General features: G+C 40.9%; 1 protein-coding gene across 1 annotated transcript; it reads right to left on the reverse strand.

The window, feature by feature from the left end:
• Positions 1-15,474: 15,474 nt before the first annotated feature.
• Positions 15,475-114,795, reverse strand: LOC126412571 (chromatin assembly factor 1 subunit A-like). Its single transcript, XM_050082215.1, has 12 exons — positions 114,685-114,795; positions 114,400-114,482; positions 111,531-111,584; positions 91,784-92,784; positions 91,547-91,698; positions 85,119-85,341; positions 77,428-77,623; positions 58,785-58,966; positions 51,676-51,867; positions 51,222-51,351; positions 37,041-37,202; positions 15,475-16,571 (listed from the first exon to the last, which is right to left on the reverse strand). Exons 2-12 carry the CDS (start codon positions 114,419-114,421, stop codon positions 15,724-15,726), a joined length of 3,162 nt encoding a protein of 1,053 aa, XP_049938172.1. The 5' UTR covers positions 114,422-114,482; positions 114,685-114,795; the 3' UTR covers positions 15,475-15,723.
• Between the last annotated feature and the right edge of the window lie 29,384 nt (positions 114,796-144,179).

Consider the following 144,179-nt stretch of genomic DNA (forward strand, 5'->3'; position numbering starts at 1 on the left):
TCCCTGCACCATGCGTCAATTCGCTGCAGATCCTCCTGCATTTCAGTACAATTTTCCATTGTTACAACCTCTCGATATACCACAGCATCATCCGCAAAAAGCCTCAGGCAACTTCCGATGTCAACCACAAGGTCATTTATGTATATTGTGAATAGCAACGGTCCTACGACACTCCCCTGCGGCACACCTGAAATCACTCTTACTTCGGAAGACTTCTCTCCATTGAGAATGACATGCTGCGTTCTGTTGTCTAGGAACTCTACAATCCAATCACACAATTGGTCTGATAGTCGATATGCTCTTATTTTGTTCATTAAACGACTGTGGGGAACTGTATCGAACGCCTTGCGGAAGTCAAGAAGCACTGCATCTACCTGGGAACCCGTGTCTATGGCCCTCTGAGTCTCGTGGACGAATAGCGCGAGCTGGGTTTAACACGATCGTCTTTTTCGAAATCCAGGCTGATTCCTACAGAGTAGATTTCTAATCTCCAGAAAAGTCATTATGCGCGAACGTAATACGCGTTCCAAAATTCTACAACTGATCGACGTTAGAGATATAGGTCTATAGTTCTGCACATATGTTCGACGTCCCTTCTTGAAAACAGGGATAACCTGTGCCCTTTTCCAATCCTTTGGAACGCTACGCTCTTCTAGAGAAGATGGCGGGTCCAGGTCTACGGGGTCGGCGAGCGGGGATGGTGGGAGCGAGGGCGCCCTTAGTCTGTCATCCTCTGTTTCAGTACCATTTTGGTCACAGAGTGACTGGACATATTGTTTTGATCCACCTACCGCTTTGACATAAGACCAAAATTTTTTAGGATTTTCTGCCAAGTCAGTACATAGAACTTTACTTTCGAATTCATTGAACGCCTCTCGCATAGCCCTCCTCACACTACATTTCACTTCGCGTAATTTTTGTTTGTCTGCAAGGCTTTGGCTATGTTTATGTTTGCTGTGAAGTTCCCTTTGCTTCCGCAGCAGTTTTCTAACTCGGTTGTTGTACCACGGTGGCTCTTTTCCATCTCTTACGATCTTGCATGGCACATACTCATCTAATGCATATTGTACGAAGGTTTTAACTTTGTCCACTTATTCTCAACACTATCTGTACTTGATACAAAACTTTTGTGTTGAGTCGTCAAGTACTCTGAAATCTGCTTTTTGTCACTTTTGCTAAACAGAAAAATCTTCCTACCTTTTTTAATATTTCTGTTTACGGCTGAAATCATCGATGCACTAACCACTTTATGATCGCTAATTCCCTGTTCTGCGTTAACTGTTTCAAATAGTTCAGGTCTGTTTGTCACCAGAAGGTTTAATATGTTATTGCCACGAGTCGGTTCTCTGTTTAACTGCTCAAGGTAGTTTTCAGATAATGCACTTAAAAAAGTTTCATTGGATTCTTTGTCCCTGCCATCCGTTACAAACGTTTGAGTCTCCCATTCTATATCCGGAAAATTAAAATCTCCACCCAGAACTATAACATAGTCGGGAAATCTACTCGAAATATTTTCCAAATTTTCCTTCAGGTGCTCTGCCACAACAGCTGCTGTGCCAGGGGGACTATAGAGACATCCAATTACCATATTTGAGCGTGCTTTAACCGTGACCTTCACCCAAATTATTTCACATTTCGGATCTCCGTCAATTTCCTTCGATACTATTGTACTTTTTATCGCTATAAACACGCCTCCCCCTTCACTGTCCAGCCTGTCTCTGCGGTATGCATTCCAATCTGAGTTTAGAATTTCATTACTGTTTACATCTGGTTTCAGCCAACTTTCTATCCCTAGTACTATGTGCGCGTTGTGACCGTTTATTAATGAGAGCAGTTCTGGGACCTTTCTATAGACGCACCTGCAGTTTACTATTAGCACATTAATATTGCTATCCCCTGTTGCGTTTTGCCTACTACTACTTTGTCGCATCTCAGGAGGCGTCTTGTCCGGCCTAGGGAGGGAATTCTCTAACCTAAGAAACCAACATGTGCACTCCACACGTTCTGCGCTACCCTTGTAGCCGCTTCCTGCACATGCATTCCTAAGGCTACACGGTTCTGCACTTAAAACACGCTATAATGCTATATCGTTGCAGTTTCTGACGTATCAGTCATGTGGAATGCAACGCTGCTACTATTCCAATGTAAGAAATACATTTCCAGTGCATGATAAACATTCTCCTTGCTGGTTCCTCTGCAATAAACTATAGTGAAAAACTGTAAAATGAAAAAACTACTTTCTTAAGACATTTATTCTTTGTGACATGCAAAATATAGCTTTCCAGAGGTGTATAGCGCCCACTGTTCACATCAAATCACTTTTTAGAAATTATACTATGTTCACATTGGTCTTATATAAAATGGTTGTTAGTAATGGAAACTGCCTCTTACAAAGGAAATGACAAACACATAGCATTGGTATTTAGCATGTGAAATTACACATCATGCTACCACTAACTCCGTAAATAGGACACCGTCAACCACAATGAAAGCCTTCTACTTACGTTTCAAATCTAGACTTTAATAATAAAATGGGAAGGTACTGTTAATCAGAACACAGGGATAAGTTGTGATCTAAATGACAATAGATTTATTCATTCTTAACATCACAAGACAAAAAAATGACTAAAGAACCATCACACAAACATTTTCATTTGACAAAAGCTTTCACTAACATGGTGTCTATGGTGCACAAAGTGATCAGCTGCGGATCGACACACGACGCTAACCAGAACACTAATCGCTTTATCTGACTTCATACATGTGAATCCACGTTATGGTACAAAAACTACGCCACCATCAAGCAACTACACTCTACTATTCCAAAAAAAGAAAAATATGGTTCGAAAGAACAGGGTGGTGAGAAACATACGAGGGCAGTTCAATAAGTAATGCAACACTTTTTTTTTCTTGGCCAATTTTGGTTGAAAAAACCGGAAATTTCTTGTGGAATATTTTCAAACATTCCCGCTTCGTCTCGTATAGTTTCATTGACTTCCGACAGGTGGCAGCGCTGTACGGAGCTGTTAAAATGGCGTCTGTAACAGATGTGCGTTGCAAACAACGGGAAGTGATCGAGTTTCTTTTGGCGGAAAACCAGGGCATCTCAGATATTCATAGGCGCTTGCAGAATGTCTACGGTGATCTGGCAGTGGACAAAAGCACTGTGAGTCGTTGGGCAAAGCATGTGTCATCATCGCCGCACAGTCAAGCAAGACTGTCTGATCTCCCGCGTGCGGGCCGGCCGTGCACAGCTGTGACTCCTGCAATGGCGGAGCGTGCGAACACACTCGTTCGAGATGATCGACGGATCACCATCAAACAACTCAGTGCTCAACTTGACATCTCTGTTGGTAGTGCTGTCACAATTGTTCACCAGTTGGGATATTCAAAGGTTTGTTCCCGCTGGGTCCCTCGTTGTCTAACCGAACACCATAAAGAGCAAAGGAGAACCATCTGTGCGGAATTGCTTGCTCGTCATGTGGCTGAGGGTGACAATTTCTTGTCAAAGATTGTTACAGACGATGAAACATGGGTTCATCACTTCGAACCTGAAGCAAAACGGCAATCAATGGAGTGGCGCCACACCCACTCCCCTACCAAGAAAAAGTTTAAAGCCATCCCTCAGCCGGTAAAGTCATGGCTACAGTCTTCTGGGACGCTGAAGGGGTTATTCTGTTCGATGTCCTTCCCCATGGTCAAACGATCAACTCTGAAGTGTATTGTGCTACTCTTCAGAAATTGAAGAAACGACTTCAGCGTGTATTTAAATGCTGAATAAAACAACCCCTGTTTCAGGAAAAAAATGTGTTGCATAACTTATTGAACTGCCCTCGTATATTGGAGTCCTACGCCGTAGCAGCGAATACTATACACTCCTGCTGGTCAAGGCTGCACACCACAGTAAGTTCGGCGACTGGAGTCATGGACGGCCACAATCTGTTATTAATGGCACACGCCCGAACAAATGCAAGTACGCGGTCTTGCGTTCGAAAAAGGGTTCAAATGGCTCTGAGCACTATGGGACTTAACATCTGTGGTCATCAGTCCCCTAGAACTTAGAACTACTTAAACCTAACTAACCTAAGGACATCACACACATCCATGCCCGAGGCAGGATTCGAACCTGTGACCGTAGGGTCTTGCGTTCGGTTAATTCAGAAGGCACGTACTTTCCTATGAGTCCCTGAAACCCCAGTGGATTCCAATGTGCAGATGGACTCGTTCGCTGGTCTGTCAAACCAATCTCATTCCGTGCCATGACTATGCGTGACGGAATATGTCAAACATTTAGACGGCCGACTCAATACAAATAAATAAACCCATGCATCACTTGTTGTGTGTGTGATGCTAGAAGCAGTAATTCTGATGGTTCGGATGCTGACTGGCACAGGCTCTAAGTGGCACATTAGCAAAGGATACAAGTTTCACTATTTCGGTAGAGACCTGCAGTTCTTTACCAGCGAAGAGCCAGTACAACAGTGATTCCCTCGTCAGTAAGCCCGAAAACGAAACAAACAAATGAACTGTGAAAATAATGCGTAAATACAATAGTAAAATGACTTATCTATTCCGAAATCTTTTTCGAATCGTAACCATAAACATCGACCAAAAACGACCATATGTCGGTAAAATAGTCCCAACACGCACAATTGTGCGTGTGGATGTTACAGTCATTGTAGCTATGAAAGTATTTAAATAATTGTGGCGGACATATTTTTATTTACTTCTGTACACCTTTCGGAATCTCAAACACATTTCTCCAAATGTCAAAACGCAATAAATAAAGCACAATAAACATTTATCTCGACAGTCATGCTTCCAACCCGCCATCTTGAAAATTACCAAAGATTAAGACACAATATCTCGCGTCTGTAACGAGATATCGATATAGATCGAGTTGTATACGAAACAGCGATTCCTGCACACTCGTGTGACTTGGGGCTCAACTACATAGCGGAATAATATGATGTTGCAACGCAAATATACCGCACCCACACAATTGTGCGTATCGCATCTGAAAGGGCTAGTGAAAGCCCACACGAATATCATCGCATAATAGTGCGGAAAACCACATGCGAAAACCACAAGCGAATAACCACAGTGAACAACAACCGCATTAGACGCGATAGCTCATCTGTGTAACCACATTCGAATAAAATATCCCATTCGCGAGAAACATCGCACCAAAGGCGACATCCACAGACAAAAAACACACCACAAATACACCGCGCCACAGCGATAACAATAGTCAGCGGGCACTGGACGCTGGTCACAAACCACAGCGAAACACACAAGAAAGTCAACACGCCTCTCACGTGGACAATACACGACCATCCTGCAAAATACCTCCAAGAATCTCGCAGACTAATCTCAACGATGCCCCTCTCACACACTACACTGCGAATTATATACCTGATCATAAAACGGCTTGTACTGCGATGCACACACAATAAACAGAAGAAATATGATTGTAGCTGATCTCTAAGATATGACGAGAAGAATTCCGTCCCTAATACTCGTGCACTTGTTTCGTACTCGAAAATATAAAATTCTATCTTTGTTGTGACACCTGATTCTGTCATTCCGTGCAAACTGCAAAACTGCTATGAGAACATATTAACTCGCGCGAAATAGGACTCTAATAAACAACGAAGTTTCTGTCGTGGAATCGGCACATTTCTACTCTCAACAATTGTAATTTATTGAGCTCTGAGATGACCAACTGTATATCTATAAACTTGCTACATGTTACGAAGAAATACTTGTACAATGATATTCTAACAATGCCAACTCTTATGACTAGCAGTAATGGGAGGAGTTACTATGCTAATTACCATGGTGAATCACAAAAAGATCTAAAGAAATGATTGTTATCTTTAAAATTATTATAACTAAACAGATTTATACTACAACGCTTATGTTCGGCTGTCACCGACCCATAAACTATCTGTGGCTTGTTCAGAAGGTCAGTGGCGTTGGTTACCATTTCCTCGCGCCCGTCGACCTGGGTTCGGTCCCCGAATCTCGATTTCCTCGACCTGAGCTCCATTTCTGTTTCCTCTGTTTTTCAATCGCGCCCATCTTCTGTTGTCACTGAAACCGGATCCATGGTTTCGCCATCCGTTGTTTTGTGGTCTGTAGCCTTCATTCCTCTATCCATTCTAGCCTCTGTTGCGTGGTACATAATTATTGCGGCCCCCATTCCAGTCTCTTCGTTGTTCAACTTAATCACTCCCGATATTTCGCGACCCTGAATGGTTTCAGTAAGGCGCCTCATTATGCGCATTTTCGGTCGTATTATTGTAATGGTTATATTGTGGACGCGACATAGGGCCTGCAACATATCTATCAGACTTTGCCCTGTGTTCTCTGATATTTTCTGCTCTGAATGCGTGCTCCAATTCGTAAAGTGTATTAGGGAAAGTACTGAGCACATTACACCTGCCAGCTAATACTTGTTGATATGCTGACGGAAGTTTGGTGTACCAATGATGAATGATTTCACCGGTAGAGCATGATACGTCAGGATACTGGTTCTTGTCAATCATTGCATCAAGGAGCTTGACTGGGCTTTTGTAGCCCGAACTCCCGAATCTTTGCCAACAATCATTTCGTATTTTATGTGCTCTTGCGTCTCCTTGGACCAGCAGATATTTAGGAAGCTGTCCTCGAACTCCTGGTAACTTCTACACGTTGCTGAAATTCTGCGCATTTTCTCCGCAATTGCTCTTGCGTCTCCTTGGACCAGTAGATATTTAGGAAGCTGTCCTCGAACTCCTGGTAACTTCTACACGTTGCTGAAATTCTGCGCATTTTCTCCGCAATTGACCCTTGCAAGTGTCCACAAATAAAGTCCAGCTTGTATTTTAAAGGCCAATTTGGAGGTAAAGAGAGGTCAAATTGTGATATCTAAGTGCGTGGGTGAGTAAAATTATCCTCATCTCGGAAAATTTCGAATTTTCGTACTTGTAAGAAGTGTTGAAAATCAAATGGCGTTTCATCAACAACTTCCATCCTACGGAAAATATCAGACCTTTGGAGGTCCTCGTTCGACGTCCCCACATTTGTGCTCCCTCCATAGCTTCGAAAAAATGCGATGTTCATCTCACTATGTCCTCTGCTCGCTGCTAACGGTATGCAGTTATCATCCCGTCTGAATTCGTTTCTAGTTTTCTGTTGCGTTTGCGCTTGGCCTCATTTGAATTTGTTTCCTTAGCGCCTCCTCCAATTTCTTCTCCACACACGTGTTGATCGTTTCCTGTTGCGATTTGAACGAAAGGAGAGTACGGACCCCTTCAGTTTCGCTCACTGGAGTTGCAGTTGTTACCTCCGAACCAGTCCCTAATTTGCGCACCTCAGAGTCTAATTTGTGCATGGCCGCTGTCGCATGAAAATCCGCGACTTCGTGTATTTTTGTGTCGATGCGCTGCTCCGCGTCATTATGCCGCTTTTCCACGCTTTCAACCTTCTTGTTCAAATTGATCACCGCCTCTCGTCCTTGCAATCCTATGCGTTTACTCACTTTCGATGCTTCAGCTGCTACTCATCTTGCGAAACATGCAACTATCTTGGCACTCTCTGCCGTCTGCTTAGCATCATGTGGTAAAGCTTACCATTATTCCTCCCCCCCCCCCCCCCTAGAGCACGCAAGCAAGAGAATTAACTACTACCCACCATTTCATCATGATATACGAAGTCAAATCGCAATAAAGATCGTATTCCCTAAGAACATGAAGCGACATAACACCGAATCAGAAGTGAGAGTGCCCTGCAATCTCTCAATATGTATACACGGGGTGTGCAGTATCTCACACTTTCACTTGGAAAGGGGTCATGTATTAAAAAAGGTTGAAAAACACTGGTCTACCGGAATGTTTCAAAACAAGATGGAGATGTATCATCACACATGAGATTGAAGTTCTCTGATGACTGAGAGGTTTGCTGTTAATGACTGCAAGTAGACAGTGTACTAAGTCGCATACAGAACACACGGTTGTGTATGAGTTGAATGCAGCTTATGTCACACAACTGATGCACCCCGACAAAACAATGGAAAAAGTGGTGAAATGACCTGCAGCCACATCTATCTCTCTCTCCAGAATGCATCATCAGTCCATGATTAAATCATATCTCATTACAACGCCATCTCAACAGATCCCTCCATCCGCTCTCGATCATCATCTAATGCAGATGCAAGTAAATTTAGAGGCATAGGGTTCTCTTTTTCCCAGGAAAGCATCAAAGACAGCAGTGTATCACTATTACCTCAATAGACATACAGTAGAACGTTGCCTCGATGAAAAAGTGACTGTTTCCCTGGTTCCCAGTGCTTCCATGTTAATGTTTTCTCGTATTCCTCTTGCCCCGTCGCACACTTGTTCTCATACACAAGAATTCTTCTGCACCAAGCAGAAGACTCGCAATTATTCCCTCAAATTCCCCACATTTTGGCATATTTTCCCCTCAATTTAATGTATTTTATATCATTTTTGGTAATTTTATCGATTTTATGTCATGCAATCAAGACAAAACTCCTCATCCTGTATTCTAAAATTGCTTATAAATGTAGTACAACTACCAACACCTACTGCAAATGCACTATTTTTCTGGTTGGGTGGCACAGTATAGCTCTGTACTTGAATGCATCCAGTCACCTCCAATCGTGTATTCTAAGTTGCAGTGTGTTTGGTCAGTTTTCTGTATGTATTTGCCTATGCTTGTTTAACGGAAGCTCCCATTACCTGGTCTTCCTGCTGGTGGATCCAACTTCGAACATAGACACACCTCTAGATGTAATGCATGGTTGTTTAATGGTGGCCTTTTTTATTATTTAATTTTGAAATTATTTTTTAATTTTACATTATTCTGGGTTTGGCTAATTGAATCTACAATTAAATCAAGAAAAATTACATACTTGAAAAATCATATAAAAATATTTAAATTGGAATTTAAATGCCACCATCATGATTCATGATTTTTTTTAGCTTGGCTCCTCTGCTGGGAGTGTCTGTTGGCGAAAATAATTTTGAGACGTGATTTGTGCCTAAAAGCTATTGGACTTCATTTTGCGATAATTGAAACTTCAGATGAAGGTTCTATTCTGAAAGCAATTCAAAGGTATTGCAATGATTGGTGCCATTAATATGCAATCATTCATTCACAGACATCCCCACACAAAGTAAGCCACATTTAATTATCAAATTCATAAAAAAAGCCGAGGAAAAAAGGTATGATTAGTCATAATAACAAACACAATGAAATTAAATGGTTAATATTATGCAAAATGAGCACAAGTAACAAAATCTCTATGTAACATTGAGCAAGCAATAATTTTTTTTTACCGTACCAGACAATGGCTAACCAGGCAGAGAAAGAACAAAAGGGTGTGAGTCCTCGTTCACTTAAATTACATAGAGAATACAATTAGAGAGATATTAATTTCATTGTAATCACAGTGTCTATTAAGCAGCGATAAAATCGTCTCAGTGCTACTGCGCGAAAACACACAATTACGAAATCCGCTAACACTTGGGGGAACGTTACAGTTGGTCATACTTTGAGCTCTATCCCAGATGTGATGTGTTTGTGGATCAACCTCTGAACATTGCTCTGGGAATAATGTGCAACACATTCACCTTCAAACCCTATCCCGCATGTTGTATATTGTGGATCTACATACCGACATCGCTCCAGCTATAACGTGTGTCAGATCCACACAAGAAAGCTAACTCGGATCTACTATGGGTCACGGTGGTATCTTGGATTGTGTTGCAGGTCTCTCGAGTTGCAGCATGACCCAGTTGTGGTTGAATTGGTGCTGTTGTGCAAAACAGTATCATGGGACACTCGCAGTGTGTTTGTAAATCCAGAAATTGCGGTTGGGTAGTGAGAGACCTGTAGCAATCCACCACACATTGCAGTTGTATTTGTGAATAACATTTGAGATGCTGTTGGTGTAGGAGTCGTGCTACTGTTCATATTTAGTATGACGTGTCCAATTGTGATCACGAACTGAAGCTTTTGCTGGTGAATCCTGTCCCAACAGTAGTTCATTCAATGGCAGCCATTGTTGCGGGATGTCTGTGGATGCATAATTTTGAAGAGCAACACCTGTAATTGTATTTGAGCACTGGTTGACAGTTATTACACTGATGGCGTGGGTGATTATGTACATGGTTCACATTACTCCCTGAGACGGGCTCTTGAGGGGCAAGTGACATGGTGTAACCAATCCAAGATGGCTGCATTGTTACTGCATATTATCACAGTACAGAATGAAACGTCTGTGTTGTGTGGTTGCTGCAGGTCATCAATGTGGTCGATTCGTCTACTCAGCGCAAGGAACATATCGATAGCAAAGATCTCAAGTTTGTAGTATTCTAGGAGACTTGCTAGCTGTGTTCTAATTAAATGTAAGTGCCTGGTGTTGGATTATACCAATGAAAATAGACAACACAGAAAAACTGTTTAAATTGCTCTAATTTTTTTAATAGCAACAGTTTATGAATGGCAGTGATAATCTCTGTCACTGCAGCAGCAAGCAGTTTACCAGCCACACTAAATATTTCACCCACAATTTGTGAAAATCTGTTGCAATTGTATCCAAGTCTGACCACACTTCCCAACACAGCTTTACTGCTTCGATCTAATGCCAATGGTGTAAGTATTCTAAGCAGAGATAAACCCAGTGATAGTTTAAAGTTCTAACACTTCAGCCGCACCAAAATCATTTAAATCGTGACACACTCTCAACAAAAAGTGGTGTTCAGGAACTAATACAGTTCAGGAAACTGTGTCCCTTAAAAAACCAATTTTGGACTGTCCTGAGTTCCAAACTCAATTCCTCAAATAAAGGTGACACGGAATAACAGGAACGTCTGAAATGAGTAGTGGCAGCCATGGGCAGGTGGCAGCACTGCCGGTAGTGAGTGAACAGTCTGCCAATTCAGTAATCACAGATTAGTGGAACGGAGAACATTGTGTTACCCGTAAAAATGTTTTATAAAAACATTGATAGTACAGTAGCAGCACAGAGGGAGTTTCGACATTCTTATAATTTATGACGTCATGACGCCATTCCGTCAAAACACACAATAAAATGTTGGATCTGCTCTCATGAAGAAACCAACAGGGCGACCAAGAAGTGTGTGTTCTCCAGCGGCCATTGATGTTGTACGAGAGTCTGTCTAACGGAGCCCCAAGCGGCAGTGGTTGGAATGTCTCGGGAGAGTGTTCGCAGAATTCCTCATCTTGATTTGAAATTTCATCCATACAAACTACATAAGTGCAATAATTGACGGTCAATGATTACTGGTTACGATTAGGATTTTGTCAACCAATGATACCAAAAATAAACAATGACGATGAATTTCTAGACAAGTTGTGGATGTCAGATGATGCACATTTTCATCTCACAGGTTATGTGAATAAACACAACTATCGTTATGGGGCAAACACAAATCCTAATGATGTTCATGAGCCCCTTTACAGCTAGTAAAGTGACAGTATGGTGTGTTTCATCACCTGGGATTATCGGAACATATTTTTTCGCAAATGAACACGGAAACGCAGTAACTGTCAATGCCGATCGTTACATGGAGATGTTACGAACTTTTGTTACACCTGCATTGAACAACTTTCCAAACTTTCAAGAAGCCTGGTTTCAACAGGATGGAGCGACATCACACACTGCACGGCAATCAATGGCCTATGTGCGAGAATTTTTTGGCAACCGTGTGATCTCGCAATTCGGTAACATTCCCTGGCCCTAGATTTATCCATTTGTGATTTTTTTTCTCGTGGGGCTACCTCAAGAGCACAGTCTACACAATTCTACCAATAACCCTGGATGAGTTAAAACAGAGAATTCAGGATGCAATTCACAGTATACCAACTGAGATGTTGCAGCGGTCAATGAGGAATCTCAACAGCAGATTTCACAAATCTATTCATAAAGGAGGACGCCATCTAAAGGATGTAATTTTAAAAAAATGATAAATGCCATCAATATTTCGTAAATGGCAAAGTCATAAGGTTTCAATTACTATGAATGCAATTTCTTTCCTTCATCACTTCTAGTTTTATTGGATTGTGAAAATGTTCCTGTTTTTCTGTGTCACCCTGTACAACTGAAATGGAAGTGTCTGGACCCTCTTGACGCCCACACCAGTCTGCAGTTCACTCAAACAGAAACAAAACGTATGGACTCCGTAATCAGACTGAAGTCTCCCAATTCTCTTAATATCAGTTACCAGCTAAACTTTCAGTATCAAAATGGTACAAATGCGTCTGAGCACTATGGGACTTAACATCTGAGGTCATCAGCCCCCTAGAACTTAGAGCTACTTAAACCTAACTAACTTAAGGACATCACACACATCCATGCCCGAGGCAGTGTTCGAACCTGCGACCGTAGCGGTCGCGCGGTTCCAGACTGAAGCACCTAGAACCGCTCGGCAACACCCTTTCAGTATCCATACCGTACCCTTCAGTTGAGTTATTCTGTTACCATGTATTAGTTTTATCATAGAATTCAATACATAAATGTTCTGCACGTTTCTCCGAGAGACATTTCCATTCGGGTTTTTATTTGATAAGACATTTGATTGAAAACAAAAAGGGGAAAATGCTAGTCTACTGCTGTACGTGCCAAGATTTCTTAACCTTATGTGGGTAGTCGTTCTCAACCAGAGCCAACAATATGTATAATGGATTCTTTAAAACTCCCATAAGACAGACCAGCTTACTGGGAACTGTACTGTTTGTGGTGATTAACAAATACACAAACAACAGCCCCTATAACCAGTACATGTCAAAGATTTTAGCTTGGTGCCACTGGATGTCCTCCTTTGAGACAAACAACTTTTTGTTAATCTGATTTGTAGTTTACCAGATATTTCCAAAAACAGTTTCAAATGCCTCATCCCATATATGTCCTCTTGGTTCATGAACGTAGTACTCAGTCTGTTTCGCATGAGTCAGTTTTGTGTCACCTTATTTACAGTTCCTCATAACAAATATACATACTCCATCACACCTAAATGTTTTTTATGCAGATAAACAACTTTTCACTACAAAATCTGTAATTGTAGCAATGCATGTTTGCTTTTCTGTCAACCAAAGCACATTTATGTAAAGAACATTGTCTAAGAGCACATCTAATTTGCTCATTTTACTACTTAAACCTCATACATTTTGGTACAGCATTGTTAAATAATTACACACTTTATTTGCCTACTGTTCACCATTGTAATTCCTTGGTTCTGTTTCATATAACAATATCCTCTAGATGTGATGGTAGCACAGCTTTTCATTTATGCAGTTTTATTGGTTGCTGCTGCTTCCACTAGTGGCTGTCTTAATGTGTTTTTATGCTGCTACTAAATTAGCCCTTGGTCTCCTACCCCTGGTTAGCTACAGGTAACCCAAGATCCACCTATTATACTATATTTAATGAGCTCAACCAATGTTCCCTTCGCTGACTGTTGTTGTGTGAGCCATGCCTGCTGAAACCACATCTACTGACAGTCCAAACAAGTACGAGAGCAGTGTGCTCAAAAGTCACAGCTGAAACACTCAACAAGTGCATATGTGTCATATTCACAGATGTTTATTGTAAACTTGCCTCTGTTTTTACAGATGTAGGTAACTATTTTCTTTGAAAAGGAAACAATGCATTCATGTAAATACAGGGTGGTTGTAATTAAACTTTTGCTACTTGAGAGGCTGCCCTTTAAAATCAAATGATTGCAGGACAATGAAACTTACAAGTGGAAATACTTTTCAGGACATCCAGAAGAGAAATAATTAATAAACCATTGAAAGAAACACAAGAGGTAACAGCTGATAATTGTGTACCATGCTTACGTTCCAGGTTACAAACGCTGCATAATGTGATGACCATCTGCATCCGTAACATCCTAGAACTACACTAGACACTGCTCTACTGCTGCCCGAAACATCTCAGGTGGGATGTTGGCTACCTCCTTCGCTATGGTCATCTTCAACCTCAAACTTGTGTTAAGTGTCCCCCTCAGGTAACCCCACAACCAGAAATCAAAACTGGTGATCTCGGTGGTTTGGAAGAATTGGCCTAGGATTTAGTTTTCTCCAAATGTGTTTACCAGATCCATACTGACTGACTGCGACTATAATGCAACTGATGCTTGTGTTTCAACCCTATGATGCGATCCAGTATCAGAACCTAACGGCAAGCCACGACACTAACATTACTAACAAATCAAATCTTTCAGCACACCGCCTGAACATCGTTCCGATAAAGTTGAGTACCCAAAGGGTAAACAGTTTTTGCCTACACCGGCTGAAGTAGTGAAAATTTAATTATAACAATATTGTATTAAGCTACTTGGAGGGGATAAACCTCAGCTACAGAATGTGAGGAAACAGTATTACTGGCTGACCTGCTGATTTATGAGGTTACATTTAGCTAGCACAAATAGTAGTAGTTTATTGTTAACAGACTACATAGGTTATGTTCTAAAGAGTTGTTTCTTTTTTATTAATGTATACCTTGACTCATTATACATCACCGACAGTTTTCCAATTTCCTGGTGTCAACAGAACCTCATGAATTAACTGATGCACATCGCACTTATCCTCCCACTACCTATGATTTTGGGCCATCAATGCACTAATGTGGTATACACATAAGAGAAGCTCGACAAACATCTTCATCAAGCACTGCAGGCAATGATTTCTTGTTGATGAAGTTGACTACATCACTGGTTCAAGTCTTGCTCACAGAAATGGAATCATCTAGCTGACTTGACAGTAGAACATATATGTTGTATCAATTGCAATAGTACAACCCCAGAAACTCCAAATTTAAATTTCATTATCTGCAGTCAGGGAACCTCCACATATGATGAAAAAGAAAATAAAAATATCCTCCATAATCGAAATGTTATGTTAATGTTCAAGAATCATTTGATGATCAGGAAACCAGAGGAGAGACAAGTGCAAAATGTTATTGTCAGTTACTTTATTGACATGTCAGAATGCTAAATGATCTACTGCATTCTTTCTGCCATAACCACAAAGACAGAGACAGCAAGAAAATATTTCAAATACATATATTGCCGCTGAAGGTTTTGTTTAAATAAACATTTCCATAATTGGGAAGATAGGATCAAGAGGAAAGTAGTGGTGGTGGTGGTGGTGGGGGGGGGGGGGGGCGCAGCAGGATGGAGGCGGGGCAGATAGGGTGGATTCTGGTAGCGACAGTAACCATGCGCAGAGGAAAACTGGTATGAAATACGTAACAGAAAGAAAAAATGTTAAAATTTTTGGCAAATAACATGATTACTATTAACTTTCATATGTACAGTTCATGATTATTTTAAGTCACATAAGGAACCCATTTTATGTGCCATTTTGTTTTTCATATGCAACTGAATTTGTGACAGTAGCTGCTGTTACTACATAACAAGGATAGCAGTCCAAACAGAGATATTCATTTCTGAACAAATATTTATTTTTTATGAAAATATCTAAAATGTATATCATCTCAATTGTTAACAGCGATAAAATAGCAGTCATTTGTCAGCCTTAAGACAAGTAACTTGCACTGCAAGTCAATCACAATATAAACTATGCACATGAAGAGAGAATGAACTCTCATCCCTCAAAAAGCTGCATTAGAAAAACATAAAGTAATCAATTGATAAAAACTAAATTAAAACATTTGATGTTAGAGTGGTGTCAATCATCTAAATCAATACACACAATCTCTTTACAGTGTTCTGTACTCTTCTCTGCCTTTGTACTAACTTTTTCTTCTTCCACACCTGATAGGCTTGCAGTGCAGTTGACATCAGCATTTTTTCCATTAACCTGACTCTGTATTTGCTCAGAAACTGTTTTACTCTCAACTTTACACTTATCAGAAATATTGCACGTGTCTATTTCATTACTAACTGTTTTTTTTGGAATTATATGTCTTGCCTGTGGCAACTTTTGCCCTCTGGCTGCAGATACAAGAATAGGAACTCTCTTCTTCTGTACAGGTTGTGACTCTGATGGCTTGATGAGAAATGTCTTTATTCCGAAACTAGGTCTTGCTTCCGGCTGTGGCTGCTCGTCTTGCTTCAGCTGTTTCTGGCACTCCTCACGAGATAGTTTCTTAGTGAACTTTGTAATTGACATGGAAACCTTCGGTTCCGCCACTACAGCTACTGGAGATGTCACGGGAGAAACCTCCACAGGTTCACGACGTCGCGGTTTCAGGTTGTACTCCCACTGTTTGTTGCCCGCCATTAAATCAGGAAGGCCGTGGGCTGCTCGTGTCTCTGGAGGAACGTACCAGCAGTTACGGCCAAACAGAGGGCCTTCGTCTGTGCAGGTAGTCCATGAAGCCAGCTCCCTGATCTTCTTCGAGGTACTGTTTTTCGATATTGGGAGTGCTGTCTCAGTTTCCTTTTTTTCAGATGTTTTCTGTTCAGAGCTGTTTGTTTCGCTCCCTACCTTTTTGTAATAGGCAATAAACTCCTTGACAAGGAAAATTATTCCATTGGTGTTTCCATGGATGAGCTTGATGAGAGCTGGTACAGCTGAAAAATAAAAGGTAATTCAATTGGTACTACAGTATAATGTTTTAGTACAATTTTTGGAAATAAACTACTGATTAATGAGTCTTACTGGGCAAATATTGCAATGCAACACAAGGGGGGGGGGGAGGGAGAGGGGGGGGGGGGGGGGGAGAGGGAGGGAGGAGAGAGAGAGAGAGAGAGAGAGAGAGAGAGAGAGAGAGAGAGAGAGAGAGAACATCTATAAAACTAATTGTTCATACGTGACATTACACTCCAAGATCAGGAAACACTATTTATAACAGACACATTAACAGTCTTTAAAAGGCTGAAATAATGAAATGATCAAACACGGATAGCATTTGTTGTTATGTTTCTTCTTAGAGATGCAAAACAGGCAAAGAAATGTAATGGATTGGAGAACACAGAAACAAATAAGGAAAGAAAAAGTGACAAGTCTGCAACAGTCAGCTCTGAGATATTATTTTTTTTTTTAAAAAAAGTTTTTATCAACAGACTTTGTCAGAAAAAGAAACACACAACATTCATTCATTCACACACACACCCACACCCACACACAAACACACACGCGTGTGCGCGACCACCAACTCCGGCAGCTTGGACCAGAATTCTGGTTGCCATGTGTGCATGAGGTGTGCTTGCTTGTGTGAATGAATGGTATATGTCTCTCTTCCTTTTTCTGATGAAAGCTGTGGCCGAAAGCTTATGTGTAAATGTCTTTTAATTGTGCCAGTCTTAGTTTTCATTCTTGGTTCCTAAGCATCAGACTAGTGGGCTTATTTGGATAATAGTACAAATGTTGACAACGCTTAACACAACTTAAAATCGTATTCCAGACTTTATGTATTGCCAAGTACAGGTTATCTCCTGAAACATTGTATTAATCCAAGAATATATGTATACATAATGTGATCAAAAATATCTGGACACCTGACTGAAAAAGACTTACAAGTTCATGCCACCCTCCATCGGTAATGCTGGAATTCAATATGGTGTTGGCCCACCCTTAGCATTGATGACAGCTTCCACTCTCGCAGGCACTTAATGTGTCATCTTTACAGATTATTTTTCTTAGTACATAGCTCTGTACCCAATTATTTATTTACCGCTGTACCCAATTATTTAACAATGCAAAGGGAAATACTCTACTTGCTGCCAAATATCCTGATCAGGCACCATTTTTCGAGAAACTGCTCTGTGATACACAAAAATGATTTCACACTGTGTGGAAGAATTAGTGTTTAATGCAAATATCTTGTGATTCAAATGATCTGCTGTGTGTCTCAAAATTGTAACTGAATGTGAGTGTCATTACAGCACAAAACACACAGTTTTGCACATTTTCAGTCCTCTATATATTATACTGAGTGGCAAGTAAAAAAAGATTTAAGTTACTGGTAAATTGCATTTATCTTTTTCCAACTCTTGGCATCTTTTATCAAAATCAGAACTCCTCCCAAAATATACTGAACAGGCCAATTAACACAATTTTCTTTCTATACATATGTACAAAATGTGAGTTGCTACTTGTTCAGTTTCATTTCTCATGTTAGTTTCCTTATACATAAAATCTAGAAATTTGAAAATGTGACTTTCCACCAACACAGAATTATATACAAGACAAAGGCAATATACAGAACATAGTTCACAATTGGATGGATATGAATACTTTTTTCCGAAGAAGTAAAGAACCTTCAACATTTCCGATACAAAGGCCGAACAGTTGTAGTTTCTGCAGAGGTTTCAGGGTTTTTTAAGTAGCAAAACGTAACAACTGTATTAGCTATAGTTTTTGTACGTACTTGATAAAATGTTAACACTTCTTGAGATATACAGATCAGGTGTACACTGGCCACTTCAGTGACTTCTATTAAAAAACTGACAAATGGCACTTGTCTTTATTTTAAATATTATTTTGTGACTTTGGCAGACAGAGATTTACAAACGGGAGTCACATGAACCTCGTCAGTTTAGTGGGTTTGCCACAAGCAGCGGTAATTATGTCATCATGTGACTTAATCGTGCAAGTCGGTCAGCTGGGGAACTACAGAGGTGGCAATATAACTGCCCGCTGAGCAGGTGAAAGCCAATTCTCTTCAGGCAGCCACCTTGAGCAGATCACCGTCAGCTACACTAAGCCATCACCTTCTCATCGTCACAGCCAGTGACGCTGAGCCAAGTATGACATCGCTTCAATCCACTGCAAACTGCCTCTGTCAACAGTGATAAACTGAGGGGACATACAAAGTAACATTTCCTCAGGTTGTCTGTGTTACGATGGCTTAAGACGGGTTCAACACTAATGAAACTAGCTCACATTATTATCAAGTGTTGTAGTATAACAAGACATTTTGTTAGGAAATGCCATGGTACACTTGTAGGCTCTTTGAAAAACTGAAGATATTCATTTTATGTTACAGGCTGAAGCAGCAAATAAAAATTTGTACCAAGGCTGCAAATAAAACTCAGCTCTCCTGCTTACTAGGTGTGTGTGTGTGTGTGTGTGTGTGTGTGTGTGTGTGTGCGTGTGTGTGTGTGTGTGTGTGCGCGCGCGCGTACGATTTAGTTTTAGGGTGCAAAAACAACTAAGGTCATATGTGCCCATGTCAGAAACTTGGGCCACTAATGTGAACAAGGACTTAAAAACGACTAATTGTTAAGCCCAATCGATGGGAGGAAAGAGAAATAAGAACAAGGACTTCCTCTTAGAGTAAGGTCCACAAAATATGCCATAGAGACAACATAGGTTCTGAACTAAAGATTAAATGTCCTTCACCATATTGCTATAATGGATAAAAAGTCATTTGCAGTCGACAGCCCATGAATTGTTCAATAAAACGGTGTATAACTCTGACAGCAAACATACATTAGAACGTAAGTGCTTAAAAAAGGGCATTTGGTCAGGAAATGGCGAACCGTCATAGATTGATGACAATGAGCAAAAAGTGGTGGGGCATCTGCGCTTAACAAATGGCAATGGCTACGACAGTGCCCAATATGTAAACCAGCTACAATGATCTCTCAGTGAAAGAGTTGAAAGGCCGAGCAAGCCGCTGGGAGGGGTTTGATTCCCCAGAGCTTGTTTCCATGAAGGATATACCAGTGGTGATGCCATAGTGACACCACCTGCTGACAGATGGCAACACAGAGATCATCAGAAGGAATGGAAGGACTAGTAGGCCAAGACAAGAGGACTGCAGCCTTGGCAGCAACATCAGCGGCCTCGTTTCCAGCCAGACCGATGTGACCAGGAACCCAGAAAAACATCACATTGGCTCTCTCAAGAGAAAGCAAGTGGAAACTTTCTTGGACCTGTTACACTAAGGGATGGTGTGTGCGCACAGCACACAGAGGCTCTGAAGGGCACTGAGAGATTCGGAGCAGATCACAAAATTGAAAATCCTTTGTCACTAGATGTACTGCATGGCCTGTTACAGGGCGAAGGGCTCTGCTGTAAATTCTGAGCAGTGTTCCAGAAGTAGATACCAAAAATCGTCTGTTCCAATGGCAAAGACACAACTGACACCATGATCAGTCCAAAAGCCACCAGCGTACACAAAGCTACTATTGAGAAGTTACATGTGAAGCTGGAGAAACTTACAGTGATGGATTGAAACAGGAACAGTTTTCCTAGGAAGTGAATGAAGTCCAGGGTGAACATGGGCCGCTGCAATAAGCCAAAGTGAAGGGTTCACACCCATTGGGAAACTGGCAAGTTGCGTGAATTGAAGCAGAGCAATACCCGAAAGCAGACTCTAGGAAGTAACAGAGGAGAGGGACGCAGCCCATACTGGTGGTCAAAGGAGTCATCGAAGAAGGAGGCATAGGATGGGCGGTTGGGCATGACAGACAAATGGCATGCGTATCTGCTGAGTAGAACATCAGGCCAGTATGACAGCAGTAGTTTGCAGCTTCTACATTGAGATTTTCAACTGGACTAGTGTAAAAGGCATTTGTGGCCATACAGATTCCATGTTGGTGGACATGCAGATTCATTAACAAAACACCTGTAGTCTAGTTTCAAACGGACAAGGGATTGGTACAAATGGTGGTCTGAACCACTCCCCAGGAACTATCACTTAGGACATGTTCGACACTGAGGAACTGGGTACAGTGGGCAGCCAGGTAAGACATGTGGGAGGAACAAAAAAGTTTCCTATCAAGCACGGGTCTGTGGAATTTCGTAGTTTCAATGAACGGAAGAGCAACAGATGCAAAATGTAAAGATGGGGTAAGAAACCCACTACGATGCCAGAAATTCATAAACAATATTGTCAGTGGAAAAGCAAAAGCCTGTTGATGATCCACAAGTAAAGATAATCAAGACATCACTGAAGACACCGTTCGAGGAGACAAGTCCATGGAGAACTGCAATAGATGGGAAAATCATTGACAAAAGGGAGTCAGTTATGCCCAGTGGGAGACAGGACATAATATGGTCAATTTCTACAGCAAAGAGGACAATGCTCAGGACGGGGACCTGAGGCAACTCTTTTTGCACTGAGGCAACCAGTTTTCTTGGCTAAAGGTGTCTGACATTGCATAAACCACACATACCTTGTAAACTTGATCTTTTATTCCTGAAAGAACGGGGCAGGCGGCCTCGGAAGCCCCACATGTAGAGTGTACAGAGGATACCAGTCCTCCAGCAGATGTCGTAGGCTTTCTCCAAATCAAAAAACACGGCCACGGTCTGGTATTTCCGCAGAAAACCATTCATGACATTGATTGGCAAAGTGACAAGATGATCAACTGCAGAACGGTGTGCCTGAAATCCATACTGCGCAGTGGTTAGTGAATTGCAAGACTGGAGCAACCGTACAGCTGTGCCTGAATCATATGTTCAAATCACTTTGAAAATACAGCGGGTGAAAGAAATGGGGTGGTAGCAAGAAGGAAGGTGTTTGTCTTTACCGGGCCTAGGTCTGGGTATGACACTGGCTGCACACCAGCATTTGGGAAATGTGCTATGCCCAGATGCAATTGTATGAATGAAGGAGAAAGTGCTTGCCTGTAAGAGAAAGGTTCTGCAATATCTGAATCGGAATATCGTCCAGCCCTGGGGCAGAGGATATGGATGAACTGAGAGCATGATCTAGCTCCCCCATAGTAAAGGCAGCATTGTAGCATTCACGATTCTGAGAGAAGAAGGATACCACCTGAACCTCCTCCACTCGTTTCCAATGGAGAAAGGCTGGGTGATAGTGGGTAGAGATTGAAATCTCAGGAAAAAAGCAGCATAAGGTCCAAGGGGTCCACGATGACATCATCTGCTACAGTCTGGCCAAAAATTGGGGAATGGAACTTGGTTCTAGAGATCCGAAGGAGGTTGGCTCACATGATGGAAGAGGGAGTGGAACTGTTAACGGAACTAGTAAATGAAATCCAGCTAGCTTTTTTGCTATCCAGAAGAATGTGACGAGACTGTGTACACAACTGTTTATAATGAATACAGTTTTCCATCATAGGTTGAAAGTTAAAAATGCAGAGAGTGTCTCTCCGAGTGCAAACTAACTACGTCATGGCATGCCTCAGTCCACTAAGACACCACGATACAATGTGGGAAAGATGAAGTGCAAGGTACAGAAAAATCTGCTGTGGTAAGGATAACATTAGTGAGGTACTCTACATGGTCATCACAACTGTGGGATGTTTTTCGTCGAAGGTTGTCAGGGAGGAACAAAGCCTCCAATCAGCTTTTGAAAGCTGCCACTTGGGTTTACATGTAAATGGTATCGGAGTCAGCAAATGGGAAATGGTCACTCAAGTACAGGTCAGAGAGAATGAACCATTCGAGACAATTGGCATGGTGGGCAGTGCAGAAGGAGAGGTCCAAACAGGAATAGGAGAGCGTGGAGTCTGAAAGGAACACGAGTGTTCTAGTGTTAAGGTACATGAGGTTGAATTGATTGGGGTTGCAATGTGGCAACCTACACGTGTCGTGCACTGGGAGAGCAAAGTACGCATCAATTGCCACTTTGCATTTTTGAATACTTAATTATGGCAGTAATGACAAGTAGCAGCAATGATGTGAACAAATTTACGATTCATTTTGCTATGCTAACAGAAGTGGCTAAGGGATGGGCAATGAACAAGTACTGCATTGCTGTAAGTGCAAATATTTTTGCGGACAGAGTTTAAAGTGGGATTTTACTCAGGGAGTCGGTAGCGTGAAGCCAGCAGTGTTTTAGCCCAAAGATCGAATTTTACAACCTGCAGCACCCCAGGAGGTATTTTGTTTTGGTTTTAGGGCGCAAAACTTCTATGGTGATTAGTGCCCGGTCCGTGGCTTAGGGAACAGTAAAAAGCCGAAATTGAAAACCAGCAGCAATGGGAACGAAAGTCATAAAATTGGAGAAACTAAAAGCAGACGGAAGGCTTAAAAATCCACTACAGAAAGGGGTTGGTTGTCCCCAAAAAAAGCTTCAAATGACTGACGTCATTTCACTGGCACTAATAAACTTGAGAACGCGGTCGGCTGAGCGCGTGTCATCTGCTAAAATCGACGATATATCAGGCAAAAGCTGTAGACGGGAGCTTAACGGATTAAAATAGGGGCACTCAATTAAAAGGTGTCTTACCGTCCACAGGTGAGAGCAGTGGGGACAGAGTGGGGGAGGATCGCTGCTTAAAAGATATCGATGGCTAAAAAGACAGTGCCCTATCCGGAGTCTAGTTAAAATTATCTCCTCCCGATGACGCATTCGGGAGGAAGAGGTCCAAGCACAAGGAAGAGCTTTCATGTTCCGCAATTTATTATGGGTAAGTGTCGACCAATGCGTGTGCCATAAATGAACAACACGTAAACATAGAACGCTCCGTAGATCGGCAAGGGGAATCGATTGAATAGCTGGTCGAGGAAGAGAGACTGCAGCCTTGGCTGCAATATCGGCCGCCTCATTTCCATAGATACCAACGTGTCCCGGGAGCCAGAGGAACGCCACCGAGACGCCCCCCAGGTAGAGCAAGTGCAGACAGTCCTGAATCCGGTGGACCAGAGGGTGCACAGGATAAAGAGCTTGCAGACTGAGGAGAGAGCCGAGAGAATCTGAGCAGATAACGTACTGTATTCGCTGATGGCGGCGGATGTAGTGGACAGCCTGGAGAACAGCGTAAAGCTCAGCAGTATAAACCGAACACTGGTCGGGAAGCCGAAAGTGATTTGGGGTGTCGCCAACAATATAGGCACTCCCTACACCTAACGATGTTTTCGAGCCGTCGGTGTAAATAAATGTGGCGTCCGTCATTTGTGCACATAGAGCAGCAAATGCCCGACGATAAACAAGTGAAGAGGTACCATCCTTGGGAAATCGACAAAGGTCACGGAGCAGGCAGATCCGGGGACGGAGCCAAGGCGGTGCTGTACCCCAAGTTGTCAAGAAGGTTTTAGGAAAGCGGAAGGAAAGAGAATGGCGCAGTTGACGGAAGCGGACTCCCGGTGGTAGTAGGGAGGAGGGGCGGCCTGCATACAGATGGCTAGCATAACGACTCAGAAGGACTGCTCGGCGATTGGACAGCAGAGGTTCAGCAGTCTCAGCATAAAGGCTTCCCACAGGGCTGGTGTAAAAAGCTCCAGACACTAAACGTAATCCACGGTGGTGGATAGAGTCGAGACGCCGAAGAATAGACGGCCGAGCAGAGGAGTAGACTATGCTTCCATAGTCCAAATTCGAGCGCACTAAGGCGCGATAGAGGCGGAGAAGGACCACTCGGTCTGCTTCCCAGGAGGTACCATTCAGGACACGGAGGGTGTTGAGGGATCACAGACAGCGAGCCGAAAGATAGGAAACGTGGGAGGACCAGCACAGTTTTCTGTCAAACATAAGACCCAAGAATTTAGCGACGTCTGAAAACGGAAGGTTGACAGGACCTAGATGTAAGGAGGGCGGAAGACACTCCTTACGTCGCCAAAAATTAACACAAACGGTCTTACTGGGAGAAAAACAGAAGCCGGTTTCGATGCTCCAAGAGTGTAGCCGATCGAGACATCCTTGAAGACGTCGTTCAAGAAGGCTGGTCCGTTGAGAGCTGTAGTAGATCGCAAAATCGTCCACAAAGAGGGAGACCGAGACATCAGGAAGGAGACAATCCATAATTGGATTGATGGCAATGGCAAACAGTACAATACTCAGCACGGAGCCCTGGGGTACCCCGTTTTCTTGGGAGAAAGTACGGGAGAGAGTAGTGTTCACCCGCACACTAAATGTGCGCTCTGCCATAAATTCGCGAAGAAAAAAGGGCAGCCGACCTCGAAAGCCCCAAGAGAACAGTGTGCGGAGGATGCCTGTCCTCCAACAGGTATCGTATGCTCTCTCCAGATCAAAAAATATTGCTACTGTTTGGCGTTTCCGGAGAAAATTGTTCATGAAATAAATGGAGAGAGCAACAAGATGCTCAACTGCAGAACGATGCTTTCAGAATATGCATAGGGCAGGTGTTAAAAGACTGCGGGATTCCAGCCACCACGCTAAACGGTAATTCACCATACGCTCCAAAACCTTACAGACACTACTCGTGAGAGAAATGGGGCGATAGCTAGAGAGGAGACGTTTGTCCTTTCCAGGTTTTGGAACAGGAACGACGATAGCTTCCCGCCATCGTCTGGGAAAAGTACTGTCGGTCCAAATTCGATTATAAAGGCGAAGGAGGTAACGCAGACTATGGGTTGATAAATGCAGCAACATTTGGACGTGGATACCATCCGGTCCTGGGGCGGAGGAGCGAGAAGAAGAGAGTGCATGTTGGAGTTCCCACAAGGAGAAAACAGTATTGTAGCTTTCGCGACTTTGAGAGGAGAAAGCAAGAGGTCGCACTTCCGCTGCACGTTTCTTCGGGAGAAACGCTGGCGGTTAATTTGAAGAGCTCGAAATCTCAGCAAAGTGCTGACCCAACGAGTTAGAAATTGCGACGGGGTCCACTAATGTGTCATGCGCGACAGTGAGCCCAGAGACTGGGGAGAAACTAGGCGCGCCTGAGAACCGTCGAAGCCGACTCCAAACTTCCGAGGAGGGAGTGAAGGTGTTAAAATGAGCTAATAAAGAATTTCCAGCTTGCCTTCTTGCTATCGTGGATGACACGACGGCATCGCGCTCGGAACTGCTTATAGCGGATACAGTTGGCCAAAGTAGGATGGTGGCGGAAAACGCGGAGAGCACGTCGCCGCTCACATACTGCATCACGGCATGCCTCGTTCCACCAAGGAACTGGGGGGCGCCGGGGCAGTTCGGAGGTGCGTGGTATTGAATGTTCCGCAGCTGTAAGAATAACGTCGGTAATATGTGTGACCTCATCGTCGACGCTGGGAAAGTGACGGTCATCGAATGTCGCTAGAGACGAAAAAAGTGTCCAATCGGCTTGGGCAAACTTCCAGCGTCATGGGCGTATGTAGGGCAGTTGAGGCTGCAGTCTAAGGACACATGGAAAGTGGTCACTCGAGTGTGTATCATCAAGGGCGAACCATTCGAAGCGCTGAGCTAACGGAACAGTACCGACCGCAAGGTCCAAATGAGATAAATATGTCATGGAGGCAGACGAAAATGTAGGGACCACAGTGTTGAGGCAAACTAGATCTGCTTGGTGGAAGACGTCTAGCAATAGAGAGCTACGTGGACAAGGATGTGGAGATCCCCAAAGCGGGTGGTGGGCATTGAAGACCCCAACCAGCAAATATGGGGGTGGAAGCTGACCAAGAAGATGAAGGAGATCAGCTCGTGCCATTGGTGTGGACGATGGAATGTATACAGTACAAAGAGAGAACGTGTATCCGGAAAGGGAAAGACGGACGGCGACAGCTTGGAAGGAAGTGTTCAAATGGATTGGGTGATAATGGACAGTTTCATGGAGAAGAATCATGAGTCCTCCATGCGCTGGAGTGCCTTCAACAGAGGGGAGATCATATCGGACGGACTGAAAATGAGGGAGAACAAAGCGGTCATGGGGACGCAGCTTTGTTTCCTGAAGACAAAAGATGACCGACGAGTAGGATCGTAAGAGGATCGACAATTCATCCCAATTGGCTCGAGTACCGCGGATATTCCAGTGGATAATGGACATAGGGTGAACAGAAAATGGAGGACTGTGACCAAGGTCGCTGTCAACTCAACGACTGCTCTGAGCTTGCGACCGACAGCATGGAATGGCATTCAGCCGAAGGCAGAAGATCCTAATCCATAGGTTGGTCAGGAGCAGCTCCTGCCACCAGCGATCGGCCAGTTGATCGGCCGCCAGCAGTGCGCCTCGACGACACAGAAGACGGCCGAGGGCGATTTCCGCCAGGTGGTACTGTAGATGGGACACGCCTTGGTGGAGAAGGAGAGGAACTGGGTCTCTTTGTAGCCTTGTTGGAAGTATGATGTTTAGAGGAAGGAGGAACCGCTGTGGCTGAGACTCAGTGAAGTTACGTTTGTGAGCAGACATAGTGGAAGGTGAGGAAACCATTGCGGAAGAATCCCCCATGATTACCGGCGTCTCCGATGGCGCGCTCCTTCCTTGTGGGGGCCCTGTCTGAGGGCACTCCCGCCTTAGGTGATTGTTCACACCTCAGGTCACACCTCCCGACAAACGGACGGAGGGACCAATCGGCACTTTCGGAAGGTATCAGCTCGGGTAATCACCCCTCCCTGGGCCTGGCCGTTACCAGGGGGTATGTACGTGTCCTACCTGTCTACCCGGGGCGGGGAATTGTGCGTTACCCCGTCACCGGCTACGCATGGAAGTGCGTGGGTCGGCCTTCAGACACGCACAGGGAGGACGAAAGAGAAAGGGAAAGGAAAGAAGAGAGGTCTCAAACGCCGCAGCGGAGAAAAGGGTTAAGAGAAGAGGTAAGGAAAAGAGAAGGACAAAGGAAGGATGAAGAGATACAAGCAAGGAAGGTGAAGAATGCAGTACATTTACAAGCGTCCGTCTCCAGACGTAGGCACAAACCATACTCCCAGAGGGGGAGAAAGGGAAGGAAAGAGCCAGAGGTGAGGGTGGGGGGCGAAGATGGGGGATGGGGAAGGATGCGGAAAGGGAAGGTATGCAGCCCGGAAAGGAAGGAGGGCCACATTAGCTCGGGGTCTCGTGCTCGCTACGCACGTAGCCACAAAAGAGTTGTGGATCCCCTGGGGGGACCCCCGGAGGTGCTGGCCCTTTGAGGCAGTCTCCAGTGGCAGGGTTCTGACGTGGCCCGGTGGCATGCGGCATTTCTGGTAGAACACTGCAAGGCGAGCAGAATGTCTCCCTAAAGTGAATAACACAGGGAGATGCTGCTTCCACCTCGACTGTGTTACCCTGGGCTCATAAAAGCATCGCAGGCGACATGGTCAGCAAGGAATATATCTCCACGATACCCCACTCTATATTTTTTGAGTGTGGGAAAGAGGACTGGATTGTGTCCATTTAGATGCTGGCGCCAAGGAAGTGCCTGGAAAGTTGTTTGGTCGGGCAGCGACTCCCACAGGCGACTGCGATTGGCCAGACCAATGTGACGTAAGCAGTGTTTTCGGTGCACTCACAGCTGAGCAGGAGTAGCGCTCACTGGTGAAAAATTTGTTAAAATGTTGCTATCGGACAGCCACAGCAGCAGAGCGGCAAGTTGTGCTAGATTTTAGTAGAAATGAGACACTTGCAGAGTACCGGGTGATAAGGAGTAATTGTAGGGTAGCTGTGTACCTTATCCAGAACTCCAGATAATTTTGCGAAATTGTGTTGTGTACACATGCCGCTGTGAGCGACTTCACACCTGATTGGCATAACAGGATGCCGAGAACAGCCAGCTGGGGAATATCATAGAGGATAAGAGCAGAACAGGTAAAATACGCAGCTCTAGCCGTAGCACAATCAGCCTTGCTGTTTATAAAAGTAAAATGGGTGGCCATTAACCCAGTGAGCATCACAGCACATTCTCATATTATTTCTGTGATAACATACTGATGTACTTGACCTAGAACCTTGTGGTCTCATTCAGTTAAGGGGAAGTGATAATCCGCATTGCTCAGTTTTATAGTTGTAGATTCATGTTAAACTGCTTTCTCTTGATTAAGATATTAATCTGTCCACATTCAACAGGAATCACCTCGTTAATGTGATTTATTAAGTATATATAAATTCTCAAATGGAATAAATTTGATTATCTTTCCCAATATTTCAGACTACATATATTGACACGCCAACCCTATCCTACTACCTAGTCAAACATTTTGGTGGGGTTAACTTGATATTAATAGCTTGCATGCATCACTACTTTCTATGAGGCAAGTGACTTCACCCAATCCAATTTTTCAATAGAGGCCTCTATTGCATAGTCAGATGTCATTAAGTGCATAAGAATTGCATTGGAGGAATTGAGTTCAGTAAATAGGTCATTTGCATAACGCCTCACGACAGCAAAGGAAACTTGGAGGTCACTTCCAATGGTCATCCAAGAGGGTACCTTTCGGGAAGGTTATGGAAGAGGGCCAGGGAGGATGCTGTGCATCAAAGTCACTGAGCAGGAAAAAGAGGTGAGTGAGTTGACAAATAAACTGGAGGAAGTCTTCCCTCGTGACACCCAATGATGGAGGGATGTAGGCATTACAAAGAGGAAAGGCGAAGCACAGAAGGTAAATAGGGACTGCAACAGCTTGCAGCAGGATGTTCAGTGAGATGGTATAACTACAAACGTCATCCAAGATGAGCAGCAGGCCTCCCCAATAAGATGGTATGCCGTCCTTGGAGGTAAGGTCAAAGTGAATTGGAAAGAAATGCGAGAGGTCAAAGCAGTCATAAGGATGCAATTTTGTTTCCTGGAGGTAGAAAAAAAGTGGACGCTGAGATTCCAAGAACAGCTGTAATTACTCCTCGTTGGATCTAATGCTGCAAATGTTCCATTAGAGGAGAGTCATGAGGTGTAAAGGAGAGGAGGGAAGAAATGTAGGGCTGTCAGCTCGGCAGCTGCTGAATGCCAGCTTTTGACAGCTCACTGCTACAGGGCGCAGAGGCTGGAAGATCCTGTTCCGTGAGGTCTACAGAGACATCAGCATTCTCACTGGGTCGGCCTGAGGATCCAGGACGCAAAGACGGTTGGCAGTGAAACTGCACTGGTGAAAAGGTGAGTGTGAAGGGTGAGTGTATCACACAGTGACACCATTGAAGAGTATAAGAGTATCTCCAAGTTGGTGAAGGAGAAGTCTTCGAGACTTTGCGGTTGGCAGATGAAGACTCATATGTTTGTTGGCTAGAGGGAAGTAAAAAGTTTTCACAGGAATATTCCTTCTGTCCTGCCGGTTGTGTACCAGACGATTTCACCACTGGAGGGGAAGATCTGGTGGCTTGTTACACAGTTGGAGGAGAAGGAAATGGGACTGCTGCCACGACATTGAGCAATTTTATAATCATGGTGCCGAATTTGATGTTGCAATTCTGTGTGGCCACTTCCTTTGTGGAGCGAGATGTAGCGAGAACAGTACTTAAGTGCCAGATGATGAAACACAGGGTTTTCGACTAGACAACAACTTCCGAGCAACAGGGTAAGGCACTTTTTTCTTCAACCCAATCTCCTGGACAGCCTGCCCATTTTGATACAGCGGGGAGAAGCAGGCAGGCAATCGCCATTGTGAGCATCCCTACCACAAGTAACACGTTTGGCTGTGTCTTGACAAGACAGCCGAGTGTGGTTGTAACACTGACACTGGTGGCAGTGCATCAGGTTTGGAACTGACTGTGATGACTTTATAGCCTGCTTTTATCTCTGATGGAGGCACTACTCTATCAAATGAGAGAAAATGAGTGTGTATAGACACTAAGGTTGCTTCAACCTTTTACATTACGAGATGGACTGCACTGGTGCCCTGATCAGACAGGTAAGTTTGGATTTCTCCCACGCTCAGACCATTGAGCAGCCTAGTGTAAATAATAGCACGTGAATAATTTAGTGTTCAATGGACCTCGACATCAAAAGGATACCCATGGAGCAGCGAAGCTGCAGGCAGCTGAGCTTGAGAATCACAACTGATCTCCAAAAGCAAAGTGTCATTACGTACATTAGAGCAGGATTTCACAGGGCCTGCAACTGCAACAACACCTTTCTGAATTACAAATGGATTAACTGTAACAAAGGACTGACTGTCTTCAGAATGTGATCCCACAAGGAACCAATATGCAGCTGGCAGTCTTGGAATCTTTAGCTTCAGTCCATTAACGTTTAGTAGACAGACTGAGATGGCGATCCGATCATTGTGAGAAAATTCCCCACAATTGCCTGCACCTCCGATGGTGCGCTCCTTCTAACTGGGGGCCTCACCCTACTTAGGTGATTGTTCAAACCTCAGGTCACAACTCCCAAACTCCTGACAGAGGGACAAATTGGCAATTTGAGAAGCTAACAGTTCAGGCAATCAATGTGTGAACTCTACCTGTCGATCTGGGGCTGGGAATTGTGCATTACCCAGCCACCTGTTAAGCATCAGATGCACAGACTGGCCTTCAGGAGCACAAATGGAGGAAGAAGAGAAAGTGGAACCTCAAACACCGAAGCGGAAGAAGAATAGGAGATGGAATGCAACTGAAAATTCAGAACACATTTCCAAAGAGATCTCTGACATGTTCCCCAAGGGAGGAGAAAAAGAATAGCAGAAGGATAAATAGGCAGCACGGAAGGAAAAAGGTGTCCAAAGGCTGAGGACCCACGATAGCCAAACACGAGCTCACCAGAGTGTCATGAGCCCCCTGAGGGATTAGGCAGGTGCATCAGCCACTAAGCCGCCTTGGTGCAGCGATTCGCACAAACTGCACAGGTTCCCCTGGCACGCTTACATCTTCTATTAAAATTTTCACTGCCGCCCCAGTGTACTTTAAATTCCCCTTACTCACAATCAGAACTGCTGAGGTTTTCTATGTTCTGGAGTAGCACCTCAGCATAGAATGTAAATGGGCAATCCAGGCTGAAACCCACATGCATGTACTTATACAAATGAACTGACACAGTTTCAGAGACTTTGCTGATTTGATTTTATGTATATGGACCGCAGTGGCGAGCGAAAATTTGTACCACGACTGGGAATTGAACCTGCGTCTCTGGCCCACTAGGCAGGTGCGTTAGCTGTTCCCTCCTAGTCATTAAGAGGCTTTTTTCCACCTGTCGTGCAGGGTATATGAGACGTGTGAAATACCCTCAGACTTCAAAAACAATGTAGTAATTCCAATTCCAAAGAAGGCTGATAATGACGTGTTAGTACAAACGACCATCAATTTAATAAATCATGGATGCAAAATGCTGACACTACTTATCTGCATAAAAATGCTACAACTGAGAGGAGCCAACCTGGGGAAAGATTGATTTGGGTTCAGAACAAATATAGGACTAAACAACTCAATTTAGGACTGAAGAAAGAAAAATCTTCAGTTTTGGAATCTATAGATTCGTACACAAATTATGGTGCATTTGTATAAGGCACGAAAGAGAGGCTGTAACTGAGATGAGAGTCAAAAAGGTTTGTAGCCTGTGCCCCACGTCTTTTGCATACAACAAACACTGAAGGAAACCATGGAGAAATTTGAAAAAGTAATTAGAGACTAGAAATATAAACCTACAAATTTGGTGATGATACTGTAATTGTGTCAAGAGTGGCGGAGTACTAGGAAGATTAGTTGAATGGAGTTGATAGTGTCCTGAAAAATGTTTAAAATGTGAAATTCAACAAAATTGAAACAAGATTAACTGAATATATTTGAATTAAATAAGGTGAGACTTATAGAATTAGATTACAAAAAGGAATCACTAAAAGTAATAGATGAGTTTTGCTATTAGCGGGCAAAATAACTGATGACAGCTGAAGTACAGAGGATGTAAAATGTAGACTCGCGAAACTTGTTAATGTTGAATACAAATTTAATTGTTGGTGAAAGTATTTTCTTGGAACGTAATGCTGAATAGAAGTAGAAATTGGACCATAAACAGAACGGACTTGAAGATAACAGAAGGCTTTGGAATGTGGTGCTACAAATGTTGACGATTATGCTTCTAATAATTAATGACTAATGAAGACATACTGAACAAAACTGGGAAAAAATGGAACTTATGCCCCACTGTCATTATTAGAAGTGGGATGGGTTGTTGGGACACATCCAAAGCCACTTGTTAATGGTGGGAAGAGTCAGCGTGTGTGTGTGTGTGTGTGTGTGTGTGTGTGTGTGTGTGTGTAAGGAAGGAAAAATTACAAGAATGACAGAAAGGCAACAAACACTACAAGAAACAAAAGAGGACAAGAAAACCACAAAGAGATGCAAGAAAGGTAGAAGAGATTAAAACAAGAAAGAAGATTACTATGGTTGGCTGACCATGAGAATAAAAAGGAGAAACCAGCCACTCTGCAACACATTAAAACCTCCACCCTACAAGCACTAGGGTGGAGGACACAGGGGCACAAAGGACATTCACTAAAAATTAGATCAAATGATAAAGCCAACCCTCACGAATAAAACGTAGAACTAAATCAGCCGATGAGGCGTTGTCAGATAAAATTAGCAGCAATGAGCCTGGTAACCAAAGATTTTGTTGCAGGGCAGTCAGAGTAGGACAGTGCACCAGAATATGGGCCACTGTCAACCAGGCGCCGCACTGACACTGAGGTGGGAGGTAGCCGTGGGTCGCCCAAGCGTGGCCAATGCAGAGCCGGCAGAGAACCACAGAGTACCTGTGAGAGGCCCTCATCGAGGACTTTCACACATTCTTATTCTCCTTAATGGCACGCAGTTTGTTGTGCGTACTGAGATTATAGCATTCCATTTCCCAAAGCTGGAAAACTTGCGGTGTAACAACGAATGCAGTTCAGTTACGGGGATGCCAACCTCTAGAAGTGGTTGCCATGTAGCCTGTTTGGCCAGCCTGTCGGCAAGTTCATTTCCTGGAATTCCAACGTGACCTGGGGTCCATACAAACACCACTGAATGACTGGACCGTTCCAGGGCACAGATGGATGGTCACTATCATAGGATGGTGAGGGTAGCACTGGTTGATAGCTTGTAGGCTGCTCAACGAGTAAGTACGCAGGAGAAATGATCTGCAGTGAAAACCCAGAAGCCATCTTTCAAGGAGTGCTGTTCAATGTGTCCTCCATGAACATACACAAAACCATCATGACCATCAGCCATCGAGACATCAGTGTAAACCACCTCATGGCCCTGGTACATGTCCAGAATCGATAGGAAGTGACAGTGGAGAGCCGCGGGGTTAACTGAGTCCTTAGGACCATATAAAAGGTCCAGGAGAAGCTTTGGCTGAGGTATACACCATGGAAGTGTACGTGAATGGATCTCAAAGTAGAGGTGGTAAAGGGAAGGATTCCAGTTCAGACAGAAAGGAGAGGAGCGTGCTGCAACCTGCACCGCTGATGCGGAAGATGAACTGCCGTGATTGGGAAAGGAAGACGGTAATTAGGATGGTCAAGAGAGCTATGAATGTGTGCAACGTAACTGGCAAGAAATGGTGCAAGTCTTATCTTCAGTGGAGGGACTCCAGTCTCTACCAATATGTTGGTCACCGGACTCGTCCTAAAAGCTCCCGTCACTAATAGAACACCACAGTGGTGCACTGGGTCAATTAAACGCAACGCTGAGGGTGCCGCTGGACCATAAATAACACTCCCATAGTTAATGCAGGATTGAACAAGGGCTCTGTAGAGCTGCAGCAGCGTGGAGCGATCAGCACCCCAGTTGGTGTTGCTCAGGCAGCGGACGGCATTGAGGTGCTGCCAGCACTTCCACTTAAGCTGACGAAGATGAGGAAGCCACGTCAATCAGGTGTCGAAATCCAATCCTAAGAATTGATATGTCTCCACTACAGAGACTGGATTGTCATTAAGATAAAGTGCTGGTTCTGGATGAATGGTACGATGCCGACGGAAGTGCATAACACACGACTTCGCAGCTGAAAACTGGAAGCTGTTGGCTAGAGCCCATGACTGTGCCTTGTGCATGGCTCCCTGTAGGCACCGCTCAGCAACACCAGTGCTGGAGCAACAGTACAAAATGCAGAAGTCATCTGCATACAGAGAAGGTGAGACAGACGGCCCTACAGCTGCTACTAGGTCGTTAATGGCCACTAAAAACAGACAGATGCTCAATACACAGGGCCCTGCAAGACTCCATTCTCCTGGATATGGATGGAACTATGGGAGGCACCCACTTGGAAATGGAAAGTACGGAGCGACGGGAAGTTTTGGATAAATATAAGGAGTGGGCCCCGGAGACCCCACTTTTACAATGTGGCAAGGATATGATGTCGCCAGGTTGCTTCGTATGCTTTTTGTAAATAAAAAAAAAGACAGAAACCAGGTGCTGGCACCTGGAAAAGGCTATTCTGACGGCACACTTGAGGGACTCAAGATTATCAGTAGTAGAGTGACCCTGGTGGAAACTGCCCTGGCATGGAGCCAGTAGGCCCCGTGACTCCGGGAGCCAACGCAACTGCTGACTTACCATATGTTCTAACAGCTTACAAGGAATGTTGGTGAGGCTGATGGGCCAATAGCTATCCACTTCCAGCGGGTTTTTGCCAGGTTTGAGCACTGGAATGATGGTGCTTTCTGGCCATTGGGATGGAAAGGTGCCATTGCGCCAGATCCAGTTGAAGATGACGAGGAGATGTCGCTTGTTGTCAGAGGAGATATGTTTTATCACCTGACTGTGGATCCGATCTGGCCCAGGAGCTGTGTCGGGGCAATGGGCAACGGCACTGAGGAGCTCTCACTCTGTAAATGCGGCGTTACAGGGTTCACTGTGGCATATAGTGAATGAGAGGACCTTCCCTTCCATCCACAGTTTGAGGACGCAAAACGTTTGGGGGTAATTTTCCAATGCAGAGGTGCGAGCATAGTGCTTTGCAAAGTGCCCTGCAATCACGTTTGCATCGGTAAATAAGATGCCGCTTATGTTAATGCCAGGAACACCTGTTGGGGTCTGGTACCCAAAATCTCATCTGATCTTCGACCAGGCTTGGGAAGGTGACGTATGGCACCCAATTGTTGAGACGTGCCTCTCCAAACACTCCTGCCATCTTCTTATAAGATGGTGAATGCGGGCACAGAGCTGTCGAAAAACTATTAAGTACTCCAGGGAAGTATACTGCTTATGTCGCTGTAGAGCCTGCCTCACTCTTTAATGGCCTCAGCAACTTCCAGCGACCACCCAGAGACCTGTTTTTCGCTGGGGGCACCCTAAGGAACAAGGCATCGCAATTTCTGCTGCAGAAACGATTGTCCTGGTGACACACTCAACCATCACACTGATGTTACTTTGTGACTTTGTGGGGGAGATTCAACAGTGACAGCAGAGGTAAAAGCTTCCCAGGCTGCCTTGTTTGAAGCCCATCTTGGTTTGGCATCCGTGGGCATAACACCGGGGCAGTGACAGGACGATGCGGAAGTGGTCACCAAACAAGTTGTCGTAGGTTCTCCAGTGGACAATGGGAGAAGTCCTGGGCTGTAAAGTGATAAATCAATGGCAAAGTAAATACCATGAGCCACACTGAAATGTGTGGGGGCCCCATTATTTACGAGGCAGAGGTCGAATTAAGGTAGTGAAGTTCTGACATATCTACCTCGGCCAGTAAGCACAGTAGGGGGGCAGTGCTCCCGAGGTAGGTGGTGCAGGAGCAACAGGGAGGGAAGTGGCTGCCACCATCAAGGGGGCAGGTTTCGTCTTACGGCTCCGAGAGCTGACTGGAATAGGCGGAACGGAAGGGGCTGGAACTGCTGTTGTAGCAGCGGCGTAGGTAGATGTCCATACACACAGGATGTAGCCTCTCATATTTCTCTTAGCCTCAGTGTAGGTAAGTCAGTCCAGGGTCTTGTTTCCCATATTTTCCTTTCTTTCTGTAGAATCCTGCAGTCCGGCGAGTAAGAGGAATGGTGCTCTCTGCAGTTCACATAGATGGGAGGTAGGGCACATGGAGTATTGGGATGTGAAGGTTGTCCACAATCTTCCCATGTGACACTGGAAGTACAGCGGAAAGTCATATGTCCAAACTTCCAGCACTTAAAGCAACTGGCTATAATGACAGTGTGGACAATGTGGCCTATTCTACACTTTATTTTAGATCTATGTGACGATGCTGTGCTGATTCTATTTATATGTTTTGATGATGCTATTATGGCCTTATCACTTTAGGACATGGTGTAAAAGAGATCTGAGGATGGTCATTACGGACAAACCGATCATCGTCTAAAGAATAGATATTGTGATCAAAGACTGGAATGAAAAAACATTTGACAGTATTGGATCACTGTTTGTACATGCGACTATGTCGCAGTTGGTGAATATAGTCAACAGTAGTTAAGAATTTAGATCTAATTTATTTGTTGCCACTCTAACTTTGTATTTTAATTTTTCCTTCTTTTCTTACATAATGTCTGAACTGTTCCCTTTACATAAGAATTCAGTATCTGATGTCATTGTATGTGGCATATGGAAGCACTAAGAGCAACTTACTGGTTAACTGTTTCATGGAGGTATTACCTGACTCAGGGAAACGCCTCTTCTTGGGACGTCTTGCAACTGGATCGGATTCACCATTTGATGCACCAGTCTTAGGACTATCTTCTGGCTTGGATGTGATTATGGGTCCATCTCTGAACACTGCACGCCTTGAGCTCAGGAGTTTCAGCAGCTGAGAACCCACTGGAAACAAAATATATAAACAATAAGAATTATACAAAATGATTGCTGTTTCTTGAGTCCACAGTAGATGAAGAAGACATTAATATTCTTTGATCAATTTTTCTGCTTTTTCATCTGACCTTATTAACTGACAAGGGCCAAAACCTGTTTTCTTGCAAAAAAAAAAAAAAAAAAAAAAAAAACCCACACCACTCATCATATTCAACATAGCAAATGAAAGTGCTGGGAAAATGGGGAGCTGTACTAGCAATAGTGGTTTATTCAATAGTACTCTGCGAAGTTAGACAACTGAATATCACAAACACAGATAAAATGACATGTGACATACACAGACATTACTTATACGAAAGATACAAAAATGATTACATGTCTTTACAATGGAAAGTATTACATTTTTATGTCACAAAGAAACAGCTAAATTTAACTAAAAATTAAAAATAAAGTTTTTTTATGTGAATATTGTTACATTAACAACAGAAGAAAAATAAAGTTGAATTTACAACTGTATTTTAATATTTAATAACTAAAACCTAATTTAACAGAGGGGAAGAGATACTGAGTTCAGTCCTTTCTTCCAGAAGTGCTAGTTCTCAAAGGTTCGCAGGAGAGCTTCCATGACATTTGGAAGGTAGAAGCCAAAGTACTGGCAGATTGAAGCTGTGGGGACAGGTTGTGAGTTGTGTTTGGGAAGCTCAGTCAGTAAAGCAATTGCCCATGAAAGGCAAAGGTCCCAAGTTCGAGTCTCACTCCAGCACGTAATTTTAATCTGCCAGGAAGTTTCGTATTGGTGTACACTCTGCTGCAAAGTGAAAATTTCATTCTGGTAATACTGAGATTGTGTTATCATATGTTTATCGATTTCCAATAGTTACCTTTTTGATTTTCTTAACAGACTGTAAAACTTCAAAACCTATATAGTAAAAGTGTTTTTCTGTTAAAAGATGTTTGGCAAAGGGGAACCTGTTTTTCTTAATCTCCAGCTTCTTTCAGGTTCAGCAGACACATAGATGTCCCAGGAGAAATGATCAATATCCAGGGATATGACAGAAACAATCATTTGAGGCAAAAAAGTCGAGTTAACATGGGCCTGAAAATGCATACTTTAAGGGCTATGCATTTTAGAGCCTATGCTTATTAGACATTTTTGCTTCAAATGATCATTCCTGTCATATGTCTGCATACTGGCCATTCCTTCTGGTAAACAACATGGACGTTTCCACAGTAGTTGCATGTGATTTTATACATACCACTCTTTGCCAGAGGTTACAATTCATCTTTTCTATCATCACAGAGGCTCGCAGCACTTGCCTGTGGATTCCCCTGACTCCGTCAGCCACAAGTTCCCCCTTTAACTGCCGTACCAATCTTTTCTAATCAATACATATGCAGCAACGAGCAAAACGAAAATCTGATAAATCCTTACACACTTCATCCCACAGAGCGAAGAAAATTAGTTTGCTGAAAACAAAGTTACTTTGCTGAAAAACGAAGTTGCCCTCAGTGTTTCGTTTGTGACATAAAATTGTAGATGGTAACAGGCATAAAGTATAGCAACATTTTCAACTGGTTTGGTCATCTGTTTGAATTATGAAGAAAGGAAAGCCAAACTTCTATAGAGAGGACCTGTAAGTATTAATTTATCCAGGTGCGGCATTTTTTGTATCATTACCATTACTGATAATGCCTTATGTGGTTTTACCTCCTCCTTCTGAAGTACTAACAGAAAGAAAACTATGTGATGCACAATGGTGCTGCAATGAATCTCAGCTATCGTGACTCTCATAATGTACTTTTGGTGATACAGAATTTGTGAAATAATACTTTATAGCTGACACAACAATTTTATGTTCAGTGGAAATTTCTCTTTTCAAACTACTTCCTCTTTCAATGCTGTACTGAACAAATGGCAAACGACATTGAAGCATAGTTGAAAGACAGACAGGAATATAGATTTGGATTTTTTCTGTTTGGATTTGGATGAATGCATTGACACAATTGATGTTGCTCAACTTCTAGTGATTATCAGAGTAGTTGGTGCAGAGTTCAACGTAATGGTCGAACTCCTCGATCTGGTCTCAATGCTTAACTACTGTCGACAGCCTATCTTCTGGCTTACAAAACACAACTGACAAGCATGAACTTTATTGCGACAAACATCTGTTCCTGCAATGATTAGTATCAAGTCTGGTGGCTTTGTTTTGGTAAGAATAAAGTTTTAATAAATTTGTATTGAGCAGAAATTACCAGCAATACACTTTGTAAATGGATAGATACAAAAATCTACTCTCCAAGCAATGGCAGGGGAACACATGCAAAAGAATTTAACTTTTACAAGCTTCTGGAGCCAGTGGCTCCTTCTTCTGGTAGAAGAGTTGAAGGGGAAGGAAGAGGGATGAAGGAAAAGAATTGGATAGGTTTAGGGAAAGGGGTACAGTTCATGAAAGTCACAAAGAACCCGGGTCAGCGGAGACTTACCAGATGGGATGAGAAGGAAAGACTGGTTGTTGAGGACTGCACCGGATGAGATTTGAAAGCCTGAGAGTTTAAAGGTGTAGGACAGGGTAATATGCAGGACAGACATTACTACTAAAACATCATGCACAAGTTAATACGAGTGAAAAGCTAACACAGGAGGAAGGGGGGGAAGGGGGGGGGGGGGGAGGATGCCAAAAATAAACAAGTCAGAAAATAAAAGGTGTAGAAAATCAAAATGGAGTGAAGAAAGGAGTAGTTACTGTGAAGAAATGCTGAGACAGAAGGAATTAATGTAAATTAAGGCTAGGTTGGTGGCGAGAACCAAGGCCATGTTGTAGTGCTAGTTCCCACCTGCGGAGTTCTGAGAAAGTGGTGTCTGGGGGAAGAATCCAGACGGCACATGTGGTGAAACAGGCACCAAGATCATGACTTTCATGTTGTACAACATGCTGTGCAACACAATGTTGCGCATTGCCTGTGTACACCCTCTGCCTATGCCGATTCATCCTCACTGATAACTGGGTGGTAATCATGCCGATGTAAAAGGCCGAACAGTGTTTACGTAACAGCTGGTATTTGACGTGTCATTTGGCAGGTGGGGCTCTCCCTTCAATAGTATATGTTTTGCCAGTTACAGGGCATGGATAGGTGGTGATAGTATGGTGCATAAGGTAAGTTTTGCAGCGGAGATGGTCACAGGGGTGGGAGCCAAAGGGTGGGGAGATGGGTGCAGAAGGAGCATATGGTCTGAGAAGGATATTGCGGAGATTAGGAGGGCGACGAAAACGCATTCTAGGACAAAATCGGAGACAGAATAGATCTCGGTTCAGGGCATGATTTTTAGGAAGTCATGGCCTTGTTGAAGTAGCAATTGATACATTCAAGACCAACATGATACAGGGTGACATGTGGTGTGCTCTGAAAATGATTTTTGGAGGGATCAGCAGTACCAGGACTGGATGTGATGGCCTGGGAAATCTGCTTTTGAACTAGGCTATTGAGATAATTATGTCCAGTGAAGGTTGAAGTGAGAGTGGTGGGGTATTGCTGCAAAGAGTCTGCATCCTAACAAACACATATGCCTCGAATGCAAAGGCTATATGGGAGGGAATGTTTAACGCAGAAAGGATAGAAACTGTCAAAATGTTAGTACTATTGTTTGTTTGTAGATCTGATGTAGACAGAAGTTTGTAGCTGGCCTTTGGTGAGGATGAGATCAACATCAAGGAAAGTGGCATCGGATTCGGTATAGGACCATGTGAAATTTAATTGGGAGAAGGTATTTAGAGATTCCAGGAATTTTAACCAGTCATTCTCACAATGAGTCCATGTTGTTGTTGTTGTTGTCTTCAGTCCAGAGACTGGTTTGATGCAGCTCTCCATGCTACTCTATCCTGTGCAAGCTTCTTCATCTCCCAGTACCTACTGGAACCTACATTCTTCTGAATCTGCCTAGTGTATTCATCTCTGGGTCTCCCTCTACAATTTTTACCCTCCAGGCTGCCCTCCAATGCTAAATTTGTGATCTCTTGATGCCGCAGAACATGTCCTACCAACCGGTCCCTCCTTCTTGTCAAGTTGAGCCACAAACTCCTCTTCTCCCCAATTCTATTCAATACCTCCTCATTAGTTATGTGATCTACCCATCTGATCTTCAGCATTCTTCTGTAGCACCACGTTTCAAAAGCTTCTATTCTCTTCTTGTCCAAACTATTTATCGTACATGTTTCACTTCCATACATGGCTACACTCCATACAAATACTTTCAGAAACAAACTTCTTGACACTTAAATCTATACTCGATGTTAACAAATTTCTCTTCTTCAGAAACGCTTTCCTTGCCATGCCAGTCTACATTTTATATCCTCTCTACTTCGACCATCATCAGTTATTTTGCTCCCTAAATAGCGAAACTCCTTTACCACTTTAAGTGTCTCATTTCTTAATCTAATTCCCTCAGCATCACCCGATTTAATTCGACTACATTCCACTATCCTCATTTTCCTTTTGTTGATTTTCATCTTATACCCTCCTTTCAAGACATTGTCCATTCCGTTCAACTGCTCTTCCAAGTCCTTTGCTGCCTCTGACAGAATTACAATGTCATCGGCGAACTTCAAAGTTTTTATTTCTCTCCGTGGATTTTAATACCTACTCCAAATTTTTCTTTTGTTTCCTTCACTGCTTGCTCAATACACAGATTGAATAACATCGGGGAGAGGCTACAACCCTGTCTCACTCCTTTCCCAACCACTGCTTCCTTTTCATGCCCCTCGACTCTTATAACTGCCATCTGGTTTCTGTACAAATTGTAAATAGCCTTTCGCTCCCTGTATTTTACCCCCTGACACCTTCACAATTTTAAAGAGTATTCCAGTAAACATTGTCAAAAGCTTTTTTTAAGTCTACAAACGCTAGAAATGTAGGTTTGCCTTTCCTTAATCTTTCTTCTATGATAAGTCGTAAGGTCAGTATTGCCTCACGTGTTCCAACATTTCTACGGAATCCAAACTGATATTCCCCCGAGGTCAGCTTCTACCAGTTTTTCCATTAGTCTGTAAAGAATTCTTGTTGGTATTTTGCAGCTGTGACTTGTTAAACTGATAGTTCGGTAATTTTCACATCTGTCAACACCTGCTTTCTTTGGGATTGGAATTATTATATTCTTCTTGAAGTCTGAGGGTATTTCGCCTGTCTCATACATCTTGCTCACCAGATGGTAGAGTTTTGTCAGGACTGGCTCTCCCAAGGCCGTCAGTAGTTCTAATGGAATGTTGTCTACTCCTGGGGCCTTGTTTCGACTCAGGCCTTTCAGTGCTCTGTCAAACTCTTCACGCGGTATCGTATCTCCCATTTCATCTTCATCTACATCCTCTTCCATTTCCATAATATTGTCCTCAAGTAAATCACCCTTGTATAAACCCTCTATATACTCCTTCCACCTTTCTGCTTTCCCTTCTTTGCTTAGAACTGGGTTTCCATCTGAGCTCTTGATATTCATACAAGGGTCTCTTTAACTTTCCTGTAGGCAGTATCTATCTTACCCCTAGTGAGATAAGCCTCTACATCCTTACATTTGTCCCCCTGCCATCCCTGCTCAGCCGTTTTGCACTTCCTGTCGATCTCATTTTTGACACGTTTTTGCCTGCTTCATTTACTGAATTTTTATATTTTATCCTTTCATCAATTAAATTCAATATTTCTTCTGTTACCCAAGGATTTCTACTAGCCCTTGTTTTTTTACCTACTTGATCCTCTGCTGCCTTCACTACTTCATCCCTCAGAGCTACCCATTCTTCTTCTACTGTATTTCTTTCCTTCATTTCTGTCAATTGTTCCCTCATGCTCTCCCTGAAACTCTGTACAACCTCTGGTTCTTTCAGTTTATCCAGGTCCCATCTCCTTAAATTCCCACCTTTTTGCAGTTTCTTCAGTTTTAATCTACAGTTCATAACCAATAGATTCTGGTCAGAGTCCACACCTGTTCCTGCAAATGTCTTACAATTTAAAACCTGGTTCCTAAATCTCTGTCTTACCTTCTTAGCCCCAATCCATATTCACCTAGTATGTTTCCTTCTCTCCCTTTTCCTACTCTCAAATTTCAGTCACCCATGACTATTAAATTCTCTTCTCCCTTCACTACCTGAATAATTTCTTTTATCTCATCGTACATTTCATCAATTTCTTCATCATCTGCAGAGCTAGTTGGCATATAAACTTGTACTACTGTAGTAGGCATGGGCTTCGTGTCTCTCTTGGCCACAATAATCCGTTTACTATGCTGTTTGTAGTAGCTTACCTGCAGTCCTATTTTTTTATTCATTATTAAACCTACTCCTGCATTACCCCTATTTGATTTTGTATTTATAACCCTGTATTCACCTGACCAGAAGTCTTGTTCCTCCTGCCACCGAACTTCATTAATTCCCACTATATCTAACTTTAACCTATCCATTTCCCTTTTTAAATTTTCCAACCTACCTGCCGGATTAAGGGATCTAACATTCCACACTCCAATCCGTAGAATGCCAGTTTTCTTTCTCCTGATAACGACGTCCTCTTGAGTAGTCCCCACCCACAGATCCGAATGGGGGACAGAATATTTTACCCAAGAGGACGCCATCATCATTTAACCAAACAATAAAGCTGCATGCCCTCGGGAAAAATTACGGCTGTAGTTTCCCCTTGCTTTCAGAAGTTTGCAGTACCAGCACAGCAAGGCCGTTTTGGTTAGTGTTACAAGGCCAGATCAGTCAATCATCCAGACTGTTGACCCTGCAACTACTGAAAAGGCTGCTGCCCCTCTTCAGGAACCACACGTTGTCTGGCCTCTCAACAGATACCCCTTGGTTGTGGTTGCACCTACGGTACGGCCATCTGTATCGCTGAGGCACGCAAGCCTCCCCACCAACGGCAAGGTCCATGGTTCATACATGAGTCCATACAGCAAAGATATCATCAATGGATCTAACTCAAACCAGGGGCAGAAGGCTTATGGATCGCAGGAAAGCCCCCTCCCAGCGACCCATGGAAAGGTCAGTATACGATGGAGCCACCCTGATTCCCATGGCCATACCTCTGATCTGTTTGTATGCCTGCCCCTCGAAGCTGAAGTAATTTTGGTAAGTATAAAGTTAATTAAGGTGAGCAAGAAGGATGTAATAGGTTTGCAATCAGATGGGTGTTGACTGAGAAAATGTTCAACAGCAGACAGACCATCTACATGGAGGATGCTGGAATTTAGGGAGATGGCATCAGTGGTGACAAGCAAGATGTGAGGTGGGAGAGGAACAGGCACGTATTTCAGCCAATCTAGGAAACTGTGAGAAAATAAAATGCCTACAGCCATCCTTATGATTTTATTTATTTTGTTGCAGCCAGTTTCAGCCCTTCAATGCGCCATCTTCAAGCCGTAGCTGATGTGAAAGGGGTTGACACGATCCCTATATATATCGCATCAGTGGCCAGCATCATTGGTTACGCACACTACTTGAAAACTTAGGTGTTAGCACTCTAACCATTAACTGCCAACTGACTGGAGAAACGGCCAAAGATATATACAGGGTGAGCACAAAGTCTTGCCCTGATTATAACAATTTATTACAGAATAACTGTTTGACATAATAATTTACACTTGATGCCGTTACATAGGTTAGTGTTATTAGTTTTTTTAAAGACCACTTATGTTAGTAAATCTCAATGTGAGCTCTCTTGGTAGCTCGGAGAATGTCGAGGAGGTATTCCAGTTCCCGCCAGGTGTTTCGCAACATGTTTTCTGTCACAGTACCCACAGCAGCTTGTATTCTAGCCTTCAGTTCATCAATGTCAGCAACTGGTGTGACGGAGACTCTGTCCTTGATATAGCCCCAGACAAAAAAGGCAAGGGGGATAATGTCTGGAGAGCGGGGTGGCCAGGGTGTTGGACTGTTCCTTCCAATCCACCAATTCGGAAATGTTTCATCCAGCAAATCACGCGTTATCAAAACCCAGTGGGGGGGGGGCAGGGGGTGTGTGTGTCTCCATCTTGCTGGAAAATTATCTGCGGTTGATATTCTTCTAACTGGGGGCAATGAACTGCTGCAGAATGTCTAAGTAAATGTTGGCGGTAATGGATTTTTCCATGAAGAAAAATGGTCCAAAAACCTTGTTATGCATGAGGCCGCACCAAACATTCACTTTTTCACTGTCTCGCTGCTACTGTAAAGTAGCATGTGGAGACTCTGAACCCCATTCATTGGTAAAGCGTATGCGATTTAAGTTAATCTTTAGCGCCATCAATCCTGATGAGAATCACAGTTGCAAATTCAGCACGTGTCAGCAAATCGTTCGGTTGCAAGGCTTGCACGATTTGCACTTTGGAAGTATGCAACTAAGCCTTTCATGAAGAATCTTCACCACACTTGACTGCGGTATTTGAAGTTCACATGATGCTTGAGGAGTTGATTTAGATGGACTCCATTGAAACGATTGCCAAACACGATCAACAGTTTCATCACTCACACGATGCCTGTCACTTTGAGGATGATCTTCAATGCTGCCTATTTCATTAAACTTTGCATACCATCATTTTGTGTATTTAACGTCAGGAGGGCTGCGTCCATGTGAAGCCCAAAGCACACATTGCACTATCTCCCGCTTAGATGCAATTTTGCCAGCAACTAACGTGATGTGAAAGGCTGCGTCAGTGTTGTGGAGTACTAGCACCATCTATTGGTCACAACTACTAGTAACAGTAACCTATGTAATGGCATCAAATGTCCAAATGTTAGAAAAAAATCTGGAGAAGGTGATACTGAATGAACACGGGTCTGTTACTGTACTAGAGGTTCTGAGAGAAAATTTCGCTACTGGATTTACTGATGTAAAGAGGTTCAAATTTGATTTTAATATTTTTCCAACTACTTTTCAGTGGACACTGAAAAGGCATGAAGCTCAATGACAAAGTGCAATAGTATGAAGAGGTTCCACACTGCATAAAATGTGGAAATCTACTACGAGAATATTCCTCACGAACAGCTCCCGCAGTTGTTTAAAATAACTGCTCGAGTTAGCAGTATGTTTGGAATCATAAATACATGTGAAAGCATCTTTTTCAGCAATGAAATTAACGACTATGTTCATCTGACTGGAGCAATCTGTTTGACCAACAGCCACTGGGGATCTTTCCCCGCAATGCAGACAAGCTGCGCATGCAGTGCAGTGTGCTCTCTTGGGCTCCCAGCCGTGCCCACTAGTTGCCACGCGGGCACCACTCATGCCCAGCTCTGATGAAGAGTAAGGAAGGTTGGAATAATATTGATGCTGACCCAATTACGAAGAAGTTATTCTACAGTTAAATGATTAATGGAAAATCTCATATAAAGATGTGAAACAAATACTAACAAAGAGATAGAGGGGCTGGCCAGTACTTACCTCAGCTCAGTACAGCCGATAGATACACAAAACAGAACAGAAAATTTACGTTCCTAGCTTTGGGAACTTTGTTATCTTTATACTATATACCTCTTTACTTCTGTATGCATCCTCTTTCATTTGAAGCTGGCACAGTACTTACAGTAGAACATATTTGGCTTCCCTCTGACAACCATGCCTCCATCCTTGCTACCCTCTCTGTTTACCTTTCCCTATTGCTTCATAACCTGGTTTGTGAGTAACTGAATCCACTTTCCCTTCTTCCCTTTCTTTCCCCTCTCTCCTCCCTGATGAAGGAACAAAGTTCCCAAAGCTAGGAACATAAATTTTCTGTTCTGTTTTGTGTATCTATCGGCTGTACTGAGCTGAGGTAAGAACTGGCCAGCCCCACTATCTCTTTGTTAGTATTTATTCTACAGTTAATAATTTCATTTTTGTGCTAATAACAAAGAGGGACTTTTTTTTTCATTCTAACCAGAAATTATTAAAAAAGAAAGATACTACTTGTGACTACTAGTGACTAAGTATTTCATATTGTACTCAAATTTTCTATGTTCACATCAAGAGGAGAGGATGTGTTACATCGTCAGGTTTACAAAAAATAATGGTATATAATTACATACACCCATGTCAGAAGTATCATTTGCATAATCTATATTAAATTACATTGGATAATGGTCAAAATAACAAAACAGTCACAACGTTGTATTAATTCAGTATTTATTGTATTCTGTCTCTTACATATGCTGCACTTTTTTTAGATTGAAGTTAGCTGATAGGTGTCCCTGCTTAAAGGAAGTCCCTCTAACAAAGGAATCACTTTTAAAGGTCAGGTATCCAAGTAGCGAAGGAATTACCATATTTCATCAAAATATAGGAGGTATTAGAGATAAAGTTAGTGATCTGCTTATGTTGACTCTGACATTATAGGTATACCGGAGCACCACTTAAATAATTTGACAATTCAGAGGCTTCCTTTACCAGGATACAGATAAGCTGGCTGTTTTTAAGGAGTTCTTTGCAGAGTGGGGGTGTGAGCATGTATGTAAAAAACAGTATTCCATTTGAGTCTGTAAACTTATCACAGCACTGCACTGGACAGGTATTTCAGTGTTGTGCAGGGCAGTTGAATTTAGTGAAACTAAACTTCTGATTGTTATTGTTTATAGGTCCCCCAACTCTGACTTCAGAGCATTTCTGCTCAATCTAGAGAGGGTTCTTTGTTCACTTTACAGGAAGTACCAAAAATTAGTTACATGTGGTGACTTCTATTTTAATTTAGTACATGATTGTGCAAGAAAAAGGATGTTGGTAGATCTCCTGAACTCATATGATCTGATGCAGACTGTTTTTATTTTTTCCAACCAGGGTGCAGGGGAAGAGAAGCACAGCCATAGACAATATTTTTATTCATTCTTCATTACTAGATGGGCATCCTGTTAGTAAAAGGGTGAATAGCCTTACAGCCTTACGCACAAATTTTAACACTAAAAGGCTTTTATACTCAAACAAATGTTACATATAATTACAAACTATGTAGGAAAGCTAAATTGAGGAACAAGAGTGGCATGATGTTTATAGTGCCGATAATATAGATGACAAATATAATGCTTTCCTTAACACGCTTCTCACGCTCTCTGGGAGTTGCTTTCTATCAGAATGTTCTAAACAGGGTACTATCGGTAAAAGGGAGCCTGGGTGGCTGACTAGTGGGATAAGGGTATCATGTAGAACAAAGTTGGAGTTATGTTAGAAGTAGTCACAACAGCCTACTACAAAAAGTATTGTACGATGCTTAAAAATGTTATAAGGAAGGCAAAGCGCTTGTGGTATGCAAATAGAATAAGTAACTGATATGATAAAATTAAAACCATATGGTCAGTCATGAAGTAAGTGTCTGATCAGCAGCACAAGGTAGATGATATAAAGTCAGTTCATAATAAAAATATTTCTGTTACTGATAAGTCAGATATATCTACATTATTCAATAATCACTTCCTGAGTAGTGCTGGTGAATTAAATAAAAACTTAGTTTCTACAGGGAATCGTGTAACTCGCTTGAAAAATGCCTTTCAATGACTGACGTCTGAAATACTCCTCTGTGATACTGACAAAGGGGAGATTGAGTCAATAATTAAATCACGGAAGACTAATATCTCTCAATGGATATGATGAAGTACCTAGCAGAAAATTAAGGTACTCTGCTGCACATTAGCCCTGTACTTAGCCATATTCATTACTTTTCCTTTAAGAAGGGTCAGTTTCCTGAATGATTAAAGTACTCCGTAATAATGTCGCTTTATAAAAAGGGAGAAAGGGATAATGTAGACAATTTCAGACCTATTGCTAAGCCATCACTTTGCTGGAGTTACTGAAAAGGCTGTGTATATAAGGATAATTGATCATTTTATTTCACAGAATTTGCTACCAAATGTACAGTTCGGTTTTGGAAGTGGTTTAACGACTAAATATGCTAAATTCTTTATTCTCTGTGAGGTACTGGATGGATTAAACATAAGGTTTTGAATGGTAGGAATCATTTTTGATTTAACTGAGGCGGTTGATTGCGTTGATCACAAAATATTGCTCCAGAAGTTGGATCATTATGGAATATGGAGAGTAGCTTACATTTGGTTCACCTCTTACTTTAACAACAGATAGCAAATGGCCATTACCCACAGTGCTGAGAATGGCTATGGTGTGCAGTCTGAACAGAGCATAGTCAAATGGGGGGTGGGGGTGCCCCAGCGATCAGGGCTGGGGCTACTCCTGTTGTTCCTTATTTATACAAATGACATGACCTCTAGTATCACAGGTGATTCTAAAATATTTCTGTTTGCTGATAACACTAATTTGGTAGTAAAGGATGTTGTGTGCAACATTGGGACTGTTTCAAATAGTGCTGTTCATGACATAAGTTCATGGCTTGTAGAAAATAAAATAATGCTAAATAACAGTAAGACTCAGTTTTTACAGTTTCTAACACACACTTCAACGAAACCCGATGTTTTAATTTCACACAATGGGCATATGATTTGTGAAACTGAACAGCTCAAATTTCTAGGTGTTCAGATAGGTGGTAAACTGACGTGGAAAGTTCAAAGACTTAATGCTGCCATATTTTCTTCTCAAATGGTATCCGAAGTAAGTGATAATGTATAAATAAGTTAATGTATTCAGTATTTGACATTACCCATGTAAGAAAGATAAAGTTTAGGAAAGGTTCAAAATTACGTGTTAAGTTTGCTGGAAGCTGGCAAGTGTTCTCAATTTCAAGTACTGGCTGAGTATAGTGTGTGTAACTGGCCTGACTTGAGTTACACTGCTTCAAGACGTATACACGGTTTGTAACTGTAATATTGTGTTAAGCCTGTTAACATAAGATGCACCTTTTAATGAGCAGATTATGAGCATTTTCAATTTTTAAATTTGGTCAATAATTATATGAAATATGCAAAATAAAATTTTTGTTGCCAGTGGAAGGTGTTAGAGAGGTAAGCTAGAACTTTGACTACGCACCGTGAACAGGGTCTGCCGGTTGGTAATGTAGATAGGTGATGTGAGAAACCTAGCACATTAGAACTTAAAATAGAACATTATAGGTTTGGGGTTAAAGGATTGAATTGATTTTAGTCTTATCTGGGTGGTACGAAGTTGAAAAATTCTCATTTGTGTATGCTCGCAGCCAACAGCGATGTTATAGTGTCCCAGGGTGACTACTCAAACTTTGTGTGTGTGTGTGTGTGTGTGTGTGTGTGTGTGTGTGTGTGTGTGTGTGGTGGGGGCTGGAGGAGGTAGCATCACACAGTAACTACTTTTCTTTCCACTCTGCTGAGATAGTTTCACTGCAGTTTTTAAAACACTGATAATTTATACAGAATAATATTCGTGTAATTAACATACTTTGATATATTAAGTATTCTAAAATCTGGGACTTATAAAACTCAGTACAATTTAATTCAAATGCTAGGTTAAAAACACAGAACTCCGAGATTTTATGAAATTCCTGAAATCCCCTGAATTTTCCAAATAAAATGTAATTCCCCAAGAATTCCAGGTTCTCCAGGTTTTTCCATAAGAATCGCCATCCTGTGTCCATGTCTACAGCGCCCAGAAAACAAAACAGGTGAATATGTTTCTAAGCAGAGGAAAAAAATGCTCCTCCTCAATGGGAACAATGAAGTTTAAATAGAGCCAAAAGAAGAAAAAAAGTGAAGACCATTTAGAGGGAAAAAAGAAATTTTGGAAATTTGTGTTAAGTTCCTATGGGACCAAACTGCTTACACACCCCTTCATCTAACTTAAACTAACTTATGATACGGACAACACACACACCCATGCCTGAGGACTCAAAATTCTGACGGAGGGAGCCACGAAAACCATGGCAAGGTGCCTCAGACTGCATGACGGTGGGAGGGGGGGGGGGGGGGGACTTTTGAAATTTTTGCAAAAGCAAACATTGTACTAATTTAAAAGGACAGTAACAATTCATCCAATGATAAAGCTGCTCAGTATTGTTTAGTGTTATTTCCCACAAATTGCTAATTTTAAATTGTTTACGCACTACTCTTACTTGTACTTTGCACATACATTTATCATCATCACAGTTTTGTTACTTCAAAAGGTACATACCTGCATCATTACTTTTGTGTGTCCAAATGCATCCAATTATTCTTGGTTTTAGGCGTTCCGTCTTTTGTTTCATTTCTTCTTCAAATTCGTGCTCCAGTAATTTAAGTTTAGCCTTCTGGGACTCGGGTGACTAAAATGAATGCAAATCTAACAAGTGATAATGTCTAACAAAAAAATATACAAAGTAAGCAAGAAAGAAAAAAATGAAACTGAAGTAATAAAGACAAAGAGAGAGAGAGAGAGAGAGAGAGAGAGAGAGAGAGTGTGTGTGTGTGTGTGTGTGTGTGTGTGTGTGTGTGTGTGTGTGTCGAGGGGGCTAGACACTGTATTTTGCGTGTGCCCTTGTTAGGTGAAGCTAACACACACACACACACACACACACACACACACACACACACACACACACACACCCTTGTATACAGGGTAGTGGTAGTGTTTACTGAGCAAAACTTACCAAAGTTTCTGTATCCTCATCATCACCGTGTAAGTTTTCTTCGTCACTTAAATATCCATGAGGTACAAAGAAATCATTGTCAACCTCATATTCATCTTCCGACTCCTTTTCATCATCTGAGCCATGTAATGACTCTCCAGGTTCCTCTTCTTCCCATTCATCATCAGAGTCCACTTCATAGTCAAACAATTTCTGAAATTTAAAGTCATTACAGTAAAACATGTGTTTTTTTGTATGTATTTGCAGAAACAAACTATGAGAGAAGAAAGGATTAGTAGTAACACAATAAACAGAATCATACAAAGATTATTCACATGTTCATGCCTTATACAGTGTACACTGTGATATTAACTCATTGCTTACGAGGAAACAACAGAATGAATGTCAAATAAGTGGTAACCATTCAGAAACTACAAAGCTGGATCTGAGTGGCCATAATTACATCTACATCTATACTATGCAAACCACTGTGACATACGTGGTAGAGATTATGTCCCACTCTAACAGGCTATAAGGGTTTATATCTCGTTTCATTCATGTATGGAGTGTGGGAAGAATGAATATTTAAATTCCTCCATTGTGCTGTAAGTTTCATTCACGCATGGTGTGTGGAAAGAATGAATATTTAAATGCCTCCATTGTACTGTAATTAATCTAATCTTGTCCTCACAATCTCTATGTGAACAATACATAAGAGGTATAGTATTTTCATAGAGTCATAATTTAAAGACAGTTCTTCAAACAGTGTAAGTAGGCTTTTGCAGGATAGTTGTCTTCAAGAGTCTTCCAGTTCAGTTTCTTCAGAACCTCTGCAATACTATCCTCAGGCCAAACAAACCAGCGACCGTTCGTGTTGCCCTTCTCTGTAAATGTTCAATATCCCATGTTAGTCCCGTCTGGTACACATCCCACAAAATGGTTCAAATGGCTCTGAGCACTATGGGACTTAACATCTGAGGTCATCAGTCCCCTAGAACTTAGACCTAACTAACCTAAGGACATCACACACATCCATGCCCGAGGCAGGATTCGAACCTGCGACCGTAGCAGTCGCGCGGTTCCGGACTGCGCGCCTAGAACTGCTAGACCACCGCAGCCGGCACACATCCCACACTGTTGAGCAATATTCTAGAATGGGTCACATGAGTAAATTGTAAGCAATCTCCTTTGTAGACTGTCTGCACTTCCCTGGTATTCTACCAATGAACCAAAGTCTATCAGCGGCTTTACCTACAACTGAGCCATGTGATCATTCCATTTCATATTGCTACAGAATGTTACATCCAGGCATTTGTACAAGTTAGCCGATTCCCGCTGTGACTCAGTGATATTATAGTCTTAAGATATTATGTATTTTCGTTTTGTTAAGTGCACAATTTTACAGTTCTGAACATTTAAAACAAGTTAACAATCTTTGCACCCCTTTGAAATTTTATAAGATCTAACTTAATACTTATGCAGCTTCTTTCAGACAATATTTCATTACACATAACTGCACCATCTGCAAAAAGTCTAAGGTTGCTATTAATACTGTCTACAATGTCACTGATATGCAACATGAACAGCAATCATCAATAGTCCCAGCACACTTCCCTGTGGCAGACCTGATTTACTTCTACATCTGCCAATGGCTCTCCATCTAAGGTAACTTACTGTGTTTTCCCTAACAAAAAATCCTCAACCCACATTCGAAAAGAAGAATATATGTGGTACTGAGTCAAATGCTTTACAGAATCTGAGAAATACTGCACCTACCTGACTGCCTTGTTCCAAAGCTTTCAGAATGTCATGTGAGAAAAGTGTGAGCTGGGTTTCATATGATCAATGTTTTCAGGAACAAAGTTAGCTGGCATGGAGAAGGTCATTGTATTCAAGATACCTCATTACTGAGCTCAGCGTATGTTGGTTGGTTGGTTGGTTGGTTTGGGGAAGGAGACTAGACAGCGAGGTCATCAGTCTCATCGGATTAGGGAAGGATGGGGAAGGAATTCGGCCATGCCCTTTCAGAGGAACCATCCCGGCATTTGCCTGGAGTGATTTAGGGAAATCACGGAAAACCTAAATCAGGATGGCCGGACACGGGATTGAACCGTCGTCCTCCCGAATGCGAGTCCAGTGTCTAACCACTGCGCCATCTCGCTCGATCAGCGTATGTTCTCAGATTCTATGACAAATTGATGTCAAGGACACTGGAAGGCAGTTTGTCCATAACTTCTACAGGCCTTCAATTACTCAGGTGTTACCTCTGCTTTCCTGCAACTACTGAGCATGGTTTTCTGTTCAAGGACTCTATGATAGATTATAGAAAGAGGGGCTAACTCAGCCGCAAATTCAATACAGAATCTGACGGATTTTATCAGGCCCTGGAGCTTTGTTCAATTTTAATGATTTCATGTGTTTCTCAACACCACTAACAACAATACCCATTTTACTAATCTTTTCTGCTATACAAGAATTAAATTGTGTAAGTTCTCCTGGGTTTTCCTTGTTGTGGTGGTCTTTAGTCCAGAGACTGGTTTGATGCAGCTCTCCATGCTACTCTGTCCTGTGCAAGACTCATCATCTCCAAATAACTACTGCAACCTATATTCTTCTGAATCTGCTTAGTGTATTCATCTCTTGGCCTCCCTCTGCAATTTTTACCCTCCAAGCTTCCCTCCAATACTAAATTGGTGACCCCTTGATACCTCAGAACAACTTCTACCAATTTGTCCCTTCTTCTAGTCAAGTTGTGCCACAAATTCCTCTTCTCCCAAGCTGTATTAAGTACCTCCTCATTAGTTATGTGATATACCCCATAATCTTCAGCATTCTTCTGTAGCACCACATTTAAAAAGCTCGTATTCTCTTTTTGTCTAGACTATCTATTGTCCATTTTTCACTTCTTCAGAAATGCTTTCCTTGCCATAGACAGTCTACATTTTATATCCTCTCTACTTCGACCACCATCAGTTATTTTGCTCCCCAAATAGCAAAACTCATCTACAACTTTAAGAGTGTCGTTTCCCTCAGCATCACATGACTTCATTCGACTACATTCTATTATCCTCGTTTTGCTTTTGTGGATGTTCATCTTATGTCCTACTTTCAAGACACTGTCCATTCCGTTCAACTGCTCTTTGCTGTCTCTGACAGAATTACAATGTCATTGGCAAACCTCAAAGTTTTTATTTCTTCTCCATGGATTTTAATTCCCACTCCAAATCTTTCTTTTGTTGCCTTTACTGCTAGCTCAAAACACAGATTGAATAACATCAGTGATAGGCTAAAGCCCGATCTCACTCCCCCCTCAACCACTGCTTCCCTTTCATGTCCCTCGACTCTTATAACTGCTGTCTGGTATCTGTATAAATTGTAAATAGCCTTTTGATGCCTGTATTTCACCCCTGCCATCTTCAGAATTTGAAATGGAGTATTCCAGTCAACATTGCCAAAAGCTTTTCTCTAAGTCTACAACACTAGAAACATAAATTTGCTCTCCTTAACCCATCTATTGAGGTAAGTCATAGGGTCAGTTTTACCTTACATGTTTCAACATTTTTTGGGATTGGAGTTTTTATATTCTTCTTGACGTCTGAGGGTATTTCGTCTGTCTGTAAGATGTATAATCTTACTCACCAGATGGAAGCATTTTGTCATGGTTTGCTATCCCATGGGTATCAGTAGTTCTAATGGAATGTTGCCTACTCCGGGGGCTTGTTTTGACTTAGGTCTTTCGGTGCTCAGTCAAATTCTTCACACAGTATCATATCTCCCATTTCATCTTCCTCTATGTCCTCTTCCATTTCCATAACATTGCCCTCAAGTACATCACCCTTGTACAGACCCTCTATATACTCCTTCCACCTTTCTCTTCTTTGCTCAGGACTGCTTTTCCACCTGAGCTCTTGATAGTAATACAGGTGATTCTCTTTTCTCCAAAGGTCTCTTTATTTAATTTTCCTGTAGACAGTATCTATCTTACCCCTAGTGATGTAAGCTTCTACATCCTTACATTTGCCCTCTAGCCATTCCTGCTTAGCCATTTCACACTTCCTGTCAATCTCACTTTTTGAACCATTTGTATTCCTTTTCCCCTGCTTCACTTACTGCATTTTTATATCTTCTCCTTTCATCAATTAAATTCAACATCTCTTGTGTTACCCACGGATTTCAACTAGCCCTTGTCTTTTTATCTACTTGATCCTCTGCTGCCTTCACTATTTTCTCTCTCAGAGCTACCCATTCTTGTTCTACTGAATTTCTTTCTCCAGTTCTTGTCAATCATTCCCTAATGCTCTCTCTCAAACTCTCTACAACATCTGGTTCTTTCAGTTTATCCAGGGCGCATCTGCTTGAAATCCTACCATTTAGCAATTTCTTCAATTTTACTCCACAGTTCATAACAAATAAATTGTGGCCAGACTCCACATCTGCAGCTGGAAATTCCTCACAATTTAAAACCTGGTTCCTAAATCGTTGTTTTATCACTATATAATCAATCTGAAACGTCCCAGTGTCTCCAGGCCTCTTCCATGCATACAACCATCTTTCATGATTCATAAACCAAGTGTTAGCTACGATTAAGTTACACTCTGTGCAAAATTCTACCATGCGGCTTTCTCTTTCATTCCTTACTGCCAGTCCATATTCACCTACCTTTCCTTCTCTTCCTTTTCCTACTATCGAATTCCAGTCCCCCACGACTATTAAATTTTCGTCACCCGTAACTATCTGAATAATTTCTTTTATCACATCATACATTTCTTCAGTCTCTTCATAATCTGTGGAGCTAGTTGGCATATAAACTTTTTCTGCTGTGGTAGGCGTGGGCTTCGTGTCTATCTTGGCTACAATAATGTGTTTGCTTTGCTATTCATAGTAACTTACCTGTGTTCCTACTTCTTTAATTCATTATTAAACCTACTCCTGCATTACCCTTATTCGATTTTGTATTTATAACCCTATATTCACCTGGCCAGATGTCTTGTTCCTCTTGCCATCGAACTTCACTAATTCCCACCTCATTTAACTGTAACCTATCCATTTCCGTTTTTAAGTTTTTTAACCTACCTGTCCAACTAAGGGATCTGACATTCCATGTTCCGATCTGCAGAATTGCCAGTTTTGTTTCTCCTGATAACAAAATGTCCTGAGTCATCCCTGTCTGAAGAGCCAAATGGGGGACTATTTTACCTACAGAATATTTTACCCAAGAGAGTGCCATCATCATATAACCATACAACAAAGCTGTATGCCCTCAGGAAAAATTATGGCTGTAGTTTCCCCCTGCTTTCAGTCGTTCACAGTAGCAACACAGCAAGGCCATTATGGCTGATGTTACAAGGCCATATCAGTCAGTCCCCTGCAACTGTTCCTCTTCAGGAACCACATGGTGTCTGGCCTCTCCATTGTGGTAGCACCTAAGGTGCGACTATCTGTATCACTGAGGGATTGGCAAAGTCCGTATGTCATTTTGGGGGGGGGGGGGGGGGGGTGTTCCTTTGTAAAGGAAAATTTGAAAGTGGAACATAATGTTTCTACTTTTGCTTTGCTACCCTCTATTTCAGTTCCTGTCTCATACTTGAGTCATTGGACATTAAATCTGGTGATACTAACAGCTTTTACATATGACTAGAATTACTTTGGGTTTTGTGGAAGGTTGTTCGACAGAATTCTGTTATGGCAGTCACTGGAAGCTTCGCACATTTCTCTCGACAGCCAAATGTGTTGCTTTCATATTCACCTTCATACAAAAATATAAGAGATTTATTAAGCTCACATTTACCAAAACTGGATAATAATCATTACACTGAAAGCTGACCAGCCCACGGACTTGTTCCCATGCCACTTCCGGGATTTGGGTTGGCATGTTGGCCCTAGGTGGATTAACAATGATAGCTGCTACACTGGTCAACCTACAGGTGGTTTTTTGGCAGCTTCCCACATCTCACTAGGTGAATATCGTGATCTCACGAATGACTCGCCTCACTTACACGATCTGCAAATATGTAGAATAACACTCTCATGGGTAACACTAAAATCACACCTCTGGTGCGCATGAATTCTGTCCCTGAAGGGAAAGGGGTGGCAACAGGAAGGGCATCAGGCCACCCTCCAGCACTAGCTAGCGAAATCTAGCAATTAACATGTTGATACCGTGATGATATGTGATAAAGGTCAGCAGAAAGAAGAAATTTGTTGAAAGTTGAAATATTCTCACTATTTTTTATTTACTTAAATTTGGCATATTTCGTGACAGTACCTTTTCCGTAAAATGCTTACAAGGCGATATTTGTCTTGGCTTCAGTTGTCTAGTGGAAGTATGATTCCACAATGCAGTTTTGTCGGCTGCAGAAATGACCTGGTTCCATGCGTTTGCCTCATTTTTGGTGCTTCAAATACCATTTCTTCGAATGTGGTTTCTTCTTAAAGTTTATATAAAAAAAATAGTAACATAATTCATTTTTTCCTGTTCACTAGCAAATTATTTATAACGGTGACCTGCACATTGTTCTACCGTCAACACACACCAAGAGTTCACTGCCGAGTGATTACAGTCAAAGACGACTCCAGCGTAAAAGACATTTTACACAACACACAAGCTTCCACTTGTAACCAGTCTCTTTGATATTCTTCGTCACATTTACTAATAGTAATCAATATGCTTTCACTCTCAAAAATATAAGTAAATTAGCATATAATAAGGCAAATTACAATAAAAAAAATTCTGACAAAAATATAAGAAAACATTTACAATTTGGTATTGACAAATCCTGTAGAAAATAACACATCTCCCAGATCCATTACAAAGTCAACTGTATAAAAACACTATTGATGAAGGCCGTATTGCTTCAGTAGTCCTGCTGGACATCAATATGGAAAATATCATTGTGCTGTGTAATTGCTTCTATGTCCAATGGAGACATGCGAGTCAATAGCTGTATCAAAGATACAAAAGTAATGCTATTGCCTGGGGTCTGTCTAACATGAATGAAGAACACTTAATGTATGGATAATGTCAACTAATTTTGTTTACTTGCAAAATGCACTACATTAATCTGATACAGCACTGAGCAGACACAGTAAAATTTTTTAAGATGCCACAGATTAAGGATATATGTGCAAACCTCGTCTTTGTTGAATGGCTTTCTCTGGGATATGACTGAGCTTTTCTTGCGCCAGGTTCCCCAGTAAGGTGGCCGCCTGTTGTCCCAGAACTGCAAGAGCTTCGGCCGTGGCAGGTTTATTTCTGGGTGCAGCTCCACCACCTGGTTGTCAGCCCCACCAATAATCTCGTCCTCAGGATCATCTAGTATCACAGATGAATAAACGCATGTTTATACAAGCTGTCCCATACATAATAAAACAACTAAGCATGAAAAAAAAAATATATATATATATATATATATATATATATATATATATATATATATATATATATATATATAAAAACAAAGATGATTTGACTTACCAAATGAAAGTGCTGGCAGGTCGACAGACACACAAACAACCACAAACATACACACAAAATTCCAGCTTTCGCAACAAACTGTTGCCTCATCAGGAAAGAGGGAAGGAGAGGGAAAGACGAAAGGAAGTGGGTTTTAAAGGAGAGGGTAAGGAGTCATTCCAATCCCGGGAGCGGAAAGACTTACCTTAGGGGGAAAAAAGGACGGGTATACACTCGCACACACACACATATCCATCCACACATATACAGACACAAGCAGACATATATTTGTCTTTAAATATGTCTGCTTGTGTCTGTATATGTGTGGATGGATATGTGTTTTTATATATACACTCCTGGAAATTGAAATAAGAACACCGTGAATTCATTGTCCCAGGAAGGGGAAACTTTATTGACACATTCCTGGGGTCAGATACATCACATGATCACACTGACAGAACCACAGGCACATAGACACAGGCAACAGAGCATGCACAATGTCGGCACTAGTACAGTGTATATCCACCTTTCGCAGCAATGCAGGCTGCTATTCTCCCATGGAGACGATCGTAGAGATGCTGGATGTAGTCCTGTGGAACGGCTTGCCATGCCATTTCCACCTGGCGCCTCAGTTGGACCAGCGTTCGTGCTGGACGTGCAGACCGCGTGAGACGACGCTTCACCCAGTCCCAAACATGCTCAATGGGGGACAGATCCGGAGATCTTGCTGGCCAGGGTAGTTGACTTACACCTTCTAGAGCACGTTGGGTGGCACGGAATACATGCGGACGTGCATTGTCCTGTTGGAACAGCAAGTTCCCTTGCCGGTCTAGGAATGGTAGAATGATGGGTTCGATGACGGTTTGGATGTACCGTGCACTATTCAGTGTCCCCTCAACGATCACCAGTGGTGTACGGCCAGTGTAGGAGATCGCTCCCCACACCATGATGCCGGGTGTTGGCCCTGTGTGCCTCGGTCGTATGCAGTTCTGATTGTGCGCTCACCTGCACGGCGCCAAACACGCATACGACCATCATTGGCACCAAGGCAGAAGCGACTCTCATCGCTGAAGACGACACGTCTCCATTCGTCCCACCGTTCACGCCTGTCGCGACACCACTGGAGGCGGGCTGCACGATGTTGGGGCGTGAGCGGAAGACGGCCTAACGGTGTGCGGGACCGTAGCCCAGCTTCATGGAGACGGTTGCGACTGGTCCTTGCCGATACCCCAGGAACAACAGTGTCCCTAATTTGCTGGGAAGTGGCGGTGCGGTCCCCTACGGCACTGCGTAGGATCCTACGGTCTTGGCGTGCATCCGTGCGTCGCTGCGGTCTGGTCCCAGGTCAACGGGCACGTGCACCTTCCGCCGACCACTGGCGACAACATCGATGTACTGTGGAGACCTCACGCACCACGTGTTGAGCAATTCGGCGGTACGTCCACCCGGCCTCCCGCATGCCCACTATACGCCCTCGCTCAAAGTCCGTCAACTGCACATATGGTTCACGTCCACGCTGTCGCGGCATGCTACCAGTGTTAAAGACTGCGATGGAGCTCCGTATGCCACGGCAAACTGGCTGACACTGACGGCGGCGGTGCACAAATGCTGCGCAGCTAGCGCCATTCGACGGCCAACACCGCGGTTCCTGGTGTGTCCGCTGTGCCGTGCGTGTGATCATTGCTTGTACAGCCCTCTCGCAGTGTCCGGAGCAAGTATGGTGGGTCTGACACACCGGTGTCAATGTGTTCTTTATTCCATTTCCAGGAGTGTGTGTGTGATTTGTGGGGTCAATTTTATATGGGACGCCATACTTCTTTATTAATAGTGTAAACTGTTGTCGCACATCTGACACATAAAATAAAGAAATGAACATTTTAATTGAGCTAAGTATCCTAACCCAATAGACAAAGTCCTTAGTTTGCCTGGAAAAAAAAGAAGTTTTGTGGCAACAAAAGCTTGGCAGCTGTAAACACATTTAACACTAGTTAAAGATTATACATAATAATACAGGGTGATTCAAAAAGAATACCACAACTTTAAAAATGTGTATTTAATGAAAGAAACATAATATAACCTTCTGTTATACATCATTACAAAGAGTATTTAAAAAGGTTTTTTTTCACTCAAAAACAAGTTCAGAGATGTTCAATATGGCCCCCTCCAGACACTCGAGCAATATCAACCCGATACTCCAACTCGTTCCACACTCTCTGTAGCATATCAGGCGTAACAGCTTGGATAGCTGCTGTTATTTCTTGTTTCAAATCATCAATGGTGGCTGGGAGAGGTGGCCGAAACACCATATCCTTAACATACCCCCATAAGAAAAAATCGCAGGGGGTAAGATCAGGGCTTCTTGGAGGCCAGTGATGAAGTGCTCTGTCACGGGCTGCCTGGCGGCCGATCCATCGCCTCGGGTAGTTGACATTCAGGTAGTTACGGACAGGTAAGTGCCAATGTGGTGGCGCTCCATCCTGCTGAAATATGAATTGTTGTGCTTCTTGTTCGAGCTGAGGGAACAGCCAATTCTCTAACATCTCCAGATACTGTAGTCCAGTTACAGTAGCACCTTCGAAGAAAAAGGGACCAAAAACTTTATTGGCTGAAATGGCACAGAAAACGTTTACCTTAGGTGAGTCACGTTCATACTAAGTTGTTTCCCGCGGATTCTCAGTGCCCCTTATACAGACATTGTGACGGTTGACTTTCCCGTTAGTGTGGAAAGTTGCTTCATCACTAAACACAATCTTTGAAACGAAAGATTCATCTGTTTCCATTTGAGCAAGGATAAAATCACAGAAATCGATTCTTTTAATCTTATCAGCTGCAGACAGTGCTTGAACCAATTTCAGACGATAAGGTTTCATAACTAACATTTTTTGTAGGACTCTCCATACAGTTGATTGTGGAATTTGCAGCTCTCTGCTAGCTCTACGAGTCGATTTTCCTGGGCTGCGAACAAATGCTTGCTGGATGCGTGCTACATTTTCATCACTCGTTCTCGGCCGTCCAGAACTTTTCCCTTTGCACAAACACCCATTCTCTGTAAACTGTTTATACCAACGTTTAATACACCACCTATCAGGAGGTTTAACACCATACTTCGTTCGAAATGCACGCTGAACAACTGTCGTCGATTCACTTCTGCTGTGCTTTCTGTTAAGCGGTCGCCATCTTAGCATCAACTGACGCTGACGCCTAGCCAACAGCGCCTCAAGCGAACAAATGTACAACTAAATGAAACTTTATAGCTCCCTTAATTCGCCGACAGATAGTGCTTAGCTCTGCCTTTTGTCGTTGCAGAGTTTTAAATTCCTAAAGTTGTGGTATTCTTTTTGAATCACCCTGTATTATGAAAAGGAAAGTTGCTACTCACCATATAGCAGAGATGATGAGTTGCAGATAGGCACAACAAACAACAAAAAGACTACCACAAATAAAGCTTTTGGCCATTAACACTTGGACACCCAGTGGGGTCAAAATGACCCTTTTCGGTTTTTAAGTGCTACAGATGTTTTGAAGAATAATGCATGCAACATTTACTTTCATGGCATTTATTTACTTGACATGTACTTTCATTACATTAAAAAACAGTGCATTTCACCTAATTGATCCCTTTAGAAAAAAGCTATCATTTTGTTCACTGTTATGTCGTACATTTATCTCATGCATTATGCAGCCTCAGCTACTTTAATCTGTAGTGCAATAATTTGCTTTTGTTTATATTATTGCCACATGAAATGACAACAGTGGATTCGGTTTACCACTGTTCGTCATTCCCTTGTAAGAATCAGTCTTTCAAAGGTGACTGTGAGCTGAAGATGAATCGTAAAGAATATTTACGAGATGAAGGGATTCTTGCAGAGTTACAAAGAGTTATGGAGTGTGAGTCAAATGGTAGCAAACGTTTCTCTGACGATTCAAAGTAAGAGTTTTTACTGTAGACATTCAGAGAAGTTGAATCATCTAATACTAATTATTCTGATTCTTCAGATACAGATAATGGAAGTTTACAGTCTAGTAAGTATATTATTATTATTTCTTTCCTTTCTCAGATTTTATGTCTGGTTAAAAATGGAAAGTGACGCGGACCTTGATCAAGCGTCACTTCCTTTTAAATGTACGGTATATGTTACATTGCATTTAGGAACTTTCGGGTAACTGAACATGTATCAATAATTACAGATTTCTGTAGTTGTATATATAAGTTTGGGTGTAGCTGTATTGCGTTGATGTACTGGTGGATATTGTGTGGTGTGACTCCTGCAGTTGATATATAATTGGTATAATGTCAACTTTATCCTGATGCCACATGTTCTTGACTTCCTCAGCCAGTTGGATGTATTTTTCAATTTTTTCTCCCGTTTTCTTCTGTATATTTATTGTATTGGGTATGGATATTTCGATTAGTTGTGTTAATTTCTTCTTTTTGTTGGTGAGTATGATGTCAGGTTTGTTATGTGGTGTTGTTTTATCTGTTATAATGGTTCTGTTCCAGTATAGTTTGTATTCATCATTCTCCAGTACATTTTGTGGTGCATACTTGTATGTGGGAACGTGTTGTTTTATTAGTTTATGTTTATGGCAAGTTGTTGATGTATTATTTTTGCTACATTGTCATGTCTTCTGGGGTATTCTGTATTTGCTAGTATTGTACATCCGCTTGTGATGTGATCTACTGTTTCTATCTGTTGTTTGCAAAGTCTGCATTTATCTGTTGTGGTATTGGGATCTTTAATAATATGCTTGCTGTAATATCTGGTGTTTATTGTTTGATCCTGTATTGCAGTCATGAACCCTTCCATCTCACTGTATATATTGCCTTTTCTTAGCCATGTGTTGGATGCGTCTTGATCGATGTGTGGCTCTGTTAGATGATACGGGTGCTTGCCATGTAGTGTTTTCTTTTTCCAATTTACTTTCTTTGTATCTGTTGATGTTATGTGATCTAAAGGGTTGTAGAAGTGGTTATGGAATTGCAATGGTGTAGCCGATGTATTTATATGAGTGATTGCTTTGTGTATTTTGCTAGTTTCTGCTCGTTCTATAAAGAATTTTCTTAAATTTATGTCGATAAATCCCCTTCCTCCTTCCTTTCTGCTAAATGTGAATCTTTCTGTTGCTGAATGTATGTGATGTATTCTATATTTGTGGCATTGTGATCATGTAAGTGTATTGAGTGCTTCTAGGTCTGTGTTACTCCATTTCACTACTCCAAATGAGTAGGTTCTGTTTTCAGTATTTTTGTTGGTCTTTGTCTATATTTTTCTTTTAGTTCTTCTTTAATATTTGTATTATCTATTCCTATTTTTTGTCTGTATCCTAGATATTTATAGGCATCTGTTTTTTCCATCGCTTCTATGCAGTCGCTGTGGTTATCCAATATGCAATATTCTTGTTTAGTGTGTTTTCCCTTGACTATGCTACTTTTCTTACATTTGTCTGTTCCAAAAGCTATATTTATATCATTGCTGAATACTTCTGTGCTCTATAGATTGAGAAGAATCATGTAACAGAAGAGGAGATAATCCTGATCCTTTGAGTGTACAACACATGTGACTGCTTCTTCATCGTCTGATGAAAGACATAAAGAAGTTGCTCCTGATGGAACAGTTTGGATAGAAGTAGTGCCTAATTCACACGGTGGGCATCTTCCTAATCACAATATTTTGAGAGAATCTCCTGGATCTACACCACATGCAAAAAGAAATGTAAGTGATAAACTTGTAGCATGTGCTTGGCACATTTCATAGACAATTATATAATCAAACATATCTTGAAATGTACTGTAACAGAGGCACACGAGTACTAGGAAATGGCAACTGGTCAATGACCACAGAAGAACTAGAAGCATTTATTGCAATTATTTATGCTTGTGGTGTGAGTGGTTGCTAAAGTACAGACCTTCACATTTTATGGCCAGATTCCCGGGGCCTGCCATTTTGTATGGAAACCATGAGTAGAAACAGATTCTGTGAGATTCCTGAGGTTCGACGAGAAGTCTACACGCTCTGTATGATTAGAGAATGATGAGTTTGCATTGGTTTTTGCTGTCTGTAACAAATTCATAGAAAACTGTACAATGTGTTACAAACCTGGAAGTGACATAACAACAGACGACCAGCTCTTCCCAAGTAAAATGAGGTGCCCATTCACACAATTCATGGCTTCAAAGCCTGACAAGTATGGGCAAAAATACTGGTTAGCTGTGGATGTTGAAAGCCAGTATACACTCAATGGTTTCCCTTATCTTGGTAAGGATACTGGCAGAGGCAGAAATGCCACTACAGACAATTACTTCACTTTACTCAAACTAGCCAAAAAATTGAAAAAAAAAAAAAAAAAATCAGCTTCCATTGTAGCAGCACTAAATAGAGCAAGAAGAGAAATACCACATGCTTTGAAGTTGTTGAAGAGACTTCTGTACTTCACAAAAGTTTTAAAGCATGATACTTCCTTGACAGTCTATCAAGGAAAGAAAGCAAAAAAAGTGCTAGTAATGTCTTCCCTTCATCATTATAGTGTGACCATAAATACAAATGAGAAAAAACTCCACAAACTGTATGTTATGTTATTACAACAAAATAAAATATGGGGTTGACATAGCAGGCAAAATGGCGAGGCAGTATTCAGTCAACGCTCCCTCAAGAAGATGGCCAGTGTACTACTCCTAAAATATCCTTGAGCTAGCAGGAACAAATGCTTATGTAGTATTTAGAGCTGTTACTGGGAAGAAGATCAAAATAAAATACTTTATTCAGCATCTTGCAGATGAAATACCTCCTGAGTATGTGAAGAGTCGCTTTCCTTGTATGACCACAGACAAGCATGAAAATGAAGAAGAACTGCTCTAAATTTCAAGTTCTCGAATTCTGTAAAATGCAATAAAACTATTTCCAAGTGCAGTGTTTGTAAGATGATGGTTTGTGGAAAACGTACAAAGGAAACTGAAAACAAATGTGTCAATTGTGTAAAACAATGAAGTAGCTGACATTTCTATATGCATGAAAAGCTCAATTTTTTATGAATTAAGAACCAAGAAAAGCTTGTTTGGGTGTTACCAGGTTCAGTGAAATTTGTTTATATGTCAATAAATAATATAATTTGTGTCTGTTCTTTTATTCACAACTCTGTATCTGAAATGGCTATAAATCTTGTAAACATTAAAATATAATAAATGCTTAAAATTACGAAATAGTAGTTCAGAAAATGTTTTTTAAATGGTGGGGGTCAAAATGACCCCTCTGGGCGTTCGAGGGTGCAGGCAAAGTCTGTGCGCCCGAATGTTAAGGCATTTGTCAACAGTAGATCACACACACACACACACGTGCGCACACGCACACTCACGTGTGTGCGCGTGTTTGCAACTCACCGTTACATGGTGAGTAGCAACTTTCCTTTTCATAATATCGTCACATTCCATCCCAGATTTTCCATTGTTTGATTTTTGCCTGACAACTGTATAATAGTTGATGATAAAGGATAGATTGCTTTTCACCACACAGACGAAGCACTGAGTCACATACAAGCACAATATAAAAGAATACTAGAAATATTTAAGCACAATGTAAAAGAATACTAGAAATATTTAAGCTTTTGGACAAAGTTGCACAACAACAACAACAACAACAACAACTTAACACACACAAGGCTACTGACTTCGGGCACTAAGACCCAATAGACTGCACGTAGCATGAGCAAGAGTGAGATAAAGGCAAGGTGGTGGCGGTAAAATACCAGACAGATACGGACAGTTTGTGGCATCATGTAAAATAATTCAAGATTTTTTGTACAGATTTTTTTCTGCATAGTTCCTTTTGTTTTGATTCAGGTGCTAAACAATTACCAGAAATAACCACCTCAAGAGAGAGGCCAATGTGTGGTGTCGTACATGGGTGGGGGGGGGGGGGGGGGGGGGGCGGGGGGGGGGGGGGGGGAATCCCCCATGGTTGTCCAAAGAAATTACCAATGTGAATTTCAAAGGGAGCCACCAGACATTACAATGAGTATGACTTGGCATTACAAGTTCCTAGCCACTGGGAGTGTTAACAGTCAGTCAGATCCTGGCAGAAAACACATATCTGATGAAGTGGTAGAGATTACAGAGGCCTTCAAAAGAAACCCATCGAAGACTGTTAAGCACCATGATAGTTCAGCATCCCTTACTCAACAGTTCAAAAGATGCTTCATGAATAACTTTCTCTGAACATATATGAAGTTCAAATTGTGCAAACACTGAAGGAGAATGACTTGCTGCTTGCCTTGATTTTGCTACTGAGATCTTGGACTGGATTCAGTAAAGTACCAACTAATTAGGAAATAACATTCTCTGGTGAAGCAACCTTCCACATATGTGGAAAGTTTTATTGGGACAACATTTGCATCTGGGATTCAGGAAACCCTCACACTTCTCAGGAAAATGCCAGAGAAACTGAGAAGGTGAATTTGTGGCATGTGCTGATGAAAAATAGCATAGTTGAACCATTTTTCTCCATCGAGCAAATGGTAGTAGGAAACGTTTATCTGGACATGCCTGAGCAATTTTCTGTCCCTTAGCTTCTTCCCTTTCATCCAAATGTGATCTTCCAGCAGGATGGTGGACCACAACCCTGGAGTTTACATGTTTGTGACTTTCTGAACTGAATATTTCCACAGTGATGGATAGGACACAATGCACCGCTACCCTCATGAGACTTAACCCTTCCGTATTTTTTCATATAGGGTTACGTGAAAGTCATTATGTATTTTTTCATATAGGGTTATGTGAAAGTCATTATGTATGCCTCACCTATATGTGGTCTTGACAATCTCCACAGAAGAATTGCAGATGCAATAGGATCCCCATTATCCCACATACACTTGTGCATACACGAGTTGAGATACAAGTATCGTCTAGACATTATAAAGGTTACGAAAGGAGCCAGTGCAAAAGTGTATTACTTTTGTACAGAACTTTGAATTACTTTACATGATGCCACAAATGACAAGTACCTACGAGTCACTGTACCTTTTTTTAATCACATTTTAAAAATGTTGAAGTTTTTTGTGGACACATTGCACTGCAATTGATAAGCTTGGACTCTGTAATTCGTCAAAACACACACAAATTCCCCTTCTCTCTTCTGCAATACTGAAATAATGAGAGTATGTATTTTTTTCCTTCCCTTTCTATTAATGGTAAGTAAACAACGTAAACAGACTGTTACCCAAATGAAGGTTTCTAATCGTAAATGTACCACACTGCAAAACCCTGCACATATTTTCAAACAAACTGTTTCAATTCTCTTTTGTGATGTTTAATGTCACTGAAACACACATTGTTTCAAATTTTGTATAACACAAAAATGGACATGCAAAAAACAATGTAAACTTGAGTATTTTATATTTCTCTAAATTCCTTTTAAACTGCTGGCTGGTGATCCTATTCCTCAGACCAGGCATCAAAGATCAATGAATTATTCCCTTTGCTTTCTTTTGAACTGTTTCTTTGTCTGTGTTGTTCACATCGTCAGTCTGAAGAATGGTTTGATGCAGCTCTCCATGGTTGTCTATCTTTACAAGTGTCTTTGTCTTTGCATAACTACTGCACACAACATCCACGTTAACTGCTTATGTGTTCGAACCTGAGTGTGTGTGTGTCTACAATTTTTATCCCCCCCCCCCCCCCCCCACCCCAATCTTTCCTCCATTACTACATTGACAATTCCTCGATGCCTCAGGACGTGTCCAATCAACCGAGTCACTTATTTTTTTCGGTCAAGCTGAGTCATATATTTCTTGTCTTACCAATTTGATTCAGTATCTTTTAATTAGTTAACCTCTTCAGTATTCTTCTGTAACACCACATGTCAGAAGGTTTTATTCTCTTCTGGTCTGAACTGTTTTGTTTGTCTTCCATGTGTCACTGCCATACAAGGCTACACTCCAGACAAATGTTTCAGAAAATACTTCCTAACACTCAAATTTATATTCGATGTTAATAAATTTAACTTTTTCAGAAACACTTGTCTTGCCATCACCATTACACATTTTATATCCCCTTTACTTCAACCACTGTCAATTATTTTGCTGCCTTCTCCTCCTGCAGGGTGAGGATGATAAAAAGGGTATTAAATGGCGACAAATTTTTCGGTAAACATATATGGCAAAAAAAGAATTGTTTCAATTTTTATAATCCCCTACCAAAAAGGTAGGGCCCAGTGAGCAAGCCAACCGTCAAAATAATGGTAAATATTGACCCGAAATTGGATGGTTCTTGACCTAAACATTTCAAAGCCTTTACATAGGCATTACACATTGTATGAATATTGTAAGTTCTGATGTTTACAAGTTGTCTGCCTCAGGTCTTGTGGACATCACTAGCTAAAAGCCTAAACACTCTTTTGTTGACATTAGGTCCATAAGGCATTTATTTAGGAACAAGTTGGCTTCAGAAAGGGCTTCACAAAATTTACGATGTAATGTTTTACTAATTACTTAGGCAATACGCATCAGCAGCACCTACCACTGTCCTCCCCACAACCTACAAAGACGTTGGCAACAGCCGGTAAGGAGATGACTTGTTCCTTTGTTCATGCACGTGCAACTACTGATCGCATGAGCACGCGGTATGTTGTGTACGAGCTGGCAACTCCGCTGCCCACCACTTGCCATCTGTCAATCAAAGTAGTTTTTACTGGAGTATATATTTTATCTACTTTCATCACTGGAGCATTCCAAAAAGTTAAATGAATGAACTTGAAAACAAAAGCAAATAACTTATTTTCTTCCTAAAAGAGCCAAAAAGGCAAGAAAGGTGACCAACCTCTGTAACTGCAGTTTATTTTCTATACAAGTTGTATATAACCTTCTGCTCCCTGTGATTTTATCCCTGCTTTGACACATATCATATTATCCTGTATTAATTTTTGCAACCGTGACTAATTAGTTCAGTAATGTTAGCATCTGTCAGGTGAATAATTAAATGAAATAGAACCTTCACACTGCTTTTCTACTCGAGACACTAAGTTTAGCTTGTATGCTCTTAGGACCCTCACTGTCTTGCATTTAAGAGTCTTCATCATCGTCATCTTCACTGCAAGCATTAGGCCTTTTTTGTTGTGACTGTTACTGTACCCACTGCTTCCTCAGTCTTCCTTAACTTCTTCTCCCAAGTTGCTTACATCATCTTATCTGGAGAGGTGATATCTCTCCACTCATTTTTTCGAGACATCCATTACTGTTATTCAGTTATTTCCGAATTTCCAAATTCTGTATGCTCTTCGGCATCCCTTTATTGCTTTTAACAACCTAATCTTTGTTGTGTGTATGCGACTTTCTTGACACCTGCTTATTACCCATTATTCACTTCCATAAACAAGCTCTGGAACTGTCATTGTCTTATAAAATTTTAATCTGGTTTCTTTCCCCATTTCATTTTGTAGGGACCTGTTTAATGTTCCACATATATTCCCAAACTTTACGAATTTCTTTTCTATGTCTTTGTCATACTCATATGCAACATCACAACGTAAGTTGGTAATTATTGATCTGTTCTATCAGTGACCACAATTTTTGTCCGCATATGATGTTTCCCTTTAAAGGCTGTTGACTTTGTCTTCTTTTCTCAAATCGTCAAATGGTACTTTTTACAAACCTTATGTAATAAATATATTCTCCTTTGTAGTTCACCTTCATTCTCTGACACCAGTGTGATGTCTGCATATAAAAGGCAATACAAGTGGGAATTTATGCTATTCTTCAGTTGCTCCAGTGAGAATTTCCTTCCATTTCTGAACTGCGTTATCTAAATAAATGTTAAAAAGTGTGGGCGAAATGCTGCACTGTTGTCAAACAACTTTGTTTGTGGTTATAGGCTGTCAGATTAGCATTTATATCTAAAATTAAGCAATGTGTTTGTACTGACTTTTTAAAACATTCATTAGGTAATGATCAAAGCAGATGAAATGAATTAAAATTTGTGCTGCGGCTGGGACTCGAACCCGGGTCCTCTTGCCTGCTAAGCAGAAATGCTAACCATTACACCACTGCAGTATGATGGTCAACATTGCTGCACGAACTACCTAAGCTGAGTGTCCTCCCCAACACAAACTTCAATTCATTTTTCCCTTAGATATTGTCACAACTGCCAGGGCTCTCCGATATTGGCAAGCACCCCAGCATTGGACATAATTAATTATAAGATCTATAAGATGACCCATGGTACAAGGACATCCCATTATGTCCAATGCTGGGATGCTTGCCAATATTGGAGAGACCTGGCAGTAGTGACAATATCTAAGGGAAAAATGAATTGAAGTTTGTGTTGGGGAGGGCACTCAGCTCAGGTAGTTTGTGCAGCAATGTTGCGGTGGTGTAATGGTTAGCATTTCTGCCTAGCAAGCAAGAAGACCCAGGTTTGAGTCCAGGCCGCAGCACAAATTTTAATTTGTTTCGTCTGCTTTGATCATTATCGTAGATAATAAAAAGGGGCTTAAATGCCTCAGGGAAACATTTAATTATAAGATCATTCATTACCACATTTACTCGAATCTTAGCCGCACTTTTTTTTCCGGTTTTTGTAATCCAAAAAACCGCCTGCGGCTTAGAATCTAGTGCAAAGCAAGCGGAAGTTCTGAAAAATGTTGGTAGGTGCCGCCACAACTAACTTCTGCCGTCGAATATATGTAGCGCTACACAGGCATGCATTGTAGACCCAAAGATAAATACCGGCGCCAAAGCCTCTGCGTCAGTAAACAAAAAAAAAAAAAAAAAAAAAAAAAAAAAAAAAAAAAAAAAAAAAAAAGGAGGGTGGAAAATGAGCTTTTTTTTCTCGACCCCGAGTTTCAACCACTGCATTTTCATACATTATCCAACGAAGTAAATACAAATTCCGTATTGTTTGTTCATCTTCGAATGTAGCAGCATTTCCATGTACTACGAAAATCTGACTGGCAACTCTGTTTAGGATGTTTGTCAATATGGCCAACTCTACGTTCTGAATTTTTTCCTACCTGTGAGAAGAGGTAGGTGAATTGTGAATCACATGCAGTATTCTCTTCACCATAAGAATAATAAGAGTATAAACATTTTGCCATGTATTCTTTCGTATTTGCTGCTATCTCATTTAAATCCTGCCTGCCTAATAAACTACGAAACTAGAGTGAGACAACAGCAAACGCGGAAGAATATACGTATCGTGTCATGTTTATATTCGTATTATTCTTACACCAAATAGTGATAAAGTCAGAAATGAAGCACGGCAGCTGACTAGATTTTTAAATATAAGATGACTCTAATTTCTGTGCAGAATGTAATGTACTTAAGAGGCGCCTGCAAAGATTTTCAAACGAAGAAAAATTTTCGCTACACTGTCGTTCAGAACATCTTCTATCATACGCAGAGTATTATTTGGTTCTTGTTGATCATTATCAAAGAAAGCAGCAGTGTAAGTAACAACAAATAGCAGTCTCTCGCCATTGTTTCGCTAATGAGACGATTCCTCTCTCTCTCTCTCTCTCTCTCTCTCTCTCTCTCTCTCTCTCTCTCTCTCTCTCTTTTTTTTTTTTTTTTTTTTTTAAATTGTAATCGGCAGTAGCGCGCACAAAAGCAAGCCATGCCGTGAGCGGCGACAGGCCGTAAGCACGCACTATCAGAATGCGACAAACAATGCATGACACAGTACAGTAATGCATTTTCGCTTAGAGTGACGTAAACACCTATAACAAAGAAAACGACACTTATCAGATCAAAGCAAAATGAGCAATTGATTCAAACGAGACGAAGCACGTGAAAAAGGAAGGGTACCCGTATAAATACGTACGGAGCGCCTGACGCATAGCAATGGCTACCTGGTAAAGCTTAACTGCTAAGCTTACGACTCGAACCAAACTACTGTAGCTGTATAGTCATTCATTCGACCTAAATTGTGTCCCATATTACAATGGACCAACTTTGTTTCGATTTGGGGGTGCGGCCTAAAACTTTTCTTACCCCTTGAATTTCGAGTCTCAAAATTTCTGGTGCGGCTTAGATTCAGGAAATTTTTTTTCCCTTAATTTCGAGTCTCATTTTTCAGGTGCGGCTTAGATTCGAGTAAATACGGTAGGTGTTGTGGATATCCTATCGTCCCCATAATTCTTCAGTTTCTTTCTATAAACATTATTGAATGTTTTTATACTCTATCTGTTTCTCGATTCTTTGTTTAATTATAAACATTGCATCTGTTGTTGATCTGCTCCTCTCAAAACCCATTTCTTCTTTGCCTCCTAAACTCTCAACTATAACATTTAACCTCTCGTTCACTGTCCTTGCATGAACTTTGTTATGCCATCCATACCAGTAGCTTTTCTAATCTTTGTCGAGTTGAGGGCTTTTCCAGATTCACATTGTCCACACATCTTATTTTAATTTCATTCTCTGTATCTCTGTGGAGGAAGTCTCTTCATACCACAAGTTCTTGAAATGTTATATCCATTATCTTGTTGGATGTTAATTTATTTGAGCAACTGCTTTTTCTGCCTGAGCATTTTCATTGTGTATTTTTCTCTTGTTTGTAATTCTGATGATTCTACTCTGCTGGTTCATTGAAATACTTAAGGCAAGTGTCTTGATTTTTCTGTGTAACCTTATCTAATTCTGGTGTTGGAACTTTTAACCCTGTCTTCCTTTTTATCTTTTCCTTTTTTCCTATGGCTTCTTCAGCTGCTTTCTTAACTGTAGTTTCCATATATTTCCATTTCTTCTCTATTTCTTCCATTTCTTCTTTCTCCTCTAGTTCCTCATTAAATCTCTTGTGGTACAGATCTCATATGCTTTGTTTGTCTAGTAGATATACTTTGCAGATTTCTTGCTTGATCTTTTCTATCAGTTTTTTTTTTTTTTTGTTCTTTCTCCATTTTGGGTACATATCTATTTGAGATATCACTGACAAATGGCCAGAACCTATGTCACATCCCCTGTACACTCCTGTATCTCTTACTTCGCCCTATAATTTTTCATGGATGATAATGTAGTCAATAAGGGACTTAAATCCTCAAGCTGACCAAATATATTTGTGGATATCTTGCTTGGAGAAGAAAGTATTTGTTATCTTTTGGATTATTAAATGAAACACAATCTCTAACCAATGTTCTATTGTTATTTATGATGTTTTCTCCCATCGTTCTCACAATCTTTGGGATGGTTTATTCCCTATTCGTGAATTTGAATCTCCTGTCAATATTATTTTATGGTTACTGTTCTACTTGTTTGAAAGTGATGCAGTTTATCAGTGTAAAATGCAATGGTAGTCAAGTTTTGTCTCTCTTCTTTTACAGTTAAAACTATACTTCTTTCATTTATATAACTATACCCTACAATTCTTTTTTCTAATCTCTTATGTATGTAAGCTCATATAACACCAAATATTCTTCTACATACTTGATAACCTGTAGCTTTTTCTTTGTTTCTGTTATGGGAACGATATCCACCTTGGTCTTCTTCAAATCTTCTGCAAACTTTTCTTTTTTGTTTGGTACTCCTCTGACATTCGTTGCTACATTAATTGTATTTACAATCCATGCATTCTTAAACTTTCTCTTAGCCAGGTTTGTCATCAGTATATCTGACCCTGATTCGAGGCTGTTTCGGGCACTCGTAGTACCTGGGAAAATTCATCTTGCCGCCATACAAGGGCCGCACAAGTATCAGGGAGTATACGTGGGCAAGGAATAAAAATTCCCGGACTTTTTCCCAGTTAAAAATACACTTTCTCCCGGACGAAAATAAACTTTTTCCATGTTAAGTAACAGGATACTTTCCCTCGGAGCTGTAAAACTTATCAATCCTTTGAAGGGCTAAGGTTTCATGCACCGGCTTAAGGTTCCAGGCACATTAGCAAATGACCGCCTGTGGAATGGGGGTGGGGCGGGTGTGGTGGTGGGGTGGGGGGGTGTGTGGGGGGGGGGAGGGGGAAGTTTGATGTGCAGCAACAAGTAGACTGCATATTGTCGTATTACGAAGGTATAAATTCGAATTCCGCCAAACACAGCACGTTAGTTACCGAATCATTGAAATTGAGATTGTGATGCGCTTTTGTAAGTCAATCATAGCTCATGTCATGTGATCTTGCAAGTCAATAAAAGCAGATATTCAGAGCACAGAACTCGTGATGTAGTCAGTCAACAGCAACAACACTGTTCAGTAGTGCGAATATACAAGTATGAAAAGTTAGTGGGTTAAATTAATATACAAGTGTGGCTACAAGAAAAGTGCGCTTTCAGATATAACACTGGTCTCGAAGATCAATTAGCCAACAAAAGAGCTAAGCTTTTTCATGTATAAATTGGTCTTTTTTTAGGTGTTTTACACTTCAAGATACACCACACAAATGTACCAGTAAAATTTCAAGTTTTAAACGGGGTCAAACGCTCTTTGATTTATGAAATTCATCGCACATTCTCTTAGGCAACATAATTCATCTTGCGTAAAAGGAAATTTACATTGAAAGTGACGCTTTTTAAACCACCATTCGCAATATTTTCCTGCAAGCTATTAGAAACAGGTTTGTTTCAGCAGTTGCCATTCATAGCCAGAAAACAGTTGTTATTACCCGTACGCAGCTACGATGACGTAGGAAGCCTGTATAGTTGCACCTTTAAAGCAGTAAGAGAACTTACATTACGTAATAAAAGAAACAGGACATCAGATGATACTCTAAGAGCATTGGAATTTCGTAAACCATACCAAAATACCCCATTCTGCTTAAACTGTACATTCATATGTCCAGGTTCACAGTGAAGTCGGCCCCAACCCGATATTAAGCTTTTCAGTGCGGTTTTCGGGATGTAAATTTTCTTGGAGTACCTATGCTGCATTATCTCGTGTTTGGTTCTTTATTATCAATAATGCCATACATGCCAGAAAATGAAAACGTGCGCTTTAAATCCAGCAAACAGTTGAAGCTAGCTAGCCAATAGTCTGGAATGAAACACTTCATTTCAAATAAATTGACTGCCTCAGCGGAAAATATCAATAACAGCCAAATTTCTTTAGCAAACTGATGAACTTCACCGTTCTGCAAGGTGATTAAATCTTGAAAACCTTGAAATAAAATAAAAACAAAAAAACTGAAACGAATAATGTATTTTAGCCTTCCATAATTATGTGACTCAATTCAACTGATGGCTTCCGGCCACAGAAATCCATTTTATTTTTATTTGACGAGAGAGCTGTAAGCAAAGAGGAAACAGCAAAATCACTGAATGTAAACACTGCGGGCCAGAAAATTTTTTTCGGGTAGCAGCTGACTGCTTGCTTCAGCCAATACACCCAACAGCCACACTTCAAGCAGCCAGAACTGGAAGAATGTACTGTTCATACGCGACTCAACTGCGCAGGAGCATGAGCCTGCTGGCATCTGCTCTAACGATGCTAACGTAAACAATTGTGACGTTACGCTCATCGCAAGCAGTTTGCTGTTATGAAGTATTGCATAGTCTTTTGTCCTAATGCCTCTAACACATTTTGCTGTTGGCAGACGTTTGCGTGTGCAGTTTATTTAATTGTTAATGGTGCATTTCCTTTGCAACTTAAGTTTTACTTTATTTTTTCTCTCGTTTATGTTTTATTGCCGCAATATAATTCTGCAGTAACGGGATAGAGTAATATTCTTTGTTAGACTATCAGTTGTTAGCAACTAAAAAAAAAAAAAAGTAGTAATTGAAAACTAAAACACTGAAAAATTCTGGGACTTCTATTACTTTGCAGAAACGAACTACACAGAAAGGGGAAAACTGTCAAAATACACATGTTGCAGGTCACATGTAGAGCAACTAGTGTACACTCACCAACTAGTGTAAACTCACATTTTAATACACTCTTGTGCACCATTTTATAATCCCTTCCTGAAGGAAAGCCTTTATACATAACAGAAGTTTTATATCATTTTTGAACTTTCACTACAACTATGTATCAAACCAACAAGCCTGAATGTCCATGGAAGCTGTGCATGGAGAACATTTTTTTCCCCCTTTTATATAAAAAAAATATCAAACTGAGCAATAAAATGTTAAGAGAGACGAAATAAAATACTTGGATGTGAAAGTAAGGGTATGATGTATATGGCATACTACCTCTTCACTATTCTTTGCATTTTTCCATGCTTCACACTTCTTGAATATCTTATCAATGGCTACTTGGTACTGTATTTGAATAAATAACTGTAGAAGCAGTTATTAGTGCTCTGCATCTACTGAGTTAAGTTTTGAGGAATTACTTTCCCCATTATGGAAATACCATAATTCATTGATGGGCAACAGCTGAATGTAGCATAAATCAAGCAATGTGTTATCACTTACCTACAATGACAACATCTGACTTTTCTGACACAGGCCATGTTGATGTAGAGGTTCCGGGAACTCGCACCTTGTTCCTGAGGTCTTTCAGGTAATTGCATGAAGTATTCTGCTCACATAAGAAGGTATCCAAGGATTTTCTTTGTTCACTTTCAAATTTTACTCTACAAAGTGGAGCTAGTCTCATGTCACTTTTGACCTGTAATGAAATATTATGTTCAGATATGAGTCTCTTACATGGATAGCAGCTTTTCTGTTAAAACACATAAGCAAACCGAGTGTATCATATAACACAATGAAATTCCACTACCTTGTTAATGCTAAATTATTATACCATTCCAGTTCTTCACGTAAATATAATCCTATATCACTGCAAAATACTGCATTTACCAGATTATAAGATGAGGTTTTTTTCTCAAATTCGTCATTCGAAAATGTGGTCGTCTTATATCTGCAAATTACTGTTGAGGTCAACATTTTTAGATTGTTTAATAGATTAATACAGGGATCATCTTACATTTACAGATGAAGCTTTGGGTATTGGGGTTTCATAGAAACTTATTTTGAAAGATCCCAAAGGGAAGGGTGCAGCAAACAATGCTCGTGTTCAAAGAGGCTCGAAATTTCCTGAAGCGCTCGATACAGTATCGACCTTGCTTGACCAATCACATGACATTTGACTTGTGGCGCTAACGCAAGGGATACACGAGAAACTACGCACTAGTGGCTACAACAGTCTAGATCTCTGCTTAAAAATTGATGATTTCGTGAAACACTTGAGGAATTAACATTAACTTCTATCAACTTAGAAACTTTTGTTGTATGTGAACAGGTGTCTAATAAAAGTTCTCACACATATGGACACCATATACCTACATTTAAGCTGCTTTTTAAGTAAAGGAAACATTCATAGGTGAAAATCTTCTCCTTGAAAAACCCACATCAGTATTTTATTTGTTTATGAGAAGTTGTAATGTTTTTCCGCTTTGGTTGCAAATGAGAACAGATTGGTTTAAAAGAAGGGGGGAGGGACCAAATTGCTAGGCCATCGGTCCCTCATTCCAAATAAAATAATTCCACAAGGGTGGGAGTAAAATAATCGACACATACAAAACACAGCTGGAAGAAAGGACAAAACTACAAGAATCACAGAAGGCCAACAAACAGTACAATGGACAAAATCGGACAAGAAAACTACAGAGAGAAGCAAGAAACATGTAGAAGAGATCAAAACAAGAGAGCAGATTACCACGGCTGGCTGACCACGAGAATAAAAAGGAGAAGCCAGCCACTCTGCAACACATTAAAACCCCCATCCTAAAAGCACTAGAATGGAGGACACAGGGGGACAAAGGACATGCGCTAAAACTTAGATCAAATGATAAAACCCACCCTCACGAATAAAATGTGAAACTAAAGCTGCTGTTGAAGCATTGTCACCCAACACCAAAGGTGGGGCGCTGGGAAAGTCAAAAGTCCGCCGCAGAGTGGCTGTGGGTGGGCAGTCCAACAAGAGGTGGACGACCATCATTTGTGAGCCACAGCGACACCACGTGACGGAGGAGGTAACCATGCGTTAGCCACGTATGGCCAATGTGGAGCCGGCAGAGGACAACTGATTCCTTGCAAGAGGACCGCATGGAAGACTTCCACACATTCTTAGTCTCCTTAATTACACCCACTTTGTTGTGCGTACTGTTATGAAATTCCTTCTCCCAAAGCCGGAAAACCCTGTGGCGTAAGACAGAATCCAGGTCAGATCTGGAGATGCCCATTTCCAGAAGCAGTTTCCGCGTAACCTGTATGGCCAGCCTGTTGACAAGTTCGTTGCCTGGGATTCCGATGTGTCCTGGGGTCCACACAAACACTACGTTCCAGGGCATAGATGGACTCCTAAATGGATGCTACCAAAGGATGGCTAGGGTAGCATTGGTCGATAGCTTGTAGCCTGCTCAAAGTGCCAGTAGACATGAGAAATGACTCCCCAGGGCATGAGCAGATGTGCTCAAGAGCACGGGATATGGCCGCCAGCTCTGCAGTGAAAACAATGCAGCCATATGCCAAGGAGTGCTGTTCAGTATGTCCTCCATGAACATACACAAAGCCAACAGCCACCCAGTCATCAGCGTAAACCACTTCATGGCTTTGGTATATGTAGAGAATCAAGAGGAAGTGATAGTGGAGAGCCGCAGGGTTAACAGAGTCCTTAGGGCCATGCGAAAGGTCCAGAAGAATCTGCGGCCTAGGTGTACATTACGGAGGTGTACGTGAATGGACCTCGAGGAGAGGTGGTAACAGGAAAGACTCCAGTTCAGACAGAAGGGATCAGACGTGAACCGCAATCGTAAGCCCTGACCTGGCCAACCGATGCGGGAGATGAACCGCCATGGTTGGGAAAAGGAGGTGGTTATTCGGATGTGCAGGAGAACTACGAACGTGTGCAATGAAACTGGCAAGCAGTTTTGCGCACCTAACTTTCAATGGAGGGACTCCGGTCTCCACCAGCACACTAGTCACCAGACTCATTCTAAAAGCTCCCGTCGCTAGGCGAACACCACACTGGTGCACTGATTTGAGTAAACACAACGCTGAGGGCACCACCGAACTGTAAAGCAGAGACCCATAGTCAAGGCGAAATTGAACAAGGGCTCTGTAGAGCTGCAGCAGCGTAGAGCGATCTGCACCCCAGTCAGTGTTGCTCAGACAGCGGAGGGCATAGAGGTGCTACCAGCACTTCCGCTTACGCAGACGAAAGTGAAGTAGCCAAGTCAATCGGGTGTCGAAAACCAGTCCTAAGGATCGATATGTCTCTCCTACAGTGAGTGGATTATCATTAAGGTAAAGTTCTGGTTCTGGATGAACAGTATGACGCGGAAAGAAGTGCATAAAACACAACTTTGCGGTCAAAAACTGGAAACCGTGGGCGAGAGCCCATGACTGCGCCTTGTGAATGGTTCCCTGTAGGTGCCACTCAGCAACATCAATACTGGAGGAGCAATATGAAGTACAGAAGTTAATAGCCACTAAAAATAGAGAGAGACTCAATATGGAGCCCTGCAGAAAGCCATTCTCCTGAATATGGGGGGAACTATGGGAGGCACTGACTTGGACATGGAAAGTACGGGGCGACAGGAAGTCTTTGATAAAAATCGGGAGCAGGCCCCAGAGACCTCAGTTGTACAATGTGGCGAGGAGATGATGTTGCCAGGTTGTGTCGTATGCTTTGCTCAAGTCAAAAAAGACACCAACTAGATGCTGGAGTCTGCAAAATGCAGTTCGAATGGCAGACTTGAGGGACACAAGATTATCAGTGGTAGAGCGACACCAGTGGAAGCTGCCCTGATATGGAGCCAGTAGGCCACGCGACTCCAGGACCCAACCCAACTGCCGACACACCACACGTTCCAGCAGGTTACAACGAAAGTTGGTGAGGCTGATGGGCTGGTAGCTATCCACATCAATCAAGTTTTGACCGGGTTTGAGCACTGGAATAATGTTGCTCTCCCACCACTGCGATGGAAAGACGCCATCGCACCAGATCCGGTTGAAGATGATGAGGAGATATTGCTTGTAGTCAGATGAGAGATGTTTAATTATCTGACTGTGGATCCAATCCAGCCCAGGAGCTGTGTCAGAGCAAAGTGCAAGGGCGCTGAGGAGCTCCCACTCTGTAAATGGGGCGTTATAGGGTTCATTGTGGTCTGTAGTGTACGTTAGGACTTTTCTTTCCATCCGAAATTTGAGGGTGCAAAAGGCTGGGGGGGTAGTCCTTTGACGCAGATGCTCGAACATAGTGCTCAGCAAAGTGCTTGGCAATTGTGTTTGCATCGATAAATAATATGCCATTGATGTTAATGCCAGGGACACCCGCTGGGTGTCTGGTATCCAAAAAGACATCTGATCTTCGTCCAGACTTGGGAAGGTGATGTATGGCACCCAATGGTCGACACATACCTCTCCCAACACTCCTGTTTCCATCGTTTTGTAAGCTGGTGAACACGGGCAAGGGGCTGTGTAAAGGGTCTAGGTAAGGGTGCCACTTATGTCACTGTAGAGCTTACCAATGCTCTTTAATTGCCTCAGTGACTTCCGGCGACCACCAAGGGACTGTCTTTCGCCGGGGCAACCTAAAGAACGAGGTATTGTGTTTTCCACCACAGAAGCAGTAGCTGTAGTGACCTGCTCAATGATAACATTGATGGCACCATGTGGGGAAGTTTCTGTGGCGACAGCAGAGGTGAAAGCTTCCCAGTCTGCCTTGTTTAAAGCCCAGCTGGGTAGGTGTCCGTGGGCATGATGCTGTGGGAGTGACAGGAAGATGGGGAAGTGGTCACTACCAAACAGGTCGTCATGTGCTCTCGAGTGGATAGAAGGGAGTGATCCAAGGGATCCCTTCCTGGCAAGAGGAGCCGAAGAAGACTTACACTTCTCTGGCTGAGAAGTATGGACTGACATCCCAGATGGTTTGGGGGAGGGATGGGGGGGGGGTTACTCCTGAAGTAGGTTGTGCAGGAGCAACAGGGAAGTGCCTCACCACCAAAGGGGCAGGTTGAGTCTCATGGTTTTGGGAGCCAACTGTATGCAGTGGAATGGAAGATGGTAGAATCGTTGTTGTTGCGGTGGCATAGGTTGACATCATATGCACAGGATGTAGCACCAGTGGAGGTCAGTCGGTGCAGGGTCTTGTATTCCATTTTTTTTTTCTTTCTTTCTGGGGAGTCCTGCAGTCTGGTGAGCACGGCAAATGGTGCTCTCTGCAGGTGACACAGATGGGAGGTGGGGGCACAGGGAGTATTGGGATGTGAAGGACGTCCACAATCCTGAAAGGTGATGCTGGAAGTACAGTGGGAAGACATATGGCCGAACTTCCAGCACTTAAAGCACCGCATCGGGGGAGGGATATATGGCTTTACGTCACAGCGGCAGACGATCATCTTGACCTCCTCCGGGAATGTGTCACCCTCGAAGGCCAAAATAAAGGCACCGGTGGCAACCTGATTATCCCTCGGATCCTGGTGGACGTGCTGAACAAAATGGACACCTTCCTGCTCTAAATTGGCGTGCAGCTCATCGTCAGATTGCAACAGAAGGTCCCTGTGAAATATGATAAGCTGGGGGAAGTTTCTGTTTCCACCACACCCCGTAAGAGCTTAAATATGGTCCAGGGTGTCACAGATGAGTAGTGCCTGTGATGGCACAGGATGCTGTTTTGCTCAAGACAGACCCTGACCGCATTTTGGACAAGCCCTCCACCTCCCCAAACTTTCCCTCTAAATGCTCCACAAAAAACTGCCGTTTCATTGGCAAGAAATATTCCCCATCAACTCTCGTACAAATTAGGTACAGGGGTGAATAAGATTCGCTGCCATCTTTAGCCTGGCATTCCTCCCATTGTGTGGCCACGAGGGGAGGAAGGGGGGGGGGGATGATTTGGAGTTGTATTTCTTAGCATTAAAGTTAGTACTTGACCACTTAGAGACTGCTAGTGTTTGACCACCAGCAAGAGATGACGTACTACACTTCAAGGCGTTTCATCCGCCCTGATGCCACCCACTCCAACCAGGGGGCCTCCCCACAGGCGCCGCCCAGCCGGATGGCCACTGACAGGAGTCGCGATGCCCCAGGGTGATGGGCATCTACTCCTTGGCATACGTGGGGAGTTAACGGCGCAGGTATCAGCAGAGCGATCAATGTGTGGTCAGGGGGATACAACCCACAGGGTGCACAGTGGCCCCACCACAAGGACTAGCTACCGTGCTGGATATCAGGCGCAAACTAGCTAAGAAATCCATTATTGTCGACAGTGCAGAAAGTGATATTGCACAGAGGATGGAGGAAAACGCAACCAGGAGGCTGACCTAACCCAACAGCTGCAGAATAATTGGAAGTGCAGAGCCACATTGGTGAAGGATGCAAGAGGTCTCAACGCATGATGGACACTATGCACCATGTACAGCGCCCTCCGCCAATTGGCTCACTCTTCGGGAAAATATTGAAATATGAAGGTCAAACATTACAGTGGACCATCACATATAGGCCGAAATGTGAGAGACTCCTTTTAGTCGCCTCTTATGACAGGCAGGAATACCTCAGGCCTATTCTAACCCCCCCCCCCCCCCCCCCCAAGACCCGCAGGAAGGTCCAAATGAGAAATTCAGTTGCTGTTAACATATTAGAATGCTGCTTTTAATCAACTTTGGAGCAAGATAATGATATTCGGATGAAATGAGAAAGAAAACTGATCCAGAATAACTGTAATTGTTCTTGCAAGAATAAATTATAGCAGAAAGACCCATTTTGGAGATAGTGTCAACGGATGTAACTACTATGCAGCTTCAAGAATTGGACATAATCATGATTGTGATCTTTTACTTATGTGTTAGTAGCTGTTACACATGACCTGCACTGTGGAAGATACTCCTGTACGCGTTTCACTGCTACTCGAGAACAGCACAACAGAACATTGGATGGGGCATAGTGAAACAAACTTGGCTGCAAGGAAGCAAAAATTACGTTGTGTTGCCAATCATGGGAATGTACACTGTGTACTTTGACTTCTTATGAATATATACAACGTTCAAACTGCAGTTTGTCTGAATCAATTCGACTAAAATTGGACAAATATATGCTATAAGTCTAGATTGGGGCCAGTGTTTTGTGTAGCAATGATGTCGATGCTCACGATGAGATATGACGGGAAGAATTAGGGCTGTATCAGCTACTGCTTCTACACAGCTGGCGAGAGAGCGATTGGCAGATGACATGTTTGAAAGCGAGAGACATTGTAGCATTCTCACATCAGTACAGAAGTGAAATTCACGGAGAGAGAGAGAGAGAGAGAGAGAGAGAGAGAGAGAGAGAGAGAGAGAGAGAGAGAGAGAGAGAGAACAGCTTTATTCTCTGGTCCCACCAAAGTCACAACCTCAGCAACATATTCAGAAGAAACAGCCAAATATTTGAGACAATGAAGACATAAGTTTCGGAGCTGTTCTGTTAAGGTGATAACAGTGATGAAAAGTAGTGATATCAGAGACAATAGCGTTAAGAATTAATGTCAACAGTTTCTCAGATGGTAGAGCACTTGCCCATGAAAGGCAAAGGTCCCGAGTTCGAGACTCGGTCCGGCACACAGTTTTAATCTTCCAGGAAGTTTCACATCAGTGCACACTCTGCTGCAGAGCGAAAATTTCATTCTGGAAACATCCCCCAGGCCGTGGCTAAGCCATGTCTCCACAATATCCTTTCTTTCAGGAGTGCTAGTTCTGAAAGGTTCACAGGAGAACTTCTGTGAAGTTTGGAAGGTAAGAGACGAGGTAGTGGCGGAAGTAAAATTGTGAGGATGGGGCGTGAGTCGTGCTTGGGTAGCTCAGATGGTAGAGCACTTGCCCGCAAAAGGCAAAGGTTCTGAGTATGAGTCTTGGTCCAGCACACAGTTTTAATTTGCCAGGAAGTTTCAGTTTCTTTTTCTTTATTTTATTTCTCCTTGTATTATTACAATGGAGCTAATCAGTAATCAGAACAGACATATGTCAACCGTTTAGACAGAAAAAGTTTGTAATTTTGATTAGTCAGATTATGTTAAGAAATAAATTTTTCTCCAGGAACCACTTAAAAAAAGGAGGGTGGGTCATCCTATAATCGGGCAAATATGGTATTTTACTTTTCATTATAATTAACACAAAGTGTTGTCTTACTTCAAATGGCATAAATGTTTCTGATGGCCTGTCTTTTATTTCTTCCACAGGTTTGGAATCTGATTTCCTTGATAGAAAATAACTAGTGAAAGCAGCTGACTCTTTTCTTTTTGCATCTTCTTCTGCCTGTTTCTTTTCATCTTTCTTTTTCTTCTCTAACAAACGCTGCTCCTCTTTTTTGCGTTTCTCTTCTTCCTTGAGTTTTTTTTCTTCCTGTTTTGCCCTATAGAAATAAAGTGTCATAAATCAAATATCTAAATCACGGATAAATCGCGCACACACACAACATGAAAATTGCAAAACAATCAACGTATGCATGGATATATGGGCAATTAATGATACTTCCAGCATATTATGGAGACACATCCAAAAGTTAGTCTGTTTGGCTGGTTAGTTACTTGTTCCACAGATTATATTCATGATGAACATTATGGTGTGGAACATGTCAATGGAACAGATATACAACACATATGGATATAGTTGTCTATGAGATAATTAGTGATTGAATAAGGGTCTGGCTGGGAACAGATGCAACTGCACTGCTTAATGCTTTGAGTATGTCATTACTGTCTCTTTAACATATGTCCGTAGCAACAGAGTGTTAAGAGTGAAAATTTATTTCATTATTGTTTAATAAAACAGTGGTTTAACTCATAAATTAAGTAAGTTTATTTTCTCATTGTTTAAATAAATTAAGATTGAACTGTGATTTTGATCATGTGTGTTTAGCCTGATAACATAAACACAGCTATTCTATACATGTGTACGAAATGCGGTGTGCACCCGCTCGTGTTATGAAAAAGGGCACACACCTACTCGAGGGTTAATTTACTTTTGAAAACACTTCTGCTGTCTGTCAGACATCTCATTTTCATAGGAAGATTATCAAACAGTTTTATAGCTGCATATTTTACCCCTTTCTGTGTCAAAATTAGATTCATTAAAGTGTAGGCAGGAGCTCCAAACATAATCATAATTATTTTGTTTTGTGCAAAGAATACTTTTTGTGTTAGTGAGGAGTTGCCCCTCGAATATTACCCTATATGACATCAGTGAAAGAAAATATGCAAACTAAATTAACTTACTGAATTCTACAGGAGGATCAGAAACAGTCTGAAAAGCTCGTAACAGTGCTGTTAGGTAGGCTGTGCTAAAAAATAAAAAATGATATGTTGCACCATTTCAGAGTTAATTAGCATTAAAGTTAGCCAAGCATGCCATTGACACACAAATTCAAGTAGCCCACCAGACGTGATGTCACCAGACGTATTCTTTGGTTTCCTAAAACCAAACAAGAGAGCAACATGACTGGATATGGGACAGCAGTGAGGATCAAACCCAAGCCAAAGTCTCAGCAGTCTTGTGCACAATCATTATGCTATGAGAACAACTGGCTAGGCTAATTGTATACATTGGGAGACTTGAATTTGCACACATACAACCACCGACTGGCTAACTTATTAACTCTGGAAGAGTGCAATGTATTGAATTTTTTCTTACATTATTTCTCAGCACAATCTACCCTACAACACCTTTAAAGATTTCCAGACTGTTTCTGACCACTCTGTATATCCACAAAGTTGGCAATTGTTTATACATCAGAAGTAGCTGAACTTCAGCGATTTAACAAGTCTACTATACAATTTTTTCCACGTCAAGTTTTCATCAATACACACACCTAATTACTTGGAACTTACTACTCTGTCCCTTAATTTTGTGTCAGGTTCTGGTCACCTGATGACGATAAAAAGAACATATTTCAGAACAGGTTTTTTATCAGATAGTGACAGTGAACAAGCTAAAGAATAAGGCATTTAAACTACAGATTTATACTTCACACAAATTCTGTGTAGACACTGAAAAGGAATTAACAATATCCATAACAATTACAATTGCCCTCATCCTCAAAACAGCTGTGCCGGGGATCTGAGAGACCTGCCACTCCTTTCTAACCTTTTAAAACCTATCCTTCTTTCCTCTCTGTGAAAGGAGTAATAGTTCCTATACCCAGACTTAGTATTTTCACTTTTAAACACGCATCTGCAGTACTGGAATTTCACCTTCTGAAACAAAAGTAAAAGCAGACATTCTTTCTCTGCAATTTTGTAGCTTTTGCTGGTGACTTTTTTTCTTTTGATAGAATTACTGGGAGGGGAAATAAAAAACCCTCTCGACAATAATTTTCAATTACTTTACCAATGATTTAATCTGTCTTACAGATAAAAAAGCAACAATTTAGGGAAATGGAAAGTGCTTTTCCTTGAAATTCTGTCCTACAGATGAATCTTTTATTTAAAAAATTTACATGGCAAAGGTATTAAAAACAGACATAATGCTACATTAAAATAATTTCAATTTGCCAGTGTAAACACTCAAAAGGGCAAAGGATGCATGTATTTACATATTTTATTCCAACAAAAAGAGTTGGTATTTACCATGAGCATGCGTGTTTTGACAAAATTTATTAGCACATAAAACTAAATGTTTCTATCAATTTCATACGCAACAAAATAATTTGATGGTAAAGCATTTTTATTGCTTACTTTCCTTTTTATATAAATTATTAACCTGAAAAGTATTTTTTACTGACTGACCGGGTTTCACAGTGCATCAAATTTAAGCAAGCCAATTAATTTCTGACTGATGGCAGGTGTAATGTCTTTTGGCAGTTTTGTGTTATGTATACCATTTTTGAGGCATCTGTCACTGCATACAGTTTTCAAATTTTTAAAAATTATTTAATCCTTGGTAACTGTAGGCAAATCTGTAGCAGTAAATTTCAAAGTTACCTACCGCCAAATAGATTGAAATTGACTGCTGGAGTGAAGTTGACCACAAAGTTCAAGAAATATTTTATGTTAAATAACTACACATTGGTGATGAAAATTCTTTTATTGTAGTTATTATATTTACTGTTCAGAAGTCCTTAATTTATGACAGTGGTATGGTGTGCAGTATTCTGAACTCCTATCTGAATAATAATCATTGTCAGAAGGATTGATTCTTTGAAATGTTTTTAATGAGTTAAAACTTCCATTTGTGTTACTGGCATAAAAGAACTCACATACTTAGGTCTCATATTTTAAGCATTAACCATTCACGACAACCAGAGTAACAATGAAAGATAATCTACTTCACTTACCTATTCACAGACATATAAATAAAACATTGCAAATTCTTGGTGGAATCAGGGTGGAGTTAACAGTCTCTCTTGAGCAGTTTTTTTATTTACAAAGGTTCATGAATGGGGAAAGTATGTGATCTAATGAACATAGCAAAAATGTGACAGAGTGGATGTGGCAACAACTGACTCATAACAGTCTAGTGGTGGAGTGAGGAAGCAGTTGTTGGAAGTGGCTGTATGATACCTTATGAATTTGACGTGTTGGCACAGTTTCATTAGTGCGTCACACAGCTGAGATAGTAAGAGTAATCAGTGTGAAAATGCAGTGTGTGTACAAACATAAATTTGGTGAATCGAAGAAATATAGCTTGGATGTTTTAGAACCATGTGTCTCAGAAATTTTAAATGGATAAATAAGGATTAACAAAATTAGTTGAGAGTATAAAGTTCCCAAAGGGTACCTAACAAACAGTATTCATGGTCATCATGGTAAAACACACGGTAGTCAAGGCAGTTTTTAGTGCTACAGACCAAGAGAGTGCATTTCTTCGGAATTTCATAAAGCAAATTTGTGATCACAGACTTCTGTACTGAAATTTTCTATGTTACTCTGAAATTAGTATTAAACTTTAATTATTATTCACTTCATGTGGAGTACACCAATGCAGTTTTTTAAAAATTAATTTCACAATCTGTTAGAGTAAAATGTAATAAATACCAAAAAGTTTAAAATGTTTATTTGACACCATGAACAGTCGTCAAGCCACAGTCACTAAAACAATGAAATTTTTAAAAGGTCAAATTACTATTGTTTTGACTCACTCAAATACAGTCACCAAGCTGGAAAACTGCATTAATAATTGCAACCACTCTTTTTCAAATATTGCAAAAAATACACTAAAACCAGTAAAATGAAGCAAAGGCAGCAGAAACGGGTCACAAGACGTCATGACAATTTTTGATTGATCAATCACTTCACACTTTACTGCAGTGTAGTTGAAAATTGCATCGGCACAAATTTTAAGAGTATATAATATCTTTCATCCTGATAAAGTTTTAATCTACACTGCATTAAAGGTATGAAATGACTGATCAACCAAAAACTGTCATGACATCTTGTGACCCATTTCTGCTGCCTTTGCTTCCATTTACTGACTTTAGTGTACTTTTTGCAACGTTTGATAGAATTGTGGTTGCAATCATTAATTGAATTTCCCAGGTCTGTGATTACATTTGAAAATGACACCTCAGTGTGCTGAAACTAGCTATGTAATATTTTTAAAAATTCATTGTTTTAGTGATGGTGGACTGACGAGTGTTTTTGGTGTCAAATAAACATTTTAAATTTAATTCAGTCACACTCATTGATGACAGTTATGTCAAAATAAAAAACCAAAATGTTTATTACTGCAGTTCAATACCCACCCCCTGAAAGAAACACCTATATATTAATGTTATCGGTTTTAGAAACATGTAAGTGTAAAGTACAAAATTGATCAAAGTCACCCAATCTGATGGTATTTTGTATAAAATACACAACATGGGAAGACTATAATTTATTTGTAATTGTCAGTTCAAAACTAGGGTGTTGCTAATAAGTAAGCAAGCTCTTGAATGACAGTTTTAGAAGGCAACTTATCTGCAGTTCGTTTCAATTAATTTAATTATTGTTTTTACAATTTTTTTAAATTTCTGTTACTAAATGTACAATTTGCCTGTGCTGTAATGCAATAGAAATGTATATTTTGTTGTTCCATTACAAAACAATAAAACAAATAAGGTTCCATCACTTAAAAAACACAAATATTTTCAATGCAAATATGTTTCATGTGTAAGAAATACAAGGGAAAACCACATAATATGCAAATAAGCAGCAACTCGATAATTTAAACTGTAAATAATATTTCTAGAACTGGTCCTATTCTGTCACAGCTTAAAAAACTAGTTTGATGACACTCTGAAAGAGGTTAATTAGTCACTTCTTTTAATCAACATCTCATGATCATTGCCAAAAGTGAGAAATTCAAAATTTTTGTATGTTAAATAATGTCTGATTTGTATTAGGTTAGGTCTTTTTTAAAAGTATTTCTTGAATTATGAATAAACCTAGTGTGGTTAAAGTGATAATGTTCCATATAATATTAGCTTAATACATCATATAGTAAGCTCACGGAAAAGGCATTGTTAATGGAGTTGGTGGTGTACTAGAGCAAATGGTATGGCATGCAGTTTTGGATGGAAAACATCCATCTACGAATTTTGTGGTCTTATACGATGTGCCAAAATAAAGAGAGGAAATCAATTACAGTGACATTGTGTCCAAAGGATCACAATGAACAGCTTAGACATTTATTTCCTGCAACTATTCATGATACCAGTGCAGTGCCAACAAACTGTGCACTATGAAGTGACCATCACCTAGAAGGGCAAAAGCATCAAACAGAATATTATACAAGCATTTGCTTGCATATCAAATGGTAATTCAGAAAAGATATTTTTTATGGACATGTGAAGAACTTTAATTGTAGCTGAATATACCTTTCACTAAGTTAAAGAGTCCCAGCCAAATTTGTTCCTGTACACAGAACTGTAAGCATTTGATGACTTAAAACTGGAATTTTATCTTTTCTGTTTAAAAGAAATCAAGAAAAGAATTCATGAAAGATGTCACACTGTAGATATATCCATGAGAATTGACAAGACACATGACTCAACTGGTAAGGTACTTAGAACTGACATTACTGTTGTATTGACAGAGGAAGAAAGAATCGTTTGACACTCATGTTTGACCACTGTTCAACTGTTGAACAAATCCACAGCATTACATTGACATAATGCTATCACATCTAAAATGAAACTTCCCTAGTCAAGGAAAAGCACAGTTAGAAAATAAGTGAACTGTTTCTTTGAAATGTGTCAAGTGGAACATTTTTCCAAATTATAAAGCCTTTTCTGGGACAACTGTTATTGACTAGTGACAATCTAAGGATGGTGTTCATCATCTACTACAATACAATCTTGCAGAGGCACAGGTGATTTTCCTGCTGTTCTTTAAACTTCTGTTTACTTGCGTATTTCCAAAGACGAAAATCCAAGACAGCCTGAAAACTGACTCACTTTACATCATCATCATCATCATCATCATCATCATACAGTGGAACACGCAACTAACTACTTTAACTATGCAGCACAGGTGCCAGATGAGAGGATAGTAGCAGCCAGACATCAGCAAAAATACTTTGTGTAACAAATATTACCCCTCTTTAAATTTATTTTTAGAGATAGAAAAGAATAAGTAACTTACTCCAGTTCTGCCAGCCTTTTTTTCTCTTTCTCTTCTTTCTCCTTTTTTCTTTGTTCTTCTTTCTCCTCTTTTTCCTTTCGTTTTTGTTCTTCTTTTTCTATTTTCTGTCTGTGTTTCTCTTCTTTTTCTTCAGCCTTCTTTCTTTCCCTTTCCTGGAAAATAATAATATTTTTTTGTAATGCACATCACAAAAACTGACACAAATAAATAAACAACATTTCTACATAAAGTAATTACCAAACGTTGCCGCTCTTTTTCTTCTTTTTTCTTTGCAGATTCCATTTGCTTCTGTAGCTGTTTTGGGGTGAGTTTCTTTGCTTTTGGTGTTACTTCAGGTGATGTAGCTGCCTTATCATTCTTGGGTGTTAACAGACTTTTCCCAGATTTTCTCTCTCTCATTTTTTTCTCGGTGCTTCCCTTGATGCTTCCTGAGTCACTGTCATCCTTCTGTTGTTTCAGTGGCGTCACATCTTCATTCTGTACACTTAAATTGCCAATTTCAGACTTTTCTGAACTTTCTTCCTTCTCAGATTTATCTGGGCTTTCCCCATTTTCATGTTTTTCTAAACTTTCCTCGTTTTCCAGTTTTTCTGTACTTTCCCCATTTTCAGGTTTTTCTGAACTTCCCAGTTCCTTGTCAGTCTTTTCTTCGGTGCCATCATGAATCAAAGTGTCAGATTCTGCCTTATCAACATTTTGTTCCCCACAATCACTTTGTTGAGCAGAAACAGTTGTACTCGTGAGTGCTTTTGTGCTATCTTTGAGTTTCACTGAGTCAACAGGTTTGCTAGCAGAAGTGTCATCATAATCTTCCCCACAGATGTCTATTACCACCTTCTTATCAGACGTCTTTGCGTCACAGTCTTGGGTTTCTGAGTTTTCAATCTGAGAAGGTTCTGTATTATCAGTAGGGTTTTTTACAGTTTTAGTTGTTAAGTGGTCAACAGAATTTTCATGCCCGTCATATTTTTTGCCAAGACAGTTCTTTTCATCTTCTTTAATTGTAGAATGTTCATTTTCTTTTAGTGACTTTGCTATTTTACAGTTATTTTCATTCTTTTCAGATTTAACAGAACCACACACATTTTCTTTTGCTTCAAGTGGGACATCTGATTTATCACACTTTACAATTTTGGCTACTTTAATATCACCTTCTTCACTCAATTTACGTTTTTTCTTTGTACTTTGATCAGTTGCAGGTTTCACAACAGGAATCAAGACTTGAAATGGCAAACGTGCTGCAAAGGAAACAAAACAGAAATGAAATTGAAATATTTAAACAACAATTACAAATTTTTTTGACAAAAGATGATGAAAGCCAGCCTGCAAGAAGAGCTTGTGGGCCACTCATTATGCCAATCTAGTAAAGCTGAAGACATCATGAAGGATTCTAAATTTATTGTATTTGAGTTTTGCATGCTGCATAGTCAGTCAGTGCTCTTACCTGTTTGGTATCAGCCGACATGTAATTCACGGGATTTTTTTTTTTTTTTTTTTTTTTCGTCTTGTGAGTGTCGCTAGTGCCCCAGTATCATAAGCTAACATACCACACATAATTTGATACGCTAATTGTTATTTATGGTAATAGTAGAAGGTCATTACTATAAACAAATTTAGGAGTGAGAATGAACTGTCTAATACATCCCAGTTCAGGGAAAGTACAGTTGTATACCTCCAATAAATAGCAAATGGCATCCACATGTACAACTGTATGAAGTAAACTACCCACATAAAAACTTTTAATACAGACAATTAGAGCTACTTCTGTGAGGAATGAAAGAAGGAAAAATAGTTGTAAGCAAATTGCAATGAACAGAACGGCAGTTAAGTATACAGTACAATGAAGTGTCTTGACCAAACACCAGATGCCTGTGCATTGTGACGGCCAGAATTAAGTCTACAATGACACCAGCACAGACTATGTGTAAGGGAGAGGACAGATTTATGGCAACTGCAAGCACACTACCCTTAAAACAGTCCAAAATGATGGCCTTGCTATATATAATTCTAACAGGAGCAAAATCAAGGACTATTGACATAATTTAAAATTTAAAGTAACCTTATATTTTGATCCTTATTCATTACCGGGGTACCAATCCACCTTAATACTTAACTGAACAACACAAAAATTTAACTGCTAAGTTGGCCAATTTCTCTGAAGTCATGCCAAGTTATCTGACCTATGACATTGACTTTAGTGACTTAATGTTAAAATATTGAGAGAGTTCTGCACACTTGATAATACTTTTTTAAGAGTTTGTTTCAGCCTTGCATTCTTCAACTCTCACGTGACAATGTGTTTGCAATCAACAGAAATAATTGACAAATAATTTTAGTAAATTACTGTTATTATTTGTAAGGCATTAATTATGAATTATACCACTGAATGGATATATTTTACTGCGTCAGTAATATTTACCGAAAACCTTGTTTGTGTCTGCGTGTTTAGAAGACACACCCATACAGTCAGGTGCATTCACATTACATCAGGATTAATATGATGTACATAACAAGTGTGTGTGTGTGTGTGTGTGTGTGTGTGTGTGTGTGTGTGTGTGTGCGCGCGCTTTGTTCAGAACTACAATCTTTCTTTCTACGCTTATTTAAAATCAAACTTACAAAGGCATTGAAGCATGGCTGCATGATGGCCTTATATGCAACTGATTCATTTGTCTCTTTTAACTTTAATCTACCACAGAAATATTGATAAATTTAACTCAACCAAATGCATACTATCCTGTGAAACCTTAATAAATATGCTGAAAACTACCCGCAACATGAGACCTGAGTTTCTCCTGGCATATTCAGTTTTCAAGCAACTTACGAGAATTCAGACAGGTAATATTTACAGTGACCACTGATATTTTGGCGGGAGCACACGTCACTGTTTTAAGGCACAAACTGCATTGGACAAGCAATGTACAAGCAAATTTACAACCTCAGTTCTTAGAGTAATTCAGGAAAGATAACACACATGCACTGAACACTAGTGCCACCAAATATGACTAGTCAGAGATATAAATAGTGAAAGTCTACAAACTAGCAGGTGAGGTAACATTGACTCTGTCCCTTCTCTCTCTCTCTCTCTCTCTCTCTCTCTCTCTCTCTCTCTCTCTCTCTTTTTTTTTTTTTTTTTTTTACAAGGGAGAGAGCAGGATTCCAAGCGGAGTTTAAACAAAAGCCTTCATCCCTGTTTACAAGATTGCTCGCTAATTTAATCTCAACAGCTTCCTTAATAACACTGTTGAAATACTTGGACCTGCATGCCAACATCTTGGTATTGTTAAATAACATAGGGTGACCAGTATCCAAACCATGTTTGGCAATAGCAGATCTACTTGCTGCTGTAATTGTGTATGCTGTTTATGCTCACTACAATGGTCCTCAAAGTTGATACTGACATTGTTATTTTACCTGCAGACAATGACAATGTCACCATTGTTTTAAACAAACAGGATTATGTACAAAAGATGCAATGTTTGTTATCTGACTCAGCATATTGCAGGTTTGATTCTGACCCCGTGAAAAGTGTTGAGAGAATCACCAACAGCTTCCCAAAGAAAAATGGTTTGTCGCAGGACAGTATCAAGAGTCTTAACACCTATAGTACTGTTCCCCCTATGTTATAAGGCCTTCCGAAGGTACACATGGAATGGGTTCCTTTCCATCCTATATTGAGCAATATTGGTGCTCCAACATATCATGTAGCCAAGCATCTTGCTTCTCTGTTAAGTCCCCAAGTTGGTCGGTGTGAACATCATATCAGGAACTCAGCTGACTTCTTATGTCATTTGGAGGGAATGTGGTTGAATGACTCTTGATATTTTAGTAAGTTTTGATGTTGTCTCTCTCTTCACTCATGTTCCTCTGTCTGATTCAATGTGGTTAATTGAGGTTAGTTTAGTGTTGAATTAACTAATAACTAATCTCTTGCGACGTGTGTTGACATCCACTCACTTTTAATTCAATGACCAGTATTACGAGCAGACAGATGGAGCTGCGATTGGTAGCCCATTGTCTCCTGTGATTGCAAATTTGTTTATGGAAGACTTCAAGAAGCGTGCACTGGAGTCGGCGCCTTTGAAACCTGCCTGTTTCTTCAGATATGTTGCTGATACTTTTGTTGTTCGGCCTCATTGTACGGAGAATTTGAATGCCTTTATGGAACATATGAACTCAGTTTATGTTACGATGGACGTGAGATAGGATGGTTGCCTTCCCTTTTTTGATGTTTTGGTTTGGAGGAAGGTTGATGGGTCATTGGGACATGCAATTTACCTGAAACGTACTCACACTGACTCGTATTTACAGGCTGATAGTTGTCACCATCCGGTTCATCGTGAAGGGGTACTTCATACCTTGATACACAGGGCACGTCATTTCCGACACTGAGACTTTGCCAGCTGAGCTGGCCCCCCTCGAAGCTACATTTCATCACAATACTTACAGTGAAAGGCATATTGAACGCACTATTGACCAACTGTGCATCGAGTGACTGACGATAATACTGAGTCAAAACCGAAGTGTACTGCCTTTCTTTCTTACACAGGAACCACTTCCAACAAGATCAGCCATATTTTATGGAAATACAATGTGAAATGCGTTTTCTGACCTCCATCTAAAATTAGAGTGCTTTTGGGTTCTGTTAAGGATGATCTTGGTTTGCGTAAGGTGGGTGTACATCGCATTCCTTGTAGCTGTGGCATGGCATCATTGATCATGCTATCAGGACTGTTGAGGACCAATGTACCAAGTATAAATGGCACACACGATTACAACAGCCAAGTATTTCTGCTATTGCCAAACACTGTTTGGATACTGGCCACCCTATGTTAATTGACAATACCGAGATATTGGCACGCACGTTCAGCTATTGGGACAGTGTTATTAAGGAAGCTGTTGAGATTAAATTAAAAAGTGACCTTGTAAACAGGGATGAAAGCTTCTGTTTAAGCTCTGCTTGGAATCCTGCTCTCTCCCTTGTCAAAAAACAGAGGGACAGAGTGAGTGTTACCTTACCTGCTAGTCTTTCACTATCAATACCTCTGACTTTGGTCATCTTGGTGTTCAGAGTGTGTGAGTGTGAGTGTGTGTGTGTGTGTGTGTGTGTGTGTGTGTTTTATCGTTCCTGAATTACTCTAAGAACCGAGGTTTTAAATTTGCTTGTACATTGTGTGTCCGTTGCAGTTTGTAACTTTAAAATGGCAGGTGTAAATATTACCTGGCTGAATTTCCGTAAGTTTGAAAATACCTGCAACATATGGTTTGGAACACCCACTCATGATGGAAATATATTACCTTTAATGGTAACAAATAAACCTGACCTCTCTGAGGATGTCCACATTGAAACTGGTATTAGTGATGATGAGGAAGTTGCAGCTACAATGATTACGAAAGTACAAAGGGCAACTAAAACAAGTAGCATCAGATCTCAGTGAAGAAATTGAAACTCTCAGCTCTGGACAGCGACAGGTAGTGAAATCATGGCTTAATTTTGAGAGAATAGTTGACCAAGCACTGGACAGATATATACCCAGTAGAAGTGTTCATAACAGGAAGGACTCTCCATGGTATACACCTACATGATTACTCTGGAATTCACAATTGAGTGCCTTGCAGTGTGTTTGTCGAACCACCTTCAAGCTATTTTTTCTACCGTTCTGCTCTCAAACAACGCATAGGAAAAACAAACACTTAATCTTTCTGTGCAAGCTCTGATTCCTCTTATTTTATTATGACGAAAACTTCTCCTTCTGCAGGTGGGCAACAACAAAATACTTTTACACTCTGGGGAGAATGTTGGTGACTGAATTTACATGAGAAGATCCTGCCACAAGGAAAAGAACTGTTTTCACGATTGCCACCTCAATTCATATATCATATTCATGGTCCTCTCCCATATTTCACGATAACACGAAGCAAGCTGCCCTTCTTTGAACCTTTTTGATGTCCTCCATCAATCCAACCTGTTGCAGATCCCACACTGCCCAGCAAAACTCCAGAAGAGGGTGGGCAAGCATGGTGTAAGCAGCCTCTTCAGTAGACCTGTTGCATTTTCTAAGTGTCATTTGTTTGCTTTCCCCACATTATCTATGCGGTCATTCTAATTTAAGCTATTCACATTCACAACAGTCATTTAAGAATTTAGTTGAATTTATGGCCTTTAGATTTGTGTGATTTATCATGTAACCGAAATTTAGTTGATTCCTTTTAGTTTAAATATCTGGGCATAATGTTGCAAAGCGATAGGAGATGGAACAAACATGTGGGAACTGTAGTAGGGAAGGTGAATGGTCAACTTTGCTTTACTGGAAGTATTTTAGGAAAGAGTGGTTCAACTGTAAAGGAGACCGCATATAGGTTGTTGGTATGACATATTCTTGAGTACTGCTTCAGTGTTTGGGACCCACACCACGTTGGATTGAAGGAAGACATCAAAGCAATTCAGAGACAGGCTTCTAGATTTGTTACCAGTATGTTCGAACACCATGAAAATGTTACAGAGATGTTTCGGGAACCCAAATGGGAATCCCTGGAGGGACGGCAACATTCTTTTTGATAAACACTGTTGAGAAAACTTGGAGAACCAGCATCTGAAGTGGACAGCTGAATGATTCTATTATCACCAACATACACTGCACGTAAGGACCGTAAAGATAAGATATGAGAAATTACGGCTCATACGGAGACATATAGACAGTCGTTTTTCCCTCACTCTGTTTGTGCTAGACTGGTACAGGGTACCCTCTGCCATGCACCGTACAGTGGCTTGTGGACTATCTATGTAGATGTACTTGTGTGGATGGAGTCACACTTTTCATATTACGATTTGATGACTGTAGAAGATGGTAAATGACAGCATTATTTGCAAATGATCCAAGAGGGCTGCTCAGATTGTCTCCTAAATCATGCATGCAGATCAGGAAAAGCAGAGGGACTATAATACTTCCTTGGTGAATGTCAGATGTCCCTTCTGTTATAGTCAGTAACTTTCCATAAATTATTATGAACTGTGACCTTTCTGGCAGAAAATCACGAATCCAATCGCACAACTGAGATGATTCTCCATAGGCACACAATGTAATTTAAAGTCGCTCATAAATCTAAAAACATGGAACCAGTTTGACAGCCCCTGTTGATAGCACTGATTACTTCGTGAGAATAATGAGTTTCTTGTGTTTCACAAGAACGATGCTTTCTGAATCCGTGTCAGTTGACTGTCAACGTACGTTACAATCACCGTAAATAAACTTCTCCAGAAACAAAGGCTACTGTATAATAGATGTAAAACAAAGCATAGGACTATAGACAAGAAATACTGAATGAAATATGCTTAGCTGCCAACAAAGCAATCCAAGATGCCTTCAATGGCTACTGCAGCAGAGCATTGTCAAAAAGTCTTTCACAAAACCAAAAGAAATTCTGGTCATATATTAACGCCATCAGTGGCACCACAGTTAGTGCCCAGTGATATGACATACTGAAAGCCATGGAGCCAGGATGCTGTTGCTACTCCCAATTAAGAGTGAGTAAAAGGTCATCCATCTTCTGTTCAATCCCAGGATAGAATCAGTGTATACCCCATCTGTGTGCCTCTACAGTAAATCCTATGTGCAAACGTTAGTAAATCTTCTAAATGTTTGTGTAATGTGTATCTGAGGAGGTAGGTTGGTACCAGCCCAGTATTCACCTAATGGGAGGTGGGAAATTGCCAGCACACTGGCCCTCATTGTTAATTCATTGGAAGGATTTGAACCATGATTGGTGCAAATCACCATCCCATAAATGGGTGCTTTAATGTGGACGGCTATCCAGGTGGGTGGCATTGAAGCAGTATGGTACATTTCATAGGGAGGACGCAGCAACTTATCTTGTATGGAACGTCATCTACAGGTGTAGAAGTGAGTTCAGGTGTGTGCCAGGGAAGTGTATTAGGACCCTTGCTGTTCACTTTATATTTTAATGACCTAGCAGACAATATTCATAGTAACCCCAGACTTTTCACAGATGATGCAGTCATCTATAGTGAAGTACTGTTGGAAATAAGTTGCACAAATATTCATTCAGATCTTGATATTATTTTAATGAGGGGGAAAGATGGGAAACTTGCTTTAAATGTTCAAAAATATAAAACTGTGAACTTAAAAAAGGCATAGTACCCTGTGGCTATAACATCAATGAACAATGGTTATGATGGAGTACCTAGCAGAATATTAAAGTACTGTGCTGCACATGTTAGCCCTATATTTAGCCATATTTGTAATTGTTCCTTTAGGAATGGTCAGTTTCCTGAAAGATTAAAGTACGCAGTTGTAAAGCCGCTTGATAAAAAGGGACAAAGGGACAATGAAGACAATTTTAGATTATTTCCATGGCATCAGTGTTTGCTAAAGTTATTGAAAACGCAGTGTATGGAAGGATAATTGATCATTTTATATCACACGATTTGCTATCAAATGTACACTAGTGGAGTAGTGTGTTTACATTTTGCGGCATGCACTGCAGTTGTAGTGGTTATAAGCTAAGTACTGACAAACTTATTTGTGCTCTGTAATACAGTTATTAAATTTAATAGATTTCAGCGGTGTTGCGTGCTGTTTGTGGTGAAATAACGACTTAATAAACTTTTGTAATCGTTCGTTCGCTGTGTTTTTATCGAGTTTTCAGTGTGTTGAAGTCGTTTAGTAAATTTTGTGCTTTAGTTTTCAACTGACGTTTATTATTCTTTCTAGTGAAATATTTCAGTAAAATTTTCATTTAGTGTTTTAACTTCGTTTAGTGTTACAGTGGTCGTTTCAATTTTTTGGTTTTAACTAATAATTTTGTGAAGTTTTGCTGGTATTGGTATCGGCTGTGTTAGTAGTATTAATACAAGTAGCTGCTATCTTAGTAGGCAGAGAATTTTGAGATCATTATTGTTAGTTCTTAAATAGTTCTACTGGTGTAACTGAACTTTGGTAACGTAGACGTATAGTTTTTTTTTCAGTAACTGTAAAATTTTATCATGAGTGAAAAGTGTGGGCTCTGTCGTAGGTTTGTGAGTAGTGGATTACGGTTTGGGATTTGTTCAAAGTATTTTCATTGGGAGGAATGCAATGGGGAAGCCAGTGGTCATTTTAGGGAGATCCTCCCCTGGGAATGTAGAATCTGTGGTAGAAACAAGTTAATAGAGGAGCAGGAGCGTAAGATCTGTGCCCTTCAGGTGCAGTTACAACGCGCAAAGGAGGAACTAGATAGGTTGAGGAGGGTGAAGGGTGGTGGGGAATGGGAACTGGCAGTTGGCAAGAAGGTAGCTAGGAAGAGGAGGTATTCAGATAGTTTTACTTTGTATACATGCAATAGATACAACCAACTGTCAGAGTTGAGTGGAGAGGAGCCTCGTGTAGCCGTAGATGTAGGTAACTTGCAGCAGTCCTCAGCAATTAGGAGGCCTAGGTTAGTTGCAAAGTCTAGCAGAAAGAAGGTTCTGCTGCTAGGTAGTTCCCACGGTAGAGATGTGGGCCAACAGTTGCAGGAAGTGTTGGGGAGTGAGTACCAGGTCACCAGCATTGTGAAGCCTAGTGCAGGGTTGGCTCAGGTGACTGAAAGCATAGGGGAGTTATGTAAGAATTTTACTAAAGAGGATCAGGTAGTGATAGTGGGTGGAGTAGGGAACAGTCTTGATAGGAACGGGGAATATGATGTCAGTGGTGACTTCGTTAAAATAGCTACTCAAACTGGTGGCACTAATGTGCATTTCATTTCATGCAACTGTTTCAGCGTCACGATCAGCCTCACCTTAATGCGGCTGTTAGGCGCGTTAATGTGGGGCTGGGGAGGGCACTGATGGCGGAGGGCATGGATCACATCTCAGTGGTGCCAGTTGGGTCTATCAGTAGATGGGTTTTCACTAGGCATGGCCTGCACCTCAATAGGTATGGGAAGGGGAGGCTGGCTAAGCTTATAGGTGACAGTGTAGTGGGGGGGGGGGGGGGGGGGTGGTGGTGGTGGTGGTGGTGGTGGTAGTGGTGGTAGTGGTATCACTCAAGGAAAAAATTCCTGTAGTAGTTGGTGTTAGAGCTGCACCTTTTTTAGACTGAAGTCAGCTGATAGGTATACCTGCTTAAAGGAAGTGCCTCTAACTAAGGGCTCACCTCCAGAGGATGTAATGCTTCTAAGTAGAGGAGGAATTAGCATATTTCATCAAAATATAAGAGGTATTAGAGATAAAGTTAGTGAACTGCTAATAGATGTTAACTCTGAAATTATTGGTATATCAGAGAACCACTTAAATAATTTGATAATTCAGAGGCTTCCTTTACTAGGCTACAGATTAGCTGGCTGTTTCTCGAGGAGTTCCTTGCGGGGTGGGGGAGTGGCTCTGTACGTAAAAAACAGTATTTCATGTGAGTCCATAGACGTATCACGACACTGCACTGAACAGATATTTGAAAGTTGTGCAGCATTAGCTGAATTTAGTGAAACTAAACTTCTAATTGCTGTTGTTTATAGGTCCCCTAACTCCGACATCAGAGCATTTTTGCTTAAGCTAGAGAGGGTTCTTGATTCACTTTGTAGGAAGTACCAGAAAGTAGTTATATGTGGTGACTTCAATATTAATTTTGTACATGATTGTGTAAGAAAAAGGATGTTGGTAGATCTCCAAAATTCATATGATCTGATGCAAACTGTGTTTTTTCCAACTAGGGTGCAGGGGAACAGTAGCACAGTCATAGACAATATTTTTATTCATTCTTCATCACTAGATGGGCATTCTGTTAGTAAAAGGGTGAACGGCCTTTCAAGACCATGATGCACAAATTTTAACACTAAAAGGTTTTTGTACTCAAACCAATGTCGTATTTAATTACAAACTACGTAGGAAAGTTAATCCAACAGCGATAGAGTTTTTTTCAAAACTTGTCAAGGAACAAGAGTGGCAAGACGTTTATAGTGCCGATAATATAGATGATAAATACAATGCTTTCCATAACACATTTCTCATGCTCTTTGAGAGTTGCTTTCCATTAGAACATTCTAAACGGGGTACTAGCAGTAATGTACAGCCCGGTTGGCTGACTAGTGGGATAAGGATATCGTGTAGAACAAAGTGGGAATTATATCAAAATGTTAGTAGCAGTCACAATCAAGCTACAGTAGCTTATTACAAACGGTATTGTAAGGTGCTAAAAAAGGTTATTAGCAAGGCAAAAAGTATGTGGTATGCAAATAGAATAGCTAATTCACAGGATAAAATTAAAGCCATATGGTCAGTTGTGAAGGAAGTGTCTGGTCAGCAGCACAAGGTTGATGATATAAAGTCAGTTCGCAGTAATAATATTTCTGTTACTGATAAATCAGATATAGGTACAGTATTTAACAACCATTTTCTGAGCATTGCTGGTGAATTAAATAAAAATTTAGTTTCTACAGGAAATCATATAAATTTCTTAGCAAATGCCTTTCCGAGATTGACGTCTGAAATACTCCTCTGTGATACAGACAAGAGGGAGATTGAGTCAATAATTAAATCACTGAAGACTAAGGACTCTCATGGTTATGATGGAGTCTCTAGTGGAATATTAAAGTACTGTGCTGCACATGTTAGCCCTGTATTTAGCCATATTTGTAATTTTTCCTTTAGGAATGGTCAGTTTCCTGAGCGATTAAAGTACTCAGTAGTAAAGCCGCTTTATAAAAAGGGAGAAAGGGATAATGTAGATAATTTTAGACCTTTTTCTATGCCATCAGTGTTTGCAAAAGTTATCGAAAAGGCTGCCTATGTAAGGTTAATTGATCATTTTATATCACACGATTTGCTATCAAATGTACAGTTCGGCTTTAGAAGTCGTTTGACAACTGAAAATGCTATATTCTCTTTTCTCTGTGAGGTACTGGATGGGCTAAACAAAAAGTTTCGAACGCTTGGCGTATTTTTTGATTTAACAAAGGCATTTGACTGTGTTGATCTCACAATATTGCTCCAGAAGTTGGACCTTTACGGAATAAGGGGAGTAGCTCACAATTGGTTCACCTCTTACTTTAGCAACAGGCAGCAAAAGGTCATTATTCACAATGTTGATAATGGCTGTGACGTGGGATCTGAGTGGGGTACTGTCAAGTGGGGAGTGCCCCAGGGATCAGTGTTGGGGCCACTCCTGTTCCTTATTTATATAAATGATATGCCCTCTAGTATTATTGGTAACTCTAAAATATTTCTGTTTGCTGATGACACTAGCTTCGTAGTAAAGGACGTTGTGTGCAACATTGACTCGGTTTCAAATAGTGCAGTACATGACCTTATTTCACGGCTTGTAGAAAATAAACTAACGTTAAATCACATGAAGACTCAGTTTTTACAGTTTCTAACACACAATTCAACAAAACCTGACATTTTAATCTCACAGAATGGGCATATGATTAGTGAAACTGAACAGTTCAAATTCCTAGGTGTTCAGATAGATAGTAAGCTGTTGTGGAAAGCCCACGTTCAGGATCTTGTTCAAAGACTTAATACTGTCATTTTCACTACTCGAACGGTATCGAAAGTGAGTGATACTTCGACACGTAAATTAGTCTACTTTGCTTATTTTCATTCACTTATGTCATATGATATTATGTTTTGGGGTAACTCTTCCCATTCTAGAAGGATATTTTTGGCTCAGAAATGGGCGGTTCGGGCAATAAGTGGTGTGAGTTCACGAACCTCTTGTCGACCTCTGTTCACGAGTCTGGGTATTTTGACGTTGGCCTCTCAATATGTATATTCCTCATTGTCGTTTCTTGTTACCAATATTAGTTTATTTCCAACAATAAGCAGCTTTCACTCGGTTAATACTCGGCAGAAATCAAACCTCCATTTGGATCGGACTTCCTTAACTCTTGTGCAAAAAGGTGTGCAGTATACTGCTGCATCCATTTTCAATAAGCTGCCACTCGAATTAAAAAATCTTAGCAGTAAACCACGCGCTTTCAAATTGAAACTTAAGAGTTTCCTCATAGGTCACTCCTTCTATTCTGTCGAGGAGTTCCTTGAAAAATTAAGCTGATTCTCATTGTATAGCTGATAGCGTTTGCTTAAACTTATGGACTGATTTTCTTGCAGGTTAATGAACATTTATTTTTATCTGTTATTACTTTTATGTTGTAAGTTCATGTACTGACACGTTCCATGACCTTGGAGATTTGCTCCTCAATTTGGTCCTACGGAACTTGACGTGTAAATAAATAAATAAAATAAATAACAGTTTGGCTTTAGAAGTCATTTAACAACTGAAAATGCTATATTCTTTTTACTCTGTGAGGTTCTGGATGGGTTAAACAAAAGGTTTCGAACGCTAGGCATATTTTATTATTTACCTAAGGTGTCTGATTGTGTTAATCACAAAACATTGCTCCAGAATTTGGACCATTAAAGAATACGGGGTGTAGCTCACAATTGGTTCACCTGTTACTTTAGCAACAGACAACAAAAAGTCATTATTCACAATGCTGAGAATGGCTGTGATGTGGGGTCTAAGTGGCGTACCGTCAAGTGGGGGTGCCTCAGGGATCAGTGTTGGGGTCACTCCTGTTCCTTATTGTATAAATGATATGCCCTCTAGTATTACAGGTAACTCTAAAATATTTCTGTCACCTGATGACACTAGCTTGCTAGTAAAGGATGTGTGCAATATTGGCTCAGTTACAAATAGTGCGGTTCATGACCTAAGTTGGCTTGTAGAAAATAAACTAATTCTAAATCACAGTAGGACTCAGTTTTTTTATTAACACACAATTTACCAAAACCTGATGTTTTAATTTAACAGAATGGGCATATGATTAGTGAAACTGAACGGTTCAAATTTCTAGATGCTCATAGGGATAGTAAACTGTTGTGGAAAGCCCACGTTCAGGATCTCGTTCAAAGACTTAATGCTGCCATTTTTACTATTCGATCAGTATCCGAAGAAAGTGATCGACACGGAAATTAGTCTACTTTGCTTATTTTCATTGACTTATGTCGTATGGTATTATATTCTGGGTAACTCTTCCCATTCTAAAAGGATACTTTTGGCTCATAAATGGGTGGCTTGGGCAATAAGTGGTGCAAGTCCACGAACCTCTTTTCAAGAGTCTGGGTATTTTGATATATTCCTTACTGTCATTTTTTGTTAACAATTTCAGCTTATTCCCAACAATAAGAAGCTTTCACTCAGTTAACACTCGACAGAAATCAAACTTGCATTTGCATCGGACTTCCTTAACTCACATGCAGAAAGGTGTGCAGTATACTGCCGCATACATTTTCAATAAGCTACCACAATAATTCAAAAATCTTAGCTTCAAATCAGAACTAAAGAGTCTCTTCATGGGTCCCTCCTAGTCTGTCGAGGACTTCCTTGAAAAAGTAAGCTGATCCTTGTTGTATTGTTGATTGCATTTACTTAAGCTTATTGATTGATTTTTTTCGATTCATAAACATTTTATTTTTATATGTAATTACTTTTATGTTGTAATTTCATGTACTGACATTTGCCATGACCTTGGAGATTTGCTCCTCAATTTAGTCCTACGGAACTTGACATGTAAATAAAAATAAATAAAATAGACTCAGTTGTAGGTACAGTAGGTAGCAGACTTTCATTTGCTGGTAGAATACGGGGGAAATGCAAACAGTCTGCAAAGGAGACTGCTGAGCTGTGGTAAAATTTGCTGTTTTGAAGAGCGCGCCGCAGCACGTTGTGTGAAGCATCGGCCTCTGTTTCTGGCGGTGACGCTGCTGTGGCAACCGCAGATTTGGTGTCTCCCTCTGGTGGGAAAGGGGAAAGGTTGCCTGTTCACGTGCATTTAAGGGGTGCTATCAGCTCGGCAGTTGGTTGGTTGTTTGGGGGAAGAGACCAAACAGCGAGGTCATCGGTCTCATCGGATTAGGGAAGATGGCGAAGGAAGTCGGCCGTGCCCTTTCAAAGGAACCATTCAGCTCGGCAGTTGGTCAGTATGGGTGAGTCTGGGTCAGTCTCGCATCACCAGTTGCTGGTCTGTCTCTCGTTCGCCTTTGTGCGGCAGTTAGTGTCTGTCCGTCGTCGGAGTGCTAGTATGTCTGTCATTTGGATCAAACTTGAAAGCCGCAAATGAGAGTCTTGCCACTCCGCCACTAACAGAACTCAGGCTAGTGGTCACCCGGTCAGGGCTGAGTTCCTGCATCTGAGTCTGCGCATTAGGCGGCCAGTCTGGTCGAGTTGCTCGGGCAATGGTCATTGGCAGTTGGATCGATCGGTTGGTCGGTCGCGCACTGAGACACATGATGACTTGTCTGTCTTGAGCGTCGGCGCATGTGAGGTCGCCACGTGAGTCCAGTGGGCCGCGCCGTATAGCGTGGGGTAGTGGCTCCGCGGACGACACGAGAGCAACAGGAGTCAATCGGGCTGGCCGGTGCGAGCTGCGACGCCGTGAGACGGGAGATCGGTGCACCTTCCTGCGTCTGTTGAAACAGCTGGCAGCAGATGGTTCAGGAGAGCATTGGGGGTGCTGAGCCAGGTCTTCGCCAGACATCGCAGTTTATTGAAAGTTAAGTGATTCGTGATATGTTGTTTCATTTACTTGTTAAATTCTACTTGTTTTCTTGGTCAGTCTCTCGTCCCCAGCTTGCTCGTCTGTCTCTCGTCTGCATTTGTTAGGCATTTAGTGTCTGTCTGTCTGTCGGTCGGTCTGCCGTACGTTAATAGCTGCCTCTGTCATGTTTGTCAGATTCGGTGTTCACGAATTTTTTGCTTAAGGTGTAAAGGCCAAATTCCTGAAATATGTTTTTATCCTGCCTATCATCTTGAGAGGCGGTATATGTGTAATGTTGGGCACGTTTCTACATTTTATGTAAGACTGCATTTCATGGGTTTTTATTTAAATGGTCATTTTAGTATATAAAGTTCCCACCCTTCCACCGTAAGAGTTTTCTTTTAAAAACAAGTTGTACTTTCAGTGGCAAGTAAAATTTTTAGTGTGAGTGTTTTGTACCATTTTCATCCCTCCTATGGGGTGCATAGTTTGTGTGAGTTGTTAAAATTTTTAGTTTAAAGTAATCTGGTGTGTTGCAGATTTGCACCAGTGTAGTCTTTCAGAGGTGGTTGTGAACGGTCGTGACTACGGCCGTGTTAAAAGGGAGTGGCAAGCTTCTCAACCCGAAAGCTCATACCATCAAAAAAATGTTATTTCTGTCTATGAATAAATTGTAACTTGATATTTAGAAGGTGCTTTCTGATTATAATTATTTAATTTTTTTTAAGGAAAGGTTTTTAGGAATAAAATTTCCATTTGTTGAAAGAAATTTGTTTTCATCAGTTACCCACTGGCAACTACTTCCACGCTCACATAGTGTGATTAATTGTGTTATTGTCCTGATGAATCGCTAGAAAATAAAGTAAATTCTTTAAGAAAAGATTTTGAAAGTAAATCCACGGTTCAAATGCATAGAAAACACTTGTGTGAGCAATCTTAGAATATTTATGTAAAGCACATAGGTGGAAATGAAGAAATCGTTTTACATGGGGACATCCATGTTCTAATCTTGATGTGTTATGTTGGTAACACCTGTCATGAGAGGTTGTGGGAAGTAATGACGATGGAACCTTTGATTGTACAACCAATGCTGCAACAATGTTTTTATTTATGTTACTGGAGAAATATGAAGTATTTCACAGCTACCTTAACATAAAATGATTCTGGAGTGCAATCAAAGAGAATTTTTGGAGAAAAACACTGTTTGCTGAGGCAAAATAGAGAAACACACAATACATATCTTAACACCAAGTTCTCAATTTCTGCATGTTTTTGCATTTCTAATACTGATATACACACAGCAGGACTATCAACACAAGTAAACAGTAAACATTGGAAAATGAAATTTCCAGTTTTTAATTTAACAAAAACTCAGGCCACACTACTGATGTGTGTGTCACCACAACCTAGATTTCACATTCACATTCACCAACTCTCGATCTTCCAACCTAACCTAGTTCTTGGACAGTGCCCCAGATCAGGCTGTCACCACAATTATTTATTTATTTATTTATTTCGCCAGCCGTAGACATTTTAAAATGTATGGATGTTGTCAGTTTGTGTACATTCGCTTATTTATACAGTTTTTCATTACATGTAGTTAAACAACGTGAGACAAAAGTTATTTACAATCATTTTTACTAAAGAATTCACTTATAGTGTAAAAACAGTATTCCTGCAAATACAATGTACCGTTTTTCCCAAGGCAGTACATGTTATCTGTTTATTTTATTTTTTTGTGGCTGTTTAATATACAACTATATAATTCTGCCTTTGTGGCACAATCATTAATACTTCAACACAGGTGGGGCAAAAGTGGCATGCACATAAATAAAAGAAACATCTGTAAGAAGTAAAATTGGAAACTGAAGAAGAGCTGTGCACAGAATACAAGAAATTCATATCATTTTGTCAACACAACCAACAAATGTATTCCAGATGAAGTCATTAATAACGTTTCAATGTATGGTGCAAATGTGCTCAGAATCATAAATATGCAACAAGAGCAGAATGTGAAGGAAAGGCTGACCACAAAATGTGATTAACACACGTTAGCCATATGATGACTTATCTAGCTAACTGCCGTAAACTGGCTACCACACAGTATCCACCAATTGATGGCTTTTGACTTCACGTAGAAGTGTGTTGCCAACATCTGCTCCATCGTACAAGTACGAGTAGCGTATGGTCAACCCATTTTTAAGTTCACCCAAAGAGATGAGAAACAGGTTGAAAACACCAAAATAAAAGTATTTACCATTACAGTACATATTCAAGTATAAAGCTTTAAATTTGTTCTCATTTTACATGTAATTTACATAGAACATTAACATGGAGTGTGCACTATTTTTAACTGACTATGTCATATTTAAAATTAAAGAAATCAATATGCTGAAGCTGATTAAAGAGAATGCAACTATCATGAACAAAAAGCCATTTGAATAAAATTACCCAAAATTCAGATATTGCCTGGAACTGTGTAAAGAGGAACACATTACTTTAGGGAGAGTTATTTGATTTTTGTTTACTGGAAGAGCACCACCCTATTCAGGTGGTATTATAGGACAAAAACAATTCAGACAATAATCCATTTTAATTGTAATCAACACTACGGAGTTAATCATGTCTGAACTTTAAAGCTGGATTACAGTTACATATGACTCAATCATATGGGAACTTTTAAATTGACTTTGTGAAAGTTCTTCTAAAGGAAGATAGTCACAGGTACAAGCATATGGACTAGGTTCCCAGACATACAAGTGGCCTGAAGACTTTTGAACTAATAGAACCCAGTATGTTGTACTCAATGATGAGTGTTCAGCATAGACAAGGGTATCATCAGAAGTGTGATAAGATCACTCTTATTCTCTAATACATATATGATTTGAAGGACAGGGTGAGCAGCAACCTGCTGCCGTTTCATTATGACACTGCGGTGTAGGGAAAGGTGTTGTTGAGTGTCTGTAGAAGGATACAAGATGATTTAGACAAACCTTCTGGTTAGTGTGATGAATGGCAACTAGCTTTAAATGTAAAAATGTAAGTTAATGCAGACGAGCAGGAGAAAAAACCCATAATTTTCGCATACAGCTTTAGTAGTGTGCTGCTTTATGCAGTCACATCAATTAAGTATCTACACGTAACATCGCAAAGTGATAAGAAATGGGACAAGCATGTCAGGTTGGTAGTAGGAGAGATGAAGGCTCAACTTCGTTTTATTGGGAGAATTTTGGGAACATGTTCTACTGCTGTTAATACACATTTTGTGTAAGGAACACAAAGATAAGGGCTCCTATGGGTACTTGCAGACAGCCATTTATCCCTTGTGGAACAGGAACGGTAATGACTAGAAGTGCTGCTTGCTGAGTACATATGTAAATGTAGTAGGTTAGTTTGAACAAATCACTTCTGTCTAAGCAAGTGTACTGTTTTGTTTTTCTTTGGCTGTGACACATCTTACATGTCAGTTTTTGATAAAATCAACAGTTTGACATTTGAACTAATGTTTAATTGGAGGAAAAGGGGAGGGCAGGTGAAGTTAAAAAGCAGATTTTAAAAGTCAGTTCATGTCCCGGAAAAGTCCTATCAACAAATCAGCAATGAATTCCAGACTTCTCTGTTAGAATCACCATTTATTAACAGGCATATTTAAACATACGAGAATGAGAGTAAGTGATAATTCACCTGTGTTGGCTGTGGGGTCAGGGTAATGAAACTGCGTAACACCTACTCTTCAATGCAAAATTGTTTAAGATCAAAAGACAGAATATTCAGTTCACAAATTCCTTAATAAAGGACCTAATATTACTCTTCAAGGGTACTGGTTGCCTTTACTACAATCACAGAGAGTGAAACCATGGAATAAACCCTCTTTCGGTGCAAGCAATAGTGGGCTAGGACTGCTATTGTTTTTATCTCCCTATTCAAATCATATCAACCATTCACCTGTAAAAGAATTCTGGAACGTGCACGGGCACAGTCATAGATCAACTAATTTCAATGACTTCCTCTACTTTTCGAGGACTCACTTGAAAGATACTTGTATTATTGTGTTCAGCAGAAGAATTGTTTGATGTAGCTCTCCCCACTAGACTCTCCCACTCAAGCCTCTTCAGCTCTGCATAACCAGTGCAACCTAGATCCACTTCAATATGGCTACTGTATTCAAGCCTTGGTCTCCTTAGACAATCCCCTGCCCAACATTCACTACTTTTGAAAAGCTTTTATTATAAGTCATCATTTAACCATATAAACAATGAAAAATTTTCTGTTATCGTTATCATAATTTCTCTTTCTAGAATTAATTTCTTCATATGGTACAAATGTTGGAACTATTTTACGTGGCATTGAAATAATATTTGATGGCTTAACACTTGAAAACTTTGAGAAAGTTACACTTTTTCTGTCACTTAGATAAGAAACTAGTTAAAGATGGAGAGGGAGGGAGAGAACCAAAACACAGTTTACTCACCCTGCTTCAGCTTTTTTCTTGGAGGAGTACAGCCATCATCATCATCATTTATCACTGGGGGAAAAATAAAAAAATAAATTATTTTAACAATCACTACAATATTCTATAAAACATTCTACAAATGGAAATCTAAACTTCCTGACCTACATGAAGGAAATCTACAATTAACATTCAAGAAATAGCAAATAATGGCACGTATACTTTCCATTAAAAAACGTTTTATTGAAAAATGCAACTTTCCTACAGATACTAACATAAATTGTTCTTTGTAAGAACTTTCTCACACACAATGACGTGAAACTTTTTGCATTTGAGAATAATTTGGCACAGTAAAGTTATGTACCATACGACTCTGATGAAAATTTGAAATAAAAAATTATTACCGATTGCCTGAGGACTTTTACATGCCTGTTTCTTTGCCCAAATACAATTATTTACACTTTCACAAGTCTCATGGCAATACCCCACAGGTATCTCTCTTTGCAAAAGAAATAATGGAAGATAGTGTAAATATAAATGATGGCAATGGCATAGAACAATGTCACACATAATGTTACTCGTGTATCATCAGGTGGCTGCTAATCAAACTTCACCGACATTAATGAATGGTTTAAAGTTAATTCACAGTCATTAAACTCTGAAACGACCCACTATCTGCAGTTCAGAACCTCTAAGAGATTTATTTCCAGCATATGTACAACATAGAAGAACATGCGGACAGAAGACGCTGACACGTTAAATTTCTCGGATTACAACTCCATAATGAATTCAGTTGGGATGGCCATACCACAAAATTTCTGAAGTGTCCAAACAAGTCTATTTGCAATATGAATGACATAAGATGCATACTTTGCTTACTTTCATTCTATTATGTCATAATGGGATCATATTTTGTGGTAACTCGTCAAACCAAGCAAAAGTTTTTAGAGAGCAAAAGTGTGTAATAGGGCTCATTTGTGGTGTAAACTCAAGATGATCATGTAGAGACTTGTTCAAGGAACTAGGTATTCTGACCACTGCTTCTCAGTATATTTATTCCATAATGAAATTTCCTGCAAATAAAAATGTCTATTTCCAACCAATAGCTCAGTATATGGAACAATAACAGTAATAAGAACAATCTACATAAAGACCTAAAATCACTTACGCCTACCTTGGTATAAAAAGGGGTCCAATACTGAGGAACACACATTTTCAATAAACTGCCGGCAACTATTATAAGTACTTAGTTTCAGACAAAGCAAAGGTTAAACAAAGTTTGAAAGACTTTTTAGTAAGCAATTCCAACTCTATAGGTCAATATCTTAACAAGGATTGTTAGACCAGCCTAAGTAAAAAATGTCTGTTACATTTCAGTTTTGACAGCGCTTGGTCACAACAGTCAAAATTAGGTATTCTGTGAATGGAAATTTATTGGAAGTGCATGACAAAGATTCATTCTGACAGTGTATTAATTTTGTAAATATTAGCAGCTCCAGTTTACTGTAATGTATTCACATATTTCGACAATCTCCTGACAAATGATCAGGGAAGTGAGTATCACATTAAAACGATCTATGTTTTTTGTGTTACACTTTCTGACATATTCCATGCCCATGAGAATCTCTCATTTTTGAGTCTTAGGAATGAAAACTGAATCTAACCTAATCATACAAGACAGCAAACATAAATTACAAACACCATTACACAAACTAAGTAAAATTTGACTATCCATAAATAAAACTAAAACCATGACCTTTCTACGTCTTGACCCAGTACGAACAAAAATAGTACTCAGTAACAGAACCATACAAGCAGCAAATTTCAAGTATTTCGAATGTGACATATCATAGATCAAGGTAAGGCTATACAGAAGAAAAACTAATACTTACAACTGAACATGCGACACTGTAAGGGAATATTTTAGGGTAAAAGAAGGAAAGACAAACAACTGAAATTCTATTACGTCATGGCAGTTCCCACTTTATTACACGAGGTGGCAATTTAGATGCTCAGAAACAAAGATTTATGGCAACTAAAAGCATCAGAAATTAATTTTTTTTATGAGATGTGAAATGCTGCACAGAACAAAATTAAAAACAAAGTAATAAAGGAAGAATTAGGGATACAACCAATAACTCAAAAGGCAATTAAATACAAAGAAAAATGGAAAGAATGTGCACTTTGTGTATCACAACAAACTCTTTCTGAAGTAGCAATGAATTATCAACCATGAGGCAAGAGAAGGGTGGGAAGACTGGGATAAGATGATGAGACTGAAACAGGCCCCAAGCCTAACCCCAAAATGACAGAAGATGAAAATATCAATACCTTATGATAATACAAGCAACAACCAGTGTTCAATCCTCACTATGCTAAACAGTGGGAGAATATCATCATACCAAATTAAACACATTTAATTCCTGGAAAATGAGATGCCTGTTCGATTCAATGGAGAATCTGGGCAGGGGAGAAGAATAGTGAGAGTGAACAGAAGGTTAACTCATAGAAATCTTCTTGCAATAGCTTTATGTCACAAAGCACATTATTCTCGTACGCAGTTAGTGCACTGAATGCTACGTAAACGCAAATCTTTGCAAGTTATAACCCTAAGAAGTACCGATTCTGCTCTCTGTGGTTGTAAGCACACAGCATGATTACAAGTAACAATCACATCATTCAGTTACTAAGTGTAACTGATGCATTTCATTTCATGTAAGTATATCAATTATTTATCGTTTACAAAGTAAGCAGTAGGAAAATGATTGTAGAAAACATTTCGCTGTTCCGTCAGGTATTGAAAGACGGAAAGAGTTTTACAAGTGTACCTTAAAAACACGTATATGATCGCATTTCATACTGCATAACCTTATTACAACGTGTGACGTACCTATTTCTTGATTATCCTTCATTTCCAAAGTGCTGGTTTTGATATGGTCAACTAAACAGTTAATAACACAGCTTCTGGGGCGGCTGCAACAAGTATGCATTACATGATTAACACAAAGTAGTCTCGAGACATCAGGGAATATTTCTGTATATTAAACAACGAGACGAGCACACGCAATATAAGCTTTTATTTACTCATGTTCTCAAATTTTCTTGATAAAATGCTTGAGTATATCGTAAGGTTACTCTTATTACATATAGACTGGCGAAATTTCGAGATACATACATGTTCCACGGTGACTAAAGAACAAAATAGTGTTTTACACTGGTGTTACGGACAATTACTTAAACGCGCACCTTGTGTTGCTGTCAACTATTTCGCGCGGGAAAATTCAGCTGACAACATTACTCAAATTCGTGCTTTGAAAAATAAATTTATCTTACGGTAATAATATCACTAACATTAATATGTAATTTAATTTTTAGCTGTGTTTTGTAGCTCTAGATAGTAATTTTCTATGTCCTCTCAATGTGATAGTATTTATGTTGACACATCACAGGCACGCTGGCTCGATCTATCGCCACAGCTGCGCTCTTTCGTCAGTGATTCAGACGGGAGGTTGCGTACTTATAAGTAGCGCAATGTAGCTTCGTTTGTCGCAGTCCTACACAGAACACGCGTTGGAGGCGGGGCTGTAGTACTGTTGTCAGCTGATCGTACAGTTGTCAGCTGGTATTCATTGTCCTAAAAACCATGTGAGACGAAATGCTTCTATAAAACGCGATGAAAATAATTTTGCTGTGATAGAAAAACGAATGAAAGCTTTTGTTATAAGACTCGAAGATGTCACGGTTAAAGTTTTTTCTCCTAAACATATCAGTTTTGTTTAGCTTCTTAGGTAAGTTTTTTCTTTCTTTGTAGCTTTTTCTTTACATACTTCCATAATTTTACGCATATTACCGCTACGAATAACACAAAAGTTTTAAAACGCTGCCAGACTTTGAAGTGCATGTGATTCCAACGCCACTATGTACGTATTACATAAAAAATCAATTCTTATCACTGATTAAAGCCGTCTAACTTTTATTTTTTGATAATATTACATTATATATTCAAAAACTTCCGCGAACTTAAACTTCCCCTCTGACAAAAAGCGCGCCTTCTATGTATGTTAATCGTGGGCTTTTCACTACAGTCACAGAGTATGTAATGACTGCATGTGATTTCATGAAAAACCCGTCACGAAGCAATCGCACAACTTCCTGGCCGTCTTTTGGTATGTGTGAGTTACAACAGAACTTGTCACCGTACGACGCAGCTTAATAGTTTAATGCACTATAGCACTGCTTTCATGCACATTTTTCAAACCAGAATACACACTCTACAAAAGCATATTAATTAACCTATGCACGAAATATGTTAGAAATGAATCATTCGTTATAAAATTACAATTTCTCGATCGCACAGATTTTAAGCTTTTGTTAATAGTGTGACATGTCCTATCAGTTGAGGTATTTCTTTTGTATTTGTGTACGGTCTGAAATAGATTGAAACCGGTCATCATTTTTTGATAAGTGTGTGTGTGTGTGTGTGTGTGTGTGTGTGTGTCGCGCGCGATCAAGACTGTTTTTTAATTTTTATGAACATTACGATTCTCATTTCACTAATTTACGAGATTTAATACTAAATTTCTTATCTAAGTGGTTTGTCATGCAGATATGTATTTAGCTTACGAAATTCATCTACCGTTTGTATCAATACTCAACAATTCCGCTACGCATCAGCTTAGACATATAATGGCAGTAGACTATATCCACCGGACGTTAACCGATGAGACAGTGTAAAATTCTTTGCAGGACACGCTCTTTTTTGTCACATTATTTTATCATATCTTTCTAAAGTTGCAATTATAACCACGTTCAATGTATTTTAACTACTATTTAATTTTCGCGCGAAATGTATTAGATCTGGAAAACTTTCGAGTAGGAACGATAGCGAGAAATCGAAAGCAGTAGCTTTCGATTATTGGGTACCAGACGTATCAGTTTTTGAAGGACCCATCATTTTACATGTTGTGTGACAACTTTTAACTTTTTTGTCTAGTTGCCAGCCTTCATGGATTATCTGAGCAAATAAATTCCTAGTGAGATCTAAATAATTGTGAATCAGTTCTTTCAAAGAAATTGTTCGAGGAGGAACTATGCTATTACCTCGACCTGCGTAAGGTCACTTTTATTGTGTCTGTCGTGATGTTATCGACTTCAAGTCGCGATAGCTTTTAAAGCCCTGTGGTAACAGGCCAAAGCATGAAAAGACTGATGCGTGCATATGAGAACTGCCATCTCTTAAAACTTATTACAATTACGAGGGTAACTGAGAGTATTTTTAAGAACTGGTTTTAAAGGTATTCAAGATAAATGACCGGTCAGAAACAAAGAATATTCAAATAAGCTTAAATAGCCTGTGGAAATTGTTTTGATTACCAGCACACAAAAGGGAAGTAATTAAAGTACAGGACGCATAAGTCTTTAGAATGATGTAATAAACTGGCAGTGGAAGTTTCGGTAATCGACGTTTGTCTATAGAAACTACTGGAAAGTGAAATTTTACATTCACGCCTTCATATTTCACACCTTGGCATGGTGCTTCATCACATTGTGACACACTTCTTTTATTTTCGAACCCTATTTAAAAATTCTTATTACATGCGATATTGAAGAAACATTCACATGTTTAGAGTTTGTGGAGATATACTCTTGGTCTTCGACAGTATTTTCACATTATTAATGTGTGCATTTGCTGAATGACTTCGTATAACAAGCTTGTGGTCGGAAGCAGCCAGAGAAGCGTGATTCTTTTATGATTCTGTATAATCGTCGATGGAAAAATCTGGCACGGCATCAAAGTACAAAAAAGAAAGGTCTTAAAGAAAACTCTCGATGAATGGTCTTTGAAAGTGGGCAAAGAAAAACTGAAAGGAACAAAGGCTAAGCACTTTCGTTTCCATCAACTAGACTGAATATTTTTTTATTATGAGCGTAACAACATTGACAAATTCATCACTAATGTTCTGCATAGGATTCTCGCTGAATGAGTTGGCAATCAACAAAAAGCTATGTTTCTCGATTGTATTGTATGAAAGACAAATGGTAAGTAGCCTGAATAGAATACACAAAATTGTATAAGCAAGTTTCCCTACAATGTGATCAGGAATAATGAATCTTAGTGATTCTTATTGGAGAAGGAGTCTTCAAGAATTGTTTCCTACAGTGGAGTTAAAAAAGATTTTTTTGAAGGAAAACTGCATCACATCTGTTGTTATACATCTGGACCTGCCATCAAAACTCAATTATTTTAAGAAATGAAACCTATACTTTATAGTAAGGTCTCAAATTCTAGTAATACAAGTGGTCATAAGCATACGGCAAGTAATCATTAAAGAGATGTAATTGAATTTTGAAAATAATTTTGGTTAATCATTGAATACTGATGTAGTAGTGTAATGTCTATTAATCAGGCTAAATTAACCACACTTATGTGCTAACAGCTTACTGAAAAATCAGGAGAACCTGAAACAAAGTAAAATACTGCAGGAGCAAAATTAACAGAAAATGAATCAAGACCGAAAGACTTGTGTTATTGCTACGGATTCTGCATACTCTCCTTTCTTTTCTCTTCATTTTTGTTCACCTAATCCTTTTTCTGCTGTTTCCAATAAATTTTATAATAAATTTCCATTACATTAACCACATTCTATAGATTCCATGGAAATGGGGTTTCTAGGATGTGGAAGTAAGTCAAGGATCCACAAATTATTTTGCATTCAGTACAATGAAATGACTTATCATTAAATATTATTATATGACAATACTAATATTAATCAAGAATAACCTAGAACATTAATTTTAAGAGTTTTTGTGAAGATTCTTTTAACGGAGTAGACAGAGTTGCTCAACAAAGATCTTCTCTTAAACTCTGTAACATTATGCATAAGATATTTAATATTCTTTGACAGGTTTCGGAATACATGTATACCCACGTATTTGACTCCTGTCTGTATTAATGTCAAGCCCTTGGAGTATTTATAGAGGTAGTATTTGATTCTAATATTACATTTTTGCGACATTCCTTCAGGAAAGAGAAACATACTGAAGGATTATATATATATATATATCTTCTTTTGTACTGCTATTAGTTCATCATGCTTTTCTTCTTCTCTCTTCAATAATTTATCTTTCTCGTCTTCTCTCTCCTCATTTATACTTGACACTTTTCCTCACTGTTTATCTTTCTATTGTGACTGTTACAGGAAACCGTAGTGTCGTGACTTTACAATTAAATAGTCTATCACTTTTCCCATACTGTTACTCGGTGGTTCAGTGAGTCTTCTGCTTCTTTATAAGTCACTTCGTATTGTATTATTGGTAATTTATTTATATTGATGTCAGCTGACACAATCCAGACATTGCTGGCAAAGAGTGTGACAAGTTTACCATAATGTAGTTGTCTTCTAGAGTTTAAGCTTTTCTTGGATTATCAATCCTCACTGTTTCAGTTTGGATATAGATTACATGCTTATTGATTGTGCAATCGAAAAATTGCACTTTTTGATGCCAAAAAAATTTAGTAATTGTCATCAGAAGAGGTCTTTATCATCTATTTTGACATTTCAGTTGCAGTCTGTTAGTGAAAATTATGGTTTGAAATTGAACAAGATTTATTTCTATTTTCCACAAATTACACATTTGCTTAGAGATATCATAAAATATTTGTTGTTTAGACTTTAATCTGTTGAGGCTATTGTGATATCATTTGCATTTAGGGAGTTTTCTCTCCACTGATAAAACTAATATAAACTGAATATAGCTGTTGTCATAAGAATCATCCCTGTGACACCTCTGTTTCGAGTGATATCATATTACTACACTATTCATCTTGGTTCACGATAGAATACAATGTTCTGTTTTTGAAAGCTGAGGCTGATGTGATAAAAGTACAGGCTTGTACATGGCTTTCATGAAAAAAATTTTAAATGTTCAACAGCATGTACAAGACACTTTCACGGCAGTAGCCAAACAAGCTATTCCTTGATATTTTCATATAAAAATATAAAATTTCATTTGGTAAAGCTCTGTACCACAGAAATGTGGAATAAATTGCTGACAAATATGTTTCATGCTGTAACTTGAAAAAAATAATTCAATGTTTCTTATCCCACTGAAAAATAATTTTGACCATGGATATATGGTTTGTACCTCAGTCAACAGTGCAGGGAAGACTCCAGAACAGAGATGATCAACTAAAGCTTTATCTGGACTCTGGAATCTATGAAGCTAACAAATAGCTTCCAATGTGGAGTCATAAGATACTCCGCTCTTAATAACTTAATCCTACTAGAGATAGCCATAAAAGAGGCATTCTTATGTAAGGAGCATTTAATAATAACCTTTTTCATTGTGTAAAAGGAATACAACATTACATACAGACACAATATAATGTGTCAACTGCATGAATAAGTGTTCTATAGCCTGCTTTCCACAGGGAGCTGTTTAAAGCTTGATTTTATTCACAATTTCAAACAATAGTATGTTGTCTGTAGCAAACAGGCCTGCAAACTGTTATTTTGTGTGGACTACTAATCCATTTTCTTCTCTACATCTATACCCAAGATCATCTTATCATCAAATAAAATTGACACTTAGACACTGAGAAAACTGCATGTGTTGATTTTAATCATGATTGATCCTTTGGTGAGGGACTGTTTGGCTGGGAGAAATTGTTTTAACTGTTTTTCAGCTTCATGGCCCTAGTGTATGATAAGATTCTGACTCGACTGCTACACGTAAGATACACAAAAAAGAAGAGCTCGTAAATTATTTGACATCATTAAGTGTTTGAAAGGAAGAAATTTAGGTGAGGGACGAAGAGCAACAGATCGTGGTTGTTCAATATTAAAAACGTTTTGTGCCATCTTGTCTGGAATATGGTGCTCATTTTATGCATCAGCATGACATTGGTACATGAAGAGGGCATCAGACTGGTCACAGGGTGCAGAGACTTTCAGAATATCCTCAAACTAAGGTTACACACAGAAGCAGGAGAGCTGCCATTATCTATTCAACGAAAGCTCCTTGTGTTCAAACAAGGATTGAAACACAAGTTGCTTCAGGTTTTCCTTTAAATAAATCGACCACGAATAACAAACCCACTCATTATACGAGCAAAGCAACATATAACAGATCTAGATGTGTTTTATCTATTCTAATAATAAAACTGTAAAACCACTGTGTCTGTCTGTCTGTTTGTTTGTATGAACACGCTATTCTCAAAAACTATTAGACCAATTTTCATAGGACTTCGACAGGTAACTTGAGCATAGCTTGGGATGACATACAGGCTTTAATATTAAAATTGTAGGCCAGCCACAAGTCAAATGTTATTTTTTCCTTATGTTTACATATTTCACAGTCTGATATTTGTAATGTATGGCCCTCAGCTACATAATTGCTGAAGGTGTTCGGTTTGGTTGAGTGAAACATGTAAAAATAAAGAAAAAGAAATACATGTAATTTGTGGCTGCTATAGAATTTTCATTTCTGACAGTCACTGTTCCCCTGCTGGCAAATGTCTGCATTCGCTGTAGAGTCTTTATTTCATTAAAATCGGACCATGGAAAAAAAATTTCGTAATTTAAAATTTTATATAAAACCACACGTCTGTCTAATTGAACACACGAATCTCGAAAACTACTAGACGAATATGTGCAGTATTGGTACAGGTTACTTGAGCACAGCCTGGGGCAAAATATAGGCTTAATTTCATCAAAATCAGGGAAGGTGAATGTACTCTAAGAAAAAAAGAAAAGACACACCAAAATTAATTATCCAAATTGAATAGAAATCGGTAGATGTGATTTGTGCAAACAAACAATAATTACGTTTTCAGAAAAATTGCGTGATTTATTCAAGAGAAAGAACTTCACAAACTGACCAAGTCAATAATGCATTGGCCCACATCTGGTTCTTATGCAAGCAGTTACTCGGCTTGGCATTGGTTGATAGAGTTGTTAGATGTCCTCCTGAGGGATATCGTGCCAAATTCTATCCAACCGAAGCGTTAGATCTTAGCTGGTTGGATGGCCTTGTTCATAATTATCCAAACTTTCACAGTTGGGGAGAGATACAGCGACCTTTCTGTCCAAGGTAGGGTTTGGCAAGTACAGAGACAAGCATCTGAAACTCTCACCATGTGGTGGCAGGCACTACTTTGCTGAAGTGTAAGAACTAGGATGCCTTGAGGGAAGGGCAACAAAATGGGGCATAGAATGTCGTTGTACCGCTATGCTACGAGGATGCCTCGGATAACAACCAAAGAGGTCTTGCCATGAAACGAAATGGCATCCCAGACCATCATGCCCGGCTGTCGTGCCGTGTGGTAGGCGACAGTCGGGTTGGTCTCCCACCACTGTCCAGGGCATCTCCAGACACGTCTTTGGTTGTCACAGGGGCTCAGTCCGAAGCAAGACTCATCACTGAAGACAATTGTACTGCAATCAATGAGACTCCTGGCCGATGGTGCCCGATACCACTGCAAACGGCATTGTTGCTGTACAGAAGTCAACCATAATCGGCGCAAGGGGCGCCGTGAGCTCAGCCTCCCTTCTGTGAGTCATTTATTAATGATCTTTGTGGTCACCGGAGCACCTTTTGCACATCAAATTGATGATAATAGTGAGTCCAGGTTTCTGAGTGTGTTTCTGACGACTTCTTGGTCCACACGTTCTGCTGACTCTCTAGGTCAACCACTTCTATCTTCATGCTGTGTTGAACCATGGTTCACCCATTTCTGCTAACGTAATCGAATTATGGTATCGCTCCTATTCAGATCTCGGGCGATTTGCTGATTACTCCAAATGGCTTCATTGATTCCAACTACGCGTCCTCTCTCAAATGCTGACATCTGCTTATATTGTTCATACATCTGTCTGCAAGGCATAGTTACTGTCCAAATGAGTACACGGGATCAAATTTGCAAAGACTTTATACTCTGGCATAAAGTCTATCCTTGCCAGCTGCACAATGAGATTGTACTGCAGTGTCACCCATTCATCTATTGGCTACCAAAGTTCAGAATTTTGCATTTTCCGTTGATACCTGTACGAATATTAATTTGTTTATCTAGTATTGTCTGCTCAGCTTAGTAATTTGGATGTTTAATCACCACAACATAGCACACCAAAGAACCAATAAGTGGCATTTATTTTTTAGAATATCAAAGAACCAATAGATGGCGCTGTTAGCTTTTTAACCCGGTGACGTATGTATTTTCGGAAGTTTCCGCCAGTGACAGAATTAAGCACTGCAGTCTTATCCTTATGAATACAAATTAACATAGAATTTACTTGGTTAGGATATACAGATTTACTGATGTCGCTTTGTGTATCAAAACATTGATGATATTGCTTTGCTTCTTTCGACACGCTTTATTTACTATCTTTTCTAGAAAAAGGAATTTACTAAGTTTGTTTTGTCATTAAGGTGCCTACTCATTACATTTTGATTTCGTTTCGTTTACGAATAAAATGCCTAGGAACCGGTTGAGTGTTTCTGAGTATAGCAGTATGGCTTCAACACTGAGGCATGTGCAGTCTCTAGAATCCACAGAAGATCGTGAGGTGAGAGTAACCACAGCTCGAGAACATCAGGCTTTAACTCACTCTCTAGAAACTCCTTTTGAAAGTGAGGTGTGAAATAACTCCGACTGAGAGCGTCATGCGTTATCTTGCTCCTCAGAACCATTCTCTTACAGAGACTTAAATTTACTTTTCTCCAAAGTGACATCGTAGAAGCGGAAATTCTGAGAGGAAGTGGCATAGGCCAGTGAGTTTTTATATATTGAATCCCGCTTATTCCTAACAATTTACCGTTTTGTTTTAAGGTGTACATTTTATGTCATGACTATACACAAAGGACAAGACCATATGTTGTGTGTTGCGGGCGAGCACCATAGTGTCAGTTATTTTTCGCTTCACATGTCCTGTGTGGCTCTTTCCTGTGTTAGTGAAGCCATCAAACTTTTGGTTCTTGTCACTAAACATATTAGTTCAAACGTTGTATACAAAGAAGCTTGATGAGTCAAAAATAAATTCTACACGTTCAATATCTCGGACACAGCTGTAAATGAATAACCGGTTAGTGGCATGTTTCACAGCCAGTATTTAATATACCGAGGCTGGGGTGACACAAAGCTCCACCATAATTGTTGACGATGACCGTTGTAGTTGTAGACTTGACAGAGTGCAACTAATTATTCACTGAAGATTATGATTTTAGAACGACTTCTCAAACATTTTCAATATACGCCTTGATTGTACAAACATTTAAATACAACCGTTTTAGGGTACTGATATCGAATGAAATAACAAGCTTACTGTTAACACTCACTCTTTATGTATGATGATAAGACATCTGTGTGTTGTGTTACGACTTCGGAGTAATCCATGGCACTACCTAGTGGAGAAACAAATCATTATTTCATAACGTGGTTTTGTGGAGGTTTTTGACTAAAACTAGACGTAAATGTAAACATAAGAATAAAAGAACTAAGATATAATTCCACCTGATGATGGAGGTTTAAAACTTTGAAACACACAGTGGTTATAAATAAACAGTGACTGGCAACAGTAAAATTGCTGTTTCATTCGATACACATGATTTTAAGGTAGTTTATACAACTGGAGAGGTGACGGAACTATTGGAGCTTGCACTGATTTTTCTGACTATGTTCTCAGATTGTGTCTCCTCAATGAGTTTAATGTATTTTATGCTGAAATCTAAATGGTTCCGAGAGCTGTGGATCAGAAGAGACGTAGTCAATGACTGAAATTCATCATCTGCTCCAACTCCCCAAGTACACCGCAGATCATCCAGCATCTGTGGTTACCAGGCAAAAAAGTCTTGAACATGCAGGACGCCGTTCTCTAAGTGTAAAGGCAGTGGAAGAAGGGCCGTTGTGTTGGATGGATGGGGAAACGGGGGAATTCATGGGTACGAGGCATCTGATATCACAGCCAATGGGGGAAGGAGCCCACCAAGCGTGAACCTATGTGCTATCCCTGAGTGTGCTGTCATGTCATCGCTGAGAATTTCTATAATGCGTCTACGGGACGAAGAGTGGTTGAAGGTGATAGACAACAAGCTGTGGTCTATAAAATCGTGGCGCACCTTCTTCCAGCCTCTTTTTAGCTCTCTTTCGACTGGTTTCATGCGACCCACCTCGAATTTCTCTTCTGTGCCAATCTCTTCATCTCAGAGTAGCACTTGCAATCTACGTCCTCAATTATTTGCTGGATGTATTCCAATCTCTGTCTTTCTCTACAGGTTTTGCCCTCTACAGCTCCCTCTAGTACTATGGAAGTCATTCCCTGATGTCTTAACAGATGTCCTACCGCCCTGTCCCTTCTGCTTGTCAGTGTTTTTCACACAGTTCTTTCCTCTCCGATTCTGCGCAGAAAGTCCTCATTCCTTACCTTATTAGTACACCTAATTTTCAACATTCGCCTGCAGCACCATATCTCAAATGCTTCGTTTCTCTCCTGTTCCGGTTTTCCCATAGTCCACGTTCCACTCCGATACAATGCTGTGCTCCAAACGTACATTCTCAGAAATTTCTTCCTCAAATTGAGGTCTATGTTAGATACTAGTACACTTGTCTTGCCCAGGAATTCTCCTTTTTGCAAGTGGTAGTCTGCTTCTGATGTCCTCCGTGCGCTATCCGTCATTGATTATTTTGCTGCCTAGGTATCAGAATTACATAACTTCATCTACTTCGTGACCATCAATCCTGGTTTCTCGCTGTTCCCATTTCTGCTACTTCTCATTACTTTTTTCTTCGGTTTACTCTCAATCCACATTCTGTACTCATTAGACTGTTCGTTGCATTCAGGAGATCCTGTAATTCTTCTTCATTTTCACTCAGAATAGCAATGTCATCAGCGAATCGAATCTTTGATACCCTTTCACCTTGAATTTTAATTCCACTCCTGAACCTTTCTTTTATTTCCATCATTGATTCTTCGATGTACAGTTTGAACATCAGGGAAAAAAGACTATATTCCTGTTTTACACCCTTTTTAATCCGAGCACTTCGTTCTTGGTCGTCCACTCTTATTATCCCCCCTTGGCTCTTGTACGTAATGTATATTACCCATCTCTCCTTATAGCTTACCCCTATTTTTCTCAGAACTTCGAACATCTTGCTCCATTTTACAATGTCGAACGCCTTTTCCAGGTCTACAAATCCTATGAACGTGTCTTGATTTTTCTTTAGCCTTGCTTCCATTATCAGCCGCAACGTCAGAATTGCCTGTCTGGTGCCTTGATCTTTCCTAAGGCCAAACTGGTCGTCATCTAGTGCATCCTCAATTTTCTTTTCCTTTCTTCTGTATATTATTCTTGTCAGCAGTTTGGATGCAAGATCTGTTAAGCTGGTTGTGCGATAGTACTCTCACTTGTCAGCTGTTGCAGCCTTTGGAATTTATGGATGATGTTTTTTCGAAAGTCAGATGGTATGTCGCCAGACTCATACATTCTACTGACCAACTTGAATTGTCGGTTTGTTGCCACTTTCGCCAAGGATGTTAGAAATCCTGATGGAATGTTATCTATCGCTTCTGCCTTATTTGATCTTAAGTCCTCGAAAGCTCTCTTACATTCTGATTCTAATACTAGATCCCCCATCTATTCTAAATTGACTCCTGTTTCTCCTTCTATCACATCAGCAAATCTTCACTCTCAAAGAGGCCTTCATTGTATTCTTTCCACCTATCAGCTCTCTCCTCTGCATTTAACAGCGGAATTCCCGTTGCACTCTTAATTTTACCAACCTCGCATTTAATTTCACCAAAGGTTGTTTTGATTTTCCTATAAGCTGAGTCAGTCCTTTCGACAGTCATTTCTTTTTCGATTACTTCACATTCTTCCTGCAGCCGTTTCGCCGTAGCTTTCATGCACTTCCTATTTATTTCATTCCTCAGCGATTTGTGTTTGTGTACTCCTGAATTTCCCTGAACGTTTTTGTACTTCCTTCTTTCATCAATCAGCTGAAGTATTTCTTCTGTTACCGATGGTTTCTTCGCAGTTACCTTCTTTGTCCATATGTCATTCCTTAGTTCCTCCGTATCCCACTTCTTTGCGTCTTAATTCTTCCTGACAAATGCCTTTAACTTCAGCCCACTCTTCATCACTACTACATTGTGATCTGAGTCTATATCTACTCCTGGGCACGCCTTACAATCCACTATCTGATTTCGGAAACTCTGTCTAACTATTTTGTAATCTAGCTGAAATATTACGTCCACCCGGCCTTTTCCAAGTATACCTCCTCATCTTGTGATTCTTGAACAGCGTATTCGCTATTACTAGCTGAAATTTATTACAGAACTCAATTAGACTTTCTACTCTCTTATTCCTTTTTCCAAGCCCATATTCTCCTGTAAGCGTTTCTTCTACTCCTTCCCCTACAATTGCATTCCAGTCCTCCATGACTCTTAGATTTTCATCTCCCTTTGTGTACTGTATTACCCTTTCAACATCCTCATATACTTTCTCTAACTCCTCATCTTCAGCTTGCGACGTCGGCATGTATACCTGAACTATCATTGTCGGTGTGTGTTTAGTGTCGGTTCTGATAAGAACAACCCTGTCACTGAACTGTTCACAGTAACACTCTCTCTGCCCTACCTTCCTGTTCATAACGAATCCTACGCCTGTTATACTATTTTCTGCTGCTGTTGGTATCACCCTATACTCATCTGACCAGAAATCCTTGTCTTCTTTCCATTTCGCTTCACTGGCTCCTCCTATATCTACATTGAGCCTTTGCGTTTCCCTTTTCAGATTTTCTGGTTTCCCTGCCACGTTCAAGCTTCTGGCATTCCACGCCCCGACTCGTCGAGCGTTATCCTTTCGTTGTTTATTGAATCTTTTTCTCATGGTCACCTCCCCCTTGGCAGTCCCCTCCAAGATATCCGAATGGAGGAATATTCTGGAATCGTTTGCCAGCAGAGAGATCATCGTGACACTTTTTCACTCACAGGCCGCATGTCCTCTGGATACACGTGTCTTTAATGCAGTGGTTTCCATTGCATTCTGCATCATCATGCCGTTGATCATTGCTGATTCGTCCCCCTTTAGGGACAGTTTCCCACTCCAAGGACAAGTGACTGCCCTGAACCTCTGTTCGCTCCTCCGTCCTCTTTGACAAGGACGTTGGCAGAATGAGGCTGACTTCTTATGCCGGAAGTTTTCGGCCGCCAATGCTGATTATTAATCAAAATTTAAGGGGTGGAAGGTTTCGAAACCGGGACCGATAACGTTTTGTTTATTAATCAAAGACGCTCTCCCTAGACCACAGGCGCATTCCAGCCTCCTATACACGATGAAGTCAGCTTAACACATCTTCGAATAGGGCACAGCCCCCTGACGCGAATCTTCCTTTGCAGATGTGAATGACTCAGGCAGTTTGTGTAGCTTGTGAAGTACACAATACAGTTCACCACATTTTAACTGAGTGCGCTCTGTTTCACGACAAGAGGGGAGAATACAGTTTCTTAGCAGACTTGTCCTCAACTGTAAATGATGAGACAAATGCGGTACATGTTCTAAGATTTTGTGTTATATCTGGTCTTGCATCTAAAGAGTTACGGTGGAGATTTCAGTGTGTGCAGACAACGGCTGGCACATCCAGTCATTATGTAAGTAATCATCCAATCAAAATATTCTGGGCTCACTGTTTTGTATCTGTTTTATTCTGTATTTGCAATTTGGTAATACATCATAAGACGCAGGTCATGTTAACAGTTTTCGGTGTTGTATGCCTATTGGGGATTGTGGGTGTTAGTGTGTGAAATTTTGGGAGCGATAGATTATGTGTGATTATATTGTAATTCTGTCAGAGACAGCAAAGGACTTGGAAGAGCAGTTGAACGGAGCGGACAGTGTCTTGAAAGGAGGATACAAGATGAACATCAACAAAAGCAAAACGAGGATAATGGAATGTAGTCGAATTAAGTCGGGTGATGCTGAGGGAATTAGATTAGGAAATGAGACACTTAAAGTAGTAAAGGAGTTTTGCTATTTGGGGAGCAAAATAACTGATGATGGTCGAAGTTGAGAGGATATAAAATGTAGACTGGCTATGGCCAGGAAAGCGTTTCTGGAGAAGAGAAATTTGTTAACATCGAGTATAGATTTAAGTGTCAGGAAGTCGTTTCTGAAAGTATTTGCATGGATTGTAGCCACGTCTGGAAGTGAAACATGGACGATAAATAGTTTGGACAAGAAGAGAACAGAAGCTTTCGAAATGTGGTGCTACAGAAGAATGCTGAAGATTAGATGGGTAGATCACATAAGTAATGAGGAGGTATTGAATAGGATTGGGGAGAGGAGAAGTTTGTGGCACAACTTGACAAGAAGAAGGGATCGGTTGGTAGGACATGTTCTCAGGCATCAAGGGATCACAAATTTAGCATTGGAGGGCAGCGTGGAGGGTTAAAATCGTAGAGGGATACCAAGAGATGAATACACCAAGGAGATTCAGAAGGTTGTAGGTTGCAGTAAGTACTGGGAGATGAAGAAGCTTGCACAGGATAGAGTAGCATGGAGAGCTGCATCAAACCAGTCTCAGGACTGAAGACCACAACAACAACAACAACCCCTCAATGTAATAACGAATAGATTGATCACAGTCCTACAGCTGGCGCTCCAATCAAGTTCTGTGTAATATCGCAGTAGCAGTTATATCCTCTATAAATATAACCCCCAATAGAATACTGAAGGTAGCGGCGCACGCTAGCGCCTATGCTTACTGCACGTCGTAGGGAGATTAATGTGGATGCAAGAACGCCGCCACTGGACTTTTGGAGTGTAGAAAGAAATAACCTGGGCCTAAGATTTGTGGAACGTATCAATACATAGCAACAGAGAAATAGGAAACTACGAAATGGTTTGGACACCAATAAAAACCGCAAATGGGATGAAAGTTGCAGTTGCATCCTACTATCAGACACTAGTTTCATCTGCAGAAATTACTAATAACTTTACAGTAATGTTTATTCATTAGCCGTATGTGTCTAAGTCGCACTATAATAACCAGAGCAGATTAGGATCATTCCATATTTGGTTATGAAATGTACAACTCCTTAAATGTCAGACGATACAAAAAGGTACTGTGAAACAGTTATAAAAGCTTTCTCTGAAACTTATTTTGAACGTAGTTCGACGTCCTATATATAATGGATATGTACTACACTTACTAGCAACAACGAGACGTCACTTCTTTCAGGATGTCATTGAGGATCAGCTATGGCAACAGTGAGTACCGAGGTACAAAAGTGTAGAAATGCAATAAAAGTGTATTACATTTATTGGAGATTATCTCGTTGGAGATTCTCGTTTATCAGGCAGGAGCTAGAAGCGTTTGATTCAGACTGTCAGACATGTAGAGGAACCGCAGTTCGCAATCAGACAAACAGTCAACCAATCGCTAGGAAAAATATGTACTTATCAGAAGGTTTAAAGATGCCAATGCTACCAAGTTGACATTGTTTGGTTTTTAAATTTCTATCAGCAGCCATGTTTGCAGAGTAAATTATGGGAATTGAGGTCCGCCTATTGTGTCAACAACTAATTCTTTTATTGTATAAATATGTTTTGGCACGTTTGTGTCGTTATCAGTGAGTAATTTTATTCAGATCTGTAAAATACAAATATGTTTCGAATAACAACTAATGGGACAAAATTAGATCCCAATACTGTACGTGTTGCTGTTGTTACTTTATTTTTTAGACTGTTAGGTGCTGTACGCTGGCGAGAGCCAAACCCTGTGGTATATCCATTGGTTATCTGTGAGCTACTGCCACAGGCTGATCGGACAGGACTCCATTTATTTCCCATTCAAAGTATTAGTTATGTAGCACAGCTGTTATCCGTCAACAAGATACGGACATTAGCGGATATATTTCGATACATGTCATGCTTTCTATATTATTTTCCATTTTTATTTGTCTTCTTTGTGTTGCGCAGCAAAATAGTAACCAAATGGAGGAATAAAATTTTGTTAGAACTGGCTGGGACGGCGCTAAGTGGAACGTGTCTGCCAGGTACGCAGTGGTGGCGAAGCCAGAACTGAAATACAAACACACAGGGAGCTTATTCTCTCATAGTGTGCGGGAGAGGACGCCAGGAATCCCTAGGTCAGCGCTTAGACAACAGTGCAGAGTAGACACAACACTCTGAAGCCAGAAGTTAAACATTAGGCCAAGCAAGAACGCTGATAGTCTCGGGAAATGGGAGAACATTCAGTCACCTACACTGGGGGGATTCACATCATCAACTGCTACAAAACCCTTCCTTCCACTCACTCACAGCCGGCCGCTGTGACCGAGCGGTTCTAGGCGTTTGTCTGGAGCCGCGCGACCGCTACGGTCGCAGGTTCGAATCCTGCCTCGGGCATGGATGTGTGTGATGTCCTTAGGTTAGTTAGGTTTAAGTAGTTCTAAGTTCTAGGGGACTGATGACCTCCGATGTTAAGTCCCATAGTGCTCAGAGCCATTTGAACCACTCACTCTCAGAATTAGGCCATTCCATCTGGATCACGGATACCGATGGAAAATACGCCCTGCTAGTTGCAGGATGCCTCGGTGAATACGACGAAGTGGCTACAGCTGCCACCACCTTGTAGTCCACTTCTATGAGTCTGCAGCCGTATGACTGTGGAGCAAACTTTGACTCTTCGAGCTGCGCTCATGTCGGTCACAGCAGTGACTGGCTGAATTTGAGGGACGAGCCAATCTTTTGTGAATCAAGAGCCGATCTGCCCACCAATTAGCTGTTCAGCTTGGGAGTCGCCACCCCATTGGGCAATACAACTACCGCCTTATCGGCTTTGTGGTGGGGCCGCCTTTCGGGCTGTGATTCCTGTCACTGTAGGGTCTCCTACCTACACACCATATCGGCGACCGACAACAGGTGCATGCAGATTTATGGGGCCGAGCCTAAGCACAGCTTCACTCAGCGAGAGAACTGAGGCTCCGACAGAAGTCCACAGCCATGCTGGGCTTTAGTGAAGCGCTGGCCGCCAGATTGGCCTATGACGGGACCATAGTGCTGACCTCTGACAATGGAGAGCCTGTGCCTGCAAATTCCTCTCTGAGTGCTGACATGTCACTCTTTGCGCTAATAATGCCACAGGACTCCAGCGCTGGACCTCCACTCGTCTGTCTTGCACTCACGTAGGAGGCCGCATCTGGCAGGCTCCTACATTTCTTCCTTCTGGGAGCTAGGGGGCCCGACTTCTAGGGTCCCTGGGATAAATGGCTGGTGGCGCCAGCTTAGGTACACCCCTTCGATGTATCTGAATTCCAATGATTATCGGTATCCTTCTTAATAACCGCTGTCCACTGCACTGAGGGTACGAGTGTGTGCGGTTCGGCCGTAGCTTGCGTGGTGGTGAGTGAATTGGCTTCATACGAATCAGGATGGAATGCTGTTTCCCTACAAGAACGTGGGTTGTGGTGACTGGAATCGTATGTCAAACCATCAGTAAAACATCCCTGGTTATAACAGTCCTTTATCCATCTCAGTTAAAAGATAGAGCCATGAATGGGGAGGAGGTTGTTGTCTTCTGTGACATAGGTGGCATCAGAGATCTGCCTGCCAGGCAAGCAATGTGTGTAGAAAGCGGCAGCTGCTGACATCAGAGGTGTGGTTTAAGCAGAGTGTCGTCAATGTGTATGACAGCAGCCCCTCCAATATTTGGCTGCTCCCTGGCCACAGCAACAACTCACCGGGATAGAGAGGGTGCTGTGCTCCTGATCTGGGTGCTCTTCAACAACAGTGCCGGCCCATATGAGCAGCATGCCAGTGACAGTGTAGCTGGGCAGCAAGGTCGCCAAGGTTCGAAGTCATGGCCCACCAGGAAGGTGGCCATCAGCAGAAGGTAGTCACCCGGTAAGTGACCCAGCAGAGCGGAGGCACCGTGTGGGCCACATGCAAACTTCAGTTCATGTAAGAGGCTGCAGCTGCTGGCAGCAAAGTTCGTGGATGACGGAAGGTTTCCTTGTCTGACACTGCCAGTGATCTCTGCCCTGCGATCATCAGCTGGCGTAGAGTATGTCGCGCAGCAGACTTGATGCATCTGGACAGTGCTGGGTACGATGAACATTTGAGTATGAGGGTCTGATTTGGGGAATATACGTGTGAGCGGGCTAGTTAGTGTGTCTCCAAAGACAGCCGAAACCGTAATGGGCTGGAGTGACTGAGCGTTGCCGTTAGGTGGCGATGACTTAATTTACCCCAGTTTTCTTGTTTAGTCAGCTCCTCCAGAACACTACAGAGCTGTAGGATGATGAAGGTTTGGATTTCAGGGACACTGGCTAGCGTATTTCACAGTGTCAGCTTACTCAATGAGCGTTCTTTCACTCTGAATACGCTATCTTACTCAAAGGCACTCGTCTTCAGGTTGATGGCCACTTTCCTCTCCATGAACCCTTTCTGCTAAACGAACCAGAAACAGTTCACCTCCCCCAACGAAGCTGTGGCGCAACAGGTACAAAACGAAGCAAAGATCTTTACACTGGTGGGTGGTAACTGAAACACACTCGACTATCAGACAATATGTGAAGCCTTCAGGAACAGTTGTAGGAAAACTGTTGAAACTTTGGTCACTTCATCTGTTTTACATGTGCTTTTGACAACGCTGACTAGAGTACTCTCTTTAAAATTCTAAACGTAACAAGGATAAAATATAGGGAGTGAAAAGATATCTATAACCTCTACAGAAACCAGACTGAAGTTATAGGAATCGAAGGGGAAGCAGCTCTTGAGAAAGGAGTGAGACAGAGCTATAGCCTATCCTCGATGTTATTCAGTCTGTACATTGACCAAGCAGTGAAGTAATCCAAGGAGAAAGTTGGATAGGGACTTTCCAGTTCGCCAGTGACATTGTAATTCTCTTGGAGACGGTAAAGTACTTCGAAGAGCAATTGAACGGAATGGACAGTGTCTTTAGAAAGGGTTATAAGATGTATTTCAAGAAGTAAAACAAGAGTAATGCAATGCAGTCGAATCAAATCAGGTGATGCTGATAGAATTAGGTCAGTAAACGAAACACAAAAGGAGTCGATATGTTTTGTTATTTGGGCAGTAAAATCTCAGTCAGTCACCGAAGTAGAGAGGATACAAAATGAAGACTGCCAGTAGAAAGAAAAGCGTTTCTGAATAAGAGGACTTTCTTAACATCAAACAGAAATTTAAGTGTTAGGAAGTCTTTTCTGAAGGTATTTGTACGGAATGTAGCCTTGTTCGGAAATGAAATGTGGACGACAAAAGTTTCGGACTACAAGAAGAGACAAGAATGTTTTGAAATGTGATGCTACGGACGAACGTTGGAAATTAGATAGGTAGATAGAAAAACTAATGAGGAGATTTTTAATCAAACTGGAGAAAAAGAAATTTCTGACACAACTTCACTAAAACAGCGACTGGTTGGTAGGACATGTACTGAGGCATCAAGGACTCGTTAATTTGGTAATAGAAGGAAGTATAGGAGTATAATTTATAGAGGGAGATCGAGGCTGAAATACAAAAAGCATGTTCAAATGGATGCAGGTTGCAGATGATCAGCAGAGATGTAGATCCTTGCACAGGACAGAGTGGCGTGGGGAGCTGCATCAAACCAGTCTTCAGATTGAAGACCACAACTACAAGATGTGCATTACGTTCGTAGTGGTATTTCAAAAACTGTTTTATTTTAGGCTACGAGAAAGTTGCACAAATTTTCTAAAACCGACCGATCCATTTGCATTAACCGAAATGTAGTGCATACTATAAAATTATACGTTAGCCTCTACGACGATTCATCTCGACATTTGTCTGTAGTAATGGTACTGGAAGTAGTATTGCTTCACCTACTGCCTTTCGTCAAACCAATTACTTCTGCACGAGAAATTGGATAATTAAGGTTCCTATATAAGAACGCTGGATATTAGGTTCACAGAAGTTAATTTATTAATCTAGTTCGTCTTCCAGCACCCTACGAAGTTAAAAAAAAGAACAATACCTTGTGCTGCACGAAATACTAGTAATTTTTTCCACACTGATATCCTGGATCACGTGTCTGTAGTCGATGCGGATGTGCGACTTCACTGTATAATTCTGGTCACTTATGCTCTCCTCAAACGTTAATCGATTCAGCAGAAACAACGCTTTGCGACGTCTACACACCACCAACGCTCACAACTACGAATGCGGGTAGTTATTAGAGCTGGACAAACGATACTCGCGTCCGAACGGGCTCGAGATTTTCCGATATGTCGCAGCGTTCGATACAGTATCGAATTTGTTCGAACAATCACGTGACATTTCACTCGCGCGGCGCGATTGCGAGGAATACGCAAGACACTACGAACTAGCTACAACAATAAGCTACAACGCTGCATAAAATTTGAAAATTTCGTGGGACACTGGAGGAAATAGCATTAAATCCCACTGCACAAACTACTGTTGTGTTCGAACTATTTAACAATACGAGTTCTCACGCAGTACCAGTATGTATGGCTGTATAAATATTTACTCTGATTCTTAAGTAAAAGTAACAGACAAAGACGCAAATATTACTTGACTGACTCAGTACAATATTTTATTTGTTTATGAGAGACAGTAATGATTTAGCAAGTAGGTTACAAATGAGCAATATACAATCCCTGTTCGCATATTAGAATAATAGATATTTTAATAGGTTGAATACAAGGTGATAACATTCAGATGAAACTATCAAGAAAATTTATCAAGACTCAAATGCCGAACAAACGAATATATCGTAATAAAGTGACTGTAATTTTTATCGCCATAATGAATTACAGCGGCGAGACCCGTCTTGGAACCAATACCATCAGACTTCACTAGATTGCGGGACTAGCGAAACCTCGAGAATTGGGCGAAATTGTGGGTCCAATATTTTATTATTGATTAGTTGCCGCTGTTACGCATAAGCTGCTCCCTAGAAGATATTCCAGTCCGCGTTTTATCTTTTTATTATTATTAAAAGCCATAGCACATTAGAAACAGTAAGACAAGTCGTTGTGATAGCACCAACAAAAATCACTAAATCGCAGGCCGATCAAACAACCGAACAGAGCCCGAGATTTCCCGAACTGTGATGTTAACTGCCGTGTTCAAACACAGCCTCAGCAGCTATAACATTGCTTCCTCATAGACCAATGGTGGGAGTCAGCTATAGAATTTTTTCTTTAAAAAGTTGGATATTATTGGATCTACTGTCGTATAGCATATCGATAGTTAGCCATAGTCTTTATGAAAGAAGACGTAAACAAATAATATTAAATAGAAACACATGTTAGGGCCTCCCCAGTGCATCTCTGACTCCGATTGATCAGGAAACCTGAAACGTCCCCTTAGAACAATTATACAAGACTGTGCTTAAACTGACACACAATATTTTTTTTTAGCGCAACGTAATCTGACTTTCAGTAATCCCTACAAGAATGGCCCTGACTAAATTAACCTATACGTTTCACAAATCACTTACCTCACAAAAATCTTCGTTACTCGAACTACTGCAATACAGCGAGCGCCACTACTGCCAGCTAAATAAAAGATTCAAACTACGGAATGCACTAACTACTGATAGGCATAGTTAGCAAATGAAAGATTTTGATAGAGAACAAACAATGTATTTACCTTACTAGTGTTCAAAAGTCATAATGTATATAGCAGTTCATGACATCCAGTCTTACAAATTTCAAAACTCCGCCATCTCTCTCCCCACATCCACCACTGCTTGCGGCTCACCTCCAACTGCGCAACGCTACGCGCTGTTCACATCCAGCTGCCCAACACTACAATGGCAGACAACAATGCAAACTAGCCACAGACTGCACACAGCACAGCCAGTGATTTTCATACAGAGCGCTACGTAACGTTGCCAATAAGAAAACATAAACAGCCTACTTAAAACCTCGCTGACAAGTCTATGTGGTGAATAACTTCATCGGTGAGAAAACCGTTCATTAGAACAGCTCTATGCGAAAAGGACGTTGTCATCATAACAAGGAAGTTTGGCCCAGCTGCATTTCTCGAAGCCGTACTATGTCATCACTCTTTTAAGTGTTACGGGAGGTTTACGACCACTAACGATGCCGTAAAGTTTGGCACGACATTTCATGATTAGTTGTTCTCATATAATCCCAGTGATTAATTTTCACTAAGTTTCTGTGACTGTTCTGTCTACCGTTATCCATCAAGAGGTAAGTGACATGAGAATGATCGTGCAAGCTGAAACATCATTCGTCTCTGAAGAGCACGTCACTCAGTGTATGCATGGCCGACTGTAGAGCTGACTACACTGTCAAATGTCTGTCTGCACCGAAGTCATTGTCCCATCGGAATAGGGAAGAATGGGGAAGGAAGTCGGCCGTGCCCTTTCAAAGGAACCATCCCAGCATTTGCCTGAAATGATTTAGGGAAATCACGGAAATCCTAAATCAGGATGGCCAGACTCGGGGTTAAACCGTCCTTCTCCTGAATGCGAGCGCAGTGTACTAACCACTGCGCCACTTCACTCGGTCAGGTAGGACTGATACAGGAAATATTGAAGATCCAAAGAAGAGCAGCACGTTTCGTCATGAGTTCATTTAGGAAGCGCTTAAAGGTCATGGGGATAGTCATCCAAATCCATTGGCGGATTCTATGGCGGGTACATTGCGTATGGTCGTAGAATAGACAATCAACATTTTACTTCCTCCTACGTACGCGTATAGATCACGAAAAGACCATGAAGGTAAAATTAGAGTTGAGCCCACGAAAAGGCTTACCTTCAAATATTCTTCCAGAGCAGCATTCGTGACAGGAACATGGAAGGGGGAAGTGGGGACACGAAACAACCTCCGCCACACGCCATAAGGAGGCTTGCGGTGTACAGACATAGATGTCGATATAGATATTGTTGCCGTAGTGCTGCCCTAGGATGAATCCTCACCAGAATCTTGGGAAGATAACTTGTGTGGCATTCTTCCCCTCCGCGGTGGCCGAACGGTTCTAGGCGCTTCAGTCCGGAACCGCGCGACTGCTACGGTCGCAGGTTCGAATCCTGCCTCGGACATTGCTCAGTGTGATGTCCTTAGGTTAGTTAGGTTTAAGTAGTTCGAAGTTCTAGGGGACTGATGACCTCAGATGTGTCCAGAGCCATTTGAACCATTCTTCCCCTCCATTTCCTGCGTGCCCACACCGTCCCCAATTCAACAAAACATCCCCCACATATCGTTTTCATCAATGTAGCACGCTGAGACGAAAAAAGTGTACCCGTAATATGTCGTTTAACAATACAGGGTTACTTTTTGACAAGCCTCTTCGCCTCTGCAGCACCTTTAAGAACTAGATTCAGTTTCTCGACTCTCTTTTGCGACCCATTGTATACGTCACTCCTGATGAGTGCTCCAAGAATATACCTATATACAGGGTGGTCCATTGACAGTGACCGGGCCAAATATCTCACGAAATAAGCATCAAACGAAAAAACTACAAAGAACGAAACTCGTCTAGCTTGAAGGGGGAAACCAGATGGTGCTATGGTTGGCCCGCTAGATGGCGCTGCCATAGGTCAAACGGATATCAACAGCGTTTTTTTTAATGGGAACCCCCATTTTTTATTACATATTCGTGTAGTACGTAAAGAAATATGAATGTTTTAGTTGGACCACTTTTTTCGCTTTGTGATAGATGGCGCTGTAATAGTCACAAACGTATAAGTACGTGGGATCACGTAACATTCCGCCAGTGCAGACGATATTTGCTTCGTGGTACATTACCCGGGTTAAAATGGACCGTGTACCAATTGCGGAAAAGGTCGATATCGTGTTGATGTACGGCTACTGTGATCAAAATGCCCAACGGGCGTGTGTTATGTATGCTGCTCGGTATCCTGGACGACATCATCCAAGACTCCGGACCGTTCGCCGCATAGTTACGTTATTTAAGGAAACAGGAAGTGTTCAGCCACATGTGAAACGTCAATCACGACCTGCAACAATTGATGATGCCCAAGTAGGTGTTTTAGCTGCTGTTGCGGCTAATCCGCACATCAGTAGCAGACAAATTGCGCGAGAATCGAGAATCTCAAAAACTTCGGTGTTGAGAATGCTACATCAATATCGATTGCAACCGTACCATATTTCTATGCACCAGGAATTGTATGGTGACGTCTTTGAACGTCGTGTACAGTTCTGCCACTGGGCACAAGAGAAATTACAGGACGATGACAGATTTTTTGCATGCGTTCTATTTAGCGACGAAGCGTCATTCACCAACAGCGGCAACGTAAACCGGCATAATATGCACTATCGGGCAACGGAAAATCCACGGTGGCTGCGACAAGTGGAACACCAGCGACCTTGGCGGATTAATGTATGGTGCGGCATTGTGGGAGGAAGGATAAATGGCCCCCATTTTATCGATGGCAATCTAAATGGTGCAATGTATGCTGATTTCCTACGTAATGTTCTATCAATGTTACTACAAGATGTTTCACTGCATGACAGAATGGCGATGTACTTCCAGCATGATGGATGTCCGGCACATAGCTCGCGTGCGGTTGAAGCGGTATTGAATAGCATATTTCATGATAGGTGGATTGGTCGTCGAAGCACCGTATCATGGCCCGCACGTTCACCAGATCTGACGTCCCCGGATTTCTTTCTGTGGGGAAAGTTGAAGGATATTTGCTATCGTGAACCTCCGACAACGCCTGACAACATGCGTCAGCGCATTGTCAATGCATGTACGAACATTACGAAACGCGAACTAGTCGCTGTTGAGAGGAATGTCGTTACACGTATTGCCAAATGCATTGAGGTTGAAAGACATCATTTTGAGCATTTATTGCATTAATGTGTATTTACAGGTAGTCATGCTGTAACAGCATGCGTTCTCAGAAATGATAAGTTCACAAAGGTAAATGTATCACATTGGAACAACCGAAATAAAATGTTCAAACGTACCTACGTTCTGTATTTTAATTTAAAAAACCTACCTGTTACCAACTGTTCGTCTAAAATCGTGAGCCATATGTTTGTGAGTATTATAGCGCCATCTATCACAAAACGAAAAAGTGGTCCAACTAAAACATTAATATTTCTTTACGTACTACACGAATATGTAATAAAAAATGGGGGGTCCCCATTTTTAAAAAAAGAAAAAAAAACGCTGTTGATATCCGTTTCACCTATGGCAGCGCCATCTAGCGGACCAACCATAGCGCCATCTGGATCCCCCTTCAAGCTAGCCAAGTTTCGTTCTTTGTAGTTTTTTCGTTTGACGCTTATTTCGTGAGATATTTGGCCCGGTCACGATCAGTGGACCATCCTATATATATATTTGGTCGTTGCAACACAAAAAATGGCCTCATTGAAGATGGAACAGCAGAAGAACGGGTCTTCTTATTTTTCCTACGAAGTGAAGTAGTTTCAATAAATTTTCGTTGAAGGTTCACACAGAGCAATCACTACCATGACTTTATAAATTATTGTATCTTTAATTTGCGAGGTTTTTGAAAGGAAAACAATTAAACTAACGGTTCTTCCTTACAAGGGAAACTCCCCATCGCAACCCCCTCAGATCTAGTGGTAAGTTGGGCCACTGGATAGCACCTCAAAAACTGAACACAGATGAAGCGTGAAAACAGGAAGAAGGTGTACGGAATCGTGAAAAAAGAAGCAAAATAGGAACAGTGAATGGCACAAGCTCAACATATGCATAATCGAGCTATGTTGAAGGCCCACGGCGTCGTGGTTATGCGTCACGGTGTTGGACTGCTAAGCGGGTGATCCGTATTCAAATCTCGGCAGTGTTCCTTTTTTTTCACAGAATTATGAACTATCCATCTGGTCATTGTCGTGTCTGTTCGCTGTATTCAAGTTTGTGTATTTGCTGTGGTGTAACGTCCGTTTGCAACAACGAGGCGTAAGGAAGGGTTCTTGAGACGTATGCACCTCCTATTGTTTCTACACATGTCTACATTTTATGACTTTTGCGTCCCGCTTTGGAAGTTTTGCCTCTTGAACTCCTTTGTTGTAACAAGTTCACACCCGTTTGTTTAGCCGGCCGTTGTGACAGAGCGGTTCTAATCGCTTCGGTACGGAATCGCGCTGCTGCTACGGTCGCAGGTTCGAATCCTGCCTCGGGCATGGATGTGTGTGGTGTCCTTAGGTTATTTCTGTTTAAGTAGTTCCAAGTCTCGGGGAATGATGACCTCAGATGTTAAGTCCCTTAGTGCTCAGAGCCATCTGAACCCGTTTGTTTTTCATTTCTGTGAGAGGTCTATGCAGCATCTCACCTGCTCTCACTTTTTTATCACATTTACTAGCGGCGGTAATACAAGGGTCGTTCAATAAGTAATGCCCCACATTCTTATAAAAAAGCCATTAAAATACATAGACAAACGTCTTTACTGACGCTTCAGATTTGATGTTTGTTCTGTGTGCCGGTGAAGTTTCGAATCATTGTGGCAGGTGTCTAATAAGGCTCGTGTTACAAGCAGCGTGTTGTTACTGAATTCTTGTGTGTAGAAAAAGAAACTGTGGTAACCATCTATACACGTTTGTGTGCAGTGCATGACGATGCTGCAGTTGATAAGAGTACAGTTGAGCGATGGGTAAAGAAAGTTACAGCCTCAGAAAATGTAGAAACAGAGCCCCATGATCAGCCACGCTCGGGACGTCCTGTCCCAGCCACTACTCCAGACGAGCTGAATCGTGCAGATCCCATTACTCGTGCCGACCGGCGCAACACAACTTGACAATTGCCTCTACAGTTATCAGTCAGCGTTGGACGTGCGTCTGCAGTGCTCGAGACTCTTAGATAATCAAAGAGGTGCTCACGATGGATTCCACGAATGCTCACAGCGAACCACAAGTTTCAAAGAAAGCCCATTTCACCTGAATTGTTGGAGCCTGTTGAGACCGACGGAGAACACATCTTGAAGATGACGAGAGTGTCAGTCATGCAGTGAAAACATGGCTACCCCTACAGGACAAGAGCTTTTACCAGCGGGGAATACACGCTCTTCCACAACATTGGCCTACTGCCATAGAACGTCATGGAGACTACGTAGAAAAATAGGACATGGACAAGACATGTTGTGGTGTGCGTACTGTAAGACCTTCGGTACACACACCATCAGATTATTTGACTTGTCGCTCTAACGAAGTAGGCGAGTGTCAGCAATATGTCTCGTGGTCTTATCGTGGCGTGTTTATCTTCTGCCGTTAGGTCAGACGATAGAAATGCCACTTGCACGTTTAGAGTAGCAGATTGACGGTGACCAACTTTAAACAGAACTTGATTAATTTTCACACACATTTATTAAAATAATAAACAGCATAGATATTACGTAATTTGATTCTGGATGCTGTTTACAATTGACAACCTAAAGCCGGCCGAAGTGGCCGTGCGGTTGAAGGCGCTGCAGTCTGGAACCGCAAGACCGCTACGGTCGCAGGTTCGAATCCTGCCTCGGGCATGGATGTTTGTGATGTCCTTAAGTTAGTTAGGTTTAACTAGTTCTAAGTTCTAGGGGACTAATGATCTCAGCAGTTGAGTCCCATAGTGCTCAGAACCATTTGAACCATTTTTTGACAATCTGAAGTTCCTTCGGTCTTGGTATGTTAATCTTATTCTCACATATCTCTGATACTTGACAAAGTGTCTATACATTTATCTTCATGACTATGTACAGGAATATGATAATCTTATTAGGCGTAGACTGATACTTGACTACAGACTAATGCAGGCTGACTTGGAGGTCTGTACACTCGTTATAATACCTCGCGCGTTCAGGTATCACTGCGCGAGTGTGATCCGCGAGGAGAAAAGGTTCTACGTTAGCAGCAATCTCATTGGCTGCGTTACATATTAACACGCGGATCGGCGGAAGCAGAATTTGGTACGTCTCTAAGACAGCGCCATCTCGTAGTGCGGAGACGGACGAGCGCTGCGCCTGCGCTGTTGTGCTTAGCGGGGCGCGCTCTAGTGGGAAAGTTGTGTACGCGCTGACTACGCAGAACTATGTACACAACACATGTTGATGTATATTGTCACCAAATACTGACTCTTAACAATAAATTTGTTGTGAGAAAAAAGAATGTGAGGCATTACTTATTGAACGACACTCGTACATTCTTACCACGCGAATGATAGTCTATGAACAATTATAGTATGACAACTGGAAAGATTACAGAAGGAGAACAGACAGATCGATAACCGGACGGAAAGTTCATAATTTTGTGAAAAAAAATGTGTGAGGTATGCGGAAGTTTTGAACACAAATCTGACGCTTTGCAACCAACACCGCGACCACACAACCACGACGCAATGGCTGACTGGTTTTGTTCAGTGTCGCACAACCTGAGCTAGGACCGTTCACTGTTTCTATTTCGCTTCCTTTTTCACAGTTCAGTAGACCTTCTTCCTGTTTTCATCCTTGACTTGTGTTCAGTTTTTGCCGGCCTATCCACTGGGTCATTTTACCACTAAATCTGAGGGCGGTGCTATGACGAGTTTCCTTTGTTAGTTTGTACAAATTTTAATTGCCTTCAAAAGTACCATTTCAGCTCCATCATAGCTTGGCCAAAACCTTTGTTCATATCTCATCCATTTGGTTCTGTAAATTCAATTAAGCGATATTCAAGTGAAAGATTATTCTTCGATCTGAGTAAATATCTTAACCTCAGAAAGATGTAATCTTTGATTATTTTAACGTGGAGAAGGACTTGTCTTGCCTGATCAGTTTTACTATTGTTTTCACTTTTCCTTCCCAATTTGGTAGAAAATCCGAAGAAATTTTGGACGTATGTAAAGTACACAAGCGGCAAGACGCAGTCAATACATTCGCTGCGCAGTGCCGATGGTACTGTTACCGACGACTGTGCCGCTAAAGCGGAGTTATTGAACGCAGTTTTCCAAAATCCTTCACCAGGGAAGACGAATGGAATATTCCAGAATTTGATACACGAACAGCTGCTAGCTTGAATTTCTTAGAAGTAGATACCTTAGGGGTTGCGAAGCTACTCAAATCGTTTGATACGGGCAAGTGTTCAGGTACAGATTGTATACCGATTAGGTTCCTTTCAGATTACGCTGATTCAATAGCTCCCTACTTAGCAATCATATACAACCGCTCGCTCACCGATAGATCTGTACCTACAGATTGCAAAATTGCGCAGGTCGCACCAATGTTTAAGAAGGGTAGTAGGAGTAATCCATCGAACTACAGACCTATATCATTGACGTCGGTTTGCAGTAGGGTTTTGGAGCATATAGTGTATTCAAACATTATGAATCACCTCGAAGGGAACGATCTATTGATACGTAATCAGCATGGTTTCAGAAAACATCGTTCTTGTGCAACGCAGCTAGCTCTTTATTCGCACGAAGTAATGGCCGCTATCGACGGGGGTTCTCAAGTTGATTCCGTATTTCTAGATTTCCGGAAAGCTTTTGACACCGTTCCTCACAAGCGACTTCTAATCAAGCTGCGGGCATATGAGGTATCGTCTCAGTTGTGCGACTGGATTCGTGATTTCCTGTCAGGAAGGCCGCAGTTCGTAGTAATAGACGGCAAATCATCGAGTAAAACTGAAGTGATATCAGGTGTTCCCCAGGGAAGCGTCCTGGGACCTCTGCTGTTCCTGATCTATATAAATGACCTGG

This window comes from Schistocerca serialis, chromosome 7 (assembly GCF_023864345.2).
Source record: "Schistocerca serialis cubense isolate TAMUIC-IGC-003099 chromosome 7, iqSchSeri2.2, whole genome shotgun sequence".
NCBI classification, from domain to species: domain Eukaryota; kingdom Metazoa; phylum Arthropoda; class Insecta; order Orthoptera; family Acrididae; genus Schistocerca; species Schistocerca serialis.

Excerpts from the sequence above, each read along its gene's own strand:
- LOC126412571 (XM_050082215.1), bottom strand. The coding sequence starts at position 114,421 with ATGAAGGATAATCAAGAAATAG. Across the intron at positions 111,585-114,399 it reads GAAGGATAATCAAGAAATAG|TGATAAATGATGATGATGAT; the intron begins GTACGTCACACG and ends TTTTTCCCCCAG. Across the intron at positions 91,699-91,783 it reads AAAAAGAGCGGCAACGTTTG|GAAAGGGAAAGAAAGAAGGC; the intron begins GTAATTACTTTA and ends ATTATTTTCCAG.